General features: G+C 38.2%; 8 protein-coding genes across 10 annotated transcripts in view; 3 read left to right on the top strand and 5 right to left on the bottom strand.

Moving 5' to 3' along the window:
- Positions 1–2,004, bottom strand: part of LOC107188428 — a 3,349-nt gene extending 1,345 nt beyond the window's left edge. The window contains exons 1-7 of the mRNA XM_015576725.1: positions 1,821–2,004; positions 1,285–1,517; positions 931–1,218; positions 698–858; positions 486–621; positions 111–414; positions 1–37 (exon numbers count right to left, since the gene is read on the bottom strand). The exon at positions 1–37 is cut by the window's left edge and continues 123 nt beyond it. Of these exons, the coding sequence (XP_015432211.1) occupies positions 1–37; positions 111–414; positions 486–621; positions 698–858; positions 931–1,218; positions 1,285–1,509 (1,151 nt within the window). The 5' untranslated portion in view covers positions 1,510–1,517; positions 1,821–2,004. The remainder of the gene's footprint in view (positions 38–110; positions 415–485; positions 622–697; positions 859–930; positions 1,219–1,284; positions 1,518–1,820) is intronic.
- A 1,317-nt stretch (positions 2,005–3,321) lies between these two features.
- On the bottom strand, positions 3,322–9,040 carry LOC107188190 (cofilin/actin-depolymerizing factor homolog). Its single transcript, XM_015576448.1, has 3 exons — positions 8,851–9,040; positions 4,135–4,377; positions 3,322–4,047 (listed from the first exon to the last, which is right to left on the bottom strand). The coding sequence occupies exons 1-3, from the start codon at positions 8,851–8,853 to the stop codon at positions 3,847–3,849; spliced, it is 447 nt and encodes a 148-aa protein (XP_015431934.1). The 5' UTR covers positions 8,854–9,040; the 3' UTR covers positions 3,322–3,846.
- Positions 9,041–12,394: 3,354 nt separating this feature from the next.
- Positions 12,395–15,740, bottom strand: LOC107188262 (RNA polymerase-associated protein Rtf1). Its single transcript, XM_015576533.1, has 7 exons — positions 15,503–15,740; positions 14,806–15,061; positions 14,331–14,735; positions 13,999–14,239; positions 13,192–13,918; positions 12,841–13,108; positions 12,395–12,744 (listed from the first exon to the last, which is right to left on the bottom strand). Exons 1-7 carry the CDS (start codon positions 15,581–15,583, stop codon positions 12,638–12,640), a joined length of 2,085 nt encoding a protein of 694 aa, XP_015432019.1. The 5' UTR covers positions 15,584–15,740; the 3' UTR covers positions 12,395–12,637.
- Positions 15,741–16,058: 318 nt separating this feature from the next.
- LOC107187581 lies at positions 16,059–22,692 on the top strand. Its single transcript, XM_015575710.1, has 14 exons — positions 16,059–16,739; positions 16,859–17,012; positions 17,660–18,285; positions 18,378–18,554; positions 18,847–19,208; positions 19,296–19,562; positions 19,638–20,000; positions 20,073–20,322; positions 20,404–20,612; positions 20,691–20,829; positions 20,910–21,166; positions 21,257–21,422; positions 21,485–21,657; positions 22,587–22,692. The coding sequence occupies exons 1-14, from the start codon at positions 16,236–16,238 to the stop codon at positions 22,690–22,692; spliced, it is 3,753 nt and encodes a 1,250-aa protein (XP_015431196.1). The 5' UTR covers positions 16,059–16,235.
- A 3,483-nt stretch (positions 22,693–26,175) lies between these two features.
- Positions 26,176–30,691, top strand: LOC107187923 (nucleolar protein 6). Its single transcript, XM_015576130.1, has 12 exons — positions 26,176–26,265; positions 26,348–26,803; positions 26,873–27,341; positions 27,415–27,696; positions 27,774–28,047; positions 28,117–28,411; positions 28,484–28,708; positions 28,775–29,209; positions 29,299–29,462; positions 29,536–29,789; positions 29,858–30,267; positions 30,354–30,691. Exons 1-12 carry the CDS (start codon positions 26,248–26,250, stop codon positions 30,597–30,599), a joined length of 3,528 nt encoding a protein of 1,175 aa, XP_015431616.1. The 5' UTR covers positions 26,176–26,247; the 3' UTR covers positions 30,600–30,691.
- Positions 30,692–31,084: 393 nt separating this feature from the next.
- On the bottom strand, positions 31,085–34,939 carry LOC107188418 (centrosomal protein of 120 kDa-like). The gene is made up of 11 exons (XM_015576714.1): positions 34,874–34,939; positions 34,446–34,593; positions 34,124–34,379; positions 33,347–34,027; positions 32,931–33,238; positions 32,616–32,859; positions 32,421–32,541; positions 32,241–32,344; positions 31,887–32,168; positions 31,497–31,825; positions 31,085–31,415 (listed from the first exon to the last, which is right to left on the bottom strand). The coding sequence occupies exons 1-11, from the start codon at positions 34,923–34,925 to the stop codon at positions 31,085–31,087; spliced, it is 2,856 nt and encodes a 951-aa protein (XP_015432200.1). The 5' UTR covers positions 34,926–34,939.
- Positions 34,940–37,337: 2,398 nt separating this feature from the next.
- LOC107188840 (casein kinase I) lies at positions 37,338–134,250 on the top strand. 3 transcript variants are annotated; one of them, XM_015577223.1, is made up of 10 exons: positions 37,338–38,145; positions 120,517–120,557; positions 121,626–121,695; positions 121,820–121,968; positions 122,884–123,118; positions 125,371–125,690; positions 128,627–128,701; positions 129,683–129,808; positions 131,553–131,659; positions 133,880–134,250. In XM_015577223.1, the coding sequence occupies exons 1-10, from the start codon at positions 37,917–37,919 to the stop codon at positions 133,929–133,931; spliced, it is 1,404 nt and encodes a 467-aa protein (XP_015432709.1). In that variant the 5' UTR covers positions 37,338–37,916; the 3' UTR covers positions 133,932–134,250. The 3 variants fall into 3 exon arrangements, with proteins under 3 accessions (XP_015432709.1, XP_015432700.1, XP_015432717.1); XM_015577214.1 differs by having other exon boundaries at positions 133,862–134,250; XM_015577231.1 differs by lacking the exon at positions 129,683–129,808 and having other exon boundaries at positions 133,862–134,250.
- Positions 134,251–141,484: 7,234 nt separating this feature from the next.
- LOC107188562 lies at positions 141,485–142,953 on the bottom strand. The gene is made up of 4 exons (XM_015576873.1): positions 142,724–142,953; positions 142,482–142,647; positions 142,189–142,392; positions 141,485–141,918 (listed from the first exon to the last, which is right to left on the bottom strand). The coding sequence occupies exons 1-4, from the start codon at positions 142,905–142,907 to the stop codon at positions 141,729–141,731; spliced, it is 744 nt and encodes a 247-aa protein (XP_015432359.1). The 5' UTR covers positions 142,908–142,953; the 3' UTR covers positions 141,485–141,728.
- Positions 142,954–144,179: the final 1,226 nt, after the last annotated feature.

Raw genomic sequence — 144,179 nt, 5'->3', positions numbered from 1 at the left:
GCAAATGATGATAATGGATCCAAAGTACTTTTCGCTTCTGAAAATTTACATATTTTCACAAAGATTGAAGGAAGAACCAAAGAACACATTCAATGCACAAAAATACCTACCTGCTGAGAACATATTAGTTTCAGGGTAATATGCTATGCGCATAATGTTCCTTTCTCCTTCCAGAACAAATATTTCATCTTTAGTGCAGGCAACATCAGTAACACGACGTAAGTCAGTTACAATAGATGTTATAGCAATAGTTTGAGGATTTACTACATATATAATATCATCGCTATATGTGATTAACAAATCATCACAAAATGGTAAAATTACACCAAATGTCGGTTCCCCACGATTTTTTTTAGAGCTCTCCGGTGCTGGGTTTAGAAGTTCTACTTCTGTGTGACCAGATCGAATAGCATCCTTAAACATGTATATTTCGCTAAAGCAATGCGAAAAACAGTTCCGAAATAGAAGAACTTTCAGATACAAACCTTAAAGATAAGTGTTTTCAGTACAGTTCCAGTTTTGTCAGCTTGCCATAAACGTAGCCCTGCCCTGCTTGCATAGATCATTAAATCTTGTACATAATTTTGTCTAGAACCGAACACAGCTCCTAGTTTCCCTAATCTGAAATGTACTAAAGCTATTAGAAACTTATCTTGTTAGAATGCTACGAATTGTGTACAGGAATTTTAATACTAACGTTTTGCGTTCTTTCTGACCAACTTGTGTCACTTTTCCATTCTCATTTCTGTTTACCAGTATTGTGCGTAATGTTGTTGAAACCAATAATAAACCTTGTTGATAACTCAACTGTACCACTGCATACTTCTCATTGAGCAACTCCGATGATTTTGATAAATGCTATTAAAATCTTTTATTAGAGAGGATATTATATAAATATGTAGTTAGTGATCGTCTTTTTCTGGTACATACCATGTAAAAGTCAATTTCAGTCAACACTACTAAACCATTCTTATCTCCGCTAAATAGTTTCATGCCATTTTTAGACCATTCAACTGTTGTGACTGCACTATTATGCAAACCACTAATACTATATCTTTCCACCTGCTTCTTTTGCTTGGGTTTCAGACTATCTGGCAATGAATCTGGGGGATTTTTGGGTATTTGGAATACAGTTACACCACCATGTTCATTACCTGCTGCAACCATGTAGTCCACGGTTGATATTACTTGAATACATGTGATCTTTGAGTTTACATTCTGAAAAAATAAATGTAATATCAACATAAAATAATAGGTCAATTGAAAAATCATACTGAAACATACCTCACATCTAAGTCTTTGCAAATCTTGTTTCTCTCTGTTAAACCAATATACCAACCCATAATTGGTTCCAATGGCTAAAAATTCAGGCACTGCATCGATACAGGTAAAGTTAATATTATGAGTAAAAAGTCCATTCTGAATTTTAGCAGGTATTTGTTGAAGAAGTATAGCAAGAGGAGCCCATTCTCTCAAAGGGCCTCCATCTTCACACATAGGTGTTGTCATCGCAAATTCTACGTTCATAAGATTATAATCAATATACTGGAGATGTTAAAACAAAAATTCATTTACTTTAATAATGCTTCTATTAGGTTGAAAATAAAATAGAACCTCGTTGGATTTTATTGAACTTCATTGAAATTATATTGAAATTTAAAATTTCATAATTAGATAACATCAAGTTATATAGTATTGTATAAGTATCAATGAGATACTATATGACATAGTATCCTAATCTTAACAGTGCATATACAGAAAAACTACTCAAATGTACATGTATATATATAACAAATATGTTACAAGTTCTAATCAATTACCTTCTTATCGATTCGTTGGGATTTGTGAAGGGTCGTGGTATATCAAATTACATTTTCTTTACCACTTTTCGTGAAATAATAACGTTTTAATAAACATTATAATAACAATTTCAACATCATTTGACACTTCAGCAAACTGTAACAACAATGCTTTATGGTTGAGATGTGCACGCCTTCGTTTACCACGAACTCATACGAACTACATCGTATATAGAGGAGCATAGAGGAGTCGCGATCATAACTTCAATGAATATTGTTGTATATACTTTCTGCACTTTATTTTATGGTTTATTTTACAAAATGGATTTAGCATATGCAAATTTAATACAGCTACAATATGCGGCTAATGCTGTATGTATGTATTAATGTCCCAAAAATTAAAGTAAAATATTCTCTCAGAAAAATAACAAAATATATGAGATAAATTTTAAAACTCATTTTGGCTTTTCTTTCACATTTGCATAAGTCAAAAATAGTGTCAATTACTCAAATAGAAATTGTTTTGCTTGTGGAATATACCCCAACCGCAAATTTTTTTCTACAGTAGAGTATGTACATTGCAATGGAGACGTGTGCATAAGTGCATTAAACGCAACCTACTATCACGGGTGCTTGTAATACGTTCAACTCTTGAAACATCATTATTTTTCAATGTTACGCTTTAAAATATAAAAAATAAACTTTAAAAAATCTTGACGAAGTATAACGGAACTGGTACTTCATTATTCCTTTTATTTGCAAAGGGTTTAAACACTTCTTCTTAGAGAATAGATGTTTTGAAAATTGCACCCTTAAACTCAATGTATCAACCAAAGAAAACAAATTTGAGGTCATGCATGTTAATTTCTGTAGCTAAATAAAATTTCAATAGTAGAAGCATAATTTATTTATTTACTCCATAAATTAAATGAATAAAATTCCATTTTTATTTGAATCTCCAATACCAAGGAAGATTGATAGCCGAGATCTGTAACACTGAATATAACTTCATAATATTCACTCCAAGTGAATCATAAAAAGCTTATTTTGAAAATAGGTATTGGAAACGCATCATATTAAATTGATTATTGAACCATAACATTTTCGATTCAAAATATTCCAAACTTTTTACTACATTCGTAATGAATTCCAATGTTACCGTTGTAACACTAAAATATTATCGAAGGTGGCAATTTAAAGTATAACTTGCCAAGTTCAATGTTTTGTGGAACTTAAAATTATATAGTATATACACATACAAAATATAAAGATTTCATACAATTTACTATTTTCCACGTGGCAGTAAAAATCAAACTTTTGCAAAGTTATAAATTAGATTTTAACAATTCACACAAAATAAGTGTTTTTACACGTACTAATCAAAAAGTGACAACAATCGAATTCACATTCGAAAATCCAGTATAAAAAGTTGTAGAAAATAATTGAAGCAAAGTTTATTTTTTGTATAAAATGATTAATCGACTTATCATGTACAAACAATATTGCTAATAATACGTTCCTTTCTTCATTGATAACAAGTCAAACAGTTGAATTTCACACAACATTAGGAAAATGTGGGACTTACTAACGGGATTTCACGAGACGTCATTATGAAATGAATTTAATTTAAACATTATACAGCCGATGACAAAAGTGTAATGCTTTCAATCTTACTGCCTGACTGGTTGTAAACTGTTATCCTTTAAAAAGTATTCTTATAATTATAATAATAGTATAATATTAATATTATATCAGACAGATTCACACAACGTTCGCAGTATGAAAAGTGATTTTTTTCTTTATATATTTTTTGCTTTTTCTTTTACGTTGTTTTCTGCTAATTGTTTACGCTCCCCGATGACTAATACATGTAGCGCAAATACTTGGTAATCGTTTCCGTTTAAAAGTGAAAAATGTGTAAAAACATGAACCTTCGATGCGACGACGGTACAGAGCATTATTTTGGGGAAGGGAATTTGCGTATTTGTTTTTTTTTCACTTGATTTCTCTCGTTAATATTATTAATTTTGGATTCGCTGATATACTCCTAATTCCTGTCAGTGGCTCGGAGCTTCTCTTCGACAGCTTCTTCGGAAGCCTCTGAAAGGTCTGTTGCTTGTATGTACTTTTGCACACCAACTAAGGACTTTTTCAAAGCGTCAAAAGAACTTGAGTACAACATCTTCTTCTTAACTTTAGCCGTGTCGGGACACCACGACATCAAGAACAATTTTTGTTTCTTGGAAGCCTGGAAATTAACAGTTACCATTTCAATCTTTATACTCATAGAGATTTCAAATAATTGCATCACTAAAGACACACTTAGAAGTATTACCTCGGATGTACCCTGACACTGATGAGTGTATTCGAAGTCGAAAAGGCCGTAGCGACATTCTCCGCTACCACCCTTTTGCAAATCTTCGAGGAAGGCGTCGTAAGCGGCATCACGAGGTCCGATCACTTCAACGTCGATTTGCTTCTCGTCCTTAATGTAAAAGATTACATACCGATGCTTTTTGTCTTTTTTAATCTCCTCGTACGTTGTCTTACAAACGTCGGCTACTGTTACTCCAGATGCCTAAACAGATCAACGAAACGGAACAAACGGTTATTAATAAAATTCACACGAGATTACGTAGGGACGAAAATTGCACAGGATATTAATGAAAGATTTCAATTAACACGCGATCGTCGCTAACGAAGACAAATCACGTGTAATACAGAGTCACAACGTTGCATAATAGCTCGATGAAACGTTTGTTTATAAAACTTAATTACAGCTGTTGAAATCGATATCGACGACGAGTGACTTATAACTCTCCGCAAGACTCACGAGACGTGTGTTTACAGAGACAGTATAAAGACATATTTTCCAACGTAAATTTCAATTGTAATATGTATTAACGGACACTACATCAGTCTATTATATACAGTTATAAGATGACTGCAGATTTTATGCATAAAATTCTTATTTTATTTGAAAATCTTTTAACGTTAATAGAGGAATTAAGTTCCTGTCTAATTTCGGTGTTTATAAAGTAATCTAAAAAAAAAAAATCTAAATTTTATAAAAATCCGCAGTCTAATTATAAGTAGTCAATGCAATCGATAATACATATAGTCCTGATGAACATACTGCATGTTTTGTACAGTTATAACATTCATGACTGCAAAACTTACGTTAATATAACTAACGTTAACGAGATTTTTACTTTATTTGGAACCTAATAGAATCGCTAACAGAATATATAAATTTTTGATTAATTCTTGGAACAGTAGATTGTAAAAATCTAATTTGCACAAACATTCTCGGTCCAGCGCGGAACATATAACAGCCTTTTTGCAAAGGACAAAAGGTATCGAACATTAGCCCCTACCCTACCATCCCCCACCCTGCTCATCGATAAGTGATCCCCCATTTTGTACAGTGGAAGCAAAGATTTACGAGGGCGTCAGACGATCTTCCTATATTGCATTTTGTATCGCTGCCGTTGACTGACGAGGAGGCCGTGCCAGTATCAACGCTATCAGTATTACGCTAACGTCGTGTTAGTCTGGCCGTTTAAGCTTATTTCGCGGGCAAACGTGGGGGACGTACCGAAATAAAGTCTTCCCACGCACGAATTCGATGCTAAAAGAGATCCGACCGTCCATTTCTAAAGTTATCCCTTGCCCGCGGGCACGTGCCACACGATACGGAGGTCCGTTCGACTCTGTGTTTCTTCCACTCTGGAAATTTGTGAAATACGACCATGACACGACGCGCCCGCCGCCAAGATTCTAAGGGAGGGAGATGAAGAAAGACAGAGCGAACGACCGAGAGGGGTTGAATGGGAGGGGAAGTAACGCCACAGATGCACGACACGCACAGAGTGAAAAGTTCGAAGTGGGATAGTTATTTTTGAACAGCTTTCGTCTAGGATCAACGCTTTCCAATTGAAAAAGTCTAGTTGATTTATTCAAAAAATAAAGAATACGGTTCGAATATTAACAAACACGACGAATGGATTTCTGATAAATTGCAGGGACTCGATGCTGTAAACAAGGAATTGCAAAATTGCTAAAATTAGTCGTTGAAAACGTAATTCGATATTTAAAGGAAGAGTGGAACTTTTGCCAGCCTGTGCGCCTCCGAATAACAGTTTATTTGTTGAAATGAACGATTTTGAAATTAAAGCATTAAAAATATAAATATTTAACAAACAAAAAATACAATTCAATTCAGGAGATAAAAAAATTAGTGTACGATCGATCAATTTACTCGTACTGGTGGAAGGGTAGCCCCAAGCACTGATTCTTTCTTATTCCTTAAATTGAAAAAGATAAATTCGATCCGGAGATGATAAATCAATAAACATTAAAATATTATTTAAAATAGTTAATGTCATCGAAAGAATAGAAACGACTGTTCATACTGATTGCTAATCGTATTTCACTATGAATACATTTCTACGTATGGTTGTAGCATACTGAACGTGTAAGGGTCGATCGGGGTGCAAAAGGGTCCGTCGAAAAGTGTAATGTGGTTGGAGGATAGCCAGTGGATGGAGGATGCAATTCCTCGGTCGATATTCTGGCACGACGGGGGATGCCGGTTAGGGCCAGACTTGGCTCCCTCTAGGGCGTTGTTGTAAACGTCTCTTGTGTGGGCACAAGGTCAAACGGAAGATGATTCACCGACGAGGAGCCATATAGTCGGTTGTTTGACGGACGAGTAAACTGTTCGTTTACATGTACGGTTTCATACACTATCGCTTGGCACTTGATAAAAAGAGTGCGACTGACGACGTTTAGTCTTTGTCATGCAAAGAGTGGAACACCTTCTGTATCTTGTCGCGGTTATCAAAATCCGCATTAAATTTATCGATAACCAATACAAATATATATCTTACGTCTCTTCCTATAACCTCCTTCATGATGTTCGATTACTTAAATTCTTTTTATTTTCCAATAGTAATAAAATATTTTCTGCCATATTGCATTGGAAAGCCTTCAAACGTCGTGGATAATTATTCACGGAGTTATGTGAATATTTACATTTTGTTCACGGATGAATAAGAAGAATATTGTTTAACCAATACCACTTACTTAAGAGAAAACGACATGCGACTATATGAATACGAAACAACGAACAAGAATGGCCATCATAATGTCGAGGATAATCAGCTTATTCACCACGTTTACGAAGGCGTCAGTGAACTTTGAGAGTCACTGGCCTGCAAGAACCGACCTCCTTACGGGCTCATTGAATTTTTCCCTCTCTACCAGAACTTCTCTTGTAGTTCACTGTCATCCGCGAGGCTAAAGAGGGAGGGGGGTCAGTTTCACAAGGAAATCCAACTCTTCATTACCAAGGATACAACGTCTATCGGTAACTAGCAGAAATATTTAAAATGTATTCGTAGAACAGCAGTTACTACTTGCGCCAGTTCCACATGGTTACGTTTTTGTCGCCAATTTGCCGGAAACGGAACGCGACTACTTAATTAATTCTTCCGGAACTTCGACAGGCGCGTCGTGTCTATAACGAACCGTTATGAAATTCCTAATCTTTAATCGATATTGCAAATTTGTAAAAAAATGTTAACACACGAGATTTACTTGAAAAAAAAAAGGCTTCAAAGGTAACTATTCAATATCGAAGATGATTGCAAGCAGACAGATAACGTTGATAAACGAAAATGGCAGCTGTAACATTCCTCGATGCAATTGATTCACTATGAAATAAATCACGAATCGTACTGTTCATTTGCACGAATTCGTTTTACACTTGTACCGATACATTCGACAATTTTACAATATGTATCAACAAACAAAAAAAGAATATACAGCCGAAAGTGGTTTAACAGTAATTTAATTCAAAAAGGTGAAACCCATGCGATTAAAGGACGGCAGCAGGTGATCAATAATGGAGTTCGATATTTTAACGTCTTGCGTGAACATTGGATACTCCGATCTGGCATTAACTTACGTTCGTTATATAAATTTTTGGCAATTTCGACGCAAATTCGCGAAATATTTAAGCTCGTGACGAAATCGAACGATGATAACAGTACTCGAAAATATTTTGCCGCGTTGAATGTACAAAATTGACGTCAAATATACGGGACCAAAAGAAAACAGGTTTTTGGAATTCACTCGACGGTAGCAAAATCACGCGATATTATTCATCGTGCTTATTTCTGCAATCACGAAACTCCAATTACATCGAACAATTTATACTGAACTAGAATATGTGATACGAAGATATAATATGTTGAATCATCGGAAACATTAGAATTAAAGAGGAACATCGTTCCCATGAATGAGGAATGAAGGATTTCTCCGATCCTTGTAGTTAAATACTGTGAAGAAACGAAACAGAATTTAGCGAGAAGATTGCCATGCGACTCGATACGTTACAACCACATTGTGGATGTTTATGCAAATATCAATTTTTATGGATCAACTTACGGAAAGTAGAATCAAACCGAAATCTGTTCACTTTATAGTAGGGTCTACCACGTTTCGAATAAAATGAAGATCTCACTGAACTTCATTAAACTTTTTCCTATACAGAGTTTTACGCAAGTGTGATCGCTACAAATGAATAAAGTTATGCGAGTCTAGTTACAACACACCAGCGAACCTCTACTCGTCGACGATGTAGAATTTTTCTCCCGTCACCGATCACGTTTGCTCTGTTCGAGCCTCCGACTGTCGGTATCGCGAAGCTGGAAATGAATCATCCGTTTCCAGGAAGCAAGGAATTGCGATTGGCACGTAAAAATGCACCTACACGATAGAAGTACAGGTTTCTCGTTGATTCGTCATCAAAGTCAAGAAAATCAATAGCGATGACTATTTCAAGTAAATGGATCGAAGCGAAGAAATCGGTGGATCGATGTGGCCAAAAGAAGAAAGCGGTCGTTCTTTCGGCGTATCGCCGGGACAGAAATGGCGACCGGCGCGTCTGCTTCGGCCATAACCACAAAGTAACCCATCCCGTACCGGTTCCCGAGGAATCGTTGACATTTTTGGAAGGCAGATACATGCACCGTATGATATTTACCATTTCGTGATATCGTAGCCGGTGAGAGGAGTCACGTAAACAAGCACTTTTAACCTACACTTTCACGAGAGCCTCGGTTCTGGTGGAACTGGATAGGCGCAGTGTCCAGTCGCGGGGGTCGCGGCTCACGAACGAACGAACGGGAAGGGAGGCTCCTCTCACAGCGCTCACAGCTAGCTTTCTGCAAATCCTGTATCCCTACGCCTGCGCGCGCGCACTTCTGATTAACTCCGTCTTGATTGGCCAGCCTGTGACTAACGAAAATTCGCGATTCGATTTACCCAGGCTTTTCACGTAAAAATTCATAATGAAGCCGTGCACTTCGATCACTGTAGTCTTTTTCATGATGAAGTAACAAATTAAGTTTGTTCCAGTGCGAATTTTGTTTTCGAGCCGGTAGGACCATTCCAGTGCGCAGGCGTTGCACGATGCGGTCATGCCGGTTGTTCATATAGCTTTTAGTTTCAATTGGAATACGGTTTTATTTTGGATTATCTTAAGAATACGATCGATTGGTAGAATCAATGATATGTCAGAATAATCGTGGGGTTGATTTGATTAACAATAACATGTAATTTACAAGAATTAATCATCGATACGAGCTGCCGGTCATACTAGCCAATCATCGTGAGGGACGTGGGGAAATTACCTTATATGGGCAGCGGCATGCAAGCGACCACATACAGACGTCGCGCGTCGTTCCGTGCGCATGCTGCATACTTTGCGTGCGCACGACGCGCAACATCGTTAACAGTTTCAAAACACGCTAATCGCGGCAGCACAATACCAGATCGGTGGTAATCATGTCACATTATGTGCGCTCGATCGGTAAGTGTGCTAAAATATTGTACAACTTGGCCACATGCACTTTTGACTATGAAATAATTCTGAGACTTAAAATCGATATTATTTTGCTTTGTGTATTAAATTTCTTAAGTCATACCGAATCTAATGTAGTATTGAAATAAAAATATTACTAAAATCATAATTACCGGTCTCCGACTTTTACATATTCATATGTACATATATGTACTCAATGTGATCCTAGAACTTTATAATTTACAAACCACTTTACATACATAGTTGAACATAATGTATAAAGAGTTTATGAATATGATGAAATTAATCAATATCACATTCTACTCGCTAACTCAAGTGGTTTTATTATTGCTTCCGACTCGAGTCAGTGTCGTAGCATTGTTCCTTTTATCAAAATACGTATTGTCATATGTACGTTTTTGTTTAACAAATCTTATTCTTAATAATATTTCAATTACTAAATCTAACAAGGAACGTACAAATTTATAAGATACTGAAAAGGAACTTCATTATTGTGATCTGTATACATATTTATATTTTACATACCTACATCTTTTAAATTGCCCCTGTAATGATGCTTTGTAGAAAAAGAATTCAAGATATATTGACAACCGTAATGAAGTAAAAATGCCACAGAGTTACCAGTAAATACATATTGATGTGCCATTGCAATTTTATTAAATTTTCTTAATTCCTTTCTGTCAGAATTACAAATATGTAATTGAAAAATATCGGTGTGAGACAGATACTTTATGTTTTCGTATAAGGTCTCGATATAAATACATATGAGACTGCAAATGTTTATGCAAATTCACACATGTGTCTGTTTTAAGGAATGGTAATTAAAGATAATTTAAAAATTCTTTATTTTTTTCTACTGATGCTTTAATCGGATTGAAAATACAATGAAAAATTTGATTAACTTTGCTGAATCTTTTATTTTATAGAGTTCTATAAATCTGTACTTACATCTGCATCATAATATCCACTATGCAATCGTGAATAATTTTTATCATAAAACTTGTACATTACTCAAGCAATTGTTGCATTATAGTTTAACTGAGTTAAATTGAGTTTTCATTAAAGTTAAAAAGAAGTTGTAAACATAACTAATTATATGGTTTTGAAATGGAAAAATTGGAATACATGTAAGAATATTTGATAAATATATTTCACTTTAAATATAACAAAATATGACTAGATATTATTTCTGTATATGTACAGTGAAATACAGGATGTAAAAAAGTGTATAGAAAATGAAATATAATACATTGCATATATATGTCTTAAAACTCCATTTAATACGGTGAAAGATTTTTTTAATACAGTTTGTCAGTTTCTTTTATATCAATTACATAAAATCGTTAGTATTACATAATTTTTGTTAATTTATAACAATATACAATATAAAGTAGTGAACAAAATTACAGTCTACAAGCTTTTAAGCTATAGACTAATGAATACTGATACAGTGTATACTACGTTGTAAATATAAAAGCTGAGTATTATAAACAATATGTACCTTCTAAGTTTTAAAGTATATTCTATCAGCAAAACATAATTATGTACTTATAAAATTCATTTTCTTTTTCCAGATAATTTAATTCAGCTCTTAGTTTTTTCAAAATATAAAATATGAGATTCTCATCGTGTAAACAAAAATATGAGTTTCTCTACAATTTTTTAATAATATACTGTTTAAATGCATGTATTTACAATTTTGGCAAATTTGTAGATAATGGCAAACACATGCTGTATCATGATGATACATTTTATACGTTAGCATTCTATATTAATATACGTATAAGCATTTATTATATTTGTAAATTATCATATTAAACAAGTTCTGACATCTTGGATAAATAAAATTTTATATGAAGGTTACATATTTTAAAATAAATATTTTTTTTCTTCACCTATTCTATTATGTAAATAAGTTTTATGTAACTATTAGAAAATGCATCTTCTTAATGCAAATTACAAAACTTTATTTATTCAAGACATCATACGTATAATCACAAGTAAAACGAACAATTTAGTGACAGATGGAATACACGATACGATATCTAGCACTTTGTAGACTAATAAAAATTCTAATTTGATACCTAATTTTATAGAATGAAGTTAATAATAATTTGATAATTAAAATTAAATTATTATACGAGGGAATAGTATACATCTAAAAATGTTTTTATAGTTATTTCATAGAGCTATATATAGATATGTGTATATATGCTTATACAGATAGCTATATATAGCTATTAAATTATTTAAATTCTTTAGAGAATATGTACAAATATTTATTGTAAAACATGCTGAAGCTTTCATAGCCAAATTATATTGGCAGTAATTTGCAGTGTAATTAACAGTTAACACTGTAGAAGAATAAAAAAATATCAATAAATATGATATTCCTACAATGTCTTATTACTATGTATTAGAACTACTTATTCGTCATTATTTTTTATTAAGATATAAATAGTTCTGCACTTTAAGTTTATAACTTTTCTTTTGGTGAGGAGAAAAGTATTCATACTTCTGACAAAATATAGAAAACTCGCATCACTGAATTAGGAAAGCAAATGCAATTCCAAAGTTCTTAAATAATTCAACTCATAATACTTTCTTTAAGTACTTTTTAAGTGGTTTTTACGAAACAGAACACACCTTCATGAACAATGAAATTGCATTCTTTCATGCAGAATGCAATAATTATGACCTCGGAAATATAACTATATGGTAGAAACTACCTATATCCTTTCTAAAAGAAGGAGATGTATAACAAAAGATAATATTACACGAGAACTATAAATAAGCTAGTTTCTCAGTCAACTGATACAAAATGTTGTCCTTATTTTTACAATTAATCAGGTTATCGAAGGACTAAGGTGCATAGTTCCACGACTACACGATTATGTTTACAACTTATCCTTCCAATATTTTCCTGATATCTAAACCTAAAAGAACGTTAGATGAGTCCCCGTTTTTTTTTATAATCTTCTAAATTCAGTGATCGTCGAGGTCCTGTGTCTTTAATATTGCTAATAGGCTTCGGCAGTACACTAACAGGATTGTCTGAAAAAGATACATTATATATAGGTTTATGTTAAATGTTCTCAGAAAGAAATTTTCCTCAAAATATACAATAAAAAGTTTTTCTATGCAACTTACTTGGAATTGGTACCTCCAAATCAATTGTTATATCAAAGTCATGAGCATTGAATAAATCCTCTGTACTTTGTTTTTTCTTGCTATCTTGTCCATTTTCCTTTTCATTATTTGTTGTTATAGTGTCAGCTTGTTGGGTAGCTGTCTTATCATTCACCGGAGCAACAGTTGATACGTCGTCGTCTTCTGGTTTGTAAACCATTCTTGGTTTTGTGCTACGTCTAGTAAACGGATCATCCACCTTTTTACCTTTATTAGCTTTTATTTCTTCCTACAATATGAAAAAATATACAATATTTATATAAGCTAATTAAGCTTCAATATTTACATATTTTACAGAACATATTAAATTACCATAATAGCTTTTTCGGCTTCCTCAACATTTTTCTTTCGGTTACGGTCATTAATATAAGATATACTAGAAATTGTAGCCGTTCGCATTTTATCAAGCTCAGAAGCACGTTCTTCAAGCTCGCTTAACTCTTGATTCAGTCGAGTAGCAGTTTCATCGTCTCCTCTACAATTAGCTGCATCTCTTTCCCGCATAAGTTGAGCTTTCTTCATCGCATAATTATATGGATTCTGTTTAAATCGTTCCTTTTCTCGTACTATTTTCTCTATGTCTTCTTCTTTGAATTCATAAACTAACGCTTCCTTAATGTCTTTCAATTTCTGTTCAACTTCCTCAAATGTGGGCATAGATATTCCTTGCAAAGCACAAGTTTCTTTCCATTTAAAGAATTCAGACTCCGTGAATTCTTGATTTGACACAAATTCTAATCTAAACACGCGTTCCTGAGCTCCGTGCCTCAGTTTCAGGCCTTTATTTGTTCTTGTACCACCAAGTTGATAAATTTTTCCTGTTTCACAGACTCCACTAATTTCAGCTACTCTATAAACAGGTTTACCATTATTATTTCCAATGCCAATTCTGACAAAGCAACCTTGTACTACTCTATCAAAGAAAGGTAAGTGCACGAATCTTTCCATTTTGTGACGAGATAATCTGATTTTGTTCAGATCTTCCTTGGTATTAACATATATTGGTTTCTTCGGTTTGGCCTTATTACTAGTAACAGACCTGTAAAGTTTTAGAATCACAATTAAAAGTGAATACCACTATAACACCACAACTTTATCTTTAAAAATCAAGTTACTGACTTTTTATCATTATCAGAATCGGAATCTCTACTGTCACTTGAAGATGATCTGCGATGAGAAGATGGCTTAGCAGTTTCTTCATCTTCACCACTATCCGATGAACCACTGTCATCTGAATAAATATCAGATGCCTTAAGCTTTGTTTTATTTGCACCTCCTTTGTGGTCATCCTCTAATTCCTCTTCTTCAATATCCTTTGATTGTTGTTGTTGTTGTTCTATCCTTTGTTTTTCCTTCTCCTCTATAAATATATATAAAGTGTCCATTAAAAAATGGTAATCTTTTTATAAAGAAATAAATTTAGATGATCCTCAATTTATATATTATTTTACCTCTCTCTTTCTTCTCCTCTCTTCTTGCTTTTAAGAGAGACATTGCATGGAATTTTTTATCTTGTTTCTCTTCTATTGTCTTCTTACGATCTTTACTTCTTTCTTTAGGATCTGGAGCTCTATCTACTTTCTTCTCTTCTGTACTCTTTTCTTTCTTTCTTGATTCTTTTTGCTTCTTTAATTCCTGTTTTTTGGCCATTCTCAGCTTCTTTTCAATCTCAAATCTTGTTTTCATTATCTCACGTTGTTCAATACGTTTGAAGATTTCTTGTTCACGTTCTTTCTCTGTCATTTGAGCAAGTCTTGCCTGATCTTCCGCATCTCCCATCAATTTGTCATCATAGCCATCATTAAATTCCTCTTGGCTAGAATCAGAAACACTAGCATCTGAATCTGAAACTTCACCTGAAAATATAACATTATTATATAATTTCATACAGCTGTAAATGATATTAAAATTTAATGCAAAAATTACCTTCTTCTGGTTCAGAAACTTTTTCAGGTTCCTTTTCACTAGCACTTTCTTCACTACTAGATTTCGTCATCTTTCGTTTATTTCTCTTTGCTGGCACTTTCTTTTTCTTATTTTTACCAGCCTTTGTACCCCAATCATCATCTGAATCAGATGTGTCTGAATCATGGTTTTCTTTTTTGGTAGTTCCAGTGTCTTCATTAGATTGAGAATCATCTTGAGTTTTGCCTTTCTTCTTTTTGGCAAGAGATAACAAGTCCTAATTTAACAGACAAATACCTAATTAGAAATTAAATATTATTTATATACTGAATAAGTATAATATATATGCTACACAATAAATTTGACATGTAAGATCTGGGCTGCTGATTTTATGTACTTGTAACATATACAATAAATTGTTATATTTATACATCATTTTGTTAGTATGTTTCTTCTTTAAACTTTCTTACGACCATCACTATATAAAAACTTGAACCTACTTATATCCGTTAGCAATACAACAGGTTATGTAAAGTACTTTTTCCCGCGAGTATAGTTTACAATAATGCGATCAAAATTTACAAAAGTGAATTCCGTATAAATAACATTATTATTAATATCGGGCCGCTCAATTTTCAAAGAGCAATAACTGAATTAAAAACGTAAAGCAGCCGATATGTGACACGAGATTTTTATAGTAAGGTTATACATGATTTACATTCTCTAGATCCGAGCCACTTTCCGATGCACTGCCACTACTATCAGAATCTATGAGGGCCTGATTCTTTCTCTTTGGCATCGTCACACAAATATTTGCACGGAGATCGTGAAAATTGCACGCCCTCCTAACAAAGACAAATCTAACGTCATACAAGATACAATAAACTAGGAAGACGCGTAGAACCGAAGACGTTAAATATCCACGCCGATACAGAACAATACAGAATAGCGTTCACCAGCGTTCACCGCGCCACACACTATTTTATCAACTTTAAACATAGAGTAGCAGTGATACTTTACGAATGCTCTCTGGTGCTCTCTGTTATACATTGTTGAACGTACATATATACAATTGTTATACGTTATTCCCTAATGTATAAATTAAAGAGATATTTTTTTTATAATATTTCTATTCTCTTTTATATATTAATGCTCATGATATGATTCGTTCAATGATCCAGCAGGTGCTGGCGTATCGATGATAGGAATATTTTCTTTCATTGCACTGGCAATCGTGGATGTTGACACTTTTTGCCGTCAATGGCGTACGATAGACGCACCTGTGTCGATGTGTCAGAGAAATTTTCTACTATATTGGATTTTGTATGACGTTACCGTCAACCAGTGAAATGTAATTATAGGAGTGTCATTCACGAATTAATTGTGATAGATCGTAGTGTTGTAGAGAAGCCGAGCATTCTAATTACGGATGTTTAAAATTAGAATGCTCGATGGCTGTGAATATGGAAGTAGACAAGAGCATGTCCGAAGAGATTGACACTCAGCTATCGGCGAGCAATTCAATAGAATTTAATGACGGCACTCGTCGGAAGGACAACGAAAATGTACGAGATCTCGAGCATTCTTATTCGTCCCCTGAAAATAAAACATTCGACAGCGACAAATGCGATCGTACCATTATATACACGGAACTGGACGATCCTGAAATTTACACGAACGATTTAGACGGTAATCGAGTATTAAAGAATGAAGAAAAGGAGGACAGCATAGAGAATAAAAATAGAGAATTATCCGAAGATACGAAGATTTTAAAGAATGACTGTAAGGATCAGCGATCGGATACAACATCAAAAAATTCCACTGATAACCATGTGTCTCAGGCTCCATTAGCCTTTACAATTGATTTTGGTAACAAGGAAGTTGATACAACAAGATATCAAAACTTATTTGAAAGATACAGTGCCAGGCACAAAAGAAATCTTTCCACATCTAAGGTAAATTATATTATAATAAAAGTATATATTTAATTAAAGGTATATGAAACATTAATTGAAGTCACTAAAATATGAGTAAATACAGAAAAATATGACTAAACCAGAAATTAAATTTTCAGGTAGAAATTAACACAAGAAAAAGTGGCACTTCTTTTTCTTCAAAATTACCACAAAAACAAAAAGTTTCTAGTACACATTCTGAGGGATACTTTAGTAGTGAAGATGATACAAGAAAAAAAACAGATCAGTTATCGGAGAAACTTAAGCAGCTAGGTAATTAATTTCTTTTAAATTATTAATCTTTTAAAGTATTTTTTTTTAATTTTTTAAAATAATATTTATGTCTTTGGATTTGATTAAATAACAGGTATTAGACAATGTTTTTTAGTTTTTAACATAATATCAGATGAGTTATATGAATTAAAAGTTAATTCTTGCCACAAATATATACTTTATATCTTTCTTAACTCTACTAATAAAACAGTTCCAACTTCCAGCACAATTTAATAAATTTGTCTAGTAAATATATGTTAAATGTATAATGGTTGAAGTAATGCTTGACTTTATTTTCTAAATCATTGAAGACCGATTCCTTTTGAAGAACAAATTCTGTATAATGGAAGGCTATATCTGTAATGTATGAGTCATGATGAAGTCACCTGTACTATGCTTTTTAATATTCTTCTCATGTATCTTCGATATGTTCACAGTATGTAGGCTGCCACCACATTAATGATTTTAATATCACACCCATATTAAAAGAAATATTAAATCAACAAAATTATGCTTTTTGTGTTTTAATATTAACATTAACTTTACCAATTTATTTATTATTTTACATTTTATTCTTGTATCATTATATTTCTGTCTTGTTTCTGTGTGTAATATTTTATACAATTGCAACAAATTTCATTTTTTAGGTTCAAAGTCGATATTAAAATCATCTAATGCTGGAAAAAAATCTGAATCCAGTGTGAAAGTATCAAATTTTCAAAATAAACAAGACTTGATGACTAGATCGTTTGAACAATCAAAACAAAATAAATTTCCTCATCAGAATCTTTCATTGGAACTTAATTACATGGAAAAAACAAATAGACCATCATACTGGTTACCTCAGAAATCTGCCACTATAAATGATTTAAGTCGAATTCAATGTAACAATTATGATGATACTACTGGTGAAAAGATGTATACAAAGAATATAGATCAAGAAGATGATTACGAAAATTCGTCAGACAATGAAAAAGTCTCAAACATCAGTTATGCTAGAAACAAACATATTAATGCAAAGGAACACAGTTTATCTAGTGTTGGATATACGCTGGAAGTAGATCCAAATGAAACAGTTGAGACCAACATAGATGCTTTTAATGTCAGTAATATTGATGCAAGATCAGATGGTGGAGTCAGTGAAGCAGGTACATATACAATACACAAAGACTACACTGATGAAGAAAAAGCAAGAATGGATATTGATAAAGTATTTAGTGTTGGCATTTTAACTGAAGGTGAAAGCAATGAAGCATGTATTCATAGCTTTAAGGTAAATCATTTAAAAACTAACTATTATATACTATCAACAGTAAACACTAAAAATATACTAAATATAATAAGTAACAATATTTCATTTAACAGATGAGTGTTTCAAGAGACAATAGTACATGGATATCAGAATGGGCAACTCAAGTAGCGGAACATAATTCTCTTCCACCAGCAATTGGTGGACCAACTGGCCGTACTCCTCCTCTGAGTCCTTCCAAGATACCATCTCCTATTCATACTAGATCTCAAAGACTCTCTCGTAGTCGCAATGTATGTCCTTATTATATCTCCATTCTTCTTTATTTTTTTGATGAAAGATAAAAATATATCTAAAGAAATATTGTCGCTTATATAACATCCAGGGTTATCATATTTAATCCTTTTGTGACTGAATTACTTTTCTAAAGAATTCGTTACGTGTCTACCGATCATCATGTTTGTAATGGATACTAAATTGAGATCAATTCTTTTTCGAGTATTTAAGTAGGGCATACATATCCCACTGGCCTCGGAAGGTTCGAATGAAACCACACATTTGTATTCACACCCATTGAACTTTTAGGAACAAAGTGACAGCAGCTTGGATGCGGAATCGTACTTGCGAATAAAAGAAAGAATTGGTTTGGTGTCTAACCAACATACACTTATCGATTCTGGAGGAGAATCAGACGACGACACCAGTAACAGTTACAATACCCCTCCACATAGCTCGCAACGGACACCGGTACACGGTGCGCTAACTAGGCGAGGAAGCTTATCTGAATCTCTCTTTAGAAGAATTAATACGAGTGAAACTAGGAGAAGTCTTCGGAAGTATTTGAATTCAAATAAATCTAAGACTGAGGATGCTAATGCAGAATTAAGTAGTCCGTCCATAGATTTTGCTTCCCTTCATTTAGGAAGACGAAGTAGTTCCTTGGATAGGTAAAATAGCTATTATTACACATGAAAATTCAGTCAAAATTTTACGGTTGTAAAATTATTCTTAAATATTTCTTCTGAACATTTCAGGAGAGAATATACATCTGATACAACTGAATCTAATACGTCCAGGAGAAGTAGTATGAAGAATTTCCAAGATGATGAAACTAAATATACAACGAGCCCTATTTTAAGCCGTCTAAGACCATCTACACCAAAATTAACTAATAGTCCGATTGTAAGTCGGAAGACAGTTACAACAATTGTTAATTCGCCTATGCTAGAAAGAACTAAGCACTTGACGAAATCGTCTCCGCAAGCGAAAAATATTGGGTATTTTACTTGTGTTGAAAACAGGTGAGCACACTGAATAAGAACCTTCACTGTTTCGTCTATAGTCTATGTATTAAATATCTGTGTTTTTTTTTTAAGTCCATACATGTTAAGGAAATCTAATAGTACTGCAAGTTACCACGAAGGAAATACTGGTTTTAATAACAAAGATACTCTAACGAACTCGAACAGTGTTCTTCAAAATAGTCCAAATCTTCAGCGCAATGTAAATATCCAAAGATCATGCAGCAATGCAAATATCAGAAATATCAAGTCACAGGGTCAGTCCTCGCGTCGCAGTAGCTTTAACAGTAGTGACATAGATAGAACATCTTCCGGGGGAAGATGTCTTGTTGCTTCCGACAGTAGCAGTGAAACTGGTGAACAGCAAATAAAATCTTTCGTAGCATCAGCATCGTCTGGAATTAAATTGAATCGAGCGTTCAGCATAAGAAGAGCTAGGTACTTTAAAAAATTTCACAAACACAGTAGATGGAGTATAACGTAATCTAAACTGTGTATCATCTTCTGCAGATTAAATTGTGAGTCTGACACAACTCCAAATACAACTCCAGAAGAAAGACGTAAAAGAGCACAAAGTGAAGTGAAAACAGTAGCTTCTTCGGTAAACAAACAACAGAATTATCATCGAAGTCGTGCAAGCAACATGAATACACATAGTAAGGAACCTTTAAAAAAATCAGAACCTACAAAACCTAGAGCTGTATCACTATCGAGAACTGATAGTACTAGACTTAGTATGAGAGTACCAAAATCAGTGCATGTAAGTGTTGCTGATATCTAATTTAGTAGTTTCCATAAGAATGTAAATCGATATCGATTAAAATTATAAAATTATATTTAGCATGCCACCATTACACAGCGACCCAATCAGAAAGTAAATAAAGATCAGAAGTCTGGTAGAAGTAATTCAACTTTAACATCAAAGGAAGTAGAATTTCAAAACTGGAAAAGAAGAAAAAGTTATGATCCTATGAAAGCAGCTGCTGAGGGAAGAAAGAAATTAATAGATAACTCGAAAAAACATCACAGTACAGAAGATAGTACAGGAAAGTAAGTACTTGCTTATATGTGTTTGAAAATATTTGCCACACATCAATTTTATTTTTACAACAATTATTACTATTACAGACACGATAATTCTGTATTACGATCCGCAAGTTTTCATGGAACTGGTGGCACTCTTTCATTAGCTAATGAATGGTCTGACAACGAAATAAATTTTGCTCAGAATGACAATCAAGTACCTCCACCATCTAGTCCGCAGTTGGTAAGCATATACATATGTATTGTAGAGAAAGAAAATGTGTTTCTATTTTAGATAATTTTTACTCAATTTTTTGTAAATAGGAAAGCGATAGTGATCTAGAAACATCGTACTATTTACAAGCAACGCAAAATGTTGTATCAGCTATGTCAGCTCGTATTACAGTCCGTCGTTCACCTTTAGTGGATTCAGATAACGAGAGCGATGAAGATACTAGTCACAGTCTGCATAAAAATATGTCGAAAACATTACATCAACCTAGCGATACGGAAAGTAGTGATGATCGCCAGCCTAACAGGCAGAATGTTATTTCAAACACTAAATATAATAGGGCATTTAGGTATTTATTTATAGTAAACGTAGTAATGTTTCACCAGTTTGTATTATATATTTTTCATAATCTATATACATGCTAAAACTTTCTTTACAGTTTACGTAGGGCCAGATTAGAATCACAACCAACAAAATTACCAACAAATATAAATAATAAGAAGTTAGTGACGCATGACACTAGAGGAAAATCTGAGTCCATCACAAGTATCAGTAGAACTGATTCTGGACGTTTTAGTATGCGATCAAATAGAACTTCAAATACGGTATGTATTTCATTGTTTAAAGCACAAATTTTGAAATATTACTACAAGCTTATTCATTTTAGGGTCCTAAAATAAAACCAAAGGAAACAAAAAAATCTGCAACGCCAAACGCAAGGGAAGTTGAGATGCAAAATTGGAAACGTCGTAAGAGTTACGATCCCATGAAAGCAGCTATGGAAGGAAAGAGAAAAGCTGGATTAGTAAAGAAAAACACAAATGCAAATCTTTCCCCAAGGTAAGTAGTTTTTGATACCTGTTAATTAAAAAAATGATATAAAAGAATTTTGTTGCTCCATTAATATAAAAAGAAATTGTTTCACTGTGTTGGTAGGACCGATAGCGATCGATAATCTAATGATAGAGACCATCGGTACAAGCAAGTGGTACGAAAAAGACTTGTTTGATTTTGCGATGTAGATTTTTTTAAGAGGTATACTGATATATTTTCTGAATATTTTTGTTATTATTGTATAGCCTCCTGAAAAAATCATATTGCAATAACGCTGCTTTTTGGATTTATTTACTATTTACATTCATTCATTGCCTATTACAATGCACTTTTAATCTATGAATACTATGGATGAGTCACTATTTGATATGATTTTATTCTTTCTCAATATATAACTATTATTCTTTACTTTTGTTACATAAGAAGCATAAAGTCCATATTATTCATTTTTACTTCCTGGTTTTATATACAGATCTTCTAGTGATTTCAACTACAGAGGCATTTCATCGTTTTCATTGAAAGAATATTGCTCATAAGCGATATAGCTAGAGAGTACACTAATACACCTTATAACGAGTGCGCAAAGCAGAAACTTTCCAATCTAGATAGTTGTGGCTTGTTAATGTGATACACAGCTAGATTAATTTTCGAGCCTTATATCGATATGTTTGATTTGCATGATCCAAGAAAGAACCAATGTGCTCTTGGTTTGATGAACCTGTTTCCTGATATTTCTGCAGTCTTTTGTTTCTATTATATAGATGCAATAATCTAATATATTCAAATACTGAGTATTGTTGTTTCACAGTTAATCATTCATTATAGAGCCATACATAAGAGAATAGTTTCATTTCTTAACAATAAATTCATTTTAGTAACTGGTTCTTTCTTCACATAGCTTTTGCTTAAGAAAACATTATTTGCTTTGTTTTTAGTCATGTTGCAAGATCACGCAGTTTCCATGGCTCATCAGGATTCGGAGTTAGTGATTGGAGCGATGAAGAGTTGGCTATATCTGCAGATGAAGCTGCCGCTTACTGAAAGTCATAGGACCGATAATATGAAGTGAATGAGATTAGTTAAAAAGAAATTCAGCTATAGTAATCAATGTATATAAAGAGTAAGAGAATCCGTTCTTACAAAAGTGCTGTATAAATAGTTCTATACATTTAAAATTATATTAAACAGCGAAGAATGTTAAAAAATCTTTTCTATATTAAAAAATTCTATTTTTTGCAACTTTTAACATTAAGACACTATAGATCTATTGGTACCGTTCTAAGTTAAAGCATTGCTATTTAACAAAATTGATGCGTAACTTTATATTAGTAACTCGGTACTCTTACATTTCAGTTTTGCTTCTATCAAAGTTTAAACAGTGATTCGGTATACCAGAATATGTGAAGTTGAGTATCAAATGCTGTGTGAATAAGAAAAGAATATATCAGAATCTTCTGAACTTTGTGGTTAAGAAAATATAGTTCCAATCTTAGGGCCTAAGAATAACAAACGCTAAATATACAAGATCATGTGTGTTATTGGTTTAATTGTGATTGGACCAATCGTATAGTATGGCGACAGTGACATCGTTACATTTTAGGTTTCAGTTTCACTGTTCTGTCCATTTCGAAGTAGCATATTCATCCCATTATTTATAATAACTTTTGAAAATATTTTGTGACAGTAATTTATGCTCTCTAGTTCACTCTAATCAAAACTTATTATTCTTTTATGCATAATTGAAATGAATATATGGTAATAACAGTATAGAAAAATTATTTATTTCTACAGAATAGCCAGTTACTACTTTAAAACAAATTGGGAAAAATATTTATATATATCATAAACTCATATGTGAGCTGTTCGCATTTCAGTGTCATTATTGACGTATATAAAAAGTCAATGCTACTTGCTCCTGAAATGTGCAATGAATCATTGTAATTACTTTTCACATACGATAATTTAATGTGATCATAGCATGCTTTAAGATAATAGTATATATTAAAGTATTATATTTTATTATTGACCAATTTAACTGTACATCTATCCGTTTATTGTGAATTCTGTAAATATTAGGAATTTTTGAATTGATTACTAGAAAAAAAAGCAAAATGTCTCTTGCATACTCGCTTAGTAAGATTAATGCGATTCATGCATCAATATTGATCTGAATAATTTAGAAACGGTAATAAGCGCTGATATGTATGATTATAACATTGTCTATCAAATTTTGATACACTCTTGTTCAAAAGTTTATATTGTTTGGTTGTGCTGCTTGTTGCTCTATTATAAATTTATCGACGATTTCAGATTCTATGTAAATTAGACAGAGTAATTACTTTTTATGTGTTTCTTCTGCATTCTATCTTTTTTACTGCATAATTTTTAATGTATAAATCTTACTACGTCTGCAAAGCCATAAATATTTTCCATTGGTTTGGTAACATTCTGGAAACTACTAAATTTTGTGGAGTGTAAGAAATTGCATATCATTGTACAAAAAGTTATGCAGTGAAAAATATCATATCATATGGTACATATAAAACAAAGAAGTCTCAAGCAAAAGGAGTGTAATATTATATTTTATTTAAGGTTTATTTAAGATTTCATTCGAAAAAAAAGGATTGTATGTTCTACACATTATTATTATTATTATTATTGTGGAAAAAAACTTTGTTTGCTGTATGTTTTGTTGTAATAACCCAAGAAGGTGCTAATTGTAAAGTTTGTTTAATTTAGTTCTCCAAATCCCATATCTCCAGTCAATCGTAAAAAGTTATGTAATTCATAATATGACTACGGTTTCATCTTACAAATAATATTTAACAGTTAATTAATTATAATTTGACCTGGCACAATATACTTCTTATTCGTATATTAAGGGTGGTAAGACCTTTCCCATGTACGAATGAGTCTTCCAAGAATGGTGCAAAATAATTTTTATGTTATAGAACAATATGTTTATGATATAAAGATTTCTAATGCCATGTTGAAAATATCAATGATGCATATAAGTAATATTGTTGCATCTTGTCTTTATATGAATGTTCATTTCATGACCTTCCTTTGAATAAAAGTGGGCTTCCATTGTGAAGATCATTGTGATTATAAAATCGTTATTGCATTAGTTCTTATATACATACAGAAGAATGTATAATAAAGGTAATAATTCTATTCTATTTTCTAATTGCAAAAGTGAGAATCATAATACTTTACAGTTATCGACAATTTTATTAAAATAATAATCAGATGTTTTTACTACTTTCTTAAGTTAATATAATGTTAATGAAGTATGGCGAAGTAAAACAATTTTATTACAACATTTATTATTTTTCTAATGTTGGAAGACACAGAAACATAACTATGTATTAATAAACTGTGTATATTTATGCGTAATGTAGTGCATGAATGTGCAATGTACAATAAAATAAAAACTTTAGCAAAATTTAAAAGTTTTTATTTTATTTCTGAAAAACTTTAATAGATTACATTGATTTCTGTTTTACTGTTGTTTTTTAATAAATTAGTTTATAAAAATTTGAATTCACAAAGTAGTCTACAGGCAACATATTACATAAGAATTCTCTCTTTTGCAACGGCAATATATATGCATTTATATATGTATTATATACACTACACATTTGTATACAATCGTATATCATTTATAGATATAATACACAATTAGCTACATATTACTAAGTCTGTATTTTATTTTTTTGTTTTATTCATGAACATCGAATTATTAATTATACTTTTTATAGATTATACTCAATTATGTATCATACATGACTTTTGAAACTTATTAACTTATGGCTAGAATGACTACCTGCATAAGTATAAAAATATGTTCATACAATATATAGAAAACGTAGTATATTTTTGTATCTGCAATGTTTAGCGGCAAGCATATAATAAGTTTGGTTCTACAGTTAATGATTTTGTATAATAATTTTTATAGATTGCATGATTTATTTTTACTATATACATGCTGCATACCACGTAAAAATACTTATAGTATTCGATATCTTCAAACTACATTGTAAAACATCTTGAAAAGTATAAGAATATAATAATAAATAAAAGATGAACAATATATTATTTGTTTTCTTCGTGAAAATGACAAAAAGCTTCAAAACTTTATTTTCCCACAAAAATTGTTGATTAATTTTTCAATTTCATGAATTATATTTCAACCTTATATACTTCAATTTTTCAATATCTTATATTTATATATCTAGCGTATGTAATATCTGGTAATATTAATTTTTATTTTAATACAAATAGTAATTCAACAATTCAAAAAAGAGAACAAAGTGAAAGTCGTAATACTGGCTGAACATGCGCAGGAAATTGTATTCATGGTGGCGCTAATGTTGATTTTGAGATTCACGTGGTCGTGGTGGATCGTGGATCAAGCGATCAAGAGTCTTGATTCAAGACTGATCAACACTGGTTTGAGGTTTGAGTTTTGAGGCGATCGTGCACGTGAAAGCATGGTATGTTGACTTTTCTGTTTATTGCAAGCTGATTTCTATTGATGTTATAGAGTAATTTAGAGTATTCAATTTAAAGTGATTATAAAATTAAACGATAAAGATGAAAGGTCCTTATAAGGTACGTTATTTGTAATCGAAAACATCTAATAACAGTTTAACCTTATGTGATGCGATTGTCATACGAAAATTGTGCGTTTTAGGCAAACATTAATGATTTCATGAATGCTTCGGACGAATCAGCTGCTGAAAGTGATCATTATTCGAATGATGAGGTTGATGAAGACGATAACGTGGAAACTGAAAACGATGACGGTGATGAAAATGAAAAAGCAGAAAAGGAAGCAAGAAAGAGTACTATAGAAGATATGCACCTAACACTGGATAAAAAAAGAAAAAAGGTTATTGATGATATCACAGATACTGCACCAAAAAAAAAAAAGAAATTTGAGAAAGATCTGTATAAGCCACCAACAGTTGAAGAATTGAATCAACTTAAAGAGACAGAAAATTTGTTCAATTCTAACTTATTCAGGCTACAAATAGAGGAAATGCTAAATGAAGTTAGAATCAAGGACAAGTATAAACATCTGTTTAATAGCTGGTTTGAAAAGTTAGAGAAGACTATAAACTCGATAAAAGAAACAGAGGAATACCGGGTATGTAAGATCATTGAATTATACTATAAATTATTGGAATAAATTAGTTTACTCTAAGCATAACTTTAGCTTTTAGGTAAAAAGTTAAAGAAAAAAATGAAGGTTCGTATTCCAATGCCTAAGTTACCAAAGGAAATGAAAGGAACATTTAAATTTCTTAAACCATCCCAAATTGCTATCATAGGGTCTTATGCATATGATGCTATGATTGGTCTAAACATTACTGTGGATGTAATGATTGAAATGCCTGCAAAAATGTTTCAAAAACAGGACTACCAGAATTACAGATACCTAAAAAAGAAAGCAATATATCTAGCATATATAGCATCTAACATTACTGATGATATTGTAGAGGAGAAAAAGTTCATTGGAGATAGTTTAAGACCAATGTTAAAAATTGTACCAAGTGGCAAATTGGGTACAAAGATTAATGTGTTGGTGCACATAACAGCCCAAGAAGAGAGCTTTAAATTAAATAGATTTCTGCCAGAGAAAAATAGCATCAGACCCGGATGGTTTTTCCAACAGGAAACTAATGGTACATCATAAATATAATCTTTCTTATAGTTTTCATCATTGAATGATTGTTATGAAGATTATTATATTTGCAGAAGATTTACCACCAACACCATATTACAATAGTATTATTCTTCGTGATTTGACAGCCTCGAGAATAAATTTGGAAAATTTAAAAATAATAAAGGAATATCCAAACATAAGAGATGGTGTTATATTATTAAAAATATGGCTAGCTCAGCGTGAATTAATGAAAGGTTTTGAAGGCTTCAATGGATATATCATAACAATGTTTGTTTTATATTTATTGTCTATTAAAAAATTAAATACATTTATGAGTAGCTACCAAATAGTGAGAAATGTGTGGTATAATTTAGGTAAGGTATTTCATAATCAAACACTGAACTATTAGATATTTTCCAAGTATTGATAATTATATCTTTCAATTTATCAGTGCAAGTCAGTTGGAGTGAAACTGGAATCACAATGAGTTCAGATGAACATAGTAAAAATAGAATTGCAAATTATAAAAATTATTATGACTGTGTATTCCTCGACAGTACTGGCTACCATAACATTGCAGCATATGTATCCAAAGCTACTTTCTCTTGGATTCAAAAGGAAGCAGATATCTGTTTGCATCATTTGGATAGTGCACATGCTGATAGTTTCCAATCTCTTTTTATGAGAAAAGTGCCATTCTATAGGGCATTTGATCATCTGATACGGTAATTACATAAACACAAGAATTATTTATACTGTTTTCAATAAGACTGTAATATTAGTTAAATATTTAGTTTTAAAGATACTCAGGCAGTCAAAAAAATAGTAGATAATATGTCGAGTAGCAATGATAAATTAAATTATGGACCAAATTACCGCAATCAAGCAATAAATGTTATTTCTAATATGCTGAAAAAAGGGTTGACAAATAGAGTGTATCAAATTTGTGTGCTGCCAAAAGAGTTTAATGAATGGGAATGTGGAGAAAAGGATTCTGATGATATTGGAGAAATTTTTATTGGATTGGAATTAAATTCAGAGAATTGCTATACTGTTGTTGACAAAGGCCCAGAAGCAAATTTACCAGAAGTGAGTAAATACCTCGAATGGAGTAACTACGTGTATTAGAATTTCTATAATGGCTTGACAATCATATTGTAGGCAAAAGAATTTCGAAACTTCTGGGGACAGAGATCAGAACTGCGTCGATTTAAAGATGGATCTATCCGGGAAGCTGTAGTTTGGTTCAGAACCAAAACAGCTTCGGGAAAAAGACTGATATGTAGGAGAATTGTAACTTTTCTATTGACTAAAAAGCTTGGTTTCGAAAGGGATCAGTTTGTGTACATTGCGAATGAAATGGAAGATTTTCTAAAACTGAAAAAGGTAATAATAATGATCCATATAAATTTAGTACATCTACTAATGAGAAATTCGTCTCGTTATAATTAGGTCCAGGTAACACATTTCGCTTATGGCACTGGAGAAGAAGCCACGCTAAGAGTAATAAATGCGTTCAATAGCCTTGAGAAGGAATTGATGAATCTGTCGGATATTCCTTTATCGATCCACGGAGTCCAAGGATCTAGTGCAGTTTTTCGATACACGGATGTTTTTCCACCAATAGCGACAATTAATCGACCGGATAATAAGTTGATTAAGGAAAGTAAAAATTCTTTAGTATTATCGGAAAACGCAACTGCAGCACCCAGATACATTCCTCCACTCGAAGTGTGCCTGCAGTTATCGACGAGTGGAAAATGGCCAGATGATTTGGAAGCTTTTAGAAAAACGAAGGGCGCTTTTCATATACAGATTGCAGAATGTCTTCGGAAGCAATATGGATTAGTAGTGAATGCAAACTACTCGTACATCGATGTGTACAAGGTTACTACATTTAATTCTTTATCATACAGGGTGTTTTAGGATTTTTTTTGTTTTGAATAAAATTGTTGAAAATGGTGATATATTATTAGGAAGGATATGTGTTCCGAGTAAGAATAGCGCACCAAAAGGAAATTAGTTCTTTAAAGCAACAAATAACCGAGGATGGAGTTAAACAGTATAAAGATAATGACGATTCAATTGAATTAGAAAGTAAATTGTTCGAATTACCGAAATTAACTAGCGCTTTACATGGGTAAGGATAATTAATTTATATGCTAAAAGAAGGTTTATAAAATTGTAAAGAAATGATTTTACTTACATGGTAGACTACATGTTCAACAACCATCATTGGGAACAGCTTGTTGTTTAACAAAACGATGGCTTTCTGCCCAATTATTGGACGATTCTCATATACCAGATATCGTAGTTGATTTACTGGTAGCTTCAATGTACTTAACACCGGCACCGTATAGACCACCTCAGGTGCCTCAAGTAGCATTTTTGAGGATGTTAGAATCTTTTGCGAGAGGTCACTGGAACACAGATCCTGTGATTGTCAATTTTAACAATGAAATGACTAGTAAGTATTAATAGCAGTAGTAAGGATTATTATGTTTGCTGTTGCTAATATACTACCCATAATCATAGGAGAGGAAATTATTGCTGTGGAAACTTTATTTGGATCGTCTCGAAATTCTTTACCACCATTATTTATATCTACTCCTTATGATCAGCAAAGATCACTATGGACCAGAAAAGCGCCTACCACTCTGGTTTTAAATCGTATTACTGCTTTAGCAAGACAATCGCTAAAATTATTTGAAGATCAACTGTTTACAAAAGCATTGTTAGATGTTAAGCCTTTATTTAGGCCACCCCTCACAGAATACGATTGCTTAATACATTTGAAGCCACTTATGATTCCTAGAAGAAGGCAGGCAATTGATGTTAGTGAAACATACTCTCTCTTTGATGTACATCCATATAAGAAGCACTATGCACAGAAGATTCCAGTTGTAGATTTTGATCCAGTACAATGTTTCTTAAAGGAACTAAGGGTAATTTTAATTATTAATTCTATATAGTATTATATGTTAATATTTTGATGATTTCTTAATTCAATATTGTATGTTCGTCTTTTCAGAATGGTTATGATGAATTTGCATTATTCTTTTATGACACCTATGGTGGTACAGTAATTGGAGTGTTGTTGAAACCTTCTGCTTTAGAAACTAATGACTTTAAAGTGTCAAATATTAACTGTCGAATGTGTAATGATAATGGTCAATTAGTTTTAAATATTTCAGCAATGATTCAAGACTTCTATGTACTTGGAAAAGGTCTGATAGAAGCTATCGATGTTCGATCAAAAAGGTTTTCCTTGACATAATAATTCTTTCAAGAAATATTAGGCTACATGTTACATTAATGTAAATGAATTGTAATATAAATATACAAAAATTACCTTTTTTTTATTGTACAAAGAACAGTGAATATACAATTTGAAATGTATATGATAATTATAAATATCTTTTTTACAGTATGTACTTGTCTTCTAATTTATTTATATAAATTCATAATAAATCATAAAATTTATGATTCAAGTTCTACTATCACAAAGTATTACAAAAGAACACGTTATATTGATTCTAAATGGCTGTTAAACTTTAAGTAGAATTGTATATTAATAGATTTGTAAACGTGTAAAGTAAAACTTAAAGATATTCATTTTATTTATTTCAATAAATATACACGTATATGTAGATGGGAAAAATGATAAAATATTCTATAGTGCTATATTATTTTACTATTCTGTAAATTATTTTTATATATTTTTGTTAATGTTTATAAAAATTAGTAGTATACTATATTATACTACTTCAACATTTGAGATCTTATTTCAGCATTTAATTTTATTATAATTGCATCTTCATACGTGTAACTACCAGTCTTTAGGAGAGAATCTCGTTCCTCAATTAACGCTTGCAATCGTTCATCCTTCTCTTCTGACTGTTTTAATAAATGTTTACTATTGCTTTGTGGTATTCTTGGACCCATAGTAGTCGGCGTGAAAACCGAACTATAAGGATCTATTTCAATGTAGGATGGTTTCTGTTTAATTACATCGATTTCCTTTTGAATTTGGTTCAATGTAGTTTGATCATTAGTCAAAGCAGTGGAATCTGCACACAGTATCTCCTCTAAACTGTATAAGAAATAACAAATGTACGTTTTATTTTAGCAAAGCTTCATATATTAAAGTTCTTTTGTAAAAAACGATACATACTCTAAGTTTTCCAATTCTTCTTTACTATTTTTTATCTGAACTTGTATAGCTTCCTGATATTCTTGCTTCAGTCTATGTATTTCACGAACTGCCGTTGCCCACTTACTTTTAAAAAATGATTTACTATCTTGTGCATGTTGCAACTTTTCCTCGAGTGTTTTTAATTCTTGTAATAAAGTTGCTGTTTGATGTTGCGTTAAAGATCCTTTCTGATAAGTTTTTAATTCTTCTGCTTGTTTTGTTGCAAGTAACTGCAATCTTTCTCTTTCTGTACTTAATTCTTCAACTTGCGTTTCTAAGATAGTTTTTCTTTTTTCAAGAGCACTGATCTACAAAGTGTTAAAAATGTATAATTTTCTATATCTTATAGAAGATTAGTATGTTACTGACCTTTGACATAAGTTCGTCTTGCATTGTGTGATACGACTCTCTGAGCTCGCGTAATTTTGATTCATACGACCAATGTAATTCTTCATTTGCTTTAATTAATCTCGTCTCCTTTTCAAGGCTCTTTAATCTCCGTGTTCTTAAGTCTTCTGTGGCGTTGTTTAAACTATTTGCTAACATTTTACATTGTTTAACACTACACGCAAGTTTTGCTTCTAAACTTTCTTTATGTTTTTGCCATTCTTGACTTAATAAATTTAAATGACGATCCTCCTTCCTTTTCAACTGAATTGTGAAGAAACCTTATATTTATTACATGTTATCCGTGGACGTAGTTATATTCATATCATATTTTACCTCAACTTTGAATATTTCCTTTTGACGTTCCTTCCATGTTTCCAACTCATCAACTATTTTGTATGCTAAACTGTCATCTAAGATTGGGGGTCCTAAATTTTCATCTAATTTAAATGAGAGTATAACGAAATATAATAAACGCTTTGGTGTAATTTATATGCTAATGTATGAGGAACTTACTCGGTGTTTTTTTCTTAATTCTATAATATGGGCCATGATCTTCTAAATTCATTGCAATATCTAAGTTACCAACAATACTTTGTTCCTTATCATACAATTGTATTTCACATTGACATTCAGTCTGAAAAACGTGGGTATAACTTTAGTCTACATGTGCATATGTTTGTAAAATATTATCCCCTTATGTTAAATTACCTTGCTTTGACAAATTAATTGTTTCACATCTACTACACATTCAGCAATACAAGTTTTAGGGCCTTCATCTATTTTATATATACTAATTTTGGGCGGGAAAGATGATAATAAATGTTTAATTTCATCTGTTGCTGATATAAAATGGAGTTTACATCCTATATCTTGTAACTTCACGTTTTCCCCTATTACAATTGATATTTTCGGATGAAAGGTTGATGCGATTTCTGTCTTTGGATGATGAAACCTGCATTCAATATGAAATACATTTTTAGCAATGTAAAACATTTGAATTTCGATTTTCAAAGTAGTACATACTGAATTTCAATATTTGGTACAGTTAGTTTTGGAGATACTGATTTAATGGCTATCAATACAATGTTTAAACAATAGCAGTGATAAGCTTCTACACTTTTCGAACAATCATTGAACCTGCACTGACATGGTAACTTGTCAACTGATTGGGAATATACAGGCTTAATTTGTTGACTTCTTATATGTTCATAGCTTAAGGAGTGTTTATTAAGCACGCTGCAACCATTTGAGAAACTGACCATTGGAATTGCAGTATTGCATGTTCCAAAGTCACCAGCTGGATTTCTGTGATAATCTATTTCACTATAATTCTGTAAATCATATATAAGTGGAAGTTAAAATGTTTATTCTGGAATTTTTTTTTTGTTAATTTTAATTTTCACAAATTTAGGTTCACAGATTATGATGGAACGACTTACTATGTGTTTCAAATTATGTGTTTGTTCTTTAGTAGGATTAAGAGGGACTGTATTGCTGAATACTGTACTTGGAGTGTTCATTATTATTTCTGTTTTACCTCCAACATACTGCAATTTTAGTTGTAAATCAAGGTACGAATTACTACATTCCGTTTCACCGTTTTCATTAAGTTCCTTTTTGTATAGGTAACATCGGTAGTTTAAAATATTACTATTATTTTCAGAAGTTTTAAGAAACTCTTCAATATTATCAGTAGAAACTAGTGGTTGCAAATTAACTTCTGACTGAGCTATTATGTTATCTTTATACTTCAAATATATAATCAAAAATGGTTTTACTTGTAGGTATGATTTCAAAACTTTTAACAAAGTCCTGATCCTTATTACAATTTTCTCATTGAGTATCCAAAATTCACCATATTCTCTTTTCGACTGATTAAAGTATACATGATTTTCTAATATTTTACACCAAAAATATAAATTATTTTTCATGTCCAAGTAATATTTTTCTGGTAATAATAAATCTGTATTTGCTGCAGTTATGGCTGCAATGTTCATCAAAAATAACTCATGACAAGTATCTAAGGGACCTAATTGTATAAGCCGTTCATCACGTAGTAAAATTGGAGTTATTTTATCAGCATCAAAATTTGTTTGCTTGATTTCTTTTGCATTCTTTGACTGTAATTGCATATATCATGTCAAATTTGCAAATGTTTATATTACCTAGACATATTAGACAAAGTCTTACTCGTAAATGATGATATACATATTTACCTCTATGTGACAATTTAATGTTGTAGACTCTTGATCATGAATACTTAAACCAAGAAGTAGCTCAGGTTTGTGTATTTTCAAATCGCTTCTAAGTCCTAATAGTTTATACCAACTGGTTTTTACATTATCACCTTCATTTTTAGAAAATACCTGTGCAGATCGTAAACTGAGTAAGAGGTATCCCAATTTCTCTTTACTATCAAGGCCTTTAACAGCAAAACATTCTAATTTTAATGGGACTTGTCCAGATCTCATCCTACAAAATTAACATCAGATTGTTAGAATACATTCTCAGCATCTACTTTCTTTTTATAGTACATACTTCCGCAGTCTATTTTTATCTATTTCCCAAACCAAGTCATGGTCATATTGGGGATTAGGGCTTGGACTTATTGTTTCAGTTTCTAACAAGTGTCCATTTAAGGTGGCAGTTACTAACGTTGGTAGTATAATTTGTTCAAAACCTTTACCTGCAGTTATCAACAGAATTTCAAAACTTTTGAATATTATATTATAACATATTTAAATCACTTAACAATTAAACACCCTGTCAACTTAACAGAAACATTGAACATAAAAGGCCTTCTAGGCCTTTGCTTCATGAATATTCAAAAATATATTTGAAAAATCTATAGTTTTATTTATTACAATACATTCTTTTACAAGTAATCTGTATTAGCTTACAATTACTTCAGTATATAACAATTCTTATTACAGAAGGGTTAATAAACAATTATCTGTAAAATTTACCTTCCTTTATGTTCAATACAATTCGTACGTCGGAACTTGGTAATTCTTCCATGGCACTATGATAAAATACACAAAAATTGTAAAAGTAATCTATGCAAATAGTTAAGATATATCAAAGAAATCGGTAAAATTCAAATCGGTTTCCATGGAAACGCGAGCATTTAATGTCACAACATATTCCATTCAAAATGTCATGATTCAGTTAAGCAACCAATACGGTTTCAGATAGACAATCCTACTTAAAGATAACAATTGACAAAAATTAACGGCTGCCACAAATTTCTTGTTTAGAAGCATGCTACTTTACTTTTACTATCACATTTGAAAATTCAAATCAAGGTCAAGGTAGATAATTAGCTGAGCATGATCGCTTGGTAACATATTACAATTTTCAACGACATTATCTTTTCTTCAATTCAGTAGAATCACGTATAACTCAATAGAATCAATAAACTCATATGATCTGAAATACAGTGCAGACTTTTTTGAAAATATTCGTGGGACATGCGAAAAATATATGACAGGGAAGAAAAAAAAACTAGTTACACCAATGAAAAAATTGTTAGGAGGGGGCGCATTCATTATAATTATAGATAGGTTACTCTCCTAGAATAGTGGATTGTATTATAGCGCCAATTGCGGCATGTTTCATAAGTAAACGTGGGCGAGGGAATTAAAAAATTTATTTGAATTTTGAACTTTGAAATAGAGCTGTACCCGATTGACTCCGTTTATAATAAATTGTTCTAGGCCATCCATATGCGAATAATCATATATAGCATCGCGAGCCGGCTCTAGCATATTGTAGCTCAGACATCAATTGATCGTTTTCATCGACAGTGTTTTATTACATACGGTATGTATCTGAGGGTAAAGGAATGTGTAGAGATAGACATATGTCTGCCTCCGCTCTAGTTCACGCATGTTAGCTAATTATGGTTGTTTTCATATCTACTTGTACAATACAGAATTTAGAAGAATCTTTAAAGAGAACTTTTAATATAATAAGTTAATTTCTGTATGATTCTAGCTTCTGTATATTATGCCATAAAATATTATATTTGTATAAACATTAACAATATAATTATATAAAAATATAGGACGTCCCAGTGATGCTATGATGTATGACAGTCACTTTCCAACTTTGTTTCTGAGATACAGTATTTGTTATTATTTATACCTGCTTAATAGTTGTGCAGTTGGTACAATATTCTTTGTATTTTGCACGTCTCGTGTGAGTAATAAGTATAGTAATAATAATAGTAAGGTATAGCAAGGGCTACCCTTCAGTTTCTATGACGGACCAAAGCTCGTAAATACAAATAACTGTTAATTAACACTGCGTCGGTGAGGATGTAACTCTCGACCTTAGGATCCTCTTGTTGTAAGTTTCTATATAAATTAAAATAAAATTTAGATTTCCCTCTCCCGTATGTACTTATGTAACACGCTGTAATTAGCGCTGTAATACAACCCCGTATAACTAGGAGATTTATCCATCTATGTAAATATATTCATCAATAATGCCTATACATCGTTAACGGCCGTTGAAAAGGGAGGGCGTCAGCGTCGCGGTAGGACCAGGTAGGACGTTGGGAACGCGGCCTTATTTCGTATCTGGTTGGCAGCACTGTCGGCCTCGTAACAAATCTCACCCATGTCGAGTCGAGCGCGAGAGACAGGAGTGTAAGCTTGTCCGCGACCGTTTGTCCGCGTTCGACGGCTCTTTCGAATAGCGTGCGTGCGATCGTTCGAAAGTACGGTAGAGCCAGAAGACGCAGACGTGTCCGTATGACCGAGGTTTCAATGGATAAATCCAGGAAGTGGCGTAGGGAGGCATAGAGTGAGAAGACCGCGAGGGACTACTCGGTTACTCCGGGCTCGTGTGTGGGCAATACAATAGCCGATCGGGCATACTGGTGGTGACACGACTGCGGACGTTTCCTTAGACAAGAAAGAGAACAGACGAAGTTCGCGAGGTGTATATGGTGGCTGTGTGCGTGCGTGGTCACTGGGAAACAGTTTCAGAGCCGCTTCGGCGGCGCTCCCCGAATCTTTAACCGCAGAATCGTAGTCGTCCGTCGCGGTGGTGGTAGTGAGGCAGGCCTATCGCGGTCTGTCTATCGGGCCACGAGAGATTGAGCAGTACGATCGCGATCGCACGCGGCAGGCCCGTTTGTAATGGAGGTGGTTTCCGAGTGTGTTCCCATGTACGAGAACAGGTCACGGCGATGCACGCCGTATTAACTGAAACGCGATATTTATCTTTGACTATTCCCCCCGGCCGGCCGGGCGAGAAGAGAGCCAGGTCGAAATTGGTATGGAATCGTCCAGGGTTCTCGACACGACGAACATTCGGCCCCGTCTGTGATAACCACTAGCCGCTTAGAAACAGATAGAAGAGGAACAAGCAAAAGAGGAGGAAGAGGAAACCGAGCAAGAAGAAAAAAGGGATAAAGGAATATATAGCTGTGTGTGTGTGTGTGTGTGTGTGTGTGTGTGTGTGTGTTTCGCGCGTGTTCCTCCTCCCTAGTCTTGTCCTCCTCTATATCCTATATGAATTAAGTGTAAACAGTTTTTCCCGAAATCTGCTTGGAGGTTAGGATAGCATGGGGATTGATCCTCTGAAGGCATCGACCGACGAACCGTGACACCTGCGACTCGCCGCGTACACGGTGTGTCTCTCCTGCTCTGTGCGTGCGTGCGCGTCCCTCACCGCGGTTCTGTGTGTGTGCGTGTATTCCTCCCCAGGAACCCGCTGGAGTATTATTTCCAACGGCGGTTGTCCGAGGGAAGACGGGAAAAAAGAAATATGTCAAGAATGGGGATCGATCCCCGATACGACACTGTACAACGTCGCGACCATTAAAAATCGACCGTGAAAAGGAAAAGGGGGTTTTTATTGCCCGACGCGTGTTTCTTGGGGGGGAAGATTTTTGTTCGACCGTTGAATCGACCGTGTTTTCTCTCGCCTCCACCCGACAGTTGACGCGGTTTGTCGCGAATATTTGGCCACGACGGAGGAGAACACAGTATAGCAAAAATGCAGAAGAGAGACGGTAGAGAGACACGCGAGAAGGAGTTCGCTAGGAGCCCTGAACGCGACCAGGAAGCCGCCAAGAGGATCTCTCGTTTCGGCGGGAACGCAGGGAAGTCTCAAGTGCCTTCCTCGAGGCATAGTGTCGCGTCGTCGTCCAATGTGTTGACAGTCGGTCCCAACTTCCGTGTCGGCAAGAAAATTGGTTCCGGCAACTTCGGGGAACTTCGCCTCGGTAAGTCGATTGTCTTTTTACGTTATCCTATTGTCCTTTTTCCTCTTATTGAGATGCGCCACCGAACGGGACTATTTACTTTATCGAACCTACCGAGTGCATGCAATATACTCTCACTGGAAGAAATATAGTGTGATCGTGAAATCAATCGCGAACTGAACTGCATATGTTTCAAAGACTGGACAAAAGAATTGATTAGGAATTACAGGGTGTAAAGAGTCTTGGGCTACATCGAGTTTCATGTGTACTGTCAAAATTTGGTATTTTTTCAATATTTCGCGTATTTCAATTGCAGGTCAATAGATATTTAACTGTTACAAGACAAATTCATAAAGTAGTTCTTGAATTGTTTTTAACTCTTACTTCTGAAGCTTTATTATTTTTACGAAAAGTTAGTTTTTGGGATAAAAGTTACTCAGCTTCCAGCATGCAAAGGTTAAATGTAGAAGGAAGCTTCAGTGTTGCAAATGTTAATTAAATTTTGTAGCTTTCCTACTAGCAACATAAGTACCGTTCGTTATTAGTATTATCTTTTCGAGGTGCTAAAATGGAGTAATGTGTGCAGCTCTGTTGCTGTCACAATCACATTGTATTGCTTCCACCGCTATACAGTGAGTAACAAAAGTAGACGTCTGCGTTAAGGGGGTATTCTAGTGTAGCCGGGGAAAAAAGTCAACTCTTTTTCTTGCGTTTTCTTATAATTTGGTGTCTGGAAAATTTGTTCCTAAAGCAGTATGACGAAATTCATAAAATAAAGCGACAAACTTTAAACGCGTTTCTCTCGAAACCATGTTTTTCAAGACGGACGAACAGTTGTCTCAGGAATCGCTGGACCGATCGACTTGAAATTTGGACTCACATGTAGAGTACATTTCTGGCTATCGTCCGACCTAGAAACTTTTTTGGTATCTTTAAAAATTATTATTCTTCCGGGGTACAAGATATACAAATTTTTTTTACTCAAAATCAAACGTTCAACTGTAAAGCTCTGTAATTTTGTCAATGTTGTTTTTAGATTATTTATCCTAAGTCGAGCGATAGCCACATTCATGGAGAATAAAACGCAATGTTGTTGGTTTTTTTCAGACGACTAGGACCGGACGCAATCAATGCGCCCGATGGAACAAGTTTTTCGTGACATGACCTGCTCGCCTATTTATAACTCTTATAATTGTTACTAAAATGTCTTACAAAAATTTGTGCTTTTACTCTATACGTATATAAAAATATATGCAAAAGCAGAGCTTGCTAGATTTGATGGTTTTCTTGAAATTAATTCCCAAAAAGCATGGTGAAAATGGCTGTCTACACTAGAATACCCCCTTCAATGTAACATATATTTGGTCGATTCGTATATAAGAGTTTCATTTATCTTGACTACTACAAACTACTGTGTATGGAAGGACATTACTCACGTTTTGTACACGGAAAGTTGTATGGTCGTTTTCATTCTCCTTAATTGTGTTTGTGTGAGAATTGAAATTCGGAAAGTTGTCCAATTAACAGGTTAAATCATTGACCTATGTTCGAAATACATATAATTTATAATTCACTGTTAAGTCCTCGGACGGTGTTTTGTCGTGAAACTAAAAGCAGAAGTTAATTACAATTTAAATCAACAACTAAACGCAGAATATGTTTTGTTATGTATATAGAGTGTGTTCGTACAGTTGGAAATCAATTCAGGTTTGCAATTCAGCGAAAGACTATGAAAAAAAAGTTTTTGAAGGCACTCGACTCGTTTCAATTCGATCTCGCGTTTTAACCATTTTTCTGTTCCAATGAAATCGAGTTTTAATGCGATTGGTTTCGCTGAAATTCGTATAGAAATAAAAGTAGCATACATCACGCGCAGTATTGTTAACATATAATGCAGACGTGAAATAAATAACGGATGAATACAGGAACAGCTGCGATTCGATCGTGATGGGGAGTATGTAGGTCGTGTGCTTGTGTCAACTATTTTTTTGAAAATTGTTTTTTAATGTTCAATTTGTTCGTGAAGTGGGTCACCCGGTATGACAATATGAATGGTAACAGATTTTTGATGGTACATTCCGTATAGCAGTGTGGAACGTTAACCATTTGTGCTCGATATATTTTATGGCCAAATATGCTATGTCAAATCATAGCAATATTGTCACTTGTCGACACACTGGAAAATAAAATTGAAAAATATTAAAAATAAATTAATTTATCGATCCATAGCTTATATGTATGTACTCTCACAATGCTGTAAACACTTACTTGTCTTTATTCAATATATAAATCGGTCTATATGTAATAGTACAAGCTGTAAGGTAATAATAATTAAGAATAAATTGTACATGGTATTTATTGTTCAATAAGTGCTACGTATTCATACAGTTCAATGGTTATGGAAGTCTTTAGTATGCATTTCGCTGACTACACATTCAGTGTTAGGTTTCATAGAAGTTAGAGACAGTCTCAAAGCTGCTTCCACTTGCAAATGGTTCTTGTGGTTCCAGTGAAGAGTATAAAGTACATACTTTAAACGGTTTTTCACTTAGTGCTGGATATTCTTTACAAATTTCTCATCACAGATTGGGAACCACTGTTTAAAGATACACATTCTGTAGCAGTATGTATCCCACCAGGCATTTAAAGGTACACATTCTATAATAGTATCTATTGCAATCGGTATTTCCAGATATGTCTAATACGATATACTGCTTGAATGAGCAGGTGTAAATCTCTCATAAAAAAAGAAAACATTAAGAATACAAAAAGACCAGACCAAGCAAATACAGTTCAGGATTTATCAAAATATTTATGTCGGTCGCAAATCATTTTCGAAACGTACTATTTGACGTTCATTGTATACATCAATGATTCTATTCACTGTCACACATCGCCACGACCTTTATGCGGACAGTAACGATGGCGGTAGCTGACACTTGAATATCTTAATTAGTCTGTTTGGCACGGAGCGAATTGAGTGGTCTGGGAAACGTGAATTCGTGGTTGAATTTATTAATCTGAATAGGGATACTCCAATTGGTTTGCTATTTCCAACGACGATGATGAGAGAAGTGTAAAATAACATCAAAACGCTTTTGGTTCATCCGTTCATTAAAACAAGAAATGAACATCTGAATAATAATTTTTTTGTACATCTTCAAATTCCGACCAGTATTTAAAATTTAAACTTTAAATACACGGATGAAGATACAATTAGGCCAGAAAAAGCTGGAGAATCGTAGTAGGATTGTAAAGATTGAATCGGTAATGGGTTATAAAGGACCCAAAGGGTCGAAGAAAGGTTAAAAATAACTTTTTTCATTAGAAAAGAGTATTTGTTTAAAATATTAATTTTATTCGCTGTATTCGAGGTAACGAAGCGGCTATCTCTCCACTCGCCTTTAGCTTTCGAACGTCACCTCAACTCATGCGGAATCCACTTATCCGTCTTCTTCACTTTGCCGATCTTTTCCGAGGAACGGAACGATCGTGGAATGACCGACGCTCATTTGGCGGCTGTTTTATCATCATTTTCAGTAATTTCTTTTAAACGTTTCTACTTACACCGTTATTTATAAATAATTAGATAATTACATAGAACACTTATTCGATGTGAAATAATCGTAAAAGAAGATTATGAAATTATTGAAGATCTTGAATTGCGTTTTTCTTGCGATCAGATATAAGTAAGGTGTTATCCGGATAATAGACAGCGAGTAATAGCAGAGTCTTAAAGTTCATTCGCCGTGTCCGTCTCTTTGAAGAATTATCGTGGACGTTAGTGACAGAGTATAACCGTTTAATTTTAGGACACCCTGTATAGTAGATCAAGGTGAATGTATAAAAATATAAATAATAGTGAAGATGATTACCAAAAGATTCACAAGTAAATGAATCGACTAGAAAATTAGGGATGAGAGTAGGAAAGGGTGTTTTGGGGTGATATGGATTTCCAGGGTGTTAAAAATATAAAAATAATATTTTTAACACTGAAAGTTAGTCAAGGACATAGGCTGTATAGATTGTAAATACTTATGAATGGATGAATCGTCCAGAGTATCATAAAAGCAGCACATGGAATGATAATTCAAGGTAACAATCATTTATAGGGTGTTCAAAGATTTGTTGCATTTTAGTAACCCACTAAATACGTAACATGCAAGTGTATTGGGTCAGTGCAGAAGTTTTTATATGTTTTTCTCTAAAAGAGTAGACTAACAATGCATTTAATTATAATTTAATGAAATACATGATGATTCTTTTATAATATATGTATTTTCAAAAAAATTTTTATTCTAATGAAGAAATTTTTGGAATATTATTATTTAGTGAATTTATTATAATTAAATTATGTTACGAAATTTACAGTTTACCACAGTGTGGAATTAACATACCCAACAGCTTCTCCAAACAGATCACAAATGTTTTTTCCTGCGTTTATAACATTTATTCCCTTCATTTTTAAATATCATTTTACGATCCCAATTTCAATTTTATGCTAAATAATAAATTAAACACATTGTCAGTCGCGTCAATTTCTGTTCTAAACAACAAGTCACTGCGTTTCGTTGACAACGACACGTAATATATTAATAAAATTTGTTTATTGTTTTCATAAAACCATGGTGATCACATCATCCATAGAAAATCCATCGAAACTTTTGCACTGACCCAATATACATATTTTATAATCTCCGCGTGGACTACGGGTGTCTATTGTAAATTCCCAATTTCATACAAAGAAGCATTAATTTCTGTATGAAAAATTGTATCAATGTAAAAATCAAACAAATATGTTTGTCGTGTCTTACACATTTGTGTATATTTCGATTGCATAAAACAACCAGTCTAGCAACATGCATTTCGTTGTCACGTCTCTGTACAAAACTCGTGTGTATACTCAGTTACCAATATTCGCTAACGATAATGTTTACAATTCAATTACATCGGTGGGGGGGGGAGAAGTTTACAAGTACGTACACAAACAGGACGGTGTTGTATCGCGAATCGTCGTCCGATGACGGTGGGTTAGTCTCTCATTGTCTCTTTCTCTCCTTCACGCTGTTTCGAATGCGCCGATTATCGTCAAAGTTCACGTCTAACGGGTGACGTAATTCCGCGTGATAAATTTATATCTTTTATCTATGCTAAGAGGGAGCCGAATATAGACATGTTTATGTTTGCTAGACGATTGTTAGCCTCGAGTTACTACTCTTATTACCACACGTCTGCGCATTCCGTAAACAGGCCGCATGAAATTTCTAATTAACAAACACGTTAACGGTTTCGCGGGCGACAGTAACGTTTCAGTCGATAAAAGGTAAAGGAAGCTTTGTGTGCCCCGACTGTTTGTCGTCCCACCTCGTGACACACGGGGTCCGGACGTCGGGATTCTTTCGGAGTTTTTGCAGCTGGCCGAAAGAGGATGTTTCATTGCATTATGCCGCGATAAATAGTGCAATTTTTCGTAACTCGAGGACCCGGTGGCTCCGAGACGAAACTTTTGCGCTCGCTATCTCGTTTCATTTAGCTTACAGCTTAGCTCGGGGCGACGGCGACGTATTTTATCGTAAACATCGGGCGAAAGGATTTTCGTGATTGCTTGTAATCTTATGAAGAGAATGGAAGAAATGAAAACGAAGTTACGAAGATGGTTTTTCGCGTTTTGTGTCGAATAACGAGTTTCTTCTTGGTTGGACACTTTTAGTGTATGTTATTTTATATATAATATTTAGTGTACTTTAAACATATTCAAAAGTCCAATGTGTTGGTCAGCTGTCGTCGAACTTTTTTTTCTTATATATTTTACGACTTTATGAAATACGTTGCTTTCGTCTCCCGATAAGCTGTTATCATCCATTCCCTTGGCCTTAAAAACCTCATTTCCCGAAGTCTTCGCGTTCTATCTGCTCCAGTAACTCAACTTTCTCGAAACGATAAGAGGCATTGTGTCTCCTAATTGCCACTGTTAATCAATTATGCAACCGTTCGAGGCTCTATCCGCGATGATTTCTCGGAATAACCATCCGGCACGGATGATCGAGAATCACTCTCAGCGGGCTTTCCTCTTCCACGCAACAGGAAATCGAAGCAAGGAGCGCTGCAGGCGCATTGCATAGCGTATACAGGGTGAGTCGATAAGAACTATTATCTAAAATAACTCGTTACCTTATTGGTTGCATCAGAAAACGTTTTAAATAATTAATGTTGCATTTGAAGGAACTCATCGGACGGATGCAGTTTGATTTTTTTGTATCTTATATTTTCTGAGATATCAAAGTGACATTGAGTTTTTTCAGAGGCAATACATTTTTTTGAATGCTGCGTTATAGGCGATGGAAAGACGAATCAATGACTTTGAGTAATAAGGTGAATAAAGTGACCTTGAGTTGACTTTGAACTTCAAAATCAGACAAAACATGGAATGTAATTATATCACTTGCTTGTTGAAAAGTTTTTCTTTTAAATTAACACGCAGTGAGCTAACCGTGAACAAATTCAATCAAGGTTACCTTGTTATTTCAGAAAATATAAAATATAAAAAAATCAAATTTCGTTCATCTGACGAGTTCCATCAAATGCAATGTAATTCATTTAAAACGTTTTCGAGGACAATTAAGAGGTAACGAGTTATTTTGGATAATAGTTTGTATTGACCCACCCTGTATAATCGTGTCAAATCGTCAAAGTCTGCGTCGCGAACGGGTAAGAATGTTTAAATCAAACACGGCGAATTAGCGACCGGATGGTCGATGAATATTGTTTTCTCCGCGAGTGTGGTACGCTCGATGGATTTCCTATTCGCGTCCGTGTTCTTGTTGCAGCGGTAAAAATAGTTACGATATCAGTCTCGTAAATGCAGCAATTCCACTAAAGCTCAATGTTTCCAATTTTCCGTGATTTTATTTTGTACTTCGCTTTGTACCTCTAAATATTGTAATAACTTCTCGCGTGTAGCTATTGTGGTCCCGCAAAACATTGATATTCGAGTGTTTCATAAATATGCAATGCATGGCGCCTCGGTTCACGGAAGATAGAAAATTCATTTTATTTCATGGAGAATGAACAACTTTAATTGCATTAATATGCGTCGATATAACTTGCATACATTTTGGAACGGAATCGATGGAGAGAATTTCATATTTATACAGGATAATTCAATGATACACGTCAATCCACATCAGCTGACGCTAGTGTCCAGAAAATGCTATACTGCTTCTGGATCGCTTTAAATTTCATTCAGTTTTTTTTTAATCCACAATTATCTGTGGGACAGCATCGAAACTATCATAAGAAACTTTATTTATAGTACAAAGGGAATAGGATTAAAATCGTTTAAACCGGAGGCTGTAAGGCTAGAAACATACAAAACAAAACGAATGTTGAATACTAAAAAAGTATTTTTGCAGTCGATTTTATCGTCGTTAAACTATTGGAATTGTTTCCGAAAACATATTTTTTATCCTCAAGTGTCTTTACAAAATCTAAGTGTACCTACTAAATCGTTCACTGGAAACCCATATAGTTTCTCTATTCAAGCTTTCAAATGTCGTAATTTTTTAAATTTCCGATACCTTTTTTTTCGTGCTGACTCACGCCATTGACGCACTCACATTGATCAAGAATCCTTTTCGTTTCAAATGAACAGAATGGCTGGAATCGTGTCAGCCAGTAGCACACATTTTTTTTTAATGGGATCGTACTAAATGATTTATAATTCGGTAAATTTGGATTATTTTCACTTTGATAGTGAATATTTTTAAAACATAAAATATGGGTGCAAAAAACCGACGCTAAAAAATCTTATAGTTCCTTTGTAAACAAATCTCTAAAAAAACCCGCAAAAAATAGCACTCTAGACTGGAATAAGACTTCAGGAATCGGTGTGTATATAAAACGCCGTTAAATTCGGTCGGATCGTGCGAGGTACCGTGTACGACCGAGCACCTACGTCGGTCTGAAAAATTTTCGCTGCTTCCTCTGATTCATCTCTGAATGATCAGCCGCGTGTGAATCCCCATTTAGTTCTTCCGCCTCGCCGGTTCCTTAAAATCCCTCTGACAAATTGAGACCGTTCCTTGCTGCTCACCTCGATGCTTGCATCTCGTCGAACAGGGTAAACCTCTTCTCTCTTGTTGCAGTTTAGTCTGCGTGAACCTTGTCCAGGTATACGCGCTTCTCTCTTCTGGGAAATGATCGTTCGGTACAGACGCAGGGTACGATTAATGAATGCATCGATGCTGGAACAATACTCTGGGAGAATACTCTTTGCTTAACTGTACATACTAATATTTGTGCGAAAACAGATTTGTATGGATTAATTGATAAAAGGTGGATTAAAATGGCAACGTGTTTATTCTGCTGAGGATCGTATCTGGTTTAAAATGAAATAATATATCAGTAAATAATATTAAATTGTTTTCTGTGTTGAGTTTTAACCATTTGTAGGGGAATGTTATGAAATGAACATTGCTACAGCTGCAAAGAAATAACGTCGTTATTTAGAATAAACAGTAAAATAATACTATTTTCTACATTTCTAATGTTTAGATTTTCAAAGGATAATCAGGTTTGGTATATAGACTATCTCTAAAACCTACAAAATTCTTGCCCATCAAGGGTTCAACGATCGTGTATTTGTACGCTAACAACGTATAAAGTTTGTAGTTTAAACGTTACAATTCAATTTGTTTTTTTTTCTGGTCACATAAATAAGATACTAGTCACAGAAGCAGGACACCCTCAAAGTAAATTGAACGACTAGTTGAAGCAGGTAAAGAAAATCCTTGAAAATATCGGACCATTGTAACAACAATAACGAGAACAGTGAACATTGCTCAACCAAAAGCTTACTTTAAGCCGTTAAGCCTAAGCTCCCTTACGCCATCATGCGCCATTTATAAAAATTGTAGATCGATAGAGTAAATCCCTCGCCAGATACATTCAATAACTCACAGGTCATTGGAAAATGCGCGTGGAAAACCTGTATCGGCCTGGAGAAAGATTCATGACACCGTTGCAGTGCATCAGTCTCGTGTCGGAGGGTTAAACGGTGCTCGCCGCGCATCCTGCTGCTGTTTTTAACTGTTCAACGGGACCAATTAAAAGTTACCGTTGATGGTCAACGATCTGTGACTCGGGCATTTGCTATTTAAACGGACGATAATCGAAAACATGCATCGATATCGAAACGGTTTTAGATACCCGACAATCTGCGTGTGCTAATAATTTTTCAAGGGATTAAGATAATATTGCAAAAGTAGACTGCTGATTTAATGCATTTATATTGCATATGTATCATATCAAAGAGATAAGCAAATGCAAACTTTCACAATGAGAAATGAGATTTACATTTTATTATTAACTTAAGGGGTTGCGGAAAGCCTTCGACCAGTTCGATATTTGTTTGTTTAGTTTTTAACATTTAAACATAGGCTGATATATTTGAATACGAAAAATTACTAATATTATTATATAATACCTTTCTTAATGATAATAATTATATTTTGATAAGATATTTATGTAATGATAAGAATATATTCCTTTCCAAAGATTGTTTTTAGACTTTAGGCAGTATTTTCTAACCTATCTGTTCAGGTGATCCCAGAATAACTGAATGGTGTTTAGATCCAGCGATTGAGCTGGCCATCTCATGTTAAATTAGTACCCTTGTTTATTTTTTTTCTTTTAGAAATCCTTGACACAGTTTGGACGTACAGTTTAGATCGTTATTCTATTGTAACAGAAATCCTGGTTCAATCAGGCGTAATCCACATGAAATCGCTTGGTGTTCTAGTATTTGTATTGTAACAATTTATAACATTCCTTGTTTAGTGTACCATCGGTAAGAACAAAGTGTTCCTTCAGCTGAGAAAAATAGCCTCAAATTTGAATAGATCCACGACCATGTTTTAATGTGGGCTCTAAATAGGGCAATATCTTTTCTCCAATAGAACAGCGAACGTGAATTAATTGTCTTGAATCAAATACTTCAAATTTTGATTCATCGGTCCAATGTACCAGTCTTCTACTATCTATGCATTACGAGTAGAGGTCCATTGTCATCGGTTTGCTTTATTTATTGCTCGAAGCAAAGGTTCTTTTACTGCAATTCGTCCAAATAAGCAAGCATCCATAAGACGTGTTTTTATAGTAGCCAAAGACACTGGCTTAGAGCGCGTGCTATTCAATTCTGAACAAATTTCCGACGCTGTTTTCTTTCGATTTCTTCTCCTTAAGAGCACAATCAGCTGATCTTCGGATTTCGTTGTAACTTTTAGTCTCCCAGCTTGTTCCTTGAACTCGTGTGATCCGGTTGTTTGGAATCGTACAATGGTATCGTGTACCATTGTCTTTGATAATTTCAGTTGGGTAGCTATAGCTCGTTCCGATTTTCCTTCCAGAATGAAAAGTACATACTGCACTTCGTATTGTAATACTCGGTGCTTCTATTTTACCAATTTTACACGATTTTTTTCGCAAGAACCATTCTTTGACAACTTTTCCACAGTACTAAGGATTGTTTATACTTTATTTGGTTTTTATGCTACTCTTCTAGACAAAAATATGGTCAGTATTGGGTAGACACCAACTACCCTTCATTACCTACTTGAATAGGTATCGAAAGTTCAGTCCCAGCATTCGGTAGAGTTTATTACTTCACTTTTGCTTGTATGGCTGAAAGGAGTCACTCCCATAAAATAATTCTAATTAAACAAATGGACAATGGACTAAATTGCTGTTTTACTAAATTCTGTTGTATTAAATGATTTCTCTTGAAAGCAGGAAAGCTGATCGGAAACTTTCCATCGACAGTGAACTTCCGCTCATAAGTATGTATTATGTATATATTACAACACCTGTTGTATATGGAGTAAACTTGATGTTTCATAAAATATACATACTTCACATCATATCGCTTGCTTTACAACGTTGCCCGAATGGGTCAGCTTTGATAATCTCTACGCAGTTATTATTCAAGGCCTTCAATAATTCAAAAACCTGATAATCTCTGTACAATCATTATTTAAGGCCTCCAATAATTCAGAAACCTCGTTTCATATTTACTTTCAGTTCGATAACTTCGAGTTTTTCTTTCTAGTGTAAGTAAATCTTTTCTTTTTCTCGATTTCCCAACTATTCTCAATTCTTCTATTGTTATAAAATACCTATAGTCTTAGAAGGATCGTAGCCACTGGATGGTAGGTGATATCAAAGCGATGATATAAAGATCGACAATCTTATTGGGGGGGATTGCTCTACTTTCCGTTCTCGTAAACAAGTCTGTAAAAATATGAATTTTCATAAAGAACTATAGTTTAAGTATCACTTATTTTGACATTCCAAAAACCTCACCTCTCGTAATCTTTCTAACGCCCATCGTTTCGATTCGTTCAGTGAATATTTGCGCTGATTTATGAATGGTCGACGCGTGGAACTTGTGCATCCGGGAATCTATAAATTAAACGAAGCGTCGAACGTTCGCCCGGCTACCGATATTTATCCGAGAAAGAGGCTCGCGCTGTTAATAATCATTTCGCGCTGCACACGTGTCCCCTCTGTAATTACAGGCGGCCGATGTTAATTTACGAGCGACAATAACGACGCTCGGTAGTTACGATTTGACGACAGTTATCCCGTTGATAAGTTAGCGCTGCCGTGGCCGCTGGTGGTTCGGATGTTGCGTTTCGACCAAGTGAGTCATTTTTAATATTAAAGCGGTGTTGTATGATTGCGACACGGTGTCCCGCGATTGCGCTGGCGGATTGGTGGGGAGAATGCATTCGTCGTCGGTCTTTTCATCGACACAATCACGAGTTTCTAGTTCTGTCGCGTTTACTCCCTCTCCGTTGATGAAGATATCGATTTCTTCTAAAATTCTCCGTGTGAATTATTTGGGACTTGGCAGGTTCTTCTATTTTCAAAGACGGGAAGTGGGGATTTAATCGGATATTGGTTCTATTTTGTCCAACATTTTAGAGCGAAATATGAGCGTAAAAATGAGATTCAGGTTACGAGTATTATGTTATTATGAATCGGTAGCTTTGGTAAGGGATTTAAAATTAGAGAAATATTATTCTATAGATATGTGTTTTCGAAAATCGCACAGGATCATAAATGGTTGAAATAGTTGAAGTGGCTTAAAGTATGTACCTACTTCGTTACGCCATCGAGCCGGATTAATACTAACCGAGGCGTTTCTATTTTGTGCAATTCCGTTCTTTTTTGTTTTTTGCTATCTAGCAGTCAGTGTTCGGTTTAGATTCGCGCGAACAATAATTCTGTTGCGTACGCTTCTTCGCCAGATCCCGCGATTGTTTTCGATTTTAAACAGTGGGACAATCAAACGAGCGACCCTATTCATTATATTAATGCAACGCGGCGAGCAGTCGCGCGATATCTGTTTGCCCGTTGTCTATTCTCTGTTTTGCCCGTCCATTAATACTAATTGCAGATTCATCGCTGGAAACGCAACGTTGCGTTTCCTGCACCTGGTCAAATCGAATGGGACGTCGGAATACATACAATTCTTCGGAGATCGAGTTCGTCGGCCATATTCAACCGTGGTCAGGATTAACGAGTTTGTAGTTTGTTCGCGATGAAAAGTTTTGTTTTTGCAGTCGCGCGACCGGACATTGAGGCTACCCTGTGACGGCGTCGCTTTGCACTGGGATACAATGGAAATTCTGTGATATCGGAGCACAGTCACAATTGCGATATTTTATTGTGCTTCGCGTCGCAAGCAGAGTAATTGAAGTTTCATGTACTGCCTACGCTCACGGTGTACCCCGTGTCCTCGCAAAGGAAAGGGGGGAAATTCACTTAAAGCTCAGAGCAGAAAGAAAATTTTTCTGTCCCCGGAAAGAACGAACCGGTCGCTTTGTTCGGTCTATAGTATTTACCTGTTATACGCTGCGTTCTTTGTTGATGCATCAATGGGAACGTAATTTGTCGAGATATCTCTCTCTCTTTCTAGGATGCGATCGTTAAATTTATTGAATGCGGATGCAGTCTGTTCCCGTCGATAATCCTTTTCCGATCCGATATTGTCGTGCCATTTTGTTTCTTTTTATGGACTAATATTGTTTTCGTTGTTTCGTCGATTTGATCGGATGCTTTAGATTTATCGAAAGGAATCGTTAGACGGGATTGTATGTGGTGTATAGATATCTGATTCATTATTTCTCTAAGTACATGGTAATGTAGTTCAAACTGAAAATATATTCCGGGTCTTTCAGTCGTTAAAATTGACGATGGATAGTAGAGATCTGTTGGTTAGATATGTTTAATGAATGCAGAAGTTGTTTATTGATACGATATACCTTGAATTAACTTTATTATATAATAACAATGCATTTTACAATGTGCTATCACATTCTATCGCCGTTACGCTTTCGTAATAGTACACGATCGGTCGTTTTGCCGATCTTCCTTTGTTTTATTTTTTATAATATGGCCCTTAGACTCGCGTTGTTCAACAGTACCTACGTAATTTAGGGAGAACATTTCTCGACAAGATCCCTGATTGCTTTTGAAATTAATACTGATTTTGTCAGAAGATATTCTTTTAGCTCGGATAATGCGCGTTCTACTGTACTTATTTTTACTAAAAATACTAGAATATTACAATCGGTTGAAACGGTCGTTGCAAATTTGTTTCGTTTAGAAATCATCTTTAGAGTCAGATTATTTTCCTCTATGTAATTCGGAAAAAAACGAATTAATTCAGGATGAACAAGCAGCCATGTGTATTTTCTTGAGTCACAGACGTTTTTCTTGTTGTATTCTGACCTATCTCATTGAAAAAACGATCTTGGAAGTGTGTGTCCGAAGTATTTTTTTTTTTTTTTTTACGTTAGACTATCGGTCTGGTCAACAACTCTCAAGATCACTTGGTTACGTGTTTGTGATTTTAAATGTCTTCGCGTCACGGGTCACCGTAGTTACATCAGAGATGATAAAATTGACCTTGAAATCTCCTTAGAACCCTAAACTAAAAAGCTGTCGCTTCCGCATATACGATTCTAGGCGAATCAAATGATTTTTATGTGACTCGCTGTTCCACTATCCAACAGTTCAGAAGTAATCGCGCCCTGGTATATTAATTGTGGTACGTTTAACTCTCAGCTGGTGGCGCGGAGTCAACGTGACCTAAATTGCTCCATACATGCTCTACATAATAGACTATTGTGCATTCTTCGGCCCTAATTTTTCACTCAGAATAGACATGAAATATTAAATTGGAAGTGTATAATATTATATGGAGCCACTGTAATGTTAATACAAATATAGTATATTATTATATTATATGTTACAGTATTTGATTCAACGAATACCATTAAAATTTATGTAGTTTAATCCTTTTGTTAGATACGGCTACTATAATTGTTGCCTGAACCTATTCCTAATATAATGGACCGTGAACGAACGAAATATTTTATTATTGTATGGTAGCAATGTTCATTTTCAATTAAATATATATTTTAATAAAAAAGGTTCTCTCATTCATAATAAAAATGTTTTAAAAAGACAGTCGAAATCTCGATGCTACCAAAATTTTTTCTTTAACAATTGAAGCAATTCGTATCAGTAACAGGTCGTATATTCTGTCTAAGAACATGTGTATACTAACAGGTCAGGCGGTCGTACAGCCTTCTAGCCAGTTTCATTCCTGCGAACGGATTAATATCTAATATCAACGACTAAACCTTTAATTAATATAAAAAACGATTATATTGTCTGCATAGAACAGTCAGTCTGTTAACAGTCAATCTTTATTCGCCACGTCATAATCATAGTTCACGCGATTGATTTTTTTACGATTACAGTCACGCTATCGCGAAGATACTCTATCGATCGATCGTTCCTTCCATTCGTGACAGCACGACGATCGACCATTGATGCGGGATCGCACGATCAGATACGTTTGATAGGGAATCCCGTACAATCGTTCAGGTTTCTGTTTAAGGAGTCCGATAGCTTACTTTGTAGTATTAGAGTTTGATTAAAAAAACGAATTTACAAGGGTCTGAAGCATTTTCCCCTACAAGATTATTGTCTCGGCGCGGACCCAATGTCAAGACAATAATCGAGAGGAGTGTACTTCTAATCGACGGTCTCACGTGTTACACTAAATTTTAGTGACTAAAACTTGAACATCGTTCTGGATAACTGTGGGCCAAGGCGCAATCGACTTGTAGCCGGTGCCACGTGACTCCATTAACATCTTTACCCCGACCCCTCGTGTTATCCGTTTGTCACCTTCCCGGTTCTCTTTCGTCGCCCGTGAAGGCACACTTGCCCGGGGGCAATCGGGTCGTGTTGCGGTCACCGTACGTTCCCCGTGCATCTTGATTCGCGGCCGCCGCGTATCGACCAAGCAAATTGCTTTCCAAACCGATCCACGGTTGGGTTTCCATGCTGTAAGGAGAAACTGGCTCTGCGGTCGTTGTGGGCCGTGCACACGGACGTTAGACGTCTTCCGCTTTGGGCTCGGTTTGCAGCGAGCGAGAATCTAGTTTTTATCGATAGAAAGCGAAAATCGATTGCTCTATCGATAGAGGAAGCGCTTAGTCTTAATAGAACGATTTTATTTGATGATATTCTCCGGTACTCTGTATACCATCGAGTTCACCGTAAAGAATCATTCAATTGAAACTGATGTACCTTATCCACTTCTTGATCGTTAGAGGATATATTTCGTTCGTCACTTCAGTTTTCAGTATGAGTTTCAGCAAATATCGTCTTAAAGAAATACGCGCCACTTTTTCTCGATCAGCATAACATTTTAAACATCTAACTTTTATTCTAATTCAATTAATAATACCAGGAATATTTTTAATATTAATTGTCTTAGATATACCACTGCGTACAATAGACTGGGTTTTATCTGCTTTGGGTTGTGTTTCAACTCGGTATACAGAGACTGATTGGTTAATTTGAAGGATACCATTATTCTGTGGAATACTGTGCATGTGTGTGCAAACTTTGAAGCGGGTCGTTTGTTCGTGAAGGGTTAAGGAACCCTATGCGAGCAAATTCAGCTTCCGCTAGGGGAAAAAGTGTTGTAAAGGAAAGACCTCCTACCACTTGGTCTCGGAGTTACTGAAACTTATGCCAAATTAACATTCGGTTTAACCTTTATTTCAGTATTTGAAATATATTTATCAAGTGGTAGAAGGCCTTTACCCCTATATTGTTTTTTCTCTTAAAGTAATCCTAGTTTGCTCGTTAGTGTACAATCCGTTTTAGTTGTGTGGATCATTCGTTGTACTCATTCGCTATCGTGTACACGGACATTAGGTTGTCTTCGGCTTTTGGTTGTTTCGCCTCTATCTATAGAGATTGAGAATCTTGCCTGCATCGATAGAGGGGAACGCTTAGTCGACGGTTCGCGTGGAACCACTCGAGGGTACGGTTATTGATTCTAGAGCGGGTGGCACGACACACCGAGAGGAGGAAATTTTCGGTAAGGATCGGCGGGCGGTTTTAGACCGCGATATGCGCAGTGTCAGGCCGCGTCAAGGATAGATCGATGAAAAGGGGGATATCTAAATTGCATACGAGTTGATAGTTTCGTTTCCTCTTTGTGATCGCTCGTCGATAGTTTTAAAGACAGCGTGTTATTGCCTTCTTGGGCTCTTTAATTTTCTTTAAGCTGGATTCTCGTTGTCTGTTGAAACAATCGGTTTAACATAAATATGATACCAAGGATTAGTAACAAAACACTAATCAGGATGTCTCTATTTCTGCTTGAATCCACTGAACGTGTTCGAAATTAATCCTGTTCGAAGTTCACATCCGCTATTTTGAAGGAACTACATAATAAACCAAGCAATCGTCGTGTTAAAAAGTTGATTCTAGGAAGTGAAACGTGACACACCCTAGTCCTATGTTACACGACGGACTCTAGGGAGTAACCCATAACGCGAGAACACTGTCCAGTACTTTATTGCTGGTTCACGATGTTAATGTCGCTTGTGGTGCAAAGTATAATAGTCTCTCGGTATCTGTTCCATCTCTTTCGCTATTTTTTTTTAAAGATTCAACCTTACTTCTGTTGTGCATTAAAAAGAGGATTTAGCCCAAAGATACATATTCGGACCCACAGTAATTTTTCATTTCAAAATTTCATCATTCATTAAGTTTTCAATTTAATTAGTCTGTTTCAGCTTCGAGGAACACTTTTTATAATCATTCGTCATAATTGTATTCACTTTAAAATTTAATTTCTTCATAAGATAAAGTTTAAAAGGGAAAGAATTTAGCTTTAAAAATATTTCCATTCCATACGAAACTGTATATAAAAATCCACTTTATAATTAAAAGTCCTCCAGCTCTGATAACATATTTTCTCACGTTGACATGGATTTCAAGATATATAAACTTCGTTTCAATTTCATGAATCTGTGTTTTGCACCTGCTCGCTACGACCATATATTACTTACCTTAAAATTTCATTCTTCGTAGAATAGCGCTTAAGATCGGTTCTAACCAGAGTAATATTTTCGTTCCATGGAGTATACTACCGTGAGTACACGTACCTCGTGTGTGCATGGTCGTCCATTTTTACAGGGCGTATATACACGCCCTTCGTCGCGAAAGGGTGAACCTCGCATCGATTCCCTCTTTCAAGTCCGGGGGAAGCGTGTTATCCACGCGAACGGTCGCGTTAGGCCCGGTGCAGACGAGTGGTTTGCTGCAGTTCGCCACCGTGTTTTACCAGAACATAGATTTATACGTTAAACTTTCGCGTTAGTTTAGAATTTACGTGAATTTCATTCATTTGCGTGCATTAATAAAGCAGATGTTGCACTGTTTGTGGGAAAGTGTAGCCTGGAGATTCAACTGTCCCGTATAACGGCAACATACGGGCAGCTGACTCTGATGTAACGAAAGGGTTAAGGGCCCCTTGAAACCGTTGAAACTTGGGCCAAATGAACATGATTCGGCAGCTACTTTGGGCCCACTAGCGAGAGAATTAACCTGTATAATCTGCTAAAAATGCCGCGACAATTTGATTAGAGTGAATTATTCGAATAAAATTGTGCCCAATTCTGCTCTTGACCTCCTGTACCTTCGTACTCTTGTTTTTTATTGAACCTTCGGTACGTACTAAGGTAATATGTACGTCATTTTCCCACTATTTTCCCTGTAATAGGCACCGATCGAGTCTTTGTAACTCAGACTATAAATTTATGAAAAAAAAAAAAGCACGATCATTTTTGGCCGATGAATTGAAAAAAAAAAACGTGTTTACGTTCAGGGGTTAAGCTGCACGTCGCGAGGCGTCGGTAATAAGCCGGCTGTAAAGTTCCAGCCGCGGCGTCGGGCCTCGTCGCTCTGTCTCTTTTCGTCGGGCCGTTGTGTACACGCTGGAAAACTCGATCAGCTGACGCTGACGTCATTGCGGTGTAAAGCTGTTAAAGCGGTGCAGTCAGAACGCTTTCGGGGACTTGGTCGCGCCACGCCGGGGAAACGTTTCGAACAACGTCGCTGTTTCTTCGCGTGCCACGGACCGTCGAGTGTTATCGATTTTATTGCGGTAGATTGAGTCAGCAGATTTCTTATATTTTTATGCCCCCCCCTCCCCTGCGCCCCTGTCCCCTCCTACTGAACATTTTAATTGATGTCTAATATATCTGATGTATATTATTACTCGAGCGACAGATGTTTACGTGACACTCGTTATTTTACGCGTTAATGCGTGGATATCAATACTGAGTAGAATTTTGTTTTCTGTGTTAGGGAATTTTAATGTGATAAGAGTGATACGTACACTTTCGTTTTGCAAATATTGGGACACTTATCAAATGTACAGTAAATGTTACAAGATACATATTACGAAATTACTGGAAGTCTGAAGTAAAGATTGTTTAGGGGATATTAAAGCTCGATGGACAATGCTTATAGCACTATAAAATTATAACCGTGAGTTAAGATATGTAATTTTTTACGAACATCACAGGTTCTTCGTACAAATCAAGTGTTCTGATAATTGTGACAGGTAGTGTATGTGTCCACTTATTGCATTAACATTAATTGTTTTAAAGATTAATATTAATTGTAAGTGTCTCGAACCGACATACATTTCAGAACAGTTAATTGAAGTTATAAATGAGGCAGTTTAATGAATGGTCGACTTTGCATATCTGTTTAAAGTATAAACGAGTATTGCAGGCTTTAAAGTTTGAGCAAAACGTTGAAATTATAGTAATGTTTTTCTACAAAATTTACTTTTAATTTGATCGCGACTAACTTAGATTTTTCCTTATGTGGAATTTATTTATAGTCACAGAAATTTTTGTAATACAACCTACGAATCGAAAAAAATCTTTTAAACAAAATGAACACGTGGGAATCCTTTTTGCAGCGACTGTACGTGCGTATGTACCTATTATTATCGTCGAGTAAGTGTTCGATATTGTTCTATTTATATATGTGGTTCTGCTTAGCTGCATAACCTGCGCCTATGCAATATTTATGTTAAAATGTCCCCGTCAAACACCGTTTCGTTACAAGTTCAAGAATGTTTCCGACGTTTTAACCGGTTGTCTCGTTGTGTCTCTATTGTACAACGAAGTGGAACGAATATTAGATAGAGCAGATCCCCCTCTTCTATTGCAGCATTCTTTTAAAATGAATTCCGATGATAATAATTTAGTACGGCGGACGCTGTACTCGCACTTAATAATGGCGTTAAAGCCGGAAACTTGTAGCGTTGACTGTAAAATACGAGGGAGTTCTCTGGTTGCTGGAAGGCGAGAATATAGCCAAATCACCAAGAATATACGCTGTACATATCGTGAAAGTTACGATCATAATCATTTACGAATCCCTCTGGAAGTAAAAATACTTTACTTTCGTCCAGGTGGGTTTTCCATGATGATTCAGAGTAAAAACAAGGAAGATGCATTGATTTTGGTGAAGGACGTTACGACTCATACTTCGATTATATTGTCAGAAAGGTCATTCTGACGTTCATTAATCATTACGACTGTAGTAACAACATTCGATTTATAGCCGAAGCACATTCTTAATTCAATGCGCATCAAACACATGGTTCCATTGATTGTCCATGACGATTCGGAGTGAAGGAAGAAATGGCAACGACCTGCCTTTATAAAAAAACATTATGTTAACTAGTATGTTTATGTATCTACCAGATAATCACTCAGATGTTCTTCAGTCATTACAAGTATGTATAGTAACCATTTCGGTTTATATTCGAACTGCCCTGTTAATTCCTTTTGGTCCCTTGTTAGTTCACTCATGATATTTCGAGGTGAAAAATGGCGGTGGAGCTCTGCTTGAGAAAAGACAATACTAATACATACTGTTTCCAAATAACTGCCAGAATAGTCATTGTAATGTTCTTCAAATATTCCGAGTATATAAAATTGGAACCTCCAGTCCCGTTAAGCTGAGTTACAAAATTAATAAAACTGGGAGGACACCGAACCTATCATTACAGATTGTTAAGGCGAAATCGGTTGAACGGCGGCTCGTAAAACGTTTCGGCTAGAGGTGTCTTTCGATCGCTACGTGTGCTACTTGTCTTGTATTCGGGCGGAACCTTGGCGTTCGTTCGGAGGGGGACAGGAAGTACGAAATTCCAAACCGTAGGCCACAGAGTGGCGTACTTTAAAACCGACCTTCCGGTCGTACCTGAGGGGGGTCGATCGTGCCTGTTACCGCGTTCCCACGGTCACGTCCCGGAAAAATTGATCGGAAACGTGTCACAATTTTTCTCATCGTCCTTCGGTTTCAGATACTTCGTCTGGCTCTCCTCGCCGTCGCACGTCAGGTCTATCGATCCGATGAATTAATCATAATATTCGAGAATAAATTCTAAACAATCTGCCGACGCATCCCCAAAGGTTTCATCCACATCTCTATCATGACGGTCTTCCTATCCGCGATCCAATTTGCTTGGAAAATCCACTCAGCTCACCGCGATATTCCCGTTTAATTCGCTTAGCTTGCTTTGCTTCTACAATTACATAACATTAATGAAAAATCACGTTCCGTATTGTCTAGACAAAAAAACTTTGCTTGTTTTAATTAGCGGACGGAAGCCAAAGAAAGATCCTCCCCGAGCGGGCTTCTATTTTCTGCGAAGTATATTTAAAGCAACACGAAAGACATTTCGAATCCAAGGTGAATCCAAGATAACTCAGCCGTGAGGTTCAAAAACAGAGAATCTTCGACCCTCTGTCTGATTTCGTGTGTAATATTCATAGACGGATGAAAATGCCGATGGCAACTTTTTTCTTTTAATTCTGCAGGGTCTAAAATCTATATCATCTTACAAATACAATTGAAGGAACTCTACAAATCTGAAATTTACATCGTCTACAAGCATCAACCTATCTGTTATACTCATTGATTTTCAGTGGTACCATCCACATAACACATGCATGACACAACATTTCGTCTGGAGTAAGAAATTACTTCACAAAACAATCCATACCAAGCGAAACATATTCGATTAAAGTTCATAGCATACCAGAAACTTAAAAGCATCCATCTAAAACTTGACGTACAAATTCTCCGTCCCATTAAAAAACAGGGTGCTACAGCCACACAGGCCTGGCAGTCGACGCGTTGAAGTGTTAATCGATTCACCGAGCCCCATCCACCCAACACAAGCACCCGTACCCCAAACTCGAACCCCTGGACTACCTCCTGTCCCTTTGCTTCTTTTTTTTTTCTCGATCACGAAGGGAAGCCACGCGACGATCCACGGATGCCCCGAACGCGATCCCCGTAGATCCACTTTCCGATACACACGGTAGCCAACGTCCCAAGTTCTCGGTCAGCTGATTCACACCGGCTGCCCAGCTGACTCTTAATTTCCCCCATGGTCGACGAGCCGGTGCAGAGAGAGCTTTTTGGTCGCCTCGCGATTTTCCAGTGTCCAATCGCTCGAACAACCGGACCCCGGTGTACCACCGGTTAATTCGCAGGCGGTTCGCACACGGGAAACACGCTCTGCTCATACACACATTGAACCAAATAGCCAGGCCCCAAGTCACACACACACACACACCAGTACACCGTATATACAGGGTGGGGAAATAACTATGTCCACTTTGAATATTGCCGTTATTTGTAATAATATGAAAAATTGTTATACACAAAACTTATACGGAATAGAGGGGGGCATATTGTGACAGAAACATTTTCTGCGTGGGTGAAGGCATAGAGATTTCAAGGCCATCTCTATTTTTTTAATGGAATGCTATGTTTTTTTTTATCGCGATGTGATAGCCGGTATTAGAACGACTTCAACGAGCTATCATTGAAGGTCATGCAAAGTCAAATGTGGTGGTAAAATAAACTCTTAGATTACAGGAGATGCTCGAAGTGGTGACCGTTTGCGTCAATGCAAAGTTGCAATGTTCGTATCGCTGCATCACGTGAATGTCTTATAGTTTCTGAACTTATTCAGAATATTTAGCGATTTTATTTCAACGATACGAACATTGCAACTTTGCATTGACGCAAACGGTCACCACTTCGAGCATCTACTGTAATGTAAGAAAGTTTATTTTACCACCACATTTGAGTTTGCATGACCTTCAATGATAGCTCGTTGAAGTCGTCTCAACACCGGCTATCACATCGCGATAAAAAAAACATAGCATTCCATTAAAAAAAAATAGAGGTGACCTTGAAATCTCCTCTATGCCTTCACCTACGCAGAAAATTTTTGTGTCACAAATATGCTCCCCTCTATACCGTGTAAGTTTTGTATATAACCTTTTTTTTCATAGTATTACAAATAACGGCAATATTCAAAATGGACATAGTTATTGCCCCACCCTGTATATACCTGTGGAACGTTCGAGGGCAGGTAGCAACCTGTCTGGACTCACTGCTGCTAGCCAGCCCTGGTCGACTCGCTGGCTCGTGTGAGTCAGGAGAACCTGATGACTGTAAAGTGAAATGAACTCGGCCCCGGATCCGGCTAGACTAGCCGCACACCGTGTAACGTCCTTTTAACGCCGCCTCGTCGCTGGCCTGGGTCGCTTTGCTTCGCCTACTGCTAACACATCTCACTGTCCCACTCTCTTTCTCTCTTCTTCGTTCTCTCTCTCACTTTGTTACCCGGCCGTTGATTCAATTGAACCTCTGTCTCTCTTTCTCTCTGAACGTCCATTGTGCGCGACCGTGTCCGCCAACCCGACAAACGGAAACGCGATATATTTTTAGACGACCGCTTCTCTTCTTCGGCTACTCGGACTTGACCCACGCGCGGTATTAACGGTGTCACATGTGTTTATCATCCGTCGTCCCCCAACCTGCACCGCGGACCTTAATTGGGCGTTGATCGGGGGTGGACGGGAGTTTCTGGAGGATCGAGAGCTGAAGAGCCATTTGGAGAGCTGTTTAGGGAAGACTGGCATTTTTGAGTGTGAGTACAGTTTTGGGGAGACTGCTGGGAAGTTTGATTGTTGGTGGTGTGTGTGTTTAAAAGTGATGTTGTTACGTGTTTTTAACTGGTGATTAGTGATGTATTTGTGAGAATAAGGGTGATGCAGTTTGTTAATTGATTGTTGATGGTGGTGTGTGTATCTTCGCCTGTTCTGTAGACTTTAATTGGGTTTTTATTGGGGTGTGTGAACGATAGGGGTGAGAGTTCTTGAAGTGTTGAAGTTGGAGTGATGCGTGGAGTTGTTGAGGGAGTCGTGATACAACGGTTTGAGTGCATTCTTGTGGAAATAGAGCATTGAAGGATTATTAATATTTAATACATGGTGTGCGAATTTTTTTCGCTGGATGATAATATTTTTATGGATAGACGTCGCGTAGTGTTTTAATTTGATTCTGATAGAGGTGTGGATTGTTTTAGACGTGTTTATATCTGTCTCTACCTGTTTCGTAACCATTAATTCGTTTTTAATTGACGTGGGTGATGGAAAAGGATGAATATATTTTGAGGATTAAACTTGAAGAGGTGTTTCATAATATTTAATAAATCATAAGAGTTCTTTGACCTGTTGCACAGGTACTTAATGATAGATAAATTTTTCGAATAAACATTTTGTTTGTTGAGTATTTATACTGTCCATAAATATATGGTTATGGTACACGAACGGCCAATTGGATTTTAATGTCCTCTGTTCTGTGTTCCATTGAATTTAAACTACAGTAGAAACGGCATTAAACTTTCCATATAATTATAGCTTCATTGTCGTTTGCACATTATGAATGCTTTATACACTTGCATGAATTATAAGTGACCCGAAACTTTTGAACGAGTTTAAATGTATTCGAAATAGTAGTTTACTTGTTACGTCTATCAATCATTAATCCACGGTTTTCTGTCACAAACAAACTTTAAATTGAAAATTCTTTTCCGCTTCTCTTCTTTCTTAAAAATAACAAAGCATGTTGGTTCTGTCTGTACAAGAACCGGAGTTTTGTTTTATTCAAGTATTAAATACTCAAAGTCTGCCTGTCAATGTAACCTGCGTCAAGGCTTCATAAAAATTTAATGCGTCCAGTATTTTATCCTTTAACTAGACATAAACTTTCATGCAAATTCGTCCGTTTATGGACTAATTTGCAAAACCAGGTATAGAGTACAACTTAAAAACGATCTTGAAATTCAAATAGAATTTATTATTAGGTCATGTTTTGCATATTCGCGATTCTTATGAATACATGATATGTATTAAGCGTGCCAATGAAGTGAATCCACTGTTTCTCAATGAAATCAGAAATCGATTGTCCGAAAGCCAAGGATCTATGCTACATCATTTATATTCATAATAATTTTCTAACATCCAACACCATGTTTACTCAGCAAATGGCCGCAAAGATATTCATAATTTAAAATATCTCTTCATAATTTTTAATAGAATTCACAGCATGAGAAATACACCAAAAAATGTCTATAATTTAATATAAAAAAGAACTGGTTTACCAGAATACTATAAATACTTAATTTTCCTCAAATTTCAAAACGTCGTTATCTAACCGGAAGTAGAGACGAAAATAATATTAAGCGACTCTTTAAAATCCTTTTTCATAATTGCAACACGAAAAACAGAATTCAATAATGTAAATTCACTGAAAAAAAAAAACACTGCTAGTAAAAAGTTGCGCTAACGCAACGTTGGGTTCTAATCGGTTAATAGCGTCGATAGCCGTGTCATTACCCAGAATGCAAGACACGGGAATCGGAATATCTGACGGCGAGGAATTTACGGCTTTGGTCGATTTATAAATCACCGAAACGTATGACAGTAAATTGCGGCCGCTTGGTGGCGGCTTAGGAATAGGCCGTTGTACATACAACGACCGAGCGAGTCGTTACGTTTCCCCGGCATTCCCCGTTTGTCTTGTCTCGTTCCACATCTCGCGCGGTCGCTCGCGATCACGCACTTCCTCGGTTTTCCTGCAATTCCAGTCCGTAATTGGGGGGAGGGCTTCAGACTCCGGCCCGCGACAAACGAACTTCCGTTAATTAGTTGCCGCCCCGAGAAACAATCAGTGTCCGAACAACATCATCGATACATACCTGTATTTATATTATATTTTGTTCGTTCGTTCGGGGAACAATCGTCGAATAAACACCGGCTAACGATGAATCGTCGGTAACTTAATTAGTCCGACTCGTCGGAATGGAAACACGTGATATGTATTTTTTTGTTTGCTCGTTGCCAATCTGTCTTGTTCCGTGGGTTTCGATCGTTTTATTAACAAACTGAGGTAAATGACCTCGTTACCAGACGTATGAGAATGTGATTGTTTTGTAATAAGCGTTCTTTTTTGCTGATGCGTAGAATACACTGATTAGGGTAATTAGAGGATAGGTGCTGTGGGCGGTCGTGTTGCGTCATCGAAGGAAACGAAACGAAAGTTGTAGCTTCGAGAAGTTGACAGCTTTTGTCGTACGATATTGATATCTAGTGTTGTGTCTGGAAAAACTTTGTTAGGAATTGAACACCATAGTGACAGACTTAGTGGCTAGAATGTATAGGGTGTTTTTTTAACGCGTGCGCTATACTGCAGTATGGATTGGGAGATACGAGACCGATGAAAAAAATTGTTAGTCTAGTTTCTTGGTTGCAGCGATTTTTTCATTTCAGTAATTCTTAATGATCAACTGAGCCAGTGGTAGTTGACTTTAGGGAAGAAAAGTTATACTAGGTAACTCATTGAGGAATTTTCAAAAAGATAACTCCTTTTCTATTTTTCACAGAGGCATAGAGATTTTTACAAAATCTATACTCCTTTCTAATTTGTGAAAAATGTGGAAAGTGCATCGCGCAATCCAATTGTTAACATATCTATTCCAGACAATGACCCTTTTAAACAAGGTGAATTACTCAGTCTTGCTCGAAGTAATGTGCTGATTGATCTTTCTTATTTATTGATGTAAGTTATTTTAAAACCTCATAAACTTTCGTCCTTAATAAAAAACACTTCCAAAAAAAATTTACATCTTCTCTTAAACTGTGAAAGTCTATTTGATCGTATGTGGACTATTTATCTGTACTTTTTCTATTAACTACACATGTTATTGATTATAATACCCTCATAAGTGAATTGATAAATGAAAGACATTTATCTTTTTGCTGCCTATAATATCGTATTTATCGGTATTAAAAACACATACAAGAAAAACGAATAATTGCTCGCTAATGGGGAAATTTACCTTACGTATCCGTTTCATCGCTGGTTGCTTCGTTAATTGCCTAGGACTCGTTGTTCATTCGAATTTTATGGGGTCAAGACAAATCTTCCGGCAGCGAAATGGTAAATAGGATTTCTCGTGGAATAATTGCTGACCTCTTTACATAGCGTTCCAATGATTCTGGCCCATATACCGGCCACCTACGAGTGGCAAGAATCTTTAGAACAATATGTATTCTGATTTCAAAATGGGAGCGTGACAGGCATGATGAATTCAACTCGTAGGACTGTGCATTGTAACGGGGTAGAAAGGAAATACGCGGGTGAAGAGAGAAGCAAATGTCGTGGTGGCGTGAAATTGAAGTAGGAGGCTCGGATGGATATAATTAGTTGGTATTTCGTGTCAAATATTGTGCATAATGTGTACAGAATAATGTACGATGTATCAGAATTATTCTGTTTTATCAGTAGATTATATTGAAAACAACCCTAACTTCAGCTGCAAACAATCCCCTTCATGTTATGGAAGTTATGGCATGACTAGAACTGCGAATTTTTGCATTTACAATATATACGATTATCTGAAACTTAGTACTGTCAGATATGTAGTAAAAAGTAAATAGGTTTCAACTTTCCTTACAATTTCGCAGAATCCTTAAGAATGAGACGAAATTTTTCCTGGATTCGAATTTCCACAAAGTAATCCATAGAAATCTACATTTCCATAAACACGTCTATTCATAATATGTGAGACCCAATTGGCAGTTGCCAAAGAAATAGTACGTAAATTGATAAAATGGTCGAACAGAATATATCTGTGCTAATTATCGTGTGCTTGTTCCCGTTTTGAATCACAGAGTAGCACCATCCATATACCAGAACTTTAACATTAAATGTATCTGTAAACAATGCACATTCGTATAGACGCTCAGAACTGATTGTTTGACAAGATCGTTTACGATTAGTGACTTCATAACTGTGACCTGGACCGTGAGATTGCTTCAGCTCTCCTCATCCTTGTTCAAAGTATTTAACGTGCATTCGTAAGCTGACGATGACGAAAGCATAAACAAGAGAGCGAGTTCCGAAAGACAGGTTTCCGACGAAGAAAGTACTTAGCCAAGGACATGCAAGGCCGGCATTTTGCAGACGTCGAACGATCGCCGATATTTTCGTTTTTCTTTGCAATAATATCGACATCGTCCAATTTTCTTCGAAATATTTTCTCGTTGCGTATCATCGTGCACGTGCAAAAATGAAAGGCGTCAGCAAACACTGCCCCGTGGCGTCAGAAGCCTCTCCGAAAGAAGATTCACCCGTACAGTTTCGCTCGTTAGCTCGCACCGCTATCGAGTTATGCCTCTGACAATGATTTATGTCAGGCCACGCGTATTGGCAGAGATTCGCGGTTTCGTTCCGTGGCGGATACTTGCCGCCGGGAAATGTCGTTTGGTTTGTTCGTGTGACCTGCAACCGTCTGCGCTTTCGGTAGCAATAAAAAAGGGAACCGAGGAAGCCTCGTCTTAGCAATGTGTTCTTCTTTATTGTCTTTTGCTACCGCGACTGCGAGGCTCGAGGCTCTTATGTCGGATACAAGAGCTGTGTTTTCAGCACCATTAATCATACTCGAATACGTACTTACACTTGAGGGCTAGAAGGTGGAGTTGGTTGGAGGAAACCAAAAGTGGAGCAGGGAACTTCTATTGGAACCCCTATAATCTTCGCAAACGATTTTTCAAGGCTTCGAGAAAATCCTTACGAGCTTGAGAGTTACCTGAAGGATGACAGTTCATTTTTTCTCCCACCAGGTGTTACGGAGATATGTTCAGAGGTAGATCATTGACTTGTTACGGGAAATTAGTTATAGTTAATCATTCTGGAGAGCTGATACCTTTTCTGTTAACCAATCCATTAACATTTTGACTGTCATAGGCGCATATGTATATGCATTCAGAGTTGGGCACAATTTTATTCGAACAATACATAGTGAAACGTCAGTATCTAAGATTGTCATTCTGACCTTTAAACAGTTAACGAGATTAGATAATTTTTTTCCAAGTGTCTACTCATTCAAAACGAAATATTATTTTATTATAAAGATTGAAATTCCCACGTTTACTCGATTAGAAATGGCGAAGATTTTTTAATCTTTTATTCGTCTTGAATAATTTCTTGAAAAATTTCTGTTGTCTTAAAAAATTTTTTCAAAAAATGTTATTTTGCATAAACACCCGTAGTATAGTGATTACTAACATCACTCTCTCAAGCTCGTAATAGCCCTCCTATTTCTGTCGATTTCAAACGATTGTTCGCACAAACGATCAACCTCGGTCTCGGTAAGCGATCTAGCCCAGACAGGAAAGCATAAACTTTTTTTTTTTAGACCAAACATCGTCGCTTCTCGGCTCGATCATCTCGCGGCCAGCGTATTCCAAGAAGCTTTGCCATTGCCGCAAACCACTTGGCACACCAGTGCCCGCCGCTTTATGACATAATCGGGGGAGAACGCACGCGCGCTCGCCGTAGGTGGATTTATCAGGCGGAGGTCGTTGCAAATACATAACGTTGCGTTACAGAAACGGTCACACAACCGTAATAATCCGGTGAAGCAAGTGCTGGAACGTGAGCCGAATGAGGCTGGATTAGAGGATAGCCGCGTTTTAAGGCGTTAAGGCGACGAGAGATGTCGTGTCGGTGACGTGTACTCCGGCGAACTTCTCGAATTAAAAGGGTCCCGTACAGTGGAAATCACGAAACAATTAAGACTGTAACGAAATCGATTCAGTGAATCGATGACCGAGTTAGCATCTTCACTCCACGACGAACGTGTTTACCGTAGACATTATTTTGTAACAATCCGTTTACAAGACTTCCTCTCGAAATATATCCAGTTGAAGTTTCATGGAAGAATGAGAGCAACACTTCATCTTCCGATACTCTGTATATCGCTCGTTAACTGGTAGAAGATGTTTATGCAGTTTGTAATCTTTAGAGATGGAAATGTGATAGGAATTTTTCTCTGGTACTGGATGTTTCATTTAATAATAACAGAAATATTATTAAACTGTACTAAATTCTTCGGTCTATTGAGTATTACAGGTTAAACTGTGCGTAATACTCGTAATTTACTCATTACACGTATAAATAAGACAAACACTGGTTTATTATTACGTTTCATTATTACATCGGTTTTTTTTTGAAATATTATAGAATGAATAGCTTGAATGGCAAACAAGAAAAAATGCAAAAACTACGGTCAACGTAATACACTCTTAGCTAGTAGTTTAGTTTCTTGTTATAATACATAATAATTACGATGACTTCTTATAAAAGTATATAAAAATTATGTAATAATATTTATCTCATCTTACGGAACGTCAGAAACTTTTGCGAGATAGTACTCTGTTTATTGAACACAAGTCCCGATCGCGTACCTTCGAAAAAGTCGCGTATATCGGCCGTATCGGTTATCTGCGTCCACCAGACGGTCCTGATATTATTTCTATTGTCTAAAGTCCTACCCAAGCAGTACGGTAAAACGTTTGATCGCGAACAGAGAGAGGGAGAGAGAAAAAATCTAGGTTGTTCGTGCGTCGAGCTCTGATTAACGGGACTACTATGTCCCGAACGAAAAAATGAACGAGAACAGAAAAAAATATCGAACGTTCTTTAGCCTGTGTTTTTGCCACGCTATATTCCCAGGGATTCTTCTGGCCTCTCTCGCCGTCTTTCGACCTGATTTTCGTTTATCGACGCATTTGCATCGAGTACGCAACGATACCAGGAAACGGAGAATCGCGTCGACGTTACACGAACAAAAAAAAGCAATTTCTACTTTTTTGTCCTTATCCACGGGAAACAGTTTTTCCGAGGAAAGATCGCACACCGATCGAGGGTCGAAAACACCGGGAACTATTTTACTTTGTTTGATCTCTCGTGCATCAGTCTTCCCTAAATGCATTTTTGAACAAATTTCTTTGTAAATTGGCTTCTTCCTTTTATTTACATTGATAGAAATAATTACTAACTTACATTAGTTATCGGAAGCTGTTGAGTTGAGTGAAATTCTTGAAAACTCGTGTCGAAATGACGCAAACATCGTCGTTTGAGGGTTAATACATCAGGTGTTCACATCCTAAAAGTTCTTAGAAGTACACACGATGGACAAGTGGCGTCAAGGTTCAGATCCAACATAGACTGGAGTGTTTTACCCCCACCCCCAATCGAATTTGAAGGAATTATATCGAGTGTTTTTTTTTATTTAAATTCTAATTTATCTATTCTATTACTGACGTAATTTATCTCAGTGTTAATATCGACGCGTGTCCCAAATATTATCTCTCGTTACATGCGCTCATAGAAATTTGGTAAGTGTTCCAGCAATATTGAAACATCGGCAACGATTACGCGGATCCGCGCTGATTCACTATGTCGTCTCGTATACCGTAGGTTCGAGCGACTGAAATTATCCCGTCGTTTTAAAAACACTTTCAACCAGCCGAGAACGCCTCGTTTTTTACCCCATCTAGTTACGAAACAAGCGCCGACGACGGTAATAGATAAAGTATTTCCAGACTTTTATCGAGGAGCAGCGACATTTACTTTTCCCCCCGCGAGCAAACACGAAAGCGGAATTTCTTTTCTTCCACGGTGTCCTTAACGTCGGGGATTGAAAGGGATCTCTTTTTCTCTTCCTACCGACCCGTTCACAAAGTCTATTTCACTCTTAGGATTATATTGGGTGTTAATAAAAATGTGGGCCACTTTCATAGGATGGATTCTAGACGCCAAACTAACATACAAGGGATGTTCGCGAAGTGATACATGCCGATTTGTTTTGGTAATTTTGCTCAATTATTATATACTTGGTTGGTGTTACTTTTAGACTTTAAGAGAGAAACTACCTTTTTTATCCGAAGCATCTCTTTTATTTAATCGCTTGTAACTCGTAAACTACAACAGGTACAGAAAAAAAGTTTAGATAAATTTTATATTGAATATTTGTTCCTACCAATATATGGACACCTAAAAACCAATTTTTTATATCTTTTGTGGTTTACGAATTACGAGCGAATAAGTAAAAAGGACGCTTCGGATAAAGATGGTTTCTCTCTTGAAGTGTAAAAGTAACACCAACCAAGTACAGGCAAAATTCTTAGGTTGATCCCACAAACAATAGAGCAAAGTTACACAAAAATCGTCGTGTACCATTTCGTGAACATTCCTTTGCTGTTAGTTTGGCATCCAAAACTCCACCTTGGAAAAGTGACCCACATGTTTATTAACACCCTGTATACTCGCTACGGCGCGATGAACACTCGAGACGATGGAAGTTAAACGCCCTTTCGCACAATAGACACCACCCACCCGTCCGACCTTTCCTCATATCCGTCGACTGGGAATATAACCGAGTCGCGTCCGATGAAACGCGGTCGAACCAGTTACGAATTAAATTGTCTCAGCGTGTGTGTCGTGTGTGTGTCGTTTTGTAGGGGCCGATCTCTACCGCGAGAGTAGAATTTTTGTTGCATCGATGCACCTGCGCGCGTATGCAGATGCGAGCCCCGCGCGGTATGCGGTCCAAAAATACAACGGATTTGAAATAATTTCGTATCACGAGACCACGAAACGGCGAACCGACTATTATTAGTTCGTTACATAGAGGCCTCTTTGTTCCTCACCTTCTTCTACTTCTTCTTTTTTTTTTTTGTATCGTTCGACCGGCACACGCCTTCTATAATCGCCCGTCGCTAGAATAATAAGCGGTGCGTTCTGTGGCACGACAAAACGGGGCGGCGGGATGATAGAGCGGGAAAATTGCAACGCGTGCAACGCTAATTGCTGGTTGGTCGTAATACGGGAGCCGGTGGATGGACCGCTTTCGCGAGGAGTTGAATTTTTCATTCGACGTTCTGGCGGCTGATGCGTGATTTCAATGGTATTGACACGTTGTCTGGCCATGAGGGTCATTAAAGTGGTCTCCCTAGTTTGACGCTCTGAAAGTTAGGTAGTTTTTCAAAATAAATGTAAATGAATTAGAAGTGGATGGTATCAGAAATGGTAGCAGATATTAATTAAGATAGAATAGATACTATCCGAGTGAAAATGATAAAGAAGCTATATTATAAAAGGGTATTTAAGTTGTATTGAAACCATACGATAATATACTCTATATCTTCTACAATATCAATCATATCGATTGATTTTTATTACATTTAAAGACTTTAAGTCTAATGACGGTACCAAGGCTCTAATCAGATTTTTCTCAAGTATCCAAATACTTATAACCAGTTGAGGGGGTATTCTAGTTTAGAGTGTCATTTTTAAAGGCTTTTTTGGTGTTATTCTTTTTACAAAGGAACCATAAGACTTATTAGTATCGGTCTTTTGCACACATATTCATTTGTGTTTTAAGAATATTCACCTTTTGTATTAAGTGAAAATAATCATGAAAATCGACCGAATTATAAATAAATCATTTAGTTCTTTGAAAAATGTATTCCACTGACTGACACGAGTCTGGCCATTCTGCTTGTTTGAAACGAAAAATCCAAAAGATTCTTGATTAGTATGAGACTGGCTATGGCACGAACTAGCATGAAAAAAAAGGATATCGAAAATTCAAAAAATGCACTTCGAAGCTTAAACATAGTGTTTTTCACGTTTCGCGGTTTTCAAAGATTGGGAAAGAAAATAATTTTTTGGTAATCCTGTTTGTGTCAGCCATTTAAAAAAATAGGTTGCGGGCTGCTTTGTACAAATATCTATAATCTCCTTAATTTTACGAATTTGGTCAAATCCTTCTGCAGACACTTTCAAAAACCTACACTTTAAAAAGATACAAGAAAAATCGATTCTTTAAAAAGGTCTAACTAGAATAACCCCTCAGTAGAAGTCAAAAATTTTTATCCTTCATTCTGGAATTCTTGTTTCGATCACCAGTCAGTTTGGGCCCTATAGAGTTCGATAGAGATTAAATGACGGCGACATAGACCCTATACAGTCAGTTTAGACCCTGTGGAACTCGATAGAGATTAAATGCCGGCAACTGAAGCACTTTTACTTGACGGAAGAACAAGGATTCCGGGGGAAAGGCCGCGGAACAAAGCAGCCGTTTTCGCTCGCTCGCTCGCCTAGCTGGTTCGTTGTTCACGTTGTCAACGGGCGAATCGCTTTTTGCACACGCACGCACACACCTCGGAGGAGAGCACATAATAGCGAGGTCTTCGCCGATGGCCTCTTTAGCCAAAGTCGGCCTCGGCTTCTAAACGTGAACGCTGCACGCATAGAATTCTGGCTTTCGAAGTCGCGCGGGAGCCACGTAGACAGTTCTGTACCCGGTGGTTCCTGCCCGGGTACTAGCCAGCTAAACATTCACATAAACATTATCGAACGAAGGCCACCTGTATTACGAACCGTTTCCGGTTCCAATGGAATAAACGAAATGGTGGAACGTACCGGGTGCTCTCTATGATTTGAATGGATTTTGATTTCGGCACGGTAAACGAGGAGAAGATTTTTGTCAAATGGCGAATTAAGTTCGTGAAACGGGAATTTTAATAGAAAACCTACCGTCTGTTTTATTTGTGTTTTATCATTTTTTTTAAGTACCGAATTAAATTTAAGATGGACTTTTAATCTTTTACTAACCAAATTAATTTGGTAGTGTTTGCAAGTTCATTTTTACTACTGACCAGTTGAAAAGATGAAACTTAAGTTTTCAATTTTGGAGTTTTTAATTTTTCTTTCTTTCGTAATTAAGTTGTTGCTCTTAGAACACATTGGGTAGTAGTGCATTTTTGAATGTTTTCCTTTACATAACAGAAAGGACTAAAATGTCACTAGAATCGCCTATAAAAATATCTTTATACATTTTTGTAGCGTTGAAAGGAAATTTCTCTTCGCTCAAGGTAAATTCACACGGTTCACATTGGTCGATTTGACAAAATCCAAAGCAAACCGAACACCAAAGATTACCATTCGATCAGAAATGTTCACACAAATGGTAATTTACATTGCTTGCTTCCTGTTCGATTTTGTCGAATCAACCGTCATTGTTCGACCAAAAGTAGAACCGTGTAAATTCGCCTTTAGACTCTACACTTGCGTGGCCCTCAGCCTGACAATCGCGTTGCTCGGGCTTCGTCGTCGGGATGACTAAGGTTCACTGGACGGAACAACGACGATGTCGTGATCAAATTCGCAAACAGCTGTTCGTTAACGGTAATCGGCGGGGCACCCTGTATAATCGACGAGGCACGCAGAGTAGTTTACACTAACCGAGCTGATGTTTAATGCTCGACGTGGCGATATACTGGGCTGGGAGGGGGTGTGCGCGGTGTAAACTTTACCTTTCGTTGAATCAGGCTCCGGGACTCACGTGACCTTCGAATAATGTCATGGAAGTGTAATCCATCGTTGGAGTGAGGAGATTCGATGTCGAACCAACCGATAAATCGATCCTCTCGTGGCATCTTAACATTTTATTCCTCCGTGCTTTAATTGAAATAAGAAACCAACTGAAAGGGAAGAAGAATTCAAAAGATTCTAGAGTTGGAACTGTTACGAGGATCGTGTTACACAGATATATAACGATATTTCCATCTCGTCTGAATGTGACTGTACTGGATGCACGGAGGAAAGTTAATGATTTCGTGTTTTCATTAAAAATTATTACAGGTTAAAATTAATTACGATGCATCCGGTGGAACGCCGTGGACGACTTTGACGCGCCTACGAAATTAATATGGAACCAATATCGACTAGTCATATTTCCGATGGTTTCATTAATATAGAACGTGGCGTTTGATCTCTTGGACTCAGTGGATTCGGTATTTCTTTCATAACGTCTCGGTTCAGGTGTACTATGAATAGTTATTAGAATTTTACACTCATGCAAGCACCTGTTTAGAAATATTATCTTCATCCGTCTCTCATTTTTTCAACTTAATTTGTTCCTCGGTGTCAAATGGATACAGTGGTAAAAAGTTAATATAATGAAGAAATAAATAGTTAAATTTCACACAATGAGCTGATGAGGGTCATGGCGATTTTCAAATGTTAAATTTACTCTACAAACAGTGAAAAATTATTAAAAAATTGTTTAGAGAATATTAACGCGCAGTAGGTATTCCTCACGCTGATATAAGACGGATAGAAGTGGACAAAGTGATCTGTATGAATCATCTCAATTTTTACAATCAAAACAGGTGTCCCAAATACTTATAGACAATGGTATATGTTTTTTTTTTCCGATGGCCAATTTTCTGTAGGGTCCAGAGGAAAGGGTGTCAGAAATATTTGGTACATTTCGATTTTTCGTTATTACACTTCAGTAGGGGATTCTGTTTGATCGTCCTTGGTCTCCACAACATCACACAATATTGCATCAGCCCCAACCAGCTCTCGGCTCGTCTTTTTCTTTTCAAATCCGACATAGAATCTACGCGTATCGATCCTGAAGACGGACCGAGGTCAAGAACTTCGTTAGAAAGACGTGGCCACGTTACAGCGTAAGGTCAAGCACACCATTGTATTTACGATCTCGCGACGGGTCCTCCAATTTTCACCACTTCGACAGGTTTCTCCGTTGTGTCTCCGCAATTCTCATTCTCCATGGGCAACGATGTCGAAATCTGTTCCGCCTCCAGATCCCGCGGATATGCTGTCGCCTCGACGATTTTCACGCTCGACATCGTCCAGAAGGTTTTCCAGGAACCATCTCGTAACCGTCTTTCGTCTTCACTGACATCGATCGTTTGTTCCACGAATCACATCGAGTATTGTTAATTTAATAATAATATTTTGAAAACTACCAAGGTAACTGACTTAATTGCGGACAAACTATAGGCCTCGCGAGCTCGTTGTTAAAACAGAATAACAACTTATTGATAATTGTTTTTTTTTTTCGTGCTCTTTAGTAAGTTTAATTTTTTTGGAACCCCCAACATTTTTTTATAGAATAATTAAAAATTAACGATATGCCGAACAAACAAAAAAAGAGTTTTTACATCTATTATGGAGTGTTTTATTAAACTTTATTCTCACTTTCTTCTTGCTCTACTCATACAAAGTTCATCCAGCGTGAGTAAATACACTCAGAGGTTCGCCAAAACTATAAAGCATTATGTACCTATGTGGAGGATAATAATTCAAATGACTTTTTCCTATTGGTCGAAATCACAGTCCTGTCAGCCGAACGGCCAAGAAGCATGGAGAAGTGTCGCGCTCGGCGACCAGGTCCGTTTTAATTATTTGCTTTCAAGGAAATAACGGCCGCAAAAATGGCCATTGAATTACTACTTAAAAGCTTTCCCCGTCGTTAATTCTTCATTCGTTGATCCAGCCGGTCTCCTGACGCTGCTCTCACTTTCGCTTATGCAGGGTGTAACAAAAATGTTGGAGGATCCGAAAACGATGCTCATGAGGTTATGCGAAACAAGTTTTTCCTCAGCAAAAATGTTATCCGCGGTTTTGTTAACGAGATATTAACGAAAAACTCCGACCAATCAGAGCGTCAGGGTTTTTCGTTAATATCTCGTTAATAAAGCCTCAGATAACATTTTTATTACACCCTGTATATCTTTCAGTCGTTAACCAGGGGACTCGAGAAACGGTTTTTCTTCAAGTGGAACGAGTCCGAACACTCGTAACCTCGTTAAAATCCACGAATTTACTTTTCCTGCACGGCAATAACCAAGCATCGTCCAGTGCAACGAGAGGTTCATTCCTTCTACCTCCAGGTTTCTCGATCGTTCCGCCATCTTGACGACAGACAAGGCCACTGGAGCACGAGTGGGTTTGTAGCTTTTCCCCTGACACGGTGGAGCAATTTCCCCGGATTTTTAATAAGGCTCAACCGTCAAAGCTCCGTGGACGACTTTCTCCCCTCTCCCCTCTAATTTCTTAATTACCGAACTCAAAGAACACCGGTGTGCAACGATATTTCGCGGTTCCTCTTTCAACCCATCCGTCGTTTTTCCTCGGTCCTCCGAAACGTTGCCACCGTTTTCCTGACACATGTACGTGTGTGTATCACTTCGAGAGCCACTCGTGGCGAACGCAACCGCGGTCAGGGAGCTCGTTTTTCCAGTGAACTTTTATCCGGAGAAAGAGGGTCGGCCCCTGGCGTAGTACATACCCCTAGGAACAAAATGACAGCACGGATAGATGTATACGTATGTACTTCGTCGTAGAAGACGCTTTCTGCTCTTCATGCTGTACCGCTTTTCTCGAGAAAAGACAGGGAACGAACAAAAATTGGAAGCGTTGGCGGAGGAATCCTCATCTACCGAAGATTCGCTGGGATTTTTCGCGGATAAAGCTCGAGATCGTCGTAATTTCGCTGCTTTGACTCGGTGTTGTTGTTGCGGGATCGTACAGTGATATTAAAATCTTCGTGGATATTAAATTCTTTATAAAGTGTTTTCGATAAACGATATATGGGAGAAAGGAACTGGGAAGGGAGCCATGGCTCTTGTGCTAGGTATCCTTCACAGGGATGTTTAGGGAACTTTTGTTGGTAATTGTTGCTTGTAGTATGGGGATAAATGGGCCCATATCTACTCAGAGAAAAAATCGTGTACCAAGAAGAGTCTTTTTGAAGAACATTTCAGTTTTGCCGCAGACGTTAAAGCAAGTGGATATTTGGGGTTAGTCTCTACATCGCAACCATTTGGTCCCCAATTATGATATATTTTAAGAAATTCACACCTTATTTCGCCTTAAACGGATGCTAAAAAGATGACGTTTCTCCACGCGAGAGACAATAATTAACCAATCGTAGAAGGAGCTAAACTTGAACCCAAGTGTCCGTTAGCCACGCCCTTTTCGAGACTGGAAAAAAGATTTGATAGGTACATAAGGGCAGAAGAAGATTGCTTTGCAGGTGATTCTATGTAATTATTCTCAAGGTTAATACTACACGATTTATATGTAAATTCCCCTAACTTTTTGATCAGACCTTGCATCACCCATCACATCTTTAGATCAGGGCCTATTAGAAGTGACATGGTCCTTAGCACGCATATAGTTTTCTCAATTTCATTTGTCTCTATTTGACACTAAATCCGGACGCACAGCCAACAGATCTGCCGTTTCATCGTTTCGTATTGTTCATACAATCGATCACAGAACGATAGTTAATTAGCAGAGGATAATGGTCGGTCTATGGTGCAATGATCGTTGCTAATTTGAAATCTAGCCAGCTTCAAATACGAGTTGGTTCTTGGAGATCCACGCGTAATTAAATCGTCGTGCCACCACCCTAATTAGATCTCATCCTGCTATTCCGACACCCATCGCCTTATCAATCTGCGTTTAATTAGCGTCACTGCCGCTCCATTGCAAACATAATTAAGTGGGATCAGCGAAGAGCGACTGACAGTTAAATTCACTGGTCAGACGGTTCAGGAGTGGCGGTTTAAAGAAAAAATGAGTTACGGTTTTTGTTTTCGCGCGACCCCTAGGAACCGACTCGACAGATAAATAAACACCGTTATTGGGATTTTGCATCGAATCGTGTGATGGAAGGGGGGGTAACTGTTATTTCTATAGAATTGACCGAAGACCACGAAGTACCGAGCAATGTTTGAGAGGAGCGAACCGAACCACGAATCGGGAGAGTTTTCTATTTTTCATTTTCAACGATTGAGGTTCCACTCGTTTTTAACCCGAATATGCAGTACAAGCACTTTTAATGACGGAACTATCGATAAACGTCGACCGGGTTTGATTGAAATTGAAGATTCCATGCGAGAGATAGAAAAATATGCTCGAAATACGCGAAAATAGAAACTTTTGGAGAAGATTATTGTAGATATATTGTTAATTATTCGGGTAGCGTGAAGAGGATCTGTTCGAAATTATACTGTCTAATGCATACATGGGTAGTTTTATACAAATTGTAGCAACGTAGAATTTTCAATACTTTTCTGGCAAGCATAATATTGTTCCTTCGCTTTTATTCTTGTGTTATACTTGTATTTAAGAGTACTGAATCGTTAAAAATTATACTTACTAAAGAGTTTAAAGTATCGCGAAACGACATCGGAACACCGAGGGATCAGCGGTTCTCACGTTTCGGGCTAAAATTCGCGGGAAAGCCAGCCCCGGGGGTTGCGGGAACTTCGGAATCCGAGTGGAAGGATCGATCATTCCGTCGAGGGAACGTTGGTGTTTATAACGGAGGCCCCGCGCGAATTTCTCATCGGGGCAATGCATGAAGTATGAGGCCGTCGAAAATTTCAGGGAAACACGAATGAAAAATGACTGAACGATCGATAGAGATACTATTAATACCGTCTGCGCGGGTTTGTGAATGCTTGCTACTTCTCTGTGTTGTTGTCTTAATCTGCCGGCAGGAAATGTGAATATCTTATACAGCTTTTTATCACCTGTTTCGATTTCTAATCACAGATAAAATCACTAATCTCTTCTGTCATTTTAAAGAAATTAATTTTATTCCCGTATAACTCGGTTATTTAACCGCGATCGAAACGAATGGGTAAACAGCAGTCGGAGACCTGCTTTCGAAGCTTCACTCGTGAGTAAACAGAGATTATTCCAATTTGCTTCCGTTGCCAGGGCAGCCAGAATGCTAAACATAACGTTATAATCCGCTATGTATGTTGAACGCAAGGATTTTTGTATTCTCAATCTTTTAATGACGCATGGAGGCGGTCTGAAGCGTGTGCGATAGTGCCTGAATTTAAACCACCGGAAATAAAACAGAAATGTTTGTCTTTGTATTAATGACTCTAGTGAATTGAAAATAGAACGAAGAGTCTAATTATACTTTGTTGACCCGCGTATCACCGGAAGTGGAATAATCCGGGATCGCCGACTGGTTTATATCATCGAACGCGTAATAATCCGTAAGAGCCAATTATTATCGGTGATAGGTACGGGACAATCGTGAATCGTGTGTACGTGCTATAACTAGTTCAAGATGTGTTTAACTGATGAATACCAACGGGTTAAAACCCGTATTTTCATTATGCTTTGCACGCTAATAAACTCGTCAATTGTATAAACACTGCAGTCTAGTCGTGAGTAGGTAGGATATGTAATTTAGATAACGCATGATTAACGTATGACTTGAATAATCTATTATTAACACGTCAAATTGTCGCTTATGTCACTATTGATGGTAACCGACAATGGTATAGTTTCCGTTCAAACTACGACAGTCATAGATAATGAATTAGTAAGAAATATAAACAATGCTATCTTGTCTTTCAAAAGTAAAATGGTAGTTATATTCTCAGTACTTTCCCATCTGAATCGTTTGCATTTTCTTTACATTTCTTCTAAAATTTTCCCACATTCTTAAAAAATCACTGCATTGCCCGGTTGGGCGCATCACGTGGCGTAAATAGAAATACAGACTCCTCTCGATTATCATCTAGTTTCTTCTACATGATTATTGTCCAGACATTGTCTCCACCGCCGGGGGGAGAAAACGGGGGTGTGGAACACGTCAAGCGCATACTTTGTTGCCCCTCCGTTTTTGTGGTCGAAATTCGGGCTTCGGGAAAAAAATAATGAAGTTACGATGGTCTGGAGCATTTTTCCCTATAAGATTATTGTTCCGGCGCAGACTCGAGTTTAGGACGATAATCGAGAGGAGTCTGTATCATAAAAATCAGCTCAGTGTACTTGTGGTGTAAAATATTTTAACGCACCGATACCTTCCAAGTCGCTCGCTATACCAACCTGGCGACGAACATTTACAGAAGCACGGTCACGAATTATCTCATATCCAATTGGACGTTCCATTTTCTCAATGGCAGTAAGTCGCAGATCGTAGCAAAAGGCGTAGCTATTGGGTCTGCAATTATTATTACATCGGGTCACTGCGATTTCAACCGAATCGATATCATCCACGCTCGAACAAATAATTGTCTGGTCTAATAGAACCGAAGAGTTTGAATTATCGAAGCGTGGGGCGGGGTCGGTCTCAACCTCTCTCTCTCTCTCTCGGTCGACCGTCGGTTCCTCGTTCGAATTATTAATTTTGAGGAACTCGTGGCCGGTAACGTTGGATCGTAAATTGCCTCGAAATTTGTCATCACCTTGGCAAACTATCCGGTCGACGAGTACCACCGACAGGACGAGCCTCGAAACGCGTCCGCGGGAAAAACGCGAGGTGACTTTTTGCTTCTCTCCCTTCATCGAAAGCGGATTACCAGTTAAAAAGGTTTACCCGGGGACGCGTAATTTTATTTGGTAATTGAACGCCGTCGTTTGGATTACTGGCCGTCTGACATTTAGACGGTTTCTCTAAATAATTTTTTAATGCCCTTTAATCCCTGTCCACCGGGCAAGCGAGAAGATAAAGTGCTGTTTAGCTTTTTTTTTTCCGGATTACGGTGCAGGTTCATCGTTCGGGCAGGAATATGGATAACTAATATCATGGTATTAAAGTATTACATACAGAAGAGCACTCGTGAAAGAATTATTAGGTAGAATATGTAAAATATATGACTTTTTGGTAGCATTTGATATTCTATGGAAACACGAGCGTGTTTTATTATTATGAATTAAATGTAACTATATTGTTTGTTGTTCCAGTCAGAAGTTCTAACATTACCGTGCTTCTCTGTCACCTTCGATTATTGAATTCTTATCGTGTTGGTGTAACTGTTCGGTCTCCACTAGTGGGAATAACGCCTGGGCAATAATCGTGTAGAACAAACCAGACGATAATCGAGAGGAGTCTGTAGTCTCTTGGACTGCTACCTTGAAGTTCCTCTGCGATAAGGAACAGCACGTTTCCATTCCTGGAAACGAAATACGCGATTAAAACGAGTGCTGAATAAAAAGTGAAAAAATCCTCGCGATAGCTCTGAATTGAACTACTTAGAAGCTGTTAGGGTCGGGGGTTTTAATTACTCGCAATTTAGTGCTCGTCTCGCAGTTCCTCCTAATAATCCTTCCCTGCCGTGGATCCTTCTCTGATCCATCTCTCTGTCGGATATAAATTATTTAGCGGCCCTGGTAAGCCGCGACAGACGCTATCAATAATAGTACAGGCTTTAATCGACCGACATTCGAGGATTTTCGGGACGGAGTCAAACGTGCGTGTTCCGAGAAACTGCACGAGTTACCGAGATCGAAAAACCACGAGAAAGATCCTCCACGGCAGATGTTATCGATCGTGCCTTAAGGCAGAAGAGAAAGAAGAGGAGGAGGTTTGCTTTTGTGCAAACTGGCAGCCTGTAGCCCTGAATCCGCCGTGGATTTCGCCAAGGTTTCGAGAGCGGGACCGCGAAAATTCGAGGACGCAGAAGAAACACTCGAGGGCTGAGAGTGCTTCTTTTGAACGAACTTCTGGTCGAGAAAAGAATCTTCGTTAACGCCTTATTGACCTGATTGTCGTCGAATTTTTTTCTGAACGTTTCTTGTCGCTATAGTTTTCCAATTTGAAAGATCTTTAACTGGTTAAGTATTTTTGCGTAATAAAAATTAAATTTTGTGATTCTACGTTTTTATTCTGTAAAATTACACGACACTTAAGCAATACGTAATCTAATATTAATTAAAAAGAGATCGATTTCTATAGTAAGTACATTATTTGGATGGGTCTGTGGGACCCCACCTTACCACTTCTGTTACATTTCCTCACCTCACCCAGGGTTAACTAAAAGGCAAGTTTCGAAAGAAGGTCTACGAACAAACTATCTTTCGACACTGAATTCTCGGCACTGTGCATCGAGCGAACACCTTAAACGTACAGTTATTTTAAAACCAAACGAGACGTCGTTTCGAAACTCGGCCGAGAAACGTCGATTGTTATTAATCTGAATAATTCGATGGAATTCGTGATTCGTATTCGTTCGCCACGAGCGAAGCGGAGTGCACGTGCTGGTACCCTGACCTACATTTACACCTACGTCTAAGCCTGTGTCTACGACGGTCGATCGTCTGACCGTCCGACGCCGATTGCCTGGCAACTGGCCGGTCTGATTTAATATTTTCGAAATTACCTCTGGCCTACATTCCCGGCCGCGGCACGCTGAAAAACTGTCCACCACCCTTGTTTCCACGCGGTTCCACGATGCAGTCATCGTATCGAACCTGTTGCTTCTGTTTCCCTATTAGCCCGGGCTGCTCGCGAACGCCTCATTCTTTTCTCCTTCGCGCGATCGCGCGTTTCACGGACGCGTGTAACTTTTGCTTCATTTATTGCCGTATGCTTTATAGGACCAGTTTTTGTCGGACGATTTACGCGTTTTCCGGTAATTAATTAACATTATTAATTAGCGAAGAGCCCGGAACAGGCTGCTCTAACTATGTCTCTCTGTCTCCCTTTATTCGTACGCTTTCAGTTGTGCATTTGGGAATCGCCTGGTTTTACAGTTACAGAGAGGTTAACAACCAAAATGGTCATCACGACTATCTTCAGAATTTCAACCTGTTCTGTTAACTGTTTCTTTCGCCGTTAGCTGAGCACGCCTGGACTGCACATTCGGTGGAGTAATAAATAATCCACTATTTTTTTGTTGACGAAATCAGTATTCTTTTTTATGGAAATGAAGGGTTTATACTGTTTTATTTATACATATTCATAATGATTTCGCGACAGCCTGCACCATTGTTGTTGTGTGAAAGGTTGGGATAATATTTTTAATTTGGAATATAATGCATCTGTAGGCACGAGGCTTCCTTCTGTGAACAGGGCCCGTGGGATGGGAATCGTCACGTGGATTTGTCGTGCCGACGAACGACCATTTCTTAGATATCGCGGGTTGGGCGGCGAGCCGTCTTTTTTGTGTCTTGCTTGTGTGAAGAGAAGGGATATCGATAAGCCAATCAGAAGGAACAGGACAGAAAGAATCAGTCGCGAGATCATGTCCAGTATTCTCTATAATCCCATCGCTAGTACCAAACGATGGGGCTATCGAAAGGGAATTCTCTGTTCGGAATATGATTAACACGTTCACGCCGGGGCCGATTATAATTTGTTTTGCTATTAGGCGGCGTTCAAATTAATATCGCGCTTCATCTGGCGGCGCGTGATTATTGCCTGTTCAGACCTGCATACACGTTGTTTGTTTCTCTGCAGACGACAGTTTAGTGCGGGTCACCGGTGGCCCACGCCGCCCGATGTGACAGTTTAGTGTGGCCCACCGGTGGCCCGCGCCGGCGTGAACGTGTTAATTTCTTTATTTTAAACCATCTCGAATTCATACATTCTCAATATACAATACCCTTTTATCTTCGTGACCAGCTAAAATCACGTTCCGCTTTAATACACGCGACGATTAATGATTAAATATCGAAAGGGCTGGTCGATCGATGCCGACAGCGCAATCGCTGCTTCCACACGGCGCAGAGAGTATTTGCACGCGGGTCGATCCCGTAGTCTTGCAGATAAACCATCGAGATAATACCGATTTTTCATTAGGAGCGAGTTCTAAAGTAGCTCGCTCAAGGACCTTGGTCGCCGAAGCTTTCGATTAAAACGATATCTTCCACCAACTACTTATTTTTTCTTTTTCATTATTAAACGTTCGTTTGCACAGAGGTGTTGCCTGCCGGTTGTTAAACATTCTATCCGCTTTAATTGATAGTTTCATTATCTATTTATGGAACGAGTATCGTTCACACATGAGCCTATATCCAGGTCGTTCGCTCGTTTTACCCGTTCGTCGGCTCGTTTCTATGGCACTCAGCGCGCTCGACTCCTTGATCCACGAAAATGCGACGGAATCGTCCTACCGTACCCCGTAAATTCCGGGACAATTGCCCTTCCTACGTCACGTTCTGACTGTTTTTCACGTGAAAATGGTCCATAATCTGAGATCGTTATTCTAACCCAGACACCGTAACATTTCTCGCGTGGTAATATTTTGAACAGTTTTCTTTCTTGTTCGTTATTTAGTCGTAGGCTAAAGCCTCTTTCGAGCAGATCAAAGCCTGTCGCCAAGCGAAGAAGAGGACGGCCCCCGTGACGCAGGGATAATAACAACGTCATTAAAATACAAGAAAACACGTGTCACGATTAATGAAGCCGGCCACACGCGATGAGTGGCTTCGAGCTGTTTCGTTGCAACTTCCGGGGCGCCACGATTCCGTTCCGGCCGAAACGGAATTGAAGAAATCTATCAATGTAGCCTGGAATTGTTTATTCAGAGAAGGACGATCGCGGTGATTGTAATAACAAGTTGCTTCTTTCTGTAAATTTCCTATAATATTAGTGTTAATTGATTTTTTTTTTATTATTACATTATATAGAATGTAGATGGGAAGCAAGTATATGTGTTAGTTTATTTTAACCTATCTTTAGCTAGTGTCATGTGCAACAAATACTGCCTCGTAAAAAGAATAGAACAGGCTGTAACTTAATATGCAAGCAGTGACCGCTGTTATTAATTTGATTGAAAACCTACTTTTAGACCGGTGTAAATATGCAAAATTTCTTCAATCACTTTTACAAGGTGATGACGATTGAACTTTGTAGAATTAAAATGAACTGTAATGAAAAGCATTTTTATTCAGTTATTCAAAGTACACAGAATTGAATACCACTGACTTAATGATGATCGGCCATTTTTTTTTGCCACTGATATGATGTAATTGAAGATAGAATAAATAATATAAATCTTTATGATATTATTAGACCGTGGAGTTTACGTATCTATGGCGTGTATGAGAGCGTCAAATACAATAGAATACCATTTAATTTAACCACCCAATAGAAAATGTAAATTTCTGTTTCATTCCGATTTCCAGAGAATAATCCCGAGATATTTTAATTTGCATAAAGATCCACCTTCTAGATTCAGAAAGATGGATGTTTCTTAGTACTTTTTTATTCACTTTATCTGAAAACAATAAAAGCTAAAATATTCAGCCGTCTATTTCAATTCTCAAAGCAACGATATACGTATGTATTATATGCCTCACGAGGCAGCTGTTCCAAGACTTTCGCACCGTATCTCGTTCTCGAATCCGTCCGTAATGAAAGCACCGTTAACTTTCATTGTAATCTCCGATTTCGATCGAGACTCCATTATTATGCATATCCTTGACGGTAGACTGATTTTCTTCGACGAAAACCCGATGGGCAGAACCAGTCCGCGAAAATCTCATTCGTTATACCGACGACGACGTCACATCGCGACATTGAAATTGACTTTTGAGGAACGCCGAAGAAGGCCACCACGAGTGATCGATAAATCGAACGCCTAGAAGCCCTGACGCAACGTGGGGCCAGGTTACAGGCATTGTTGATGGAACCGATAATTAAAGTGTAACGTCGATCGCGAATTTTCCTCGTAACGATTCGTGGACATCCTGAATATAGAAGTTTAACGTCTATTTTTAACAGCAAATCGACAGCTGAATGAGATCTCTCGAGAATCCATTAAAATTTCAATATCGATCATTTATTGCAGAGACAAAAGAACAGTTTTCAGACAAGACTCTAAGCTAGCATCATACATCTAATAAGTTCATTAGTCAGATTCATGAATCTAAGTATAGTCAGTAAGTTATGATGTGGGATAAAATTTAACACACAGTGGGTCGGTCGTCTAAAATTAGGTGTTGTGAAAACTTTCGTAAACACCCGGTTGTCTGAAAATAGATGTTTCCAATGTACGGCCGGTCTGTGTGTAGTGAAGTTTTCGTAAACACGAATGAAAGGTAAACCTTCGGAATTTTATTACAAGTATTTGGTATTGTACGGAATTATATGAAGGTTATCGGGAGGACAATAGGGAAAAATTCACGAGTGTAAAACAAATGATTTAGTAGAACAGTGCGTTACAACAAACCTTACTCACGAAGGATAGATCATGACTGCCCTGTGATCTTGAACGATAATATCGTCTCAATCGATTTTCTCAACCGATCGTCCTTCCGCAACGACGACTCGCAGCTTTTTAAGATCGTTTATATTAGTCGCAATCGGTAGATTAGAGTACGATAAAGCAGTTAACGTTCCCAATCACATCGATACGAGTTCGTTCTCATGCACAATCCCCTAATATAAATATATGTTTCGAATTATCGAATAACGAACGATCTCTTCGAGGGTTCTAGGTGGTTCTGGGGTAAGTTCCGTGCCTTTTGATATAGTCCTCTTACGTGGCGACCGGCAACGGAGTGTCCAGCCCTTTGCCGTCACGCAACACCCGGGGAAGTCGGGACCTAAAGGAATCAACAAAGTATATGTCGCCACTCGATCCACCGCTGATCCTAAACACTGATGACAGATTTAAGGTTCTGGAATGTGGATAAAAAGAATTGACGCTAACATATATTATAATACTTTTGTAACATTTTTCCCGAAAATAGAAAGTGACAACCGGCCGTAGGTAACGCTTTGTGCAGGAAGTCGCCGGCCGATATTGTGTTAAGTAACGTCTGTGTTACCAAAAAGTAGTTTTCTATCGTGCAAGTCCATTCTTATGTGGAAGCAAGGTTAGTCACGGGGAAGATGGCGTCTATCCTTACGAAAATCAAATTTCTTCTCAGATGCACGCGCTCGATGCACTCCACGGCCATCGATTATCCTCCTGGCAACACGGAGAGTGACTCAATCTTTCACTTTCTCCGCGCACTTCGCCCGAGACAAACGGTGTATACCCGTGACTCTTGTGCTCGCGTTCGTGGGCTTCTTGGCAACGTTTTCGCTCTATCTTCCGTTCCTATAGGAAGTTTGTCTTGCTCCGACAATATTTTACCGCTGTAGACTGCTGTATTGGCTTAAACGCTCTGTACTGTACTCGTATTCCGTCTGTTCCCTTATACATACTTTGTGGTACGGCTTCTGTCAACGTAATTGTTGGAACAACAGTTCTCATCAAAGACAATTAGGCTTGTAATACTGATCACGTATCTTGCGCCACTTTTATGGCTTTACGTTAGCGTGAGTATTAAATATTATGAGACGCATTTGTTAAATGGTTAATTCAATAGTATAATAGTACGGGTGTATAATGTACGTAGATACGAAGAAGAAAATAGATTAAGCATAGTTTTGAAAATGGAATGTAGAGTCCCATTAGTTCTTTCGAATGGAATCGTATGTCCCAGTAGGTCTCAAAGACGACGGAAAAATTGTAACAATTGAGAAATAAGTTTATTATAAAATATCAAGTTGGGCGGTTGATAGAATAGGGTATGGATAATATCATAAATGGTAAGGAGTAAAACATTTAATAGAGATTCCAATTCTACAACTTGAAACACAATTCTAACCTCTTTTTCGATCTTGGCTGCTGAATATCGAATACATGTTTTCCTTTCGAAACTTTATTTATGAAGATGAATAATTGAATTTGGAAGCATATATCCGAGCAGACGTTATGAAAGTTATCTTGGGACGCATTGTCTTCAAAGGGTTAAGTAGGGAGCTTTAATACACTCTGAATACTATTTTGGTAAATCCATTTCATTAGGGTAGAACAGGTTTTCCTACGAGTGGGAGATTGTATATAAAGTCACAAATTATATTTGGGGATAAAATAGGCTATAATAAGATTTATCAAAGAGTTTCATGACTGTCGAGACAGTAGTATTGTCGAGAAACCAAGCAGCTGTTTCAATTTTCTGTAATTTGTATTCAGTATCGATAATACTCTACTGGCTTGTCAAGTTTCATTTCACATTTGATAAGACCTTTAATGCTTATGGATTGAAGTACACACTGACAAACATTACACCGATCCACCACTTTGATTCCTACGATTCCGACCTCTGACGACTTTGTATTTGTATGCAACGAACGATTATAAATAATTTCGTGTCCGAAGTCAAAGTACCCAGCTAAGCTACCATCCCCATCGGTACCGCACACAAAGCGCTCAGTTGCGCATTATACAGCAATCGGAGAACGGATAAGGATTATATTTAATACTGTACTTTGATACCATACGCGAAATGCATACAGGAACACAAAATATCCTAATGGACGGATGCTAGACGCTAAACATTCAGATTTAATATTACAAATACTAAAAATGTTTGTTTCAAATAAAACCTTTCATACCCCATAAAAACGTGGAACATTACGAAATATGCTACGGAAGCTGAACGAAGTCAATCATAGCAGAAGCACGAAGAAGAGCATCGTGACTCAATCCCAGAACCTCTTCTGCCAAAACCAATAATCAGTTTTCCCCTTTCCATAAACTGCTGTACACCTAAAACTCTTCTCCAATTCGAATGAGACCGTAATTTCACCGGACTGGATCAGTCAAAGCAAATTCTTTTCCATCAATTATCCAACTCAGATTCGGCCCCTCGATCGAATTATCGAAGCATGTACAGGTAAATGGCGCAGCTACTCGGGGTACGAAATGGACAAACAGAGGAGCAAGTTTATGTCGAAATCGTATTAGACGTACCTCGACGTCGCTTAGACATCAGGGTACACGCAGATTGCGCCTAATTAGCACTCAGGGTTCCTCTGCGTGCACTAATACGTAGGGAGGTAACTCCATCTCGTAGGGCGCAGCATTCCACCTAAACTGAACCGATCGCGCGTGACGTCTCTTCGGGGGATAGAGAAAGAAACGATTCGACCCCTTTTCCCTGTTAGACGTGGCCCGGCGCACCGGGAATTTCGTTAATTATCGCTGGATGCGCGCATCGATAACTGCCACTTTGCCGAGTTTCGTCGCGGATTAGTTTACGAGTTTGCGCGTAAATTAACCGGGGAACTAGGCACCTGGGAAAACTTCGCGGTGAAGTTCCGTGGAGCTCGTTAGAAACGTACCGTGGATATTTTCTCCGTGGATACCGAGAAGACGACCTGGTGAACCGATGAACATGACATACACTACCGGCGAAAATTATTGGACCAGGTCTGATAATTAAAGAAAGAGAAAAATATTATTCTACGAAGATTTGATGAAACTAATGTACTAAAACTGATTGGAAATTATTTGTATATGGACTGATTCCGTAACTTTTATTATATCATAACAGAATAACGAGTTATTGTTCCATCAGTCATGAACTCTAGTCCCATATTTTTGGCCGTTAGTGCAGATATGATTCGCTGAATGGAAAGAGGGGATATTTCAATTTTTCTAAGATATTCACTTTTTGGCAGGGTACCAGTTTTGTAGGCAGAATACACCGTTTACCATAGAAAAGGGTCATATCTGTGCTTTAACTGTGGACGTAAATAATTTTCATTTACTACAGAAATGGGACATGTCCAGGAGACATCCCCTACAAATTTTAGGATTCTCACATGTCCCCTTTCTGCAGTTAGTGATCTATCAATATGTCAATTTAAAATGTAAATTTCATGTATTTATAGCTTATAGTAAAAATACAGTGAAAGGTAGAACTTCCATCAGATGGAACGGTCTTTCCATTTTATTTTTAGCCTAATAAGACATTTTAGGAAAGAACGGAATTGCTCATTTTGGTTGCGTCTTTTTGAAATTTCATTTTGCATAAGAATTTCGCTGTTCAGATACATACAACGAACGTGTACGCTCGCTTGCCTAATAGATGTTTCGAAGCTTCGTCTCGTGATGGCATGCTGTGGTTATTTAGGTATTTAGTAGTACCTGAATTACGATAGAAAGCGTTACATCGCTTTGTACATGTATTGGGAACATTTGTTTGTGAAGTAAAGCCGGGTGTGCACTGCGGCTTACAAACGGAACTTTGGTAAACCGCGAACGAACGTAACGCACGTGTATACCTTGCAGCTTAAGATTCAATTAAACGCTCGTTGATTCTTCAAGGGCGAGATTATGCAAATACACGCGCATGATCTTCACGATGTTCGATTGTATTCGTGCGTGCATAGGCGGTCGGTATTGGCGTCTAATTGTTTCAGTATAAATCAGCTCCGAGCCCTCCCATCCCACTAATTGGATCGACTCAATTAACCGTATGTACGTTAGCAGGGGAGAGTCTGGTCTATTCAGAACCGTTCCGCAATACGCGCTTTCTGTTTTGATCTTTGTAAATGGCTTCGTAAGCCGGGCAAGTCGTGTGCACGCGTAACTTGCATCGAAGCTCTTCGATCGTTGTGCACACACCGATACTTGCACCTGCCTCGACGAGCGAAGTTGCGGGGGAAACAATGTCGTAAATTAGTTAACCTGACGCCTTCCACGCTCCTACGCCAATTAATTTGGACGGAACGATGCTATTGCAGCGAAGTTCGCGACGTTGGTCGTGGACTGGTTGAGTCAACCAGCTCGTAGGCCGGGATTCATATTCACTACTTATTCTTAAGCAAATGCTTAAGTTCCCAGTTATGAATGTGTAGTCCATACGTATACACGTGTACATTCATAACTTAGGACTTAAACAGTTGCTTAAGAATAAGTAGTGACTATGAATTCCGGCCATAGAGTCGAGTTTTTAACTATTCATGGTTAGAGAGCAGATAAAGCATGAGTCGGATATCTAATTGAAAATATATTGTAATTAACCATGTTCTTGATCTGAATTTTTATTTCAAAAATTAAAGGAAGAACTAGGTAACAGGTAGAAGGATTGTGTTTAGGCCATGTTCTCATGATTCTCTGCCTATGTGGTGTAATATTCGTGCTCGAAATTACCTGTGAGGACACAAAAACTGTTCCTGGTTGAGGGTCTAGACAATTATCAAAAACGGACACGCGGTCATAACGGCACTCCAGCAGGTGCTTCGTCATCAATGAGATTACACCGTTGCACGAAAAAAAAGTCTTCACTATTGTAAATCTTGTTACTGTAGTTCGTTGGAGAATGAGATTTAAGACAGATGACGTTACACAAATCTTTAAATCCATTACCGAGCAAAACATGTCGGCCCGGCCTGATTATCGAATCGACGCGATATCGTTAATGAAATTTTATCGGACTGCGGCGTGAATTTTCTTCCCCACGATTCGGCCGATTTGTAGGATTAATTTCAAGAACGCGGTACCGGGCTTAATACGCGTTATTGCTTCGTGATCCAGATTTTCTCGGGAATTCCCTTTAGAGATTCGTACAGGTGGATACAGTTATCCATTGCTCTGCGGATTTGAGGCATTCACAGCGTTCTTGGTTGTCCAACGTTTAGCGCAGATATGTATTTCACACGATATCGTCTTAACAGTAAAGTTTGTACAGTCAGCATGTTAAAGGAGGATGTGCTAATTAAACCAAGTATAATTTAACAGAGAAACACACGGTGGAAATCTGGTCCAAATTCGCTAATTGGGATACACTTTTAGATATATCACGTATACTTTCGATAAATTTATTTCTCAATTTTACTATAAAAAAATCTGTGAATTTTTCCCCATCACATTATTCTAGCAAATAAAAAACATCCGCTACTCACAATAAGTATGACTTGAGCTTTTCCTGAAAGATAATTTGCACAAAAATGATATTTATAACTGAATCCAATAAGTTTAATATGCACATATGAAAGTGTCAATTTTAAAGTTTCTACTAGCATTGAACGTCTCATAGACATCCGCGATTTGGTTGTCACACGGGCGAGCAAGGTGCCCGACGACAAACGATCTCCATTTCTCGAACCACGATCATCGTGGAATTCTTCGTGTCTCCCCGCTCGAGCAAGTTTTCACGCAAGAATCGTATCGTGACGGCCGACGGCGCATTGAACTATAAGATCCTAAGGATTCGGTACGAAGATGTTCTGGGGCTTCGCCAACACGTGTTCTGGCATCTCTTTCAGAACGCCTCCGGGGAATTGGAGACCCGTTCAACGTCCTATCATTGAACAATTCCCGTTTCCTTCCTGGAGTCACTCCCTGTGTAAAACGAATCGAATCGCAACGGGCTGATCGACTGTGAGCTTCACTTTTCACGTTCCGTCTCTGGCGTTCAATCGTAGCCGCGATCCGCTCCCTGAACGGCTCGGCAGCCGTTGTTTACCATCTGTTGCGACGCGAAAATTTGATTACATTGCACGAACCGAGCTTCATTTTATTTTATTTGTGTGTATTAGAGGAGCAAGCTTGCCCGTTGCAAATTGCTTTACCACTGATTAGTGCGTAACACAATTTTCAGATTTCTTTTTTTCAAATTACGGTGACGAGATTTACGTTTCACTTCTGATCCGCGTTCAAATGAGTTTTTCAACTTTCATTATTTTAATAACATGTACCGTTCAACTTCGATGTTGCAGCCCATCGACAGGATCAAATCATCCGTCGATACAGTATCGACGACTGGACGCGAATATGTTAAACTGAATACATGAAAACATTGTATTGATTGTTTTTTAATGTAATTGAATTGAATGGTGTAGAAGTTTCGTATGTACGCATTTCCAGAGAGACCATTCGATTAAGTTAATGGAAAATAAATGGTCTGTCAACAAATTTATCTGCATATAATTAAAATTCTATCGATTATAACTCGTGTTAATTTTACAAAAACTTTTACCATACTACAAAAATTACTGAAGAATAATATGACTGACAATATCAGTCCTATGTATTCAAGTTCTGGACCTACGTATACCTCGAACAAAGAATTAGGAGTATGACAAACGATCTTTATTTATTCCCACTTTTCCGGATATTTCATCCGATTGTCAGATTCGTGGAACGCTCTATTCTTCGCGGCATTCTACCGTTTCGTCGTATATCTGACTCGATTCACAATCAGTCCCATTCGCGAAGCATTTCGTATCTGATTCACCCTCGAGCACATCCGAACCGTGTGTCAACGATCCCGCGAAAGCGGAACCAGTTTCGTCCGGATCGATCGACCTATCGTTTCCCAAGTCTTTAACCTATCAACCTATTCAACCTATTTTGTACACCAGCCGTCTAACACTGCAGAGATCGACGGGACGAACGAGATTCATAAATTTTCCTGTCGTCGTCTTCTCTGGTTGCTGTTCACCTTTGACATCTTTATTTCCAAGCTATGACGTTCCTTTCTATATTTGCTTCCGAGGCGACTTCCTCAAATAAAATTTCCAATGTTAACTATGTCGTTTGGCGAAGATGGTAGGAAATTTCCTTTGGAATCGACTATTGGTAGTTATTAGAATCTCGATAGGCTTTAATCGGGTCAAGATAGTTCGCAAATGAACATCAACAGGAGATTCTTCTCTATGTATCGTACTATGCTCAACAAAAATGAGAATGTAATTTGTGTCACTAATTAAACATTGATCTGTGAAAATAATTCCAATCTATAGGAGGGTACACATGCAAATCAAGGTCGAACTGCATGGAGTTAAATCTCCTAGTAGCAGTCGTCGATGAATCGAATAAAAAAAAACCATGCAATATCAGGTTAACTTGTCTTTCTCTGCAGATAATAATGTTAACGTAAACGAAAATATTTCCAAATGTACCACCCTGTACAAAAAACACGTTTCTAGAACTCTGTCACGTGTCCACCAGAAATTATCCACTTCAAATTCATATGCATCACGAGCAACTATCTCAATTAGCCAAGTTTCCCTGTAATTAGACTAATCGTCCCACTCCCAATCACCGTTCCTTCGACAAGACTAACAATGATAGAATCGAATGCAATTTGGTTCGAGGCGTGGACGACTAGGATCGTAACAGCGTTCTTTTCATCTCTGACCCGGTGGCAGTTGGTTCAGAAGGATGTCGAGGAAGAAGCCTGGAGGAGGTCGAGGTACCGTGTGAACGGGGCTTCATGTGGCGGAGGAAGAAACGCTAGGACGATGGGTACGAGGGGAACAACAGTAGAAAAAGAGTGACTGAGAGAGATACACGAAAAGAGTGATAGCGTGAGGGTAAAGAGGCAGTGAAACGAAGGACAGAAGCGAGTAGAGAGAGTAGGTAGGATAGAGAAAAGAGAAGTGCAATGCACAAAGTGCAACTCGAGCTGCAGCTAGCGTTGGCTACGCGAGTAATGGCTTCAAACGTGTTCAAATACAGGATGATTTAGATACACACGCTTGTAAGTACTTAAATAATTGCGTAAACAAACAGTTTAAAAAAATGTATTACACACTTTCTTGTTAACACGTTCAGTGTCGAGCTGATTCCGCTGACCATTCATTTATCCCGTGTAATACCATTAATTAGAGAAAATACAAATAAATGTCGCAAAATTATGCTAGCAATTGTAAGAAAACGATGGAAGAGTGTTTGAAGTTAGAGAATTTTGCAAGAAATGTGCTGAAGACAATGCAAAACGATTTAGAAGGAATAGCGATAGAAATTGGTCTAAGAAAGTAAAAAAAAACCCCAAAAAAGGGAAAAAAAAACCAAAATAGAACAAAACAAAAAAGAAATCATTTTCGGTAGTCCCAGCGTTAAAATTGCGACCTTAACACAGCAACCGTCCATGCGTGTTTGTTCTTATTTTTGCAGACGACATTCATTTGACGCAGTGTTGCGTCATCCGTAATAGGAGACAGTATTTAATTTGACGCAATATATAGCGTCGGTGTTAACTTTCATCATACGGTGGCTCGAACACGCTCGAAGCGAGCTGGAACCCATCGCTAGGCTGCAGCAGCGTGCACCGTAGACTCGTCTCTCGATCGCGACACCTGCGCGTCTCTCTCGGGCCCTCTCTCTCCTTCCTCCTTTCTCTCTTTCGTTCGTTCTCTCGTTCATTTGCTGCCGTCCTTTCCAAGCATCGTCAGTCAGCCCAGACTTTATGTTGGTTCGCGGCAGCATTGCACGCGGACAGCTGTCCCTGGTAACGGTCGGAGGGTTCCTCCGTCGAGGGATCCTCAAGGTCCTCGATCGGTTGCCACGCTTTCGAAATTCTTCGTTGTCCCAGCGGAGCCGTCGTCGGCCACCGCCACGACGTGCTTGATTCTAGGAACGGTTTTTCACTTTTCGCCCGGGGTCCCCCGCTTGACCACCCCTCCCCCGGGCGAATAACCGGGCCTTGTATACAGGGTGATAAAAGAAAAGTGTCTAAGACTTCATGGCGTATGTTCCCAAGATGAGCGCTGAGAAGATCTGGGGGCATTCTAGTTATTTTTGTTTGTTTGTTGGGCTGCTAGTTTGGGTTTTGGGAAGTAATAACTTAAGGTTGAAATCAAAATCGGATTTGTGGGGACACACTATACAGGGTATTTGACTACTGATATTAGAAACTTTAAGGGGCGATTCTACATGTCAAAATCAAACGGAAATCAAGAATGATGAAATTGTGCTTGGAGCTTCGTTTTTAAGTATTCGCAAACAAAAATCGGTCGTTCCATCTCCTGCACGGATTTTCATGGTTATTAATCCGTCAGTCAACGGGTTCAAGCGAGAAAGAATTCAAAAACTGTTAAATACACAACCTTCTCATCTCCCTGTTCCACATTTTCAATTTTTTTTTTTTTTTTCGAGATAACTGTTTCCATCACTCGCAATTCCCTCGTGTTTATTCCCATTTCATTTGGTCATTTTTTTTTCTCGTCAAAGCTTCCGTTGCTTTCGTACCAACGATACAAACGGTGTCATCAGCTGCATCGATTTCCCTGAATCCGTGAAAAATCGGATCCACCACTTTTTTTCATCCCCCTACAATATTGCACTCTGTGTTACCCGTCGTGATTGCGTTACGTCGACGTATGATGCGATTGGTTCTCCACGGATCCTTGAATTCCCTTATTACGACGGAAACAGATATTCCACCCTGCTGACGTGATATCCGTCCGACGCACGCACGGCCCACATTTTCCCCACCCGTAGTCACGTTCGCCCTTTCGGGTAACGACGCCATTGGAAATTCGAATGATATTCGGATCGACCGGCTGGGTCTCGCGTTAATTCACGTTTATCTTTAGTGAAGTAACACAAAAAAAAAGGAGGGAAAAACTCGAACAAACGGTGTCAAACAATTTTTGTATTTATTTCTAACTATCTATAAAGTATACTTATTTAGTCTTGAAGTATACCTAGACTACGCAGAGATCGTAAGTTTCCGATGAATCAACTTAGTTGGACCATCTCAAGTCTCATATATGAATTTTCAATATTGCAAAGGATAATAACAGATTCTAAAAATCCTTTTCACAGACAGTATCATCGACCTCTACTCAAATGCGAACTGTAATTCCCTCTTGCATGAGTAGATGAGTTGGGCCACTTTGCACCAGGCCACGTTGAAACATCAATAATATTTCGATACCCATACAAATTAAGTTCAAAACATGACCACAAGATACGGTCGCTTATATGTTACCTTGTGGTCATGTGTTGAACTTTTAAATGTTTATGAACATCGAGATATTATTGATATTTTATTTTGTTCCCTATTGCATCGAAGTACCCAAACTCCCTCTATCTATTCTCACAAAAACCGAAAAGGCAAAATTAGTAATCGATGGAACTCCCCTTCCAAAGATCGATCTTTCAAATCCCATAGCAGATCGAATCCTTATCATACAGCATTCAAATCGGTGATTCGATTTCCGCGATGGCGCTTCAGCACGCGTCAGATTGTAAACGAGACACGCGCGCGTCGCTCCGCGGGAAAAAGTGCGCAGAAAAGGGACTAGATCCAATTTGGCCAGAGGGGCAAAGCGAGTCGGACGAGGAAGCCAGAAGTGGAGGGGCAGCAGAGGCTGTAGAAACCCAGCGTACAACGGGCCGAAGTGTGACCAACGTCCGATATGAAGTGGCACGCGTCCGTCGTTATTGCGGGAGCCGGCCCGATACACAGGCTGAAACGGTAGGGGAGGGTCGTGGATGACGCGAGCGACAGCAGGTTGAACGAAGAGATACAGAGAAAGAGAGAGAAACGATCAGAGAGACACAGGATCGGTAGACCGATCGGGGCTGAGCGAGCGAGACACGTAGAGGGTGGACACGGAGGGACGTGTTGGAAAAACAACAACCGAGGGAGGGTGTACACCACCCGAGGAGAGGAAGAAGATCAGATTAAAAAAAAAAGGAGATAGACTGGCGGTCGAGGAGGAAGAAGAGGGTAAGGATCGAAGGGAAGGAAGGGTGAAAGAAGAGAGGAGACCCAAGGGTGGAAAATAGGCTCTCCCCCACGGTAGCCGGATCGATGGGTGGCGATGTTGCCTGGCTGCCTGCCTCTCCACTCTTCTCGTACGTTCCGCTTCGATTTTCTAGCAGTCGGGAAAGGCTGGGGCCGACTCGGTTGCTCGGTCGAGCGGGGGTCGGGTACGCTGGTTGGCTGACGGTTTCCACGAGCAGAGCCTGCCCCGACTAGGTTAGAGGGTTAAAACCGTCCGACGGCGCACCACTTCCTAACACGTGGACCCCACACCGGGGGCACACACGGTTTACTCCTTTCCGTCACACGGTGCAACGGCCCACTTTTTTCCATCCGCCAGGCTATTGCTATCGCCTCCATCCTGCGCTGAGCTCTACCCACCACCTGGCCAGCTACCTCCTTAGGTAGTATACGCTTCTGTGGTATGCCTACCTAGCTTTCGTTCGCAATGGTATCCAACGACGGATGCGATATACATAGATATATTCCGGCCGGTTCGAGCTCCCCGTCGTCGTGGTTATCAGCGGCTGGAAAGTCTGAACGCCTGACCGTAACACGTGCATCTCCGCCTCGGCCTGAAGTCGCGCGAGTCACTCCAGAACATAATTTTCCCTTTCACCGCCTACTTCTGCGTTTGCCTTCATGTAGCGCCTGACTGTCGCGTCTAGATCACGGTTCTGGTCGTTCCGCTCTGGTCATCCGGTTTCTCGGCACCGGCGTCCGTTCGGCTTCTCTGGATTATCCACGGTTGATCGGATACTGGGTCCGTCCTTATGTTTGAATATTCTGATGGCAGATTAAGTAGCAAAATGTTTGAAAAACAGAGTTTTATAAATATTGATTTACTTATTGTTGGTAATTAATGTTACACTGGTAAGAAATAAATGATCCATGATCATTACATCGTTAGTGTTACTTTAAAGAACTTATGTACGTCGATCAAAATGCTATCTATTGCAATTCATTCAGTACTTCGCAATCTAATTCTTATCATACCATAAGAATAATGACAGAAACTTTACTCCGTTTGCAATTATTGCGGGGACAATAATCAGTGTCGCGTCCGTCCGCGTGGATTTCTCTTTCGAATCCGCCTGGAGTTGTAAATTCCAGGCTCGACCGTCGTGGTACGCGTCCGGTTGCGACTGTTGCCCGCCAAATTAATATTAGGCAACTGTTTCAATATTCTCTGGTGAGAAAAACGAATATAATTGCTCGACCGTTGGAGCTGACGAATCGTGAAATGAATGTTGTCGAATGAATTGAGTCCGTGTGACTCTTGTCGAAACGAGTACGTGTTTTCGAATGATTGTTGTCGAATGACTGTTCGATTACGAGTTAATGCGAATGAGTTGAGTCCGTTTGACTCTTGTCGATACGAGTACGTGAATGTCTTGAGTCCGTGTGACTCTTGTCGAAACGAGTGTGTTTTGCGAATGATTGTTGTCGAATGAATGTTCGATTGCGAGCGTTTGCGAACGAGTGTTTTCGACCGAGTATTTTCGAACGAGTGTTTGCGAACGAGTCTTTCGAATGCGTGTTTGCGACTGAATCTTTTCGAATGAGTGTGATTGCGAGAGAGTCTCCGAGTTTCGTGTGACGTCGCGCTTCCTCAAAGTTCGCTGAAGGCGTTACCAAAACTCGCCTCCTTATTGGTTATGCCCTGAAGGGGAAGGCAAATTTCTCGGTTTTTCCAAGTGACGTGGAGGTGGAAAACCTCTCCTTCAGGGCGAAGCGGACGTCAGGAACATATAGCGTACGTGGTCACGGTGCGAGTTGACCGCGACGAATTTTCGAGTCTCTTAACGGTAGGGTTTATGACTGTATTGTCTGCGAGTCAGCGCGCCCCGGTAAGGCCCGGCGCGGATGGGTCCCAGGTTACCGAGCGCATGTGGCGGACTGCAGACTAAATGTTCGCCTCTTTTGTATATTATTCTCTTTGTGTCAACGAAATTAAAATTGCTTGAATGAAGGAAATAAAATAATAAAAAGTAACGGTATCGTCTGATTCTATAACCGTCGTTTCGGTCTACGACGAAACAATGAGGGTTAGGTACAGTAACATCAATCATACCTTTTCTAAACTTCGCCCATTACACCTATTCCGCACACTAAATTAAGAACACTGATTCTCCATTTAATTTTTTCATCTTGTACCAAAACAGTACCTATACTAACAAAGTACGTAAAATACACGACTCAACTACAATAGCGATGCCCACGTGTAGATTTACGATGGCCCCACTTTTTTCAACACCAGTTCATTCGAATATTCTCAACTTTCCCACATGCACAAATTTTTCCACAAAAATCCATTTTACATATGTATTCAGAAATACTCATACCACTGCATATCCATACTACTACTCACACTACTGACAACTCATACTACTCACAAGTCATACTACTGACAACTCATATTACTGATAACTCATACTACGACAACTCATACTACTGACAACTCATACTACTGACAACTCATACTACTGACAACTCATACTACTGAGAACTCATACTACTGACAACTCATACTACTGAGAAGTCATACTACTCACAAGTCATACTACTCACAAGTCATACTACTCACAAGTCATACTACTCACAAGTCATACTACTCACAAGTCATACTACTCACAAGTCATACTACTCACAAGTCATACTACTGACGACTCATACTACTGACGACTCATACTACTGACAACTCCTCTTACTGCCTACTTATACTACTAGGCCACTCACACTGCTTCATACTAAATACTCAGAAAAACACCAAAATAAAAAAGAACGTTGCTCTCTGCCCTCCAAGAGGAGTAAAACCTCTTAATTACCCTTCCGTCTCGACGGTGGCGCGCCGTTATTATTACACTTTCGTGTCGCGCTTTTAAAATAGCGTTACCGCGGCGCGCTTTCTCTCCCCGTGGTCACGGGGCGCGGGGTGGCTCGGTATCGATTTTCTCGGAACACGCTCGACCTGAAACTCGAAATCAAGCGCTGGCGGCGACGGCGGTGGCGGAGGCCGTTCCCCGTGATTTCAATCCCCGGGAACACGGTGTCGTTTCGCGCGAGCCTGATTTATCATCCGCGGCCACCGCCGCCGCGCACCGAATCCTCTTAACGAGGACGTTGCACGCGGCCGGTGGAGGAAGCGTAGCACACGCGAGCGTATATTAGGCTCCTCGGTGACCCACTTTTACTCGGGGTTTATATCCTTTTCTTTTATATAATCTCGATACACAGAAAGCGGCGCGCGCGCGTATCGTTGTTATGCATTGTGCTCTTGTCCGTCAACGAAACGGGTAAATAAGCGGAGCTCTGTTCTGAATACTTAAGGGGTCTCTCTACTGTGACGAGTAAAAAATTAGGCGAAATTCAGGAATTTCTTTTAGGAAAAACGATGAGGTATATCGATGTTAAACTTTTTTCTATGAATTCGTATACACTAATAGGATAAGCTTCATTTTTTTTATTTGAAAATGTAGTACAGATTAAAAGTTACTTTAATTTTCCGGGGTAAAGAGAAAGGTGCCTCCGTGGCTGCCAGTATATCAGCTAAACTTTCTTATTATTTCGAATCGGGTGAAATCCTTTTGGGATTATGGTTTTGAAATATTAAGTCTTGAGAAAATGTAAAAAAGAACAAATCGATTTTGTTTTACCCGTCACAGTAGAGAGACCCCTTAATTGGAGAGGTGGGGCCCCTCCCCCGCGCGCGTTAGCGTGTCTCTCTCGATCATCGATCCTCTGAAGAGAAGGACGAATGGGCCGGTGCAACGTCGGACCGATTCTCTTCCAGCCTGTCGTCATCGTTGGGATTTTTGCGCGTCGTGAGTCTCGTTTGCACCGGTAGGACAGGTTGTGTGTACCTGGGCAAGATAGATCCTGGCTCGGATAAAATCGTCGCCGGTAGCAGACGGAATATGGGGGGATAGATCCTGAGATCCTAGCTGATTTTGCTCGCGTACGATTCGATTGGTTTCGGACGACACACCATCTATGGGATTTATGAGTAGGACGAACGTATTGAATTAAAAACTTTAAACCCTCGAGGGACGTTTTTAAAATGATTTGTGGGGATCTTACGCGATCTTGTGAATTTTGTAGATTCTTGGAGATTTTAAAAGTTCCGTGAGGCACTTGGGATTGTATTTAGTATTTATGCAGGAATAATTCGGTATTCGTCTGAATGCACAGAAGTACGGTTACAATGTTCGCTTTCGTGCTCCGATGATGGATGTTCACATTTGATAATGTCGATGCATAGACCTATATTCAAGCAGATGGAGAGTTGTCTGGTTCGCGGTGTATGAGGAAGACTGACGGATGAGGAATATTAATGAGGAGGAAAGATTGTGTGTGGAGTATGTTCGACGAAGATTCGTAAAAATTGATAAGTGTTCGTCCACGAACGTACAGAGTCGGTGTAAAATGAATAAATAATCGATTAATCGTATTGGGTGAAAGCAAGATTTTTCATTGGTTTTATTATAAACGTATAATTTATACACTTATGTCATTTTCTAACCTTTACAACGTAACAACGTAAACAACAATATGAAGACTGTTATACAATTTAATAGTATTTATGTACCTTTATTAACATATTAAAGTCTTTAATATACTGTCAAGTAAGAAAACAATATAGAACTTTATTAGATTACATATTTTGAAAAAAGGTGACTACATAGTCTGGCACGATGATACAGGATTTTATGGTTGTCTGACTACGAATGACTAGAACCACTGAAATTCAGTGAACGCTTGACTTACAGTCCCATCACAATGCTCTTAGTACATATTAAAAGTGTGGTATTTGGAATTCGGGATCAATTATGTAACCCAGAAGAAATATTTTTAAAGCTATTGGTACATATGTGAAAAATACAAAAATTCCAGACAAAAGAACTATTCTAAAACTTGGCCAATCGAAGGTAACGAGGTTATTCTCACGGTATCGCCTATCCAAGAATGATCCCAAAGAACGGTATTTGCGCTCCGTATTAATATTTCGTTGGAGAGAGGATAACCTTAGTTAAACCTAAGTGAGTCAGTGTTTGCACCAGGTAGGAATGTTGTCTCCTAGCATAGAAGGTCACGACTTCTGAGTAATGGTATACGAACTGATAAGACGGAGAATGTTATGGTGATGATTCCTCCGATGATTCACACATTTAGTTGTCCAATGCATGAACAGAGAGATTGGCAGGTCTCTACACAGGCCCCTCTTGCACAATTGAACTAATATTATTAGTGAAATTTTACAAGTCAGAAGCTAAAAGTTACTAGTATCAAAGTTATGAGATTGATATGTGTATTACATCTTGTTGTTTTGAAGTCAGAAATATCGATATTAAACAGACCTATTTTTTCATTCTTTTTTTATTCATTTTTGGACCAGTAAACGTATGTTTCACTATACAAACTTATTTTACGAAAATAAACTGTCATTACATGTGTTTAAATTACATTAAAAATGGCAAGCCGATATGTCGATTCAAGGCACTTTTCGGAAAACCCACAAAGTTTATATATCTGATTTAAGGTACTTAGAAAAGGGTTACTAATTAATAGTAATTAACTATCTATTGCGATAGTTGCAGTGGAGAGAGATAAGTTAATACAAACAATCAGAATGCTCATTTCAATCGCGACGTAACAAACACGGACTAAATTCTTATTCTGTTTCGCCCTGTGATTCGATTCGTCTCGGTCTATCCTATACCACGTCTCGGTAGCTCTCTGTACCAGGATTCGATCGGTCGGTTCCGGTCGACGCGGATCGAACGACGCCGCGCTTACGCCCGTAACCCCGTTTTACTTGAACTTTCTCCATCGTTCGGTCGACTCAATCGAGAGTTTCTTTCACCGCGGGGGGGCTAATCTCGCCATGGCCACCTCTATTACGGTAGTCGCGACGCTTCTCGCGAGTGGCCGTCGCGTCGTTTAAAAGCCCCGCGACCCCCCCCCCTCCCTTGTTTATCACGCTCTCCGTGTAATTAAGCCCCGGGGCTTGTTGAAGAAACCGACGGATTCAATTTGTCGAGGTTTCCCTTGTGTCCGCGACGCGTGCAAGTTTTCCGTGGTCGTTTCTCCTATCAGCGCTTGAACAGTGCCACGCGGTCTCATTGTGACCGCGGACGTGAATTTAATGAGATTAAATTGGATCGTTGGATTGGTTTTCTCGAAACGCCACTTTTTGCTCGAGGAGCCGGAAAGAACTCTGCTAAAACTTGATGCGTTTCGAGGGAATTATTCTCGTTTCGATAGTTGTTTCTTTTTCTTTTGTTTTTCTAAATATGCCTTTGTGGGATTTGGCGAATACGATTAGAGACTCGTTACTTCGAGATGTTTTTACAAAACAGAGATCTGAACGGATATTGATGTCTAGTTTGGAAACTGTTGGAAGGATCGAGAGGATGCCGTACAGTTTTGTTCCATAAATCGTCGAGGGTTTTTTTTTCTGGTAGTAAATTAGGGACCGGAAAGAAGGTTTCGGCCTCGAACACGCCCCCTAGATCCTCCGCCTACCTGAACGAGACCTAACCCAGACGTAGGTTCCCATCTTTCTCTTCCTGTAATTGAAACTGTACCTATATGGGAGGAAAATTCTTGTCGAATATCACCGTTTAAAAATGATATAGTAAGCTTAATTTTTATGTAACATACTTAAATTATTGTTTATCAGAACGGACTTGTCTCCGTATTAGTTCGGATAACACTGTCTAATAAATTTAATCTTTTTTCTGATCTGCAATATTCATTGGGTGATTCTTGTAGAATTTCTCGTCTCAAACAGGAATTGGTAGCAGAATTCTGTTGTCACCTGCAGTTTTGGAAAAACGTTTTTGGAGGAATTTACAATTTTAAGCAAAAGTGACGTATTACATGAAAACTGAAACCGCTAAGAAGTTCAATTGAGTCTTGAAAGATAGAGGGGAGTTTCCTGATTATATCAGTGTATGCAGTTATTAAATGTTGTGGTCTTGAATGGTCGTATATGACCATCAAGGTTTTACAAAAGCCGATGTGCGTACATTCTACGATTACATTATTTTTGCATTTACACGAAAACTTCTTTACCCCGAATGTACAGAATTACTGTGGGGACAGTTTTTATTTTCGACAGGTCAAGAGAATTGTACCGTAGCCAAATTGTTAATTAAAAATTATCCAGTGAAAATACTTTGATATTGCGATTTTATTTCTACACAAACACGAAAAAAAAACATATTTTTCGTTCTATAGTTCTAATAACTTGATGATGGACCGTAGAGCAAGTTTTGTAATGAAACTACAACTCGTAAGCCTAGATTAGCTACGGTAATTAATCCTTGAACCTTCTTGAATTTCGTAGGCGTTCATGAATTTTATTTTATTCATTTTCATACCTTAATGATTAATTTTTAGCCGTGAACCAAAAACTACGTCACGCATGTCCGAGTGATGCAACAGTTAACGCGTTTTGTGAAGTCATAAGCTTGTAGAACAATCGAGGATTCGCGCAGTGGCGCCGGTATCGAAAATCAGCGTCTCGCCGCGAAATGCAGAATTAATTACGCGCAAGCAGTGACTAATTGCGTGGCGGGAGTCAACGACCTTCGGCTGTGGAAGAGGTCCGAGTCATCCGTGGATCTGGTGCAGGCTTGCTCAGCTGTGTCTTTTACGCCACTCGCGGGCCCAAGTGAACGTAGGAATGCGCGCTTATGCTTTCCAGCGGGGCCGATCGTGTTTTCGGCGAATCGAAGATTCGATTTTGCGTAATCACCGTGGCAGAGCATGACATCGTGTCGCGATTCTTATTCCGGGAATTGTAAAAGGAATCTAGAACCACAACATGTTCGGTTGTACCACGATTTTGGGAAAGCTCTGTATTTTATTGATATTTTATAATGGGAAGTGACAGTTGTTTTCGTGTTCCCCAAATATAACTTCACGATAGGATATTTGTAAGTGACAGAATTCCGTCCACAATTTAAGCAATGGGGATATCTTCCCAGACATGTTACATGTACAGGAGATATATAAATAATCATGAATAACAAATTCATGAACATGTTTAACGCTTAAAGAAGCACATGAAACGAAACGACACTATTTTCATACGTAAGGAATCATCCTGTCACTTTGCACATTCCATACTACTTTGAACTTTATCACTCCCTGTAATATTTAATAAGCTTTAATGCGACAGTGGCGTGATTACATAAATTTGTGGTGTAGGTAGTTTCCATCAAATCGTAAGAAGTTCGAGGGTTCACCCGCTGTGAATTCATTCGAACTAGTTCGTCACGCGCACTGTCTGATTAAATTCCAGTCCAATTAGTTAATAAGCTCCCGGTTGGAAAAGTGTCAACAAGAAATTTATGATTGAAACTTGTGAAGTAATACCGTAGACAAAGATTTCTGCAATGTGGAAGTGTATAATGATAAAATTTAAGCAGGTCACACTTTAAACAATTCTTTTCCTATTGATAATAACAAATCTGTCATAAAAGTAAATATTTATTTAAAAATTAAAATACAAATAAATATTTCAAGCACAAATAATCACAGAAAGAGATCACTACAAATTCACTCACTACCAAACATGTGGTGGTGATTATGAAAGTTGTCTATATATCAGAAAACCAAAAATTTAACATGTCCTCTAATTTTATGTTACATCGATTTATATTTCAATATTATTAGAGAATTCTCGAGAAAAATACAAGACGACAGAAAGATCTGCAACATAAAACCGCGAAAGCGATTTCTGCTATCACATTTGCACAAAAATTCATTCGCGTGGCTCACGAGCGACCTAAAAATCGTTTTTCGGACGAATCGATAAAACGATTCCCTATTTTTCCAGGGACTCTGAATGAACGTGTTCATTTTTTACGCGTCACGAGCCAGACGTTTAAAACGACACGTTCCGAATGACGGAAGTGTGGTTCAGTGGGACAGAGAACAAAAAAAGAAACGAAGGAACGATAGTGGAATCGTCGGCGGTAATACTTCAGCGAGATTCAATATGCTTTTCCAATAACGCCACGAGCGGAATGGAGTATTGGTAATCGTCGCGAGGAAATTACACGGAATTACACACACGATTTCTGGTGAACCGGTCGCGTGAGAGCCCCGTACAATATTTCGTACACGCTGATGGGGATCTACGGGGGCGGAAGAGTCGCGGATCGATACAATCTTTCAAGGGAATTGTGTGACGCCAGGGCTGCATTTTCTGCCTGGCCGCGGGGTCGCGCGTCCTGCCGCCCCAAAAACGTGGCATAGGTCAGAGAACTTATTCGATTGAATTTATGAGGTCGAACATGAAGCATTTTTACATTGATTTTGTAAAAGTCCATTTCGATGTGACGTCCTGTCGCATTAATAGAGTAACTGCATCTATTACGCAATCAAGTAAGTTCGTGCCGTGATAATCAATAGAAATAAATGATACAAAAAGGTAAGGATGGCAGGAAAACAGAACCTTAGGGCTAGAATAATAGTTTAATATATATACGTAAGGTTGAACTAATAAGACGATTGCTTATTAATTGAAATACAAGAATGACGCAATAAGAAGGTAAATGTGCGTCGTGCGTTTTACACATTGGATCGTCGTCGGCGTGCGTCTTATACATTAGTTCGATTTTCTGTCCGGTACTGAATGGGTTCATTCCATTTTTCTCATAGAAATAACAATATAATAGTAACATGAAAATATCGTTCTGCACGCTATCGTACTCTAGTCGGTTGGAGCGTACGGAAATAGGAGATTTAGTGTCGATGCATAAGTATAAATCTCGCTAGGAACTTCCAATTAATCAGAAACTTTTCGTGCAAATCCACCTCCGGCTACCTGAACCCTTCTCCCCCGTCCCTGCAATATCCTGAATTATCCTTTAGCACGGTGTATATCGTTGACCTCGCGATGGCCTTCCATTGTGAATGCGGAATTACGAAACGAAAGTTTGCCTTAACGTGCCGAGCGATGTTCCAGATATCCACGCGCATGTAGAGCCTCCGGCGTGCATCCGTCTTCGAGGGCATTCGTCTTCGTTAGCACCGATTCAGCTCAGTTTAGCCATACACCCGCTAGAGGTTCTCCCACTTTCCATCGTACAAAATAGAAACGATGCGCGAAAAATTACCGAAAAAGGAAAAGGGGACCTAGCAACGTTCCGACAAGAATCGATGAATTAGAACGGGTTCTGGCGTTCATGCCGTATCGCGTCCCGTATCGTGAGTTGTTAAAAATGTCCGGTTTCACGTGATCCTACCGTATCATTTTCGGTTTTAACGCTTTTGTGGTATATCGTGATTTTAGAAATTCAGAATGACCTGTAGATTTGCACATTTGAAAAAAATGATCAATTTTCATTTTATCGCATAAAATATCTTCCAATACGTAAATCCATCATCCCGAAAAATGTGCCAAGTTTAAATCGAATACTTCGAGCAAGATAGCACTGTCATTTTATTTAATACATAAATAGCTGCGTAAATAAATCAGAGTTTCTTTTCGTTCTTCTGAAAAATTTATACATTTTTGACTTGCGACACTCTTCTGGCACGAGTGCAATACACGTTCATATTCTCTCCTTCCAAATCCGCAAACAGCTTCTGGCTCACCATATACCACACCAGCTTCTGGGACACCTTATACCACACCAGCTTCCACGTATAGCGTCAATATCCTCTCCTTTCTTTCCTCGTTTCTTCGACAGTACTTCACCCTCGAATTTTTCTCATTACGAACGGAACATTTTCCCCCGTTTGAGGCCGCCCGAGAAACGGCGCAGCCGGTGAATAACAGCTTCGATTGTCATAGCTCGCCTGGCGAACTTTTTGGCCGTCAGCCAGAGGATTTCTTTCCAACTTCCGGTGACGCGCGTTCACTTTCGCTCGTTTCCAACGGGCGGCGGATGTTAATAACAGGATTATCGAAGTGGGCTCCTCGAGCGTTATCCCCTCGAACCTCGATGTTCCGCCTTGGGTAGCCACCCTTCGTGGATCGTGTCTCCCGGCGGAAATTAATTCGGCACGTTCGTGGATATTCGTGTTCTCCGCCGGTGTTCGCGAGCCATTCTCCATCGGATGCTCGAACGAGCAACAATTTCACGTCGAACGCTCGTAAATATAAAAGTTGATTTTACATAAAAAAGGATTTATTTTAGGACCAATGTTGATTAGACATTTCTTACTTTACTCGGCGAGTATTATAAGCCCCCATTATAAGACCCCTTGTTTCGAACACCCTGTATTGAGTTTACGGAAGCAGCTGGCAGGTAGTCGTTGAAAAACGCAGCAGAATACAAGAAGGGAACTTTCAGTGTGAATCTATGGTGGAGTAAACAGTTCCAACTGTGAGAGTGAGAGAGTGGGTAGAAATATTCGCGAAACGGGATATTTCGTTAATTATCGTTGCTGCGATTTCCCACGGAATTCACTGGTTTGTGTGTTTTTGTGAACGCAAGGGGACTGCCGTTGTGCGTTCAGCGTGGCAAATGGAGTACGCTCGAGGGGATCGTGATAGTCAAAACGAAATGTTTGACCGGTCAAATATTGATATGAAGTATTGCAGGAATTTAAGTATGGCAAACACAGATATTTTCGACGGATGCAAGCGATTTGTTTTTGCATATTTTATGGATTTGATAGATTCTTATGAGCTATAATTACGCTTTTCTCCGTTGAAGATGAAAGCTTGCAGGAAAGCCTGGGGCTATATTTGGTGTAATTTATACAGAATGGAGGTAAAGATGTGTGATGCCATCGTATAAAAGGCTATTCAATATGCAAAAACAAATGAAAAATTTATACCAACATTTTTTTTTTTAACTTGAGTCTTCTTTCTCCGGTAAATCTAGTTCGAATACTCATGTATTTTAAATAATTTTTAAATAATTCATTTCTTTTCGTTCATATAACAAATATTTTTCTTCCATTCATTTGAATGTCCAGATAAGAAATAAGTTTTAATTTTTTAATAATTACATAATTAAAGATTCATTTAAATAAACTCCTGCTGCGATCAAAGTCTTTCTTCCAAGTAGAAACAGTGATCATGAGTCAGACACACTAGCCTCCTGTATGCTTCGAGCCAATTCGATCCAAATGCAAATCATAATTCTATGTGACATTTTTTGCAGTAGAAATTTCTAACTTAATTTAATACGAACAATTTATATACCTGCCAGTCAACTAGCAAATTAATTTCCTCCATAACTCGATGTCAAGTGCAATCCAACTTATTTCATCGAGGGATGAGACCACGTTGGTGCGTTAAAAAAATACTGTATTTTTGGAAATTTCATTTCCAAATGTCAGAAGCACTACATTCGAAAAAAATTGAGACATGTGTGAATAGTTTATAAAATTTTTTTTCAAAACAATTTTTTCTTTAAAAACAATACCACTCAAGTTTCAAAGTGTTGCCATTTTGTTATAATTCAACCAAAGAGAAATTAAAAAAAATTTCTATATACTATTCATACATGTCTCTGTCTTTAAGAAAAGTGTTTTTGTCATTCTGAAATAAATTCCCAAAACTATGTTACTTTTTTAAAATACATCATGGTGTAACCCTTTTAATGTAACATCCCACCTGAACACAACACACGCGGCTCAGCTGACGGATGAATTTGATTTCCTCGAAAATATGCCAGTGGATACCTACTTTGATTCACCCAAATAGATTCGAGACACGAATATGACAACGTGCCTCGTCAGTCGGTCGGCGGTCCAGTTCGCCCAGACGGTTTCATCACAGCTCACGTGTCTGGTATGCGATGAACGCGCGCGCGGAGTGTTCCACACGGCTCCCGGGGAAATAGCTGCCGGTGCCAGAGAAAATAAATCCGGCAGGAATCAAGGACACGGGCCGCGCCGGACGCGGAAACGTTCCCCGAAGTTTCTTGCGAAAGTTCTCTTTGAGTCTCTCGGAACCGACGGCTCTGGGACCACACGGTGAACTCCAGCTAACACGTTTGTTTGAACGGTGCGGTTAGGAAACTTCGCCGAGTAACCGTGATACCTACCGGGGACACCGGAAGTATCGGACGCCTTCGTGAATATTATTTCGAACCTGAACATAGACAGTTCGTCTGTGAAATGGCAACTGCGGTGGAAGTATCGGTATCTGAATATGGATCGATTGAAATACCGATTCTGAAAGGACTTCATGCGTTGAGTAACCAGCTAATGAGGACATCGGGGGCACTAGGGTGACACAGGACGTTGAAATTAATTAGAATGTTTGAATAAACAAATGGTTACAGTTGTAATCTTTTTAGTACTGTTAATATTGTAATATAATTCGATGATCGAACGTATCTCGCTTAGTACCGAATGTATTGAACAAATTGAACGTATCGAAAGTATCAAACGCCTCTGCAAATACTATTTCAAATCTAAGCACGGACAGCTACCCTGTAATGGTAACGCTAAAAGTAGTAACTGTGCTGGAACAGTCGGTATCTGAATATCGATCGACTGAAATACAGATTCTCAGAAGATTAACACGTTGACGGACCTGCTGGTGACGCCCTGGGAATCACCAGTGAGCCATAACATTAAAAGTAATTAGAACAGTCGCATAAGCAAGTAATACCAATGGTAACCTTCTCAGTACTATTAATATCTTAATATACATAGATCGGTGATAGCGAGCAAGATAATAATTGTACAATATGCATAATAAAACAACTCAATTCAATAATTCTGTATAATATCTTACTATTATACACATTGTATATTAAATATTTTAGGTCGACACCGAGGGCAAAACGTGCAACATTCGACCTGTAGTTAACATATTAATTATTTTTAGGACCAGTTATGGTGAACCATTGGTGAGAAGTTGTAAGATATATCTCAATGAATCCTGTTGCTATTAAAGCTGACGGTTACGTGGAGCATCGATTAATTTACATAAATGGGACTTCGTTATATTTTGTTTATGTATTCATAACGATTCATGATCCGACGCGTTACGTGTCTCTTCTTCGGTTCATCCACCGTGACGACTACACACGGTTCATTGACAGACGTTGCGTATATATTATTCCAGTGATTTCTACTGCGACGATTCAGACGCGAGGCTTTGGGAACAGTTGGAGCCCGCAGACGCGTTTGCAAACCTCATGGGACTTTTTACGTACGCGAGATTCATATTTCTTTAACCCTTTTGCTACGGCGCATTCCAACATAAACCGTGCGTGACGCTGAGAACGACAAAATTGTTCGTCGGCGATAACGATTGCAGAACATTTCAAACTGCACAGTGACAGTAGTCGCAACAGTATGCCCTTGCAAATCACGCAAATAACAAGCACTTTGTAGCAGCCATTGTTGGGAACATAGCAGCAACTGTGTATAGTATGTAAAATATTTTATGATGTTGAATCTTTATGAATGTTTTTAAAATTATCCGACAATTGTACATTCCATGACAGATAATTTCATAACGAATAATGTGTCCAAATTTGAAGTTAATCGAATCGAAGTCTCAAGTTTCAGTTATTTACGCGAAGGCCTTGATCGATCAGTTTCTCGCACGAGCACTTCCAGCGGACGGGAGAGGCGGCGCGTCGGGGGCCGTCAAGGAATTTTTCTCGCCCCCGAGCATCCGTTCTGCCGCTTCACTGGCCCTTTTATATTTTATATTCGCCGTTATCAGGCGAGTTCGAGAAAGAGCAAAAGAGAGAAAGTGAATTGCTCGCGAGAGCCGGTAATGTAAAGTTACCGGTCGAACAAATTGATCGCTTCTTCTCACCCCTTCTAGTCTCCTCCACCCTCCGAGAAATCGCCTCCGTCGCGGACGATCGGCAGGGTTCGATTTTCCACCGTATCCTTCCTGCGATATCGCTCCCTTCCCCCCTTTATCCACAGCCTAATTGGATTTGCAGATTCTGCCGCGGCGACACGAGACTCGAGAAAGTAGATTATTTGGAAAACAAGCGGCCCCGCGAGCGGGAGTCGCGGGAAACAAGATTAACGCGAAACGTTGACCGAGGGGGCGGGCGAATGCAATTTAGCCAGGGCTGTTACTTCGAGCAAATATGTGGGGGTGGTTTCGAATTAATTTTAAGGTGGGACTTTATCACTATTTATTTCAGAGACTAAAAAGTAAATATAAAAGGTACAATTTTCGGATAAAATCAGTGCAAAGGTGATTTTACATTTATTGGGAAAGTGATTTTCTTCTGAAAAATTAAGTTTCTGTAGTTTTGCAACTTTATCATTGGGACATCGATGTATGGTTATGTTGTTCCTTAAAAAAGTATATAAATTAATTTAATACTGATAGTTTACATAAATTACAATGTGACGATAGGTAAATATATTTCCTTAATTTGATTTTTAGTGTATTGAATAGTGGATAAGGGTTAATACAAAGTGATATTCTATGTAGTAAAATTTCACTGTTCGGAGATATGTTAATCAAATCGATTTTGTGAACTTAGCTAAGTAACCTTCCACTGAGTACACATCAAATTAACTCTATGTATATTCTACGTTATCCCTTCCAGTTTGGGTAAATTATGAGATCAGCATAACTCTTTCACCCTCGTCACATGTTATTCTTTGCAACCAACTGGGTAAGATACCATAAGGTACGAGTTAATGGAATTGTTCCATTCTGGATATAGGACAGTTATCCCCACTACTACTTTACCAAAGTAAATTGAGTTGATCCTCGTTTTAGTTGCTACAACCTAATTCGTCATATCCCCAAACTACAATATTGAAGTTCCTTTCTACCTTTAAATAGCAAACGAATTAAAAAAAAAAAAAAAGAAAAAAAAAACCATTGCACTGATGCAGAATTTAGGCAGTCCATACGACCTTAACAGGGGATCATCCCTTAAGTGACAATTCCCGATTTCGATGAATCTTAACACGGTGGTACAACTGAAAAAAAAAAACATACTCATCACTCCTTTCCTTGGTAATCATCCATATTAAAACGATGAAAACAAGCCTCATACCTGATGAAATATAGCTTCCTTATGTAAATTTCTCCCCCAGCTCTAATAGTTTTCGAGACATTCCAGCGAATACATTTTCCACCCTCCCCCACTTGGACGGGGCTGTTTTTACCACCCCAACACGGATGATTGCCTCTACAAAAATACGTGTGTATAAATAGTAAATATTTTTTAACTGTCACGTCGAAATGTTCACTTGCTGGTCCGAAGAGCCCTCATACCCCGTCTACATATTTCTCCCGGTTCTTTTATCTTTACGCTCGAAACACGAGTATCTAACCTCTCGATCAATTCAACGACCGTGCTATACATCTTCCAACAGAAGTACCAAGAGCACAACGCTCACGCATCAGGTTCAACCCCCTAGAAAATTCAATGTGTCACACCGTTTTAACGGCGGTTGTGCACCGAGCATTGTTCTTATTGGATCGCGATTCCGTTTTTCGGCGTCGCACCGCACGGCAAAGCCTTCGCGAGACAATTCCTACCAACCGAGTCGAGGCGTACCGTGTAATGGGCTTACTACGACACTAATTATCAAGCGTGTACACTTAACTGTGACTCTAATTATCGGTCCCGAGCTCGCGCGCGCGCGTCACAAAGGGTTCACTGTGTACACGGGGCTACGCAGCCCCTCTACTAGGCCAAAGACGTCAAGTGCATATCGAACGAATCCCAGGCCGAGTGGCAATTCCGATATGTACACGGTAACGGGCTCACAGTTGCTTTGGGCCGGGCGTTAAGCTCCCGGATCAGAGTGTCACGAACACGCTGGTAACGAGTCATCGAACTTACCGTTTCGACTCTACATATATCGTGCGCGAATGGCTGTTGAGTTTTGTATACAGGGTCTGCTCGGAAAGCTTCGGGGACTTTAAGTGTAAATCATTTATTACTAATCTCAACACATTGTCAAACGGTTGTTATTTAATACATTCAATAGATCCAATGATCAGCAGCCATGGAACTATTATTGAACAGTTCAATCACAGTAGAAAATTAAATTCATGGGAACTAACAAAATCTCTAGTAGAATAATGTAACTATTTTTTCTGTAACCCTGATCTAAAGGTAATATTAACAGGTTGTTTATCTACGGGCACTGAAATTTCAAAGCCTATTAATAGGCTATCGGTCAATAAACTGTTAACAATAGTCACATGGGATCACCTTCGGAAGTATTGTTCTTTGGTCCTTATATACCTTTAAAATCTTGTTTCCAATTTTTGAAACCACTAAGATCGATTTGAAAATTGGAACAATATTTTGAAGGCAACGTTCAATGGTGACGTTAAACATCGTTTTTCACGCGATCGTATTAGAATTGCATTCTGGTTCGTTCGCATTAAATTCATTTCGTTCGTGTAAATATAATTAAACGACCTTTACTTTGCCCGCAATTTCTCTCCCTTGGCGTCGAACGATCGATCCGACCGTCCTCGAAGGGGCACAGCCTACGGACAGTTCTTCGTTCCTTGTTCTATTCATCGAAGGATCTCGATGGGGGTAGGAAATCACATCGAGCAACAATATATGCTTTCTGACGTGTGTTAGCGAAATTGTGTAATACATTAAGTACCCTTGTCTTCACGCTTCATCTCGGCAGCAAGGTCGTGGTTTAGCGATTATAGCTGCGAGATATTACCTGGTCGTAAATGTCAGGCGGAACTTTCATTCCGAGTGTGTTACGATTACTACACCTTAATCCTTTCGTGATGGTGTTTTTTTTTCATGGTTCTTGACGCGTTTGTGTTTTGTTTTTCCGTTTCCATTGGCTCGTAGCTGTTCGAACTTAGGAACTGTACATAGTTCTGATTACGTAATGGATAACACAAGAAGTGACAACAAGACTGACTACTACAGGGTGCCAATTAATTACTATCCGCTGAATTCAATGCGTGAGATTACCTGTCAACGACAGACGTGCGTGTTTGCACCTAAACTGTTACTGTGACAGGTGATCATCAGACGTTTGAGTGTAATGAGTAATATTTATAGATCACAGTTTGTCTAGAGACAGATAGTTTTGACACGTACATCAGGACATGCGAGTCTATTTTTAAAAAAAAAAAAAAAAAAAAAATAAAAAAAAACAACGTAGTAAATATACGTCTCTGGAGTGACTACACAAGTTGTACTCCTGCCTATGGATAGTTCCAACAGATGATGGATTTGTATCGATTGTAGGGGACCAGTACGACCATCAGCTGCTCTTTCTTTATTCGTATAACCTTCTTGGTCTGTCCTCGAAATGCTGGTCCGTCCAGGGGTTTTCATGATTGCTGACCACTGGTTAACCCAGCTACTGGTGAAAGTAAGTTCGCATTGTGAAGGATGAGCACCTAATTAAACGGGCGAAGTTAGGGTAACCGATAGCCGAAAGTTTCACCACTACTGTCTTTGCTTCTCCCCTTAGTCTTCGTGACTTGTACTTTAACCATCTGTTATATTTGGCCTGATTGTGCTTCTGGTTGTTGGTAGTCCGAGCAGATCTAATGGATCTGATTCGCATGCTCAAGCAAGAAGTTATAAGAGTAGATCACACATCAGCTGCTCTTTCTGTGCTCGTAAACCCTTATCTATCTATTCACGAAACGTTGCTTTCAGAAGGTTTCTCATGACTATCGGTGCCTACGCCTAAGTAGATGTACTTTGTAAGAAGTTAGTATCCCATTAAGCGAATGGTAGTAAACAATCAAAACTTCTTCACAATCGTCTTTACTTCTTTTGTCTTATCCCAATGACTCTCCTTCCATTGTCAACTCTGGTCAGTTGAACTATACTTCTACCATCTACAAGACAATACACCGTTTCCAACATCTTAACACGTTGAGTGCCACGTGATCCATTTCTGAGTGACACTTAAATTTCCTCAGGTGCCCCGTCATCCACAGACAGGCGACGATTTTATTTACACAATTCGAAACGATTTGTTTGGGTATTTATAAACATATTGCATGAAAACAATAAAACCTTATTTAATACATATTTGAAACAAGATTATCAAAATTCCCTCCATTCTGAATGATATTCAGAAGTCGGTGTGTAAGGTGATAAAGCTCCAAGACAATCGCCCTGAAGATTTACTTCTCTGTGAAGTTTGTGGAGTGCCATCGACTTTTGCGATGTTGAAGATAAAGTATTATCTCGTTACAATTGCATTGCTTGGATCCGACGACGTGATTATATAGAACGGTGGACGTAAATTTGCGACTGTATCTCTCGTTCGTTCGTGCGCGAGCGCTGAAGCATAGTCTCTCACGTGAACTCGACCGATTACCGGCGACAATTGGAATCGCGGCCGCCGTGGATCGCGAATGCATTAACCGGGTGAATGTAATTGACGAGTGCGCCACACGGTGATGAATCAGTGCCGGATCTCACGTGCCGCGCGGGCGCGCGACTCTCGAAGCGTAATGCGTGCTGCGACTGTGTCGTTACACGCGCCGCGGATACGATCGCGTAATCGCGAATCGAGGCGTGCAAACGATGGATCAACGAAGGGCTGTGAATACCGTCGATAAAGTTTTCCATTAACGTGGACACTCTGTGATTGACAAGGGAAGAACCCCAACTGTACCACTTCGATTTTGACCTAATTCCTTCACCTGGTTCCTAATGATGTTAAGTGAAATATTAGGTGTAGACACTGGATAATTTTTAAGATATGGTCAATTAACGTTACGAAACATTAAGATGTATTGTGAATGCAAGTCAAAGTAATTAAAGTTGCGTTGGATTGTCAAAGTCATCGAAGTTGCGAAGCAAGTACACGCATTTACTTTGCTGTTGTCGAGTATACTCGTCATGATTTAAATATAATTAAGCACACTGTGCTAAGCTACTTATGCCAGTGTGTGTGAACAGTATCGATCACGCGGTGTTATATGTTTTTGGCAATGTCTTGATACAAGGGGATGGTTGCAAAACAGTAACAGCGAGGAAAAACAGATAATGCATACCGTATTATCGTCAGTGTTTACAAGTAGAAACAGTGAGTAATACACAGACAACCCAGCTAGATCGTATTTAATGAATCGTCACTATCTCTCAGGATCGATCATGTTTTTTACACAAGGAAACTTTTGTCTTTTGGTTACATCGCCATTTGTGGCATATACAATAGTATGTCCTGTATAATATTAAATAAAGTGTTTCTATGGAGGATATGTTTTTCATTAAATCGATGAATTCATAAACTTTGGAACTGTTTATATTTAATATTTTGAATAATTGTGAAGCCATCGTTTTCAAAGTAGTTCCCTTGAGACTGTCCAATATTTTAAACCACTTGTTTTCGAAACTTTATCATGACTCATAAATTCCATACAATTGTTCATGTAACACGGAATTCAAACACGTCTTTTACGTGAACGAACTTGTACAATGCCTAGAACGATAGACAATATTTACCTTTCGCATGCAAATAGAGGGTTCAGTCAACAAAAGGGGGAACGTAACTGTTTACATCGTTGCCACTTTGACAGGAACGAAGTTATCCCCGAAACTTTATAGTCACACTGCGTATGTTCTACACTAAAGTCGGGACAGCGAGTGGCGAGAAGTTGGTCTACTCCCACCTCAATGACTATCACACATTCCCCCCTTCCATCTCATAGTGTTCACTTTGATGTCCTGCCATTGTATTCGCTAAGGAGAGGAAACATGTTGCTACTATGTAACTTTACTATTTTTCTTACATCGACAATTTTTTGTTCAATCGAGAAAACGTCACGTTTTCCATCAATCATTGCGTTTTCATTTAGCACTATTACTAGAACTACCAAAGTAGTCAGAACGACTGGTTGGAAATTCTTAGAACGATGATTAAGAGGTTATAATAATCTGTTTCTCTGATCCCTTATAACTTTTATCCCTATAAAAGTGCAAAGACTGGTCAATGTATAAATTTGTGTATTTTCAAATATTTTCACCGCTGGTAGTTCTAGTATTAACCCTTTGCGCTCCAACTACCAGTGTGTCTGGCACAGCAAATAAAGTCGATCTACTCCAATTTCCAGCTGTATTGTCGACACATTATCTTCTTTTATTTTACCTAAAAATTCTCGGAATAGACTACCTACAAGTGCCAAAAATGCATGGAGCACAAAGAATTAATACATGAACAGCCCAGAAGATGTGAACTAATTCCCACCTCTAGACACCATCAAGTAGAGAGGTGACGAATTTAGTCCCAATTTTAGCTCTTTCATTTTCGGTGAATTACGAGGCAAGCATTCCGTGAACGATATTATTTTCGATTTTCGACCCATTTTTTCGCGTAGAACCACCCTCGTTCGGGTTGCACCAGTCATAGTAGATCCTGTATAGTATAGAGTGTGCAGATGTAACGAAAGAACACTATACCCGGGTCAAGTTCCGCGTGGCAGCAGATCACCGACGGAGGCTAAAAGAGTGGTTCACCCAGGAAAAATAGGGGGGACCGTTGCATTTGTTCCCGTCAATCCGATCGCCGCGAAAACGGTTAGAATGCCGATCCAATTCTTCTAAGGAGATGGTCGGACAATGGAAAATATGTCAGCGGGAAGCCGCGGAAATTACTACGGCTCCGAATACCGTGGAAAAATTGATTTGTCCCCGAAAATAGGCCGACTCCCACAGCTGGAACGATAAATTCCGTGAGATATTCGTGGAATGCAAAGCGTTTGCGATAGTAGAGCCAGTGTTCTGCTCGATCATCGAGCTAAAACCTCCTCAATTTCTTGATCCAGCTATCGATCGGTTGATAGTTTGACTCGAAAACTGTGATCACTTGGAACCACAGATCTTTGATTATGTTACATATGATTGCATTTATTTGTGTTACGAAACAATACATTATTATGCATTGAATTATATAATGAGAATAAAAATCTTGTTACGTGCACGAGGCTTCTCAACACAAACGACGAGTTAATTCGTCTTCCTCGGTGAACAGGCTAAATTTCCGTTTCCAACCGGCTTGTAAGTGAAATTCAAGTTAAAGAGGCGTTCGCGAATGAACAAAATTGGACGACGACTTCGTAAACACCGGTAACGCGACGCAATTGCGTAATTAGCGGTCGAGTTTCACCTGGCAGTGGGCAAAAGTACCGAAAGCACTTTCATTTTCGATGTGTTCCGCCACCGTTCGCGATAATAACCGGCGAAACCCAACTGCTCGATGTCGATGTACTCTCGTCACGAAGCTGACGGTTCGTAAGGTCCCCAAAAGTATTGACTCTTTGTTCTTCGTAGAGGGAAACGCGGAACGACGATTTCTAGGACGCTGGAAATCGCCTCATTTCTGACATTCGAATTCGGCTTCGATCCACGGCGAAATTGAATTATTAATAAATTTCAAATTCCCGATAGAGAAGGACCCACTGCGTGGGTGCTGATACCGCAACGACCGCACATGCTACCCCTGCAAATCTGTCCAATCGAATTTCTCACGCGACCTGCAATCAACGGAGGATACATTGCTTTCCGATGTATATTCAGGTGCAAATTATTAAATTCGATTTCTGAAAAGATATATTGAATTGGAATCTCTCCATTTTGTTAAATATATGACGGTTTATTCACAGTACGGGGTAAACCAAAAGTCACTTTATTTGATGAAATGAAGCAAGGTATTAAGTAAAAAGTAACACTGATTTTGGATTATAATTAAACTTTTATATTTGATTCAGTTAATACAAAATCGTAAACTGACGAAATGACGGAAGATTGACAGAAGGGAACTATGAATCAGGACGAACTGACTGACTCCTAGACCATGGAATGTTATCTTTTTTTAAGCACTCAAACTTAGACGATACACTCCTGTGCATTCTTCGAATTCTACTCGTTTGAAATCTACTTTGAAGAGCCATACGAAAGTCTTCTGGTCCAGCCTAAATACATATCATTTACGTCCGACACTCGGATGTCTCTACATTCTATATTTCTTGTATCCCACATTAGTGTGTGACCTAAGAGGTTTACTAAATCTATAAATCAATAGAGAGTTTTATTAAATTAAGAATAGTACAAAGACTTCGTTAGACCTTGCAAAAATATTCATTTCACTGCGTTTTTCATCTTAACATTCAGATATCGATCATGTCCAATCTACATAGGATAAATAAGAAACCTTAAATAACATGAAGTGTTATTGATACTATTTATTGCATCAGAATAAAAGTAATATATTTAAAATTAAACGCTGATTAAACAAACGTAACAAATATTTCCTATAAGACAGTATTTGTTGGAAATCGGATACTATTCTGGTCGCAAGAATTGGAGTATCTTCTATTATACCTCCGTGTCCGTCATTACGACCTGTAATTCCTAGAATATATCTCATTTCTTCCGTTTTCCGCTTGGCCGACGAAATACAATTGCGCACAGTAGCGATCCTCTAATTGTCTCGAGCTATCTCTCCTGAAAGACACTATTGAATATAGCAATTTTCACATCTCTGTAGAATTGTCCATGCGATCTCGTTAAAAACAACTGACAGTATCAACATAAATCTTTTTTCTTTTTTTAAACCGTACTTTCTTTTCTATCATTCAAACGTAGTAATTACGCGAGCTGAAAGCGATAGTGGCGTCTATGATAATCGTTACGAGGACTTCGGAGTGATTATTAAATGTTTAGACTAATGAGAGAGCGATCGGTGCCGATCTCAGGCCGACACACCCAAGCCTGATATCCGCGATTGCGTAAAACGGTTGCGACGAGCGTAATTAAATATTTACACGGTGCTGTGCATTCAGGTACTACCTGGCCTCGCTCGCCGTAAAAGTATTAATAAGCTCGTTGGCGCGCGACATGTACACGTAATTGCCCCTGCGATCGACGACCGTGTATTGACCTTTTCCGTTTCATTCTGTTTCAGGGAAGAACCTCTACAATAACGAGCATGTAGCAATTAAAATGGTGAGTGCAGTGACATTAGTTCCTTTTCTTAGAACAAGAATCTTTAGATCGTTACTTGTTATTTGAGCATTTTCATACTATTTTCTTCTCTCAATCCCGGTTTCTATGGTGTTCTTCTTAGAGCCAGATTTTTAAAACAATTGCTGTACCTAGGCTACTATATTATTATTATTTATATTATTCTACTCCTAAATTCAGCTTATATTCTTGTTTTTTTTTTTTTTTCATTTGACACGTTGATTGGCCACGTTGTTGCTATTCTAAGAATATATTGGAATTGTTTTATGCTTGCTTTTTTTGTTAAGAATATAAGTATTTACATACTGGTTTGTACACTCGTTATTTGGATTGTTAGTTTTCGACTAATTATATTTAGTAGAACTAATTAGAGTCAGTAGTGACCGATATGGTAGTGTACGCGTTAACAAATTGTAACACGGTAGAGTCGCGATAACTGCTCGCTGGATAAGTACCTGTTAGTAGTGCCCCATGCTCACACGCGTTACTTACACACGCGCGCACCGCATTCTCTATCGCATTCTGCAGCCAATAATTGGTCGGATGACGTACTATTGGCTTTCGATAATTACTGATCCCTAGACTGCTCGCCTCTGGAGCTCCAAATGAAGGCAATTATCGCGGGTTTACTATACTTTGAGTCAGAATAAAATAAAAGATAAAAATATTGACAATTGATTTTCGCAATGTATCACTATCTAAAACTTTTAGTAAATTAAAATTGACGCGAAATGACTTTTACTGCGTTGACTACCATGATGGTCACTAATAGTCAGCGCCATTAAATTACGCGGACAATTTCTAAACGGGAACATTTAACATTTTATGAATATAATTCGCCAACAAACTAATAATTAGACTGCGGAATATTATGCAAAACGAAATTTTTTATAGTAATTCATAAGCCAAGAGCAAATATAGGAATCTCTTTCTCATTTTAACTCGCACACTGCATTTTTTCGGTATCCTGTATACATATTTTTATAAAATCAAAAACCAATATTACCAGACGTACGCACATCTAAATTGATTTTTCGTTTGTTTCCGCAGGAACCAATGAGGTCGAAGGCGCCACAGCTGCACTTAGAATATAGGTTTTACAAATTATTAGGTTCACACGGTGAGTATCCTCGTGACTCGTCTATACAATATCACAGAGAGCTGCGCACACCACGTTCAAACGTTTTCCATCTCGGTGCGAATTTACGTTTCTGACCCGTTTTATTCTCGTAAAATGCTCGCAGAGGGTATTCCGGAAGTGTATTACTTCGGCCCGTACGGGAAGTACAACGCCCTGGTGATGGAGCTTCTCGGGCCGAGCCTGGAGGACCTGTTCGACCTCTGCGGGAGGAGGTTTACCCTGAAGACCGTGCTGAATATCGCCACACAACTCGTAAGTGGAATTAATGCGCCAGTTTTACGCCCTGTCGCGTCGTCGTTTCGCGTTTACGCACTACCCCTGGGGGAACCGTGTCGGTTGTGTTTCGACAGGAGCGTTTCGATCACTTTGATCGCAGAGGAAGCCCCCGAGAGCCGAGATCGATCGGTACGCGATCGGTGATCGATCCACTCGAGCCATTCTACCGATTTATCGCTATAATTTCGGCTGAAACACGCGGTCTAATCTCTTCGAACATTTCAAAACGAAAACGACCTATCGAATTCGCTTCGAAGACGCTTTTGAAGAGCGGAATGAGAAATTAACGGTTGCACATAATGAACATTGCTCGCTCATTCCACGGTCTGACCGGTTTCACCATTTGCATTCGTTACCTAAATGCATTCAGTGGTCTGAATTCCATGCTCGGATGACTATCAGCCGCCTGTTATGATTCCCGTCGGCAAGAGATTCAATTGAAGATTCTGAAAGGGGACTAAATGTTATGTGTACAGTTCGACGGGTTTGGAGCACTAGCTTTATGAGGAATAATTGATGTTTTCTATTGTTAATGACTGTAAAGAAGTTTGTATGCAAAAACAGATTGAAAGATGTTTAAATTTTTTTCGTATTGGACTCTGTTTTCGAGAACATCGAATTTGGAAACTTATAATGTATTTCAGTACTATTTCACCTCGCTTCTTTTCTTCAATAATTCAGGTCACTATTTTCGTCTTCTCATGTATTACAAAGTTATGTAAAAAAAATTATTCTAATTTTTGAAACGCCTGCACCTATAAGATGTCATATTGTAATGTTCAAACTTACATTTAGAGGATTTCTCGGTAATACAGATAGTTTGTTTAAAGTAGATAGTTTCTTTAAGTTAGAATCTTTAAACAAATTCTGACTGTGGACTCTTCTTCGCAGCTCCATAGGATAGAGTACGTTCATAGTCGGCACCTGATCTATCGTGACATCAAGCCGGAGAACTTCCTGATAGGACGATGCACAACCAAACGGGAGAAGATCGTTCACATCATCGACTTCGGGCTGGCGAAAGAGTACATCGACCTGGAGACGAACAAACACATATCGTATCGAGAACACAAAAGCCTGACGGGCACGGCACGTTACATGAGCATCAACACTCACCTTGGAAAAGGTAATGTGACCGGTACAGCGTGGCGGACATCTTTGTTTACGTTTGTACCGCATGAATTAGGGGGAAGAAGAATCGTCAACAACCCGAGTTGCAACCTATTTGGTCGAAGCAGAGTTGCCTTGAAAGCAAAAAAAATCGGGTTCGACAACACAATCCTGGTAATTCGAACGGCCGATTTCTTTTTTTCCTACAATATCCAGATGTTGGATTCGTCATCGTGCCTTTGATTATTAATTCACAAGGGAACTTTGGTTACCTCGAAATTTTATATTTTATTTGAAAATTTTGCAGGTTTGTAAAGGACTTTAATAAAAACATCGGGAAATTTTTGGTTGCTACTTTTTGGTTCTTCACGGTGAAAGCACGCTTTAACACATTCACAGAGAACTTTCCATTCACGTTGCGTCGGTCATTGGTGACCGACATTTAATACGAATACAAATGTAATATAATACTGTCGGCGTGAACAGAAAGTCAGTCGAAATAGGCACTGTGGTGAACGTATAAAGATTATGTGCGTTTCCCTATTTCTTTTTTTTTTTGTATATTGGCCTTTTATGTTCTATAAAACTGTGCAATGAAATTAGTGGAACAGTTATTTAACTTTTCGGCAACTGTACACCACTATAGTAGTTTCCCGATAGGCCATCTTTTGGAACAATATGTCACTATGTATAGTGGTTTTCCACTAAGTGACACTTTTGAACGATACTCCGTAGTTTAAAAAGTTAAATAAATGAATACGATACTACAATTGTGGTCCCTTACAAACCTGTGAAATTTAAAAAAATCGAACTTTTCCGGAAAGTATCGCCTGAAGAACGATGACATCGGACTCGATCTCTGATACGGTACCCTATCGATCGATCGATTTCTTTCTCTCCTATAATAACGTCTCCAGGACTCGACGGGTCACACGACGATGATCTCCACGTTGGATTGGCCGCGTGAACCAGCGGACGGCCACTGGAGAAAGTTGAAGCTGAATCCGTCGAGTCCGTCGTCCGCGATTCCCCCCGCCTGGCCAAGCGTTTCTCCCCGGTAATTCAATCGTGGCGAATCGTTGTGTCAACCAGAGGAAGAAAAACGAGAATCATGGTCCCGGGGTCTGTTACGCGACTCTGTTAACGCGGCTCGATCAAGGGCGGAAAAAAATTCCGCGCGTGCCTAAGCGAAAAACGCTGTCCAGATTTGGGATCGAGCCTCCACGCTCCCACGTTTGCGCCCCTGCTGAACACTTAATGCTTAATATAGTCTTTGGTTCACTGGGACAAGTGGATTCCTTTTATCGAGCTATGGGCATGTAAATTATACGGAATGTTTTGAAATTGGATAAGCAAATAATTACGATGTCCTAGGAAATATCACGCATTTGCAACTCTGGTTTGTTAGTTTTTTTATTGTTACATTCAAAGTGTTCTTCGCTATGATTTATTATCTTGCATCGTTCAGCGAGGGCTTCTGTTTCTTTGATGTATAATAAACAGAATGGGGATAGGAAATATAATACAGAACGATTACATTTAGTGACACTTTTTTAGGGTATCGTTGTGGTATTATAGACCTTAAGGGTACATTCTAGTGTAAACGCTGTAAAAAAAACTTTATTAGGATTTTTGTAAAATAAAACTATAATATATCTCTATCCGAGATTTATTAATATACATTTTAAGATATAAAGCATTTTTTTTATGTTAGTTTATTTAATATATACCGCAAAAACCAGCAATGACTGTGACGTTAAAAAAGGCGGATGCCCAAACGGTGTACCTAAAATCTCAAGATCCGATCATCTAAAATCAAAACACCAGTTTCTTGTTTCATGAAAATATTACCTATTATTGGAACACCTTTATAAAACCAGGTAGCAATCACCGAATTTGCATTATTTTTCAATAAAAGTGCTTGATACAATAACCATCCTTATAAGTTTAAGAAAAACTTCGGTCCTTCTTATTGTAGATGAGTGGATCTCGCGATTTTAGGTACACCGTTTGTGCATCCGTTTTTTACAGTCATTGCTGGCATTTGCAGTACACATTAAACAAAATAACATAATAAACATTACTCCTATCTTAAAATGTATATTAACAGACCCTAGACTGATTTATAGTTTTCTTTTGCGAAAATGAAACCGTTTTTCACAGTGTTTACACCAAAATATATCCTTAAGGCCCCGCGAAGACTTCGTGGTGCCTCTCCGTGTAAGACCGCGGAACCGACTGTGAAATTTTCTTCTTTCCGGTGTACAGAGCAGAGCAGAAGGGACGACCTGGAGGCGTTGGGGCACATGTTCATGTACTTCCTGCGGGGCAGCCTGCCCTGGCAGGGCCTGAAAGCAGACACGCTCAAGGAACGGTACCAGAAGATCGGCGAGACGAAAAGGAACACGCCGATCGAGGTGCTGTGCGACGGTCATCCGGAAGAGATGGCCACGTACCTACGTTACGTACGCCGGCTGGACTTCTTCGAGACGCCGGACTACGAGTACCTGAGGAACCTGTTCCAGGGCCTCTACGAGAAACGGGGCTTCGTGAACGACGGCGAGTTCGATTGGACCGGCAAGACGATGGTGCGTGACCCATTGAACAAGTGAATCCCGTCACAGACCTATGATTCACAGTTTACATCCCCCCCCCCCCACGTCGCAAATGCATGCAAGAGATGGAAGAAAGAATATATTTTCCATGTGACGGCCGTTTATACACAGGGACGAATCGCAATGGGGCCGAAAGTGGCCGCGATCGAGGCGGGCTACGCGTTGGAATTTCCATTTTGTCGGTTTCTTTAACGATTTCCATTCCGCGGTTTACGAATTGTATCGTGCCTGTCGAGGTTTGTTATTCGCCCGATTAAAATTAAAAGATTCTTTTCCATCGATGACACAGCGGTCTTTTGCGTATCCGTGCGACGGTGCTTCGTGAATTATGTTGCCACCGGGGCTGGTGATTGCCCGAACATCGCCAGACTTCGTGGGATGTGGATTGTTTTATGAGTAGAGATGTAACTATCTAAGCGTTCTTCTATAGAGATTGAGATTCGTGTTTTGAACTTATTTTAGCTTTTGTAATAATTCTAGGAGATTTGGAAGTTTTTGTGCCATAATATAATTCGTTGGTTTATTGATTTTTAAAAGTTGAACGTCATCAAAGTAACAAATTCTTTGGATGTATGTTTAATAGCTCTTTTCGTGCCTGAACTATTTTCATATTAAGTTCCTTAATCATTTCGAAAACTTATGGTTACTTCAATAATGTGACAGATAAACACTTTGATTTAAAACGAATAGATGGCTGGGTTTATCCACTCGGTAACACTAGAAGGACCGGAATTTCTATCCGAAAGGACCATTCTGATAATTTTTAGCTACATTGTACATATGTCACTTGATTCCTATTACTTTCAAAATGTTTCTTTTGTGTATTATTTTAATCTATGTTCATTTACAGTAAATCATCGATGAGTGGTCGAAGGCTCCTCGGCACTGACTGTTCAGATGTCATCCCCATCACTGATGACGGCGCCTGAACACTCAGTACCAAGAACCTTCGAACTCTCATCGCTAATTTACTGTATACGTATTCCAAATTTTGTAGCATCTCGAAAGCAAAAGTAATAAGCAGTGGGTACATGGTACAAAAAGGGTAGAATGTTTACTAAAAGTGGGTGGTTTCAGCCCTAATAGTCCTTCTATTATTAAGTTTATAAATAAAAACTAGCATGCGTTCAACAGTCCTGGTAGCGAACACAATTCACCATGCCCGATTCTGTCGTTCATCTTATTGTCTTTGCATTATTCTCGTTTAAACTCCGTGGTGTACCATCTTATTTCGAGGTAAGTAAAGCCGGCGTGAGTCTTCCTATCCGCCGTCGTCCCGCCGTCGTCAATCCGGTAAAACCGTGTTTCACTGATTTTTAACGTTTGCATGCTGCCCCCAATGTACCTCTAGCCATCCAACTACGAACAGCTTAGAGTTCTGCGGAACGCTCCGCCTTCCGACATTGGGAAAACGAAATCGGACAAGGTGGGTGACGTTAAGGGAAGCCACGCGGTTGTTTTCCCTGTCACTTTCCGTTTAATGGTAAATGGGACGCCGACGTTTAATACGCTCGATCCTTTGGAAACAAAACGTACTCTGCCGTTAAAGAGTCGCTCGTAAAATACACGGAAGGACACTTGGTAGACCTGTTGACTATATTATATTCTCTAGTGTAACAATTTTGCTACTTTCTCGAACAATTTTTATGAGCAAAGTTATGCTCACTTCTTACTTTGTGCTTCATTCCTCTGTTCTTACTTTGTTAACACATCCGCAGCCGTTGACGCGTAATCACGTCGTTTTATAATCTATGACTGGATACCGCGGATATACCGTTACAGTGGTGGTTCGAGGAACGTTTAAAATACATACATATTTCTGTAAATATAGATTTATTAGTTTGCATTAGGCTATGAATATCATTTTTATGTAATTGATCTTCCTTGGAAGAACGCATTCAGTCTCTCTATCTGTTTATTTATTCGTAGAAAATGTGACGAAGAGAATTTTTTATGTCAACTTAATATTCTTCATGTTTAAAGATTGTGTGTACTGACATGTGAATTAACAGTGGAAACATTTCTTTGAGATTCAAACACTAAGTAGTTACACACCTGATATTTTAGAGCAGACCTTGTAAATTTCAATTCTGTTTCGTTAATAAGAGAATACTGTATTATAGAAAAGTGATAGATGTGAAATAAATACCGGCTGCAAATGTGTTAAAAGGTATGTACCTTGTGTCAACGTCTCGAGAAACAGACACGTCTCTTTTTCTGCAGACGTCGAAGATAGGATCCTCTTTTTCCGTGCTCTCAAATGCAATTACATTGAAACGTGTCTGTGAAATTAAAACTCATACTATTTTTATTTATTGCTAGATAAATCTTAAAACATACCAAACTTTAAATAATATCCGTTCATATTCATTGTCTCGGAAAATCAAGTATTACTTAGAAGGTTCAAGAAATAATTCCCATCTGATCCGATCTTCGACGTCCAATCAGTTCCGTACATCTATGATAATCTGGATGCTAACGTGTAACAATCTCTTCTCCCTTTTGTTCCGCTTTAGAACGCTCGGATTCCTCGATCGATCCCCACCCACCTAGACGATAATTTTCACAGGCTCCAGTTTAATCGACTTAATTGGATGCTTTCTGTTTGCAGACGACATTTAATCGTATATGTCCATACATATATCGTGTAAATTAATATCCGTTCACTTTAACGAGACCATAGATTATAATTCCCATCCAGTTCGAAGAGCAGTGTCCGAAAACTATAATATATCGTCAAACGTTACTGCCGACATAACGTGTAAAACGTATCGTTTCATTCGTGATTCCAAGTATGTTATTACGAAAAGAAAATTCGTCTATTATATACATATACATATATGTAGAGAGAATCCCTACGTCGTGTATCACCGTGCTCGATATAACGTTTCCCTTCATTCTTTTTCCAGTCCACGCCCGTTGGATCGTTGCAGACCGGACAGGAGATCATCGTGTCGCCGAGTCGCGATCGGCATCCGTACAAGGTACGAATCCCGTGTCCAGTTTTCGTACACGTGTCATGTATTCTTTCAATCTGAACAGAGCATGGATGTATAAAGCTTTATTTAACTACTCCGAATAACCGCATGAACACGTAACCGGGATAGAGTTTTTCTATTTTCTTCCTATTCTTTTTTTTTTCTTGTCGAGTAACTTCAGTGTAAAAGACTGATATAACATCGGAAAACACGGTTTAAACGGGATATCGAGAAGTTGATTGTTCACATCCCGAGTGTCCAGACAGTTAAATAAACCGATTTTGTTTCTTTGCGAAATCACACGGATATCCTCGGTGTATAGGAATGCGATGATTTTGAGGAGGATGTAGTCCTCATGGCGGATGAGGTTCACATCGAAATGCAGGGCAACTATGTAAGCCATCAAAATTTTTGTAAGTCGCGCGCTGACTCCTGCTTCTTCGTGCATGCGTGTTATCTTGTCGACGATTCATCTGTAAATGGAGTAATACCTCGAGGCTCGCTGGTCCTCTAGATGTTCAAGTGTAATAATTAATCATTTTCTAAAAGAACAATTATTAAATTCTGTAGCTTGACACCATATACGAAGAAGCGTCGTAGAAACAGACAGTATTTTAGCTCTTTGTTGCGAGTCCTCTAGCGTTTCGTACATTATCAGAGTACATCTTGCAGTAGTTAGTTCCGTAGCCTACCAGCAATTTAGGTATCTCATTGAAACTTCGCTCATGATCGCGTCGATATCGTATTTAACAAGTAGTGATAATGATCGCGCCGTATCGAGTCGGGCAAACATTCGGTAAATTTAATTCACAATCGACAGTGTACATATTTGCTTAGACAGTCGCGAATCGGAATATTTTTGCAAGAGGTCTTTCTCTCTCTCTCTTCGTTCATTAGCTAGCGTACTTTTTTTCATGTTTTTTTTTTCTCTTTCTTCTTATTGGCTAACGCGTTCAAATTTCGCAATTCTCGTGCTTGTTCCTTTAGGATGTGACAGCACCAGGGGTGGGAGGCGGGGGCGGTAAGGGGGTGGGAACCACGTGGCCGGATACTGTGAAGCAATCAGGAGCCGGTGGTACATTGACACCCGCTGATAGGCACGGTTCAGTACAGGTGAGTGGACCTACGCGATCCCTTGTGCCGTTCATTGTCCGCCGACGTCCGTCTGTCCGATGTCCTTTCCCCTCTTTTCATGCTCGTGACGGATCACGGGATCCATTTCGTTCAAACGGAAGCTCGAGACGCGATGTACAAAGACAAACTCGCTGGAAACATTGAGTTTTTATGCATCTGGTGCCATAGATTCGTGGCTCATGAGAGGAACGCGATCCTTTCCACCTTTCTAGAGCTACGGAAGCACGTGGAACAGGAAATTTATGTTCCCCTTGCGTAATGGGAATCTATGGAATCGAATGTATACCCTGACAAATTAGGAAAGATGATCCCTGAGGTGTTGACTTATAAGTATATTCAGCATAAGGCAGTAGAAAATTTGTCAAATGTATTGAAATTCAGTGTATTTTTATTTAATTGTCATCTTTTTTGAACCATTTTGTAACGAATGAGTGTCAATGATGGGTCTATGTTCATTAACACGTACCAGACTGTATCAATCCCTGTCTGTGTATGTTTGAAACCTTTGTGAGTTACTTTGAAACATAAAAACAATATTTGTACGGTATGTACTGTTCACTTCAATAATAACCTTAGATGTTCTCTCTCTTTTTTTTAAAGAAGTTATAGGTAATATGAAAGAAAAAGGTTTCTGATTTTGTATTTATATTGCTTTACATATTTGATTAGGAACAGAAACAATTATTTCAGATATCGATCACAGAGAGTACTAGCATCGTAGCAGTTACATGCGAAACTTTTAATACTTTCCGTCCAGATGTTGATATATCGACGGTAGTATCATTTCCATTACTATCCATCACTACCGAGTATCAACAAGAGAACTGAAACCGATAGAAGTGCTGTTGACCCCACCGAAGAGATCGTTTTTCACTTGTCAAGCTGTAAATTACGTTACCGATTACTTCATCATAACTGGTTCCGTTTGCTACCGAAGAATTTTTCGAATCTATTTATTATCGAATAAAAAGGTCAAAAAATCGTCGGATATGACTATCTATGAAACTTTCCTCCTCCGATTTCACTCTTGTTTCCTTCGTTCCCGACTTTCTCAGCCCGGAAGATGACGCACGAACGCGTCCGGAACAGTTATACTGACTGTTCGCTCTATTTTCTAGGCGAATCGCCAATGGATTATGGTCAGTCAGAAGTTTTCGAGTTGGTTTGCCGTAGCATGTTGACTTTTGTTTCGTTGATCGGCTTACATCCGACTGTTTACCGCCACTAATCCAGACCGTTGAACGCGTCTTCCGTCAAGCGGGAGATGCAAAAAAATCATCGTGACCCGCGAGAGCCGTGTGTCTTTATTTGTTTTTTTTTTTTATACATCGAGAGTGACTTGTTCCACTGAGTTAATTAGTTATATCACGTCTTAAAGTTTTCACTTCGTTTGTATTAAAGAACGTCACATGAATATGTACCGTCGCTTTGTTTTCACGTAAATTACGATCTTGTGTCCCGTCGATGTAGAGACTCGTTGTATATGTGTATATCTCCACGTAAATGCGTGTATTCATTGTGCACCTTCGTGTTGTGTAGTCAGTATCCCCAACCGTGTTCCACACATAGTGCTTTTTTTTTTTTAAATCGTATCACGGTGTACAGAATCCCATCGATTGTAAACGTTCTCCAGTAATTGAAAGTAGTCTCTCCGTTCTATATGTGATCTATCCACGTGGATCGTCGGAGGATTTTTCTCACAATGGCATCGTTGTATCTGTAGGTGGTGTCCTCGACGAACGGGGAGCTGGCGAACGACGATCCGACCGCAGGACACTCGAACACACCGATCACAGCGCCGCAAGAAGTGGACATGGTCGACGAAACCAAGTTAGTATTAATTGATCTGTTATTACTCCTTTGTACACGATCCATTCGATCGGTAGAACATGTAAAATTCATATGCACAGATGTGTGTTCGTCTCTTTCACAAATGACTTTACTATATTCTTATTTTTAACGAACAAGATACACTGGTGATCCTTTCGTGTGTAGTTACACCTTTGGAGAAATTATATTAACCTTTCGACAATATTGTACAGTTACATTAATTTGGAACTGAAAGAATTTACACTGCTGCTCACGGAGCAATAATAATTTCTCGAAAAGGACACAGCTTACACCCGAGAGTTTCAACAGTATGACGCTGGGCTGTGAAAGCTTTAAAGTCTTTGATTAGAATAAATAACTGTTAAAGTAAGTAAGATTTGTAACTAATACTCGGTTTGTCCATAAAGTTCCCGCAGTGATTGACGCAAAGTCATGGTTTTAAGGTGTAAGTGGTTGCACGCGGCAGCCATCTTTCTTTACGTTGTATGACTAAGGAGAAGAAACTTAATTGGCTTCTTACTAACTTAGATAAAGTAGCTTATTGTTAGTTGGTCAAAGCAGTCGGCTCGACAAGCTGAAGATCTCAGGTTCGATTCCCGATCGTAAACCCAATCAATTGTGGTGAAATCTATTGCTATACAGAGTATATATTACATTCTTATTATTATACTATATAAGAATAAAGAATATAAAATTATACAATTAAGCTATGTCATCTTACTTTGTACATTTATTTCTTGGAGGGTTCTAAGATCTTCCAATATCAATAGTATTGTAAACTTTACAAATATCATGGGTTATTTGCTGTAAATGTTCTAATTAACATTAATTGCTCGCTGATAACGAAGTAGATCTAAAGAAAACAGTTCCTGTACATTGAAAATGATAAACAGTACGTAATACAGTCGTTAGCCAACAGACATCATTGCTAAAATTTTTTTTTTCATAAAAAATCATTTCGGGAACGTTTTGGAAAAACTGTGTATTATGTAAATATTGCATGTATATGTATTCTCTGTTTATTGACAATTCTTACCGTAAACGAACATAACTTACAACATTTTACACTAATATGGTAGAAAAGTAGTAATAATTCTATTATATTGGGGCAGAAAATATTAAATGCTCAAGGTTAGTGGGCGTGGCCACCCTCACTGTATAGATTGACCACGCCCATTTTATGTATTCTCATATTATGTACGCCCATCCTATGTATAGAGGTCATAAAGGAAGATGTGACCTTGAACAGAAAATATTTTCTGCGCCTAATACAACAACTCTGTCTCAGTACTGTTTTTATACTCTTAACTCGAAACTTCTGCGTGATACATGTTAAATCTCCTATCTATCCTATCTATTTCAGAATCAAATCATTGTCAACAAAAAAGTGTTGTCGTCTATGCGGAAAGAGCCTACGCCGAAGTTCGCACACTCTCACGTCCACTGTTGATCCCAGACCGATCCCTGAACTTGGCTCACTAACACAGTATAAGTGGCCGTTACAGAATTTCCTTCTATCTAACATAAGAACAAAATATAATATTCCATGAACATTAAATATACTCTCTCACTTGATCAGCTATACGAATTGGATTCAATACAATATTGTGTTAAATTTCTTGTATACATGAGAGCAAAAATTTCTATGCCTATGCGATTTAAAAACTGTAAGCCGAATTGTCATGTGAGCCCCTGGCCAGTCAAAATGATCAATCTCACTCTCTATAAGATAACTAAGTTATGTTCTGTGTAGTTGTTCAAAGATTTAAAACTAGATTTTAAAAAAGTAGCATTTATAATACTACTTTCTTTTTTTTTTATTTTCTGGAGTTGATCAGTTTGGCTCCCAAGTCTCATACGACGAATCACACGTGTCATTTAACGATGAGAGCTTCCCGTAACAAGTACAAAAATCACCTGTCGGCCATAGATCAAGGCCATTTTACAAGACCCAATGGTATCCTTTCCGTTCGAAATATTAATCCAAACATCATCACCTCCATTCTATTTTATTCTTCTCGACACGCACGACTCACGTATCGACTCTGCATCTGGAACACAACGCCTCTAAGCCATCCTAGGCAGTCGGTTTCTGAAAGACAAGCTTCCTGGAATGCATCCTACCCCCATTCTCTTGTCGTGCCTGCATGTTGGTGTCCTAGCATAAGACGATCGAAAGAAGATGACTCTAAGTCCTATTAGTGTTGGTTTTTTTTACAGATGCTGTTGCTTCTTCAAGCGGAAGAAGAAGAAAAGTGGAAGGCAAAAGTGACTGTCTGTTAACGTCGGTCTTGGGGGGGCAGTACAGTGCGCGTGTAACAGTGCGGATCAAGTCCATGGGGAGGAGCGTTTCGCCGCGGCGGCGGTGCGAATCGGTAAACCAGACGGGAGGAGAGGTAAGAGGAGAAGGATCATCCGCGTGGCCAGAGGAGACGGGTCCGATCCGGGAAGGAAGAAGAGGCCCGTTAACCTGCTACGCGCCGGAAGTTGGTCCGTTCTTCGTGATTCGGTGGTGCACACCACGATGACACGGTGTAGCTGCCGCTATCGAATTCAACCACCACAGAGCCATCATTATTACAGCTATTATTATTACTTATTATTATTATTATTATTATCGTCTATGATTATCATTGTCATCTTGTTTACGATCATCGTTTATTGGAAATCAACATCGTTTGTCAGACGCCGATGTTACACATTTCTACACTTGTAACCCTCGTGTTACCCATTTGACTGAGGACTTAACGTCGGGCGCCCGGCACACCGGGACCGACCACGTTCGGTACACCGGCGAATTATCTCGGTGTCCGCCCCCCGAGCAACCCTGCCACGCGTTACACAAGTTAATGGAATTGACGTGCCGATGGTGAAAGAACGCGTTTGTGCCTACGACACACCCATACACATACACGACATACACGCTCATTATTAAGTCATATAAAACGCCGGCTTTGCCGATCGACCGGGCGAACAGAGTCATCGCCGATCACTGCGACATGTGTGTTACGATACGTGTATTAAATCGTAAATTGAATTGAAGCTGAGATCTCATTTCACTTGTAACAGTCCTGGATTATCGAGCGCGAACGCGCGCGCCCGCGTACTTCCGCTTTTGTCGAGGTCCGAACCCACGCTCGTCTCCAACCCCGATCGGGCTGGAAAGGCATGAAACTGAAAGGACAAGTTCGCTGTATATATCCATCGAGCTGGCCAAAGGTGTTAACTTAATTTCTGATTTCGTAATTGGGAAGCTTCATCGTAAAATGTTCGTGAATTTCATTCATTTAGGTATTATTCCTGTTGAATCCTCTTCAAATTATATAAAACCAATCCATCTGACGACTCTTACCAACAGAAGATTATTCGTTTTCTTTTTTAAGTTCTCGTTGTGGGCCACAGGAAAAAAAAGCGAATATGTAGCAGTATTAACGCTATCCCGTGAATGTGGACGCGAGAATTATGCTCATTGTAACCTTAGTTGATTTATTTTTATTTTTCACGACGATTACTTTTATGCCTACACTGCCTACCGTCGCTCTATACAGAGTGCCCTTGAACTTTAAAGCCATTCAGTGCCAACATGTTGCATAAGTGGGAATAAGAAAAGTTTGTTTCCATTGAAACGTTATGATAGAAACGTTAAGTGTGCGGGAAACAATAACCGTAATAGGGGAGAGCAACCCATTATGAAAGACTTTTTGTATTAGAACTTTTTAACCTGTACAACGTTGCTTTCTTATTTTTACGTATGAAGCGTAGTGGCACAGCGTGGCCGGAGAATCCTGAAACACCTTATACAAATATGCGTTTATGATGACACACATTGCACTGTACATAATGTATCAGAAAGTATTTTGCTACGGAGCTGCTATATACCTTACGCCGAATGTGCGACACGTTTTAGTTAATTGTACATTGTTTCGTAATGTTTCGTACTGTTTCGAAGCCGAAGTTGATGTTTGTAATATCCGTAGAGAAAAGAAATAAAAAGAAACACCAAACGGAACGATTTCGGTTTCATGCCTTCCATATGATGCTACCGTGAGCGCAATACGTCGCCGAGTCCAAACACTCCGTTTCACATAACATATCGAAAAGGAAGAAGCACGTAAGAATTTCTTGTCCGTAGAATGTACGCCATGAACAAATTTTCTAGGGCGTAAATCGTGAAATAATATACATGTACCGATACCGTTCATTCGTGTTCTACCAAAACGCGTGGATCCGGGATCTTATTTATCGAATGGATCCCGCTAGTTTCGATGAAAATCTTCTTCATAATTTTTTTTTCATCTTTCAAGCACCAATCATGAGCGTAAACGAAAAAAGAGAACCAAAGTACATATATATATATGTACATATATATATATATATACAACATGCCTGTAATTGATCGCGCGTCAATAATATAGGACTGATTTTCGAAACCGTCTGAGTTTAAACGTCGCAAACGAAAACAGAATTCTCTTCCGAACGGGAATCGCTGATCAAACTAGCTCGATGCGAGTAAAACATTGGACATAAAGACAGAGATACACAAAATAGCGTAAAAATGAAAACCACGAATGTAGTACTGTGAACTTTGTGGAGAACTGTGCCCGATGACTTGTTTAATACGTTATTTCCATGCAGTTAGACGAAGAAGAGCGTTACGAAGTGGTATACATTTATATATGTATATATGATACGTATGAAAATGCATTCAAGCAATGACGAGAGATACTTAAAATACGCGCGCACTCGATGACGGCGAAGGAGTAAAAGGATCTTGTTGGCCCAGGCCGATTAAACAAGCAAGTTTCAGTAGGCGTTGTTTCTCGAAGCGTCGAGCGTTTTGTTACAAAGTTCGCCTCCGGCGCAGAAAGTTAAACATAATCTTTCGCGAGCATCTTCTTCGGTCCCCCGTATCACCCGTTCATTCGCAGACTGATCATCGATAATATCGTTCGAGCACGCGTTAATCATCATTTCATTCTCATTTCGAAATTAGACGGAATTTCCTAGCGGTACATATTACGACACGCATCAACACACAGAGAACACGATTGTAGATATTAAGATAAAGAATTCCCCGGATACGCGGAAATTTTCCCATCGAGACGTTCTTTCGTTCTTCGTTGAGCTGTCTCCTCTCCATAAAGGAAGGGAATTACATACACATTACACACACACACACACACACATACACGCGCGCGCACACGAAGAAGGATAGATTTTCTAAACATGTCCGTTATCTTTAAATATTACCACTAAACATTGTATTACGCGTAGGTGTACAAGAAAGTTACTGTTCGAAAGTAAACACATGTATCGCCGTAAGTGTATCAGTAGTTGCAGGAGTAAATATGCTATCGTTAAATTGATAGAGGGCAATAACGATAACAAGTCGGGAAACTGTCGCTGTAACGCATCACGTTAGATAATATTGTTGACCGATAATAAAAGAAAAATGAAGAAGACGAGAAGGACGGAAGAGATTAGAGACGTTAGTCGATGTGTATAAATCTTTCATCCTAGAATAACAATCTTTGTTCATGGGGAAGATACTCTAGACTGCGAGCAGAAATTTGTAACAAAACGGCCAGTCGATTAAAGTCGACGCCAATGACGATGTTGGTCACTAAACACTATCAAGGAAATTGATTCTACTATTATATTGTACACAACGTCTCCTTCCATACAATAGCGGTTAACTCTCAAAACTTTAAAGCACTGTTCGGTCTTTAACGAATAGAAACTGTTTAGTTCGTTGTCTAGCCTCTGACGATGCCTTGGGTTTCTACTATATTACGTTAACGAAACGAGCCATATACGTGCTAAGTCCTTGCCGTAGATGAATGTGAAGGTTAGCTCAATATAAGAAGTTTGGCCCGTGTCAGGAATCCAAATATTCCACGAGTAAATAACATCAGTTGACAAGGGTCTAACAACGAGCGCATAAATATTTTCAGTGAAACAAGTGTACCTGTGTACACACAGAACAGCTTCATTTATTCAAAGAGCGAAGAGTGCTTTAGATTTCCGAGCAGCAGTGCTCAGCACAGACTCATAGTGAAAGCGACGTTAAGTGGCCAGTCGATTTGGTCTCGACTTTAGTCTGTTTAATCGGCTAGTCAGCACAGATGTTTTTCTTCTTGCAGAAGTATATTATACGGGCGGTGTAAGCGAACAGAGAGCCGACTGGTTCACGCGCGGAGACGACGAGCGCCACGTTTAGGTTCGTTGTGTCCGATGGTCCGAAATTTTACTAGTCTGGCTGAGAAATTGCGTATACCATTTTCCCCCCCTCGAGCCATGGCAGTGTACCGTGTTAGCGTACCGTGAGTGCCCATTACACGTAGTATCTGCTATTTAAATGGCCAAGCACATCCGACGACAGAAAACAATCCCTGACGTTATGTACTTATCGAACACAAAAGAGCGTCGATTCCAATGTAAAGCGTTTAAGTGGTCGCCGTTAACGCCTCCCCCGTCGTTAGCGGAACACGCTGATTTAATCGGCCGTCGGGTGTCTTGATGTAATACGCTTAAACGGAGATAAGAACTAAGACAATTAACCCTGTGTGGGAATTTCCTCTCTCCCGTTATTGATATCTGTATCCTCCCACTGAATACGCACCGAGAGCATTGTTCCTTTTGTAAGCTTGCCTAGTGCAAGCGTTCGTCGAACAATCGAACGTTACGTTTGTATTACAGTGGTGAGAAGGAGAGAGAATGTGATTGGGGGGGGGGGGAAAATGTAGTGGAGAGAATGGACCGCGGGAAGTATGTATCTGTGTGTGAGGAGAGGCACGGAAACTAGACGTATCGAACGACCGGAGAAAGGTTAGAATGGGAGGGAGACGATACGAGGGATGGTTGTTTGTGGTCCCTTTTGTGTGTACGCCTCCGCGGACGGAGGACGAATCCTTTTATGTTACTCGGATGCTTAGGCTAATGTCTCTTAAGTTTTCTTATTTTCGTCGACGGTATCTCGTCTGTAAGCATGATCTCTTGAAGGATAAACACACGAACATAGGAACACGGTCATATACAGAGAAACACGCGGAACACACGTACACGTGCATACGGACACACGATTCCGTGATTAGGGTATAATATTAATTGATGAATTCCAAACTTACGGAATATCTCCATGAAAAGAGAAAGGGAGAAAATGAGCGAATGAACGAACGACATGGATGGGTGCATGTTTAATTGGAAACGAGAGCCTTCGTATTTATATATATGTATATATGTATGTGTACATATACATATATATGTATATATATACATCGCTACCCTGCCACAAATCGTTGGCGCGTTTATGCTGCAACTATGTTGCAATTTAGCTTATAGTTTTTTAGTCGATTTTTCAAGCGTCACCGATTTTTAAAATACAAACACGACTGACTGCTGGTTAAGTATGGTTGTGAGTGAACAAAAACAAAAAAGAAAGAAAGAAGAGAAGAATGCACGCGTATCCCTGCGTTCGATTCAGGATATCTTCTTCCTCGATCTTCGATTTTTATTTTTAATTTTTTTTTTGTTCTTATTCACTCTTGTAGCTCGTAATAGGAAGGCTGTTAACGCTTGTCCCGACGACGGCGATTCATGTATTTGTTGATTGGTATGGTGATTCAGTTTCGAAAGCGATTATTTGTATATTTGTAAATTGGTGCGAATAGATCGGACCAAGTTCAACGTACGTCTATATGTGTCTTTTATTTCCTTGCTCTCGACAAGTTGCGATACGAACGGTTCTCGAGACGATCGCGAAGACCGATGCATAGAAGATACGTTGCTAACCGTACACGTTTCATTCGATCGTGATCATTTGTATCTCCACGAGTTCGAACCGCTGTTTCCTGTTACGTCGATTGCAATCATTGTCGTTTTCTCTTCCTTTTTTTTAAAAAAAAAAAAAAAAAGGAGTTCAACCGTTTCTGTCTTGCCTCTGCCTATCTTCTGTGCGCAATCCTACATTCGAGATGTTTCTTAGCTGTTTCATCGTGTGCCGCTTTTATTGTGAAGCAAGGAAATACTTGTCATTGAATCCTCTCATTTCTCTGAACGTGTCCGCTTCTGAATGTCAGCGACATTGATAAAAAAAAAACGCATCGTCGTGCTTTTATAGTGAATTTCTCGTGAGACTACTCTCCGAACGTGATTTAGATAATAAAAATGCGATCCACGTGCGTTTCGATGACGATTATTAACGTTACTATTACTATTATCATTTTTATTTCTAGCATGTATTTGTTGCTAAATGATTTACGTAGCTTGTGTTCAAATCGATCATTTTGCCACCTATATGGAATTGGCAGCTCACGTGCATTAACTGATGACAGCGTGCCCATGTATAATGAGTGTGTTTGACGATCGTTATAGACGTTTTGAGAAGAAAAAAAAAGGCAAAAAAAAGGGGGAAAAAGTTTATCGAATTCTAATGAACACGAACCACGTTCGCGCTGATGTCCAGCGGAAAGACTACTTTTTGTAAATAGAAATTATTATTGTGGAGTGGAGAGAAGTACGCACACGGAGACACGAAAAGTTTAAGGGGATTATGTCGGATAATGTCAGGGAGATTGTATCAGCTTCAAATTATATATACATATACATATATACATAAACTATAATAATAATGGCGATTAATAAGCTATATTATTACCACACTAATTACCGTCGTCGCCGATGTGAAAGAAGAAAAAAACCAAACAGCGACCGACTAATTTTACTACCACCGTTAAAACGTGAACGACGCCAGTGAAAAAGCGGATATGTTCTTTTACGATAGAATCGAATGAGAACGAGGAAGCATGGGATCATGATTAATTCGACGTGCTCATACGATTTATAGAGACGATTTTAACGCGAACAAAAAGAACGAAAACAGTACTTCGATACACGCTCGTCCATTTCGCGCGTCTGCAAACCACGACATTGGGGACAGCAAAACAAAAATAGATGTCCGACGACTTTTTGTGCGAGGATAACGCTATATATGTATATTACCGAGAACGATTGTTCACTTTTAACCGTGCTTTTCTTTTGTTATCCATTAGTGAATTTCGTTTTTCTTTACACTTGTGAACACCCGTAATCTAATGGACTATTAAAGACGAAGAAGAAAAAAAAGAAAGATTTAATGTACATAGAAATTAAATTGTTTGAGTACTATTTCCGATCGACTCTGTGTTTACGTGGAGATTCAACGGGAAGCTTAAGGATTATGAGGGAGGAGAGCGGTTTGCGTGTTTGATGTAAAGAAACTTAAACTGGCAGATACACCGGACCATATTAAAAAAAAAGAATTTAAGTGCATTCTGTTGGCAGGATGCAACTTAACGAGACAAGAAACGAAAGTTTTCATTAAATAGTTTCGTCAATAAATGTGCACCTCTCTCTCCATTACATATAAATGTTACATTTTTATCGTACTTGTAAGCTGTGATTGAAATCCTACCTTTCAACTCGTAATCACTGGCTTACAAGCTGTTATTTAACGGTTAGTATATATATATATATACACAAATGACACGAAAACCGTCTGATAAAGCTCATTAAAATAGAACTGAAAAGACATTCGGAGAAGACGCGGAAATTATTTTCTGTAAATATGTGTCGTGCCTACGCACTCAAGAGAAAAAATCTAATCAAATTTTCTGTACATTTTCATTTTGTTTCACGCGACATTGGCTACACCTATCGAACTCGTTACGTCTTCTTTCTTTTTCTACGTAATGCTGTAGAAAACTTGTTTTCAAAATTTTAAGTTATATTAAGACGCAGTATATAGAAGAGAAGAAACTAAGATTCTCGAGCCTTTTATTCTCGCTTCGAAATATCTTTTTATTACATTACAAAAATTAAGAGACCTATGACGTACGCTGCAAAAATTGGCGTGCCTAGGAGAGGTATAAAGTGAAGAAAGTTACAGACTTTCATATAAAATTATACAAAAATACTTTTGTGAGTTCACATTGGAAAACATGTATAAAACCAACACTCTATAAGTAAAAAAATATCGCGTATAGTTTTATTTTACCTTAACTCATATTTTTTGTTTGTTTTAATTCTGCTTTTAACTATCTGCATTGTTTTGGGCCATTTTTAATATTGTTTCAATAGTAACTACATCCCTATGTTTCTCTAACATTTCTACAAACATAGGTTGCTTAAGTAACTTAGAGCTAGAAGAAGCAATAAAATTTAGTATAAGTTGCTTCATTATATTTGTTTTTTGTAAGCTCTTATTTATCTTTTGCTTGTAGCTGCAACAAAATTTGGTTGGCTGATAAATTAGAAATATTACTAACATGTTACACACATGTATAATACCTCTCAATATTTCATGCTGTTGATAGGATTAGTAATTAGTGAACATTTCATTAATAAATGTAGACATGTTTCATTGTATCATATCCTAATATAAATTAACTAATACTTAATCAAATCATATAACAATTGCCATGATATTACCAGCTCTAGTAACAACATAATTTATCGAAAAGCATTGTACATTTACATGTATATTTACATACTTTGCAATTTCAGGGTTTGTTCTTTCCAATCTTTTGTTCCGTATTTCTTCCTGCTCCTTTAGAAACGTTTGGTGTCTAAATAACAAATTCTGACATTGAATCTTTAAGTCCAATTGTTTTTCTAATGTAGCTATAATGATCTTCTGTATTGCCAACATATCATCATTAACTTTAAATAGTTTACGCATACAGGCATAAATTTTTCTGAAACAAAATATTACATTTTTTTGGGTGTTATGTTGTTTACAAGCTCACAGTTACTATGCTTCAAATGTTTAAATGAAATTTCTTACACTTGCTTGTCATGATCTCCTTCTTTGCCTGAGTGAATAGCTTCAATAGCATAAGAGTGAAGGCACAACTTAATGGCTTTGTTATTTATAAGAGAATTTGACACTGCTGTGTGCAATTTTAACACTGTCTTTTCTGTATCTTCTACCGGTTCTTCAATGGTTCCTTCTAAAACAAATAAACAAATTATTCTTACAAGTACAAATTAGATTTTTTCAAAAACTACAGTAGTTTTAAAACATACGAAATTTATGATGTGCTTTAAGCATTAATAACCTGGCGTTTAAATGTTTGAGGGTTTCTCGCATACTCCTGATTCTGTCTTCAATAGGTCTGAAATCATCCACAGAAACAGCTCCGATAGGAAAATTCGAGACATTTTCGTCTAATATTTTGATAGAATTTCTTAGGTTTCGAAATGCTGTCATTTTCAACAAGTTCTCATTTATGAGTATTTCAGTGTTTATAGTACAAACTACTTGATACTACATATTTGTAAAGGTTATATCCTGATTCATATAAATTCATGATAGGGATTATATGACATCGAGGACTTTGCTAGATTTATGTGATTGGTCTGTGTGACAGCAGAGTTGAAATGAGAGTGCTCAGGCTCACACCTCGAAATTCGATATTCCCGGACAAGTGCTGCACCAAGCGGCCAATTCTGGCATAATAGTTGGCGCCGAATGTTAACGTATTTTAACGATTTATATCTCAAAAAATTGCTCCCAATTTGCTCCTTCCGAATTTGAAATTGTTCCCCCAGCACCCACCGTTAATAGTTAATGAGATATTCGCAAAAGAAAAAGTAACAATTTGTTGTTAACAAAATAGGTAGTAAATAACTTTTTTACACATATATTATGGTACCAAAAAATTGCTCTTGATCTGTTTTATAATAATCAATAGTCAGATATCTCAATTACTTTGCTCGTGAGGGTACACTCGCGAGCAAACTCGGCTTCTGCTAGGGGAAAAAGTAGGGTGGAAGAAAAGTCTCCTACCACTTGGTAAATTTATTCCAGATACTGAAATTAATGTTAAATGGAATATTAATTTGGCATAAATATCAGTAATTCCAAATATCAACGATAGGAGCATAGTTGGAGGCCCTTCTCCTGCGTCACCTTTTCCCTTAGCGGAAGCTGAGTTTGTTCGTCAGTGTACATTTCATACACACGGGGTCCCTGGCGTCTACAACGGGGTTCTATGACCCCTCGATCTCACCCACGGAGTCACAGGCGCCTCTTCCGGGGGTTCTATGATCCTACGATCTCACAACACGGGGTTTCTGACGACTCCTGCGGGGGCTCTATGACCCCTCGATCTCACCACACGGAGTCTCTGGCGTCTCCACTGGGGGTTCAACCACCGACTAGGTATAGAATAGACCTATCATCCAATGCTCTTTTTTGTCCCACGTTCGGAGGGCTACGTAACCCTCTTACCATTTCAGTGCCAATACCCGACGTTACTGATAAAGCATGAATTCTGAATATTATTAGCGCAAATGGAGCATTATATATTCCTTTCATAATACGTGTATCCAATATGATTTGGTGGGAATAAAAATATCCGATGCTTCGGTTTAAAAGATGAATATTGTAATACTGATGACATATGATAACTTATTCTAAATTTCAACGTTAATGAACATTTTAGTAATGTTACGTTTCCCACGTTCCCTTTTTATTCGT

This window comes from Dufourea novaeangliae, unplaced genomic scaffold (genome assembly GCF_001272555.1).
Source record: "Dufourea novaeangliae isolate 0120121106 unplaced genomic scaffold, ASM127255v1 scaffold16, whole genome shotgun sequence".
In the NCBI taxonomy this organism is placed as follows: domain Eukaryota; kingdom Metazoa; phylum Arthropoda; class Insecta; order Hymenoptera; family Halictidae; genus Dufourea; species Dufourea novaeangliae.
Note: the sequence above shows the minus strand (reverse complement) of the source record. Positions and strands in the feature narration are given on the sequence as shown.

What these genes read in the sequence shown, in the direction of transcription:
- LOC107187581 (XM_015575710.1), top strand. Translation starts at nt 16,236, where the DNA reads ATGGCTGTGAATATGGAAGTAGACAAGAGCATGTCCGAAGAGATTGAC. An exon ending in GGAGAAACTTAAGCAGCTAG is followed by an intron (nt 17,013 to 17,659) that starts GTAATTAATTTC and finishes TTCATTTTTTAG; the next exon opens with GTTCAAAGTCGATATTAAAA. An exon ending in GAGTACCAAAATCAGTGCAT is followed by an intron (nt 20,323 to 20,403) that starts GTAAGTGTTGCT and finishes AATTATATTTAG; the next exon opens with CATGCCACCATTACACAGCG.
- LOC107187923 (XM_015576130.1), top strand. An exon ending in TTTCCAACAGGAAACTAATG is followed by an intron (nt 27,342 to 27,414) that starts GTACATCATAAA and finishes TTATATTTGCAG; the next exon opens with AAGATTTACCACCAACACCA. An exon ending in CGTACATCGATGTGTACAAG is followed by an intron (nt 29,210 to 29,298) that starts GTTACTACATTT and finishes ATATATTATTAG; the next exon opens with GAAGGATATGTGTTCCGAGT.
- LOC107188262 (XM_015576533.1), bottom strand. Translation starts at nt 15,583, where the DNA reads ATGCCAAAGAGAAAGAATCAGGCCCTCATAGATTCTGATAGTAGTGGC. An exon ending in AGTTTCTGAACCAGAAGAAG is followed by an intron (nt 14,736 to 14,805) that starts GTAATTTTTGCA and finishes TTATATTTTCAG; the next exon opens with GTGAAGTTTCAGATTCAGAT. An exon ending in TTTGGAGGTACCAATTCCAA is followed by an intron (nt 12,745 to 12,840) that starts GTAAGTTGCATA and finishes TATCTTTTTCAG; the next exon opens with ACAATCCTGTTAGTGTACTG.
- LOC107188562 (XM_015576873.1), bottom strand. Translation starts at nt 142,907, where the DNA reads ATGACAGCATTTCGAAACCTAAGAAATTCTATCAAAATATTAGACGAA. An exon ending in TAAAGCACATCATAAATTTC is followed by an intron (nt 142,648 to 142,723) that starts GTATGTTTTAAA and finishes TATTTGTTTTAG; the next exon opens with AAGGAACCATTGAAGAACCG. An exon ending in GGAGATCATGACAAGCAAGT is followed by an intron (nt 142,393 to 142,481) that starts GTAAGAAATTTC and finishes ATTTTGTTTCAG; the next exon opens with AAAAATTTATGCCTGTATGC.
- LOC107188418 (XM_015576714.1), bottom strand. Translation starts at nt 34,925, where the DNA reads ATGGAAGAATTACCAAGTTCCGACGTACGAATTGTATTGAACATAAAG. An exon ending in CATTAAATTGTCACATAGAG is followed by an intron (nt 34,028 to 34,123) that starts GTAAATATGTAT and finishes ATGCAATTACAG; the next exon opens with TCAAAGAATGCAAAAGAAAT. An exon ending in GTACCAAATATTGAAATTCA is followed by an intron (nt 32,860 to 32,930) that starts GTATGTACTACT and finishes TATTGAATGCAG; the next exon opens with GTTTCATCATCCAAAGACAG.
- LOC107188840 (XM_015577214.1), top strand. Translation starts at nt 37,917, where the DNA reads ATGCAGAAGAGAGACGGTAGAGAGACACGCGAGAAGGAGTTCGCTAGG. An exon ending in TGAATATCGCCACACAACTC is followed by an intron (nt 121,969 to 122,883) that starts GTAAGTGGAATT and finishes TCTTCTTCGCAG; the next exon opens with CTCCATAGGATAGAGTACGT. An exon ending in CAACACTCACCTTGGAAAAG is followed by an intron (nt 123,119 to 125,370) that starts GTAATGTGACCG and finishes TCCGGTGTACAG; the next exon opens with AGCAGAGCAGAAGGGACGAC.
- LOC107188190 (XM_015576448.1), bottom strand. An exon ending in AGTGTCAGGGTACATCCGAG is followed by an intron (nt 4,048 to 4,134) that starts GTAATACTTCTA and finishes GTTAATTTCCAG; the next exon opens with GCTTCCAAGAAACAAAAATT.